The following is a 144,179-nucleotide window of genomic DNA, read 5'->3' as shown; positions in this document are numbered from 1 at the left end:
TTCATTATACACCAGATATTATTTTAGACTAATGCATCAGTCAATTGAAACCACGACCCCCCGGTCCGGGGATTAGCGAGGACCCTGACCATAGGTCCAGCCAACCCCGGCTAAAATCCCGTCCTGCGGGGATGAACAGATGGTTAAATCTCGCCAAATGCCCCCGCATCCCAGGGGCTCTAGGTTAGGCCCATTCCCCGGTATATTTAAATCGAAGACATAACCATCCCATTCACCTGGCACTGCAGGGCCACCTGAAAGTTAAAAACATGGTCCATTTCCACGGCTTTCCCCGGTATACCCCCGGACCTTGGGGGCCGTGGTAACAATTGACTGGTGCATTAGTTTAAAATAATAAACATGTTCTACGGGATTCTGTCTAAATACAATGTATATTTATATTTATCATCCTACATTCAAGTTTCTACCACAAGAGTTGTTATATATTGAACAGATAGGTCTTCATCTTCAAGATGACAAAAAACAGCACCAACAATGATGGGCCAGGACTGAGGAGTTCCAAGAAATGAGTATTCTTCAGCCCACAAATATCAGTGCTGCCTCGCTGCCCAAAACCAGGTTTGTTCTCTTTCGTAGTTTCCTGTTAACTTTATGGTTTCCGAACAATAGCCAGCATTCATATTGAACATGAAATCCAAAACCTTCTGCATTTTGTGTTGTTATGTAACACAAATAAACCTAGGCAAATCTTTTGCTAAGTTTTTAACTGCAACTTTAAAAAGCATTGCTTTTGGTATTAACATTCAACCTTTAATTAAACGAAAACATATGGATGTTTCGATGCATTTCAATAAATAATGGAATGTATTTACAATTATTCACAATTTAATATAATGTTTAAAATAAATTGACTCTACAGGCTTACAATATTTCACCATATAAACATTATTTAGACATCATTTTGATATTTATTTCGAACAAAAAACAAGACCTATAAACAAGCCTTCCTAAAAAATAAAAACTTTTTTTCACTTTTTCTAACAAAATTGCTTAACTCAATGGCGGAATAAATGAATAAAATCATTACATGTATATAAATACTTAATCTTTATTATTATTCTGCAATTCATGCATCAATCTTTGATTTGTATAATTTGATTCAGAATTGACATCAAATTGCAAATTATCTGTCAATTCACATTTCAAATAAAGCTTATGAAATCAACCTTGAAACCTAACAACTTCACCTCAGTTTAATGTTTAGAGTTATTTTATTTCTTATGTGTCATGTTATCAGGTCTTCAGTGCTACATTCACTTATCATGATATCATAACAAATTCCTTTCATATCTTTTTAGAGTGAGGCAACAAGTAAATGGACCTTGACAATTGTCTTCTATGTTAGAGCCAGTCCCTTACACAAGTGGCCTACTATTGCACACAAGTGGCCTACTATTGCACAGCTGAGGTTGTTATCAAACGCAGCAGTAGGTATGAAATGCGGAAACTGTTCCAACTTGATCTTAAACAGTTGAGTTACTCCTCATCACAATTCCTGAACTGAAAACAATCGGTGACGATCCTGCGCTTCACTTCAACCTCACAGAGCTCCTCCCTGTAAACGCTAGAGGAAAGTTTGAAAATGGAAAAATTGTCATTGCAAGCGTGAAAAAACCAATTGGTTCTTAACGAAACAACCTGCCTCAATGCTTTAGCTGACACTACATCAAATCAACACAAGGCAATTTGTTTTTCTCGCAACCTGACCGGTATGTTGAATCTGATCAAAATTGTACACAACCACTGGTCAAGAGTGGGAATATAGAAATACAAGTTGTTTGATCAGTTACCTAAAATATTCTTGAATATTTGAACATATTATAAAAGGGTTATTTTGGCTAAAAAAAAGAAGGAAAATGACTCTTGATTCATAACATCGGTGAAATAGCAAGCCTTAAGTATTTGCGATAAAGTGATACATATATTTTGTGGTGATGTCGTAACATTGTTTTACTGTTTTGAAAAGAAAACACATGTTATAAATATATTATCACATTTGTGTTTTTTAAGCTCACACATTTGTTTAGGCCCATCTCACAATGAGGCTACATAACTCTGTATTATCTTTAATACAAGTTATAGCCCCTGATTGACTTAGGTTAAAGGTTTAGTTCAAGTTAAAGTTTTAGAACAAGTTGGGATTTTCACTTATAAGTCCAATACCCTTCATTCAATTGACTTAATACTTTACACAGTTGTCCAGTTCCATCACATAATGAGGTAAGATAACTCCATATCATATTTTATACAAATAATGGCCCCTGTTTGACTATGGAACTTAGGTTAAAGTTTTAAGGCAGATTGGGATATTTATTGATAACTTCTATACCCTTCATTGAATTGACTTAATACTTCACACAATTGTTCAGGACCATCACACAATGAGGTTACATAACTCCATATTATCCTTAATACAAGTTATGGCCCCTGATTGACTTCGGTCAACGTTTTAGGGCAAGTTAAAGTCAAAGGGCAAGTTGGGATTTTAATAAAAAAACACTTCTATATCTTCATTCAATGCACTTAATACTTCGCAGAATTATTGACAACCATCTTACAACAAGGAACATAACTTCATGTTAGACTTAAATACAAATCATTGACCTTGAATGTGTGGGTTTTTTTTAACTCTTCTTTTAATTCCTTTTGAAAGGCACATTCTTTTATTCCTAACCACATTTTCATAAAGGGAAAACAAGTTATTTGAATGACCTGTGTTATTGTTCGGGCGGGCTGGTGTTAGGGCAGCGTGTCAAAGTCACCTTATGTATCGAATAATTTAGCTAGGTTTGACATAAAGAGACAAAACTTGGTATATTACCTGGTACCAAATTTGGTATATAGGAAGAGTTTATAGAGACCTTTCCTGAGATTGTGTTTTTGACCCCGAGAGTTATGGTCTAGGTCAAGGTCAAAATAGAAATATGGTAAGTACTGAATAACTCAAGTAAGGGTTGACATGGTAACTTGGTTTATAGGACAAGTTTATGCAGAGCTTTAATGGATGCTTTTTAGCCCCCGAGGGTCGAGGTCACTGTTACTAAAAATAGATTACTCTTTCAGTTAAGGCTAACAGTTAAGGCTGACATACTGTGACCAAACTTGAAATATGTAGGAAGAGTTTAAAGCGCGGACACGAGTATGAGGACAACATTTGTACCAAGTTTTATGGTAATCCATCAATGCATAAGTAAGTTATAGCACGGACATGAAATTTTACAGCCAGACGGACAGACAGACTGACCAAGTGTTTCTATAATCCGCCAATAATCCCCTCCCCACTCTGTGGCGGGAGATTTGAGATTTGATATTTATAAAATAGTGTACTTCCATTTTTGCCATTGTTGTGTTTTACCATTTGGTCAATATGTTCAGTTACAGTTTTGCCAATATTTTACAGTCACCATATATGACTTTACAGAATCGTTACATTATTTAATAACCTCATCATAATGATTACTTATCTTCCTATTGTTTTAATGTTCTGCAAATTCAATAATTATTTCCAAAACATGTTCCTAAAATCAGAGACATTTGACAGTATTATAAGACTTCTCACTCAAGGTTTTGTCCATCTGAACACTGATGTTGACATTCCAGATAATGTTTAAATTAATTTCTTATATGTACATATATTTAACAATGTTCTGTTATTCAACATCTTACTTCACCCTTCCTTACTACCTATTTTGCTTAAAGCTGCACTCTCACAGATTTACCATTTTTACAACTTTTTTTTATTGTTTGTCTTGGAAAGCGCATATTTTGTGTAAATATCCGCAAACAAATGATTTAAGATTACTGACAAAACATCAAATCACAGATTTTTATACCTGTGTACCATGTACACATTTCTTAAAGCAGCTTTCTTGTACTATCATGCATGCCTATAAATCATCTGCGCCACAGATCATTTTGGCATATTTAACATTTCAGCTATCATATCAGCCACTCCAAAAGAAAACCACCACTGTGGCCATGTTGTATTTTATAAATGTGTGTTTTTTGAATACACGAATAAAGTTTTTTGATACAATTATGGATTCTGTCATAGTTATACCATCAGTTGTACAATTGTTATTGTTGTTTTTTTCTTTTCAAAACAACAGCCCAATACTGTCATGTTTTAAGTAGCTTCATTTCACTGACATCTACAATCAATGTTAGCCCTTACTTTATTTATTTCGTTCGACCCTACATATATACATGCATAACAAATAGTTGGCCCGCGCTAACATCCAATTACTGCATCTTGCAGCAACTTTTGTACTTGTTTCATAATGGTTTCGCTACAAGATACACATTTTCATAATCCCATCACCATTGATAATTCGAACTTTTGATTGGTCTCTGAACATTTGGCTGGTCGCAGGGTTTAATATTCGTTCAATTTATTCTGGCAAATGGTTCGCTCATGCTATGAAAAATTGAACGCGCTAATTAACTTAAATAAAACGAATTACTTTATACAACAATTGTGATATTTTAGTTTCGTTCTGTGGTCCTTAACCTATAATGAAGAGTATACATGATATTTTGAGCAACATACATGATAAAAAATATTTATATCCCAACCACATTATACGCATTGGTATCCATATTGAATGTAAAACTAAGCATAAACTTGTACATGTATATGTTGTTTGATTTATAATTTTCTTTCTATAAGGAACGGTTGATAACAAGAGGTATATATGTACATATTTATTATGATAACTATGGCACATCTGTATTTAGAGACACTGGTTTATACATATTGCTGCAACAGGGATCACCTTTACGTTATATTGTACCTATTTACACAAACATAAATTGAGGTGGACCTCTTTATTCAACTAAGTTCCTCTAATTCTAAGTATCAAGGTAAGTTTCATGGTAAGATTTATGTGCAGATCTTATTATTCAAGGTTTCCATTATATTTGTAAATATAAAGGCTAAACTTGACACCAATAGATTGGCATGCTCCAACGCATGGTTCTTTTGTGAATTTGTACACAATGCCTTATCACATTTTACATTTCCAGTGATAATTTGTTCCTCTGTATACTTATAGACGCTAGAAAATAATAAAAATAATATGTGTTTGTCAAAATGATTGAGTCGAGTTTGATATATATTTAATGCATTGTAAACAGTACATAAAGTCTCATAGATTAGGAGGCTGCCTATTTTCCAAGTATTGTATTAAGACGGTCACCCCGAAGGTTTCATGTTAGTTAGTCATAATGTCTTTAAACACAAATAAATCTAAAGTAATTTGGGAAAACATTCTGAACATGATCCAATGTTGAGTTCACTGAAGTATAACGGCGTCGCTTAAACATTTTTCAGGCAAACCAATGGTTGCTACGATTCACATAAAAAGTCGTAAATATTCTATCCATTTATAAATACTTACGTGAAATACTTCAGAAACAAGCTCAGTAGCAAAAAGTTTAAACATAAACCCTGTTTAATGTCACTGGGTAAACGCCAAAGACATAGAACACAAAAACAAAAAATCACAAACAAGAAACATGGAAGAATAGCACAAAACTCCACAAACAGCACAGTGAATACATACTATACATAAAAAACTAGGTATGTTTATCAAGCATTGCTAGGTACCGCCTTGGAACGGTCAGTAAAATGTAAATTTACTGGGATTTAAAGCAACTTTGCACCAAATGATCAATTTGAAAGAAAGAAAGAAAATTGTCGAAAACTGCCATAAACCTGTTATACGTGTGTACAAAACGTTGAAACTTACTAACTGAAGTACCACATAGTTAACAATTTATTTAAGTTTAGCTGTTATTTCGTATTTTTCCATTAAAAACGATTACTGGGTATGTCTACCTAGTAGAATTCATACCTTATGCGTGATTGGCTAGTCGATGTTATCACGTGATATTACCGAGTTAGGTATAGCTTAATTATGTCACCCGATTAGAATAAGCCGTCGTAGCTCAGTGGATACGACGCTGGACTGCAATTTGGCGACATGGGTTCGAACACGGTCTCCGAAACAATTTATTTTTACATGTTGGTACCTTTTTTTACAATTATGATATAAAAGCGTAACACATTCCATAAAATAATTGTACTGAGATTCGTTACAGAAAAACACTTTTTTAGTGCCGATCTGGTGTACAGTCCCTTTAAACCAATGTACGTGCACAAACCTCACGTTTATCCCAACAATCCTACATAAAGAAAAAAAAATGTAAAAGGTAAATATTTTCAAAGTATGCATAAACTTATAACTTTGAGTCATTTCCATTGAATTTGAATGTTAGCAAGACAGGAATATGCAACGTTGCATTTACCCTTTTACTTTTGTAAGGTGAAACCGGCGTTTGTTCAAGCAAAATTACAATTACACAATTTGGTATTTTAAACCAATATTTTCAAAAAACAATTTTAAGGGCCTTTATAATTTTAGACTTCGTTATCAATTAAAATAAACCTTTTTTAAACACTCTGAACTTCACATTCCATCGTGCAAAGTCGAAAATATCAAAAGCATTTTTTTTGCATTTAATGAACTGGTCCCTTAGTTAAAGCTACATTTTGGGCAATATCAAATATATTCGGCACCCTCCAGGACGCCGTATTTAAATAAAAAAACAAACAACATGCACCAATTCCGCTTTTGCCATCAAAGGGAGGTAATATTGAGAACAAATACACGTTCAGACTCAATATCAATGTTTATAACAAACAAGAAAAGAGAATTGAGTGACGTTAATTGAATGTTACGGCATTTATCATAACCATGAAATGCATCGGATGCATCAGATGCAGAAGAATATACCTATCCATCATCTTTGTTTTCTTTGAAATTCCAAAACAAGCACTTTCTGGGAGACTCGGCAGACACTCAAGCAGACTAGCTATCGGAGTCAGTTTACTTTGTTATGCTAAATTGATATATTTCATGAACCTAATTCCTACCTTAAGTATTGTGTTTGACTTCGACTTTAAGTTTTAAGCATGGTTTATAATGAAAATATCGCGAAATGCATCCAAGTAACAAACGTATCCCGTTACCAAGTTACAAACGTATCCCGTTAGTATTCATCGCTAGTTCTACGACGATCTTTTCTAATGGAAATACAACACTTGTGTATGTGATGTCGTACATACATTTGTTATTAATGTGTCTTTAAGTCTTCCAAATCGTCCTGTCTTTTATGCATTCTCGAGTCAGTATGTGTATTTGCCAAACAAATGAATCACGTCTGAAGGATACCATGATTTCACTGGCCAATATAAGTTATGAGAGCTTATAATGGAATGGCGAATAACTCTTTTTGATTGACGTTCAACTACATGATATAGCTTGAAAGACAATACCAATGATGTAAATAAATGACCTTGACCCCAAAACACATTTTGAACAGTCTGAACCTTAAGCGACGACATTTTTGTCCCATTTAACACGTTTCTAAAATAAGTTACGGTATTTTACCGTTGACGTCTCATTTGTGAATCCAAGGCTGGAGGTTTGCCTGACGCCCAATACGCCATCCTCTTCACTCAACTATTCAACATCTTGTAAGTACTTTTAAACGCTCATGGACACAACCAATGTTAGGCACGCAATAGATCCTTTTAATGCTGAGAGTCTGAAAAATGGTAAAGAGTACAAAGGAACCTGAAGGAAAAAGCCGATCAGATATCAATATACATTCTAATGACACAATGATCAAAGAAGTCTAACATATAATAAACGATAACATACAGACGAAATAAACACGGAACGAATATTGAACATATTTTTGGTGGTATGTTCAATTAAAAAATGCAATAATGTTAAAACACCAGACGCCGGTTGCTTGCAAATAGTAATAACCTTGATTTCCGACAGATCTGACCTCAATTAGTTATTCTTTTGTGTCTGGGAAAGCCATAACAGAGAAGTACGCAATAAAGGTTGATTTGCTAGTGAAATCAATCCTGATCTTCTACATAACAAAATGTGAAAATTGTTGTTTTACTGCACATCCTGTCATAAGGCTAGGTCATATTTGTTTTGATTTTTCTCGTGCAATTGGATTGCCGCGATTTATTCGTTTTATTACAGTGTTTAAGTGTACAGTTTTAGACAAGAGGTAAAAATGTTGTTCATTCTCAAAAATTAGCAAACTACATTGATTTGACACACCATCAACAATTTTCTAATTAGATAAAGCTCGATTAGTATATTGTAGTATTTACGAGGAGTTCAACACGCATTATTTTCCCTATATCCTTTAAGAAAAAGATATACATATTTTTTTACTCTGCACAATATCGTTCTTTCAAGACCATCTAAATAACCTGGCCAATTGTGAAAAGTTGAAGAAAACGCTCCAAAAGAATAATGAGGGTTTCGTCATAGAATATGGTTGAGTTAAACATTATTCAGATTAATGACAAATATCCATATTTTTGGTCAGCAGGTGCAGCACCAAATTCTTCAACTATAGCGGCAGAGAACAACAGTAAAAAGCCATAGATCTTGTCAAAAACGACACACCACAGACATAATCATCAATAGCCGCCTGCATATATTCCCTGATCATCCATCAACGTTTTAAGTAATTCCATCAACTGGTGTAAGGGAAGTTCAACATACAATATTCCGGGTTGAATGTAAGAGTGGACATAAAGCAGACGAACAGACGGATGGACATGCTCCTAATTTAATTCGCTGAACGAGGCATGATGTACTGAGAAGTTGTCAGTAGTTCTACATGCATGAGATGTAGTTCTTTGTTGATGTTTCAAGGCGCAACAAGTCAAGTTTAATTTATTATTATTTATTTCAACGTGTGTACTATATCAAAGTTTGTTTTGTAAAAAGACGGATAAGGTCAGTCATATTTGTTGCAAACATACTGAAGTTTAACAATGCAATTAAATAAGAAACACATATTTAAGAATAACACCAGAATATGAAAAAGGAACCATAATCAAACAGAAATGCTAACAGAGTACGATTACTGTTGTATAATGATAATAAGAGTGTCAATTAAACTGATTTTTTGATAAAATGCTATATGAAAGTTGTCCTTTAAACGATAAGTTTGGTTTTATGATAGATAACCCATGTGTAAATTGTGTAGACACTGATTACATTCCAGAATTACACAATATTGTGGCAGTTATATTCACGGAGAGCTGTATCTATAAGAGATGATTGCCATCTTTCGAAACTGAAATCTGGATGTTCAAATATAGCGAGGGTCTTTATGAATGTATATTGCCTAAGAATATCTCAAAACTGTGGCTTGGCTATATCACCGCAGACACCAATGATTTAAAAGAAATGACACCATTTTGACAAAACGGCTCTCTGGCTTGTAAGCAAAAATTAAAGCAGAAAGCAAATGGGACCGGTATGTGAAGACACTTCAGGACAGTGGCCTTGATGTTAATATTCATCGTGTATGTGTCAATGGAAGATTAAATGAAGCTGAAATAACAATGGTTATTTCACAATTTTAATTTTATCTGGCTTTCTAAACCTCTCTTTGTAAACACTTCATAACATTTTTTTAAGAAATATAAGAATAGTGCAGACTATCGGTAATGTATGCACCAGTGCGGAATTTGATAAACCAGAAAAGTAAGCGGACTATTTTAAATAGTTCAAATATAATACAGATTGGTATGTTAATTTATTGCAAGAAACAGGTATTAAGCTCAGTACTGAAGTGGCTAGCCCTGCTTCTTTTGTTCACTCTGTCATAGATTAAACCATGTATCAGAATACAGACTTTTACATTAGATTATAGATACATTGGCGGAGCAAGAAATTAAGAATATCGTAACAAACGACTTGGTGGGTAATAGAGGTCAGTTTATTGCTTCGAAGATCAAACATTGTTCTAGGGTTGAGATATCGTAGTTATCATGACAGAAAGGCGTTTAATTTCCCCAGAGTGCCTGAAAAAAATGTCATTGCATTCGGTGAATAAATTGAAATATTTTGAAACCACTATGTAAGTAAAAATTATCCATAAAAGTGAGGTGATTTAAATAACACCTAGTGAGGTTCCCCGGGACCTAAACATAGTAGATGCACCTTTGCCGGCAACCTATTCAAAAGAAAATATGAAGAGCATAGCCCATGCTCAATTTGTGTTGGATATTTTTGTGACGGTGTTAAACATGTGATGAGTAAATATTGGCAATTCATACTATTTTTCACCAATCATTTTTCACCCATGTTTACAAATTGGAGGGGGGTCTAATTGATCCTTTGTGAGGGCATGGCAGTCTGTATGAACTTTATTTACTATATAATACTAATAACGCGAATGTAACCGTGTATTAAAAGAGTGAGTGCGAAGAGATTAACTATTGTCTAATAAGATAGAAAACCCGTGTTTTCTGCACCTTTATTTCTAAATTTAACGAAATATCCCTCATAAAAACCATTGTTTTCGACATGTATTCATCCTTTTATGTATATTAAAACATTGGTATTATTTGTGGTAAATCTTATTTGGGAGTGAAAGTGCATATTTAAAAGCCTATTGGCTTCATTGTTAATGTAATAAAATCTTAAACATTCTCTGAACATTTCAGAACAAAATGTCAAAATAAGAATTCTGGTCCCAAAAAAGAAAGGTTTCGAATGTCTGGACAATTGTGATGTTCATCAAAAATGACTTTTCCGAAACATACTCTAACACTTACTGTCAAAGTAATAAGTTTTGTTATATTACACTTAAACCCTTTTTTATCAGACTTGTGTTGGAATAATCCATTAACCGATTGAAACAAGAATATATGCAAAACTCGGTTGTCGTTTGACACATCCATGTAAAAGTACACCAATTGCCAAATATTTGATCAACATTCTCAAACGTTACGGAGCCTGTTTTTCCAGATATAGTCCTTATAACGTTTTCTATTATGGTATTACAAACATAGGTACAGGTTTGAATAAAATATCAAATAAGTATTCAGGGAATCACACATGCATCAAGATAAATGTGCATTACTATAATAAAAAGAGCTTGGCAACTCCAAAAAAAAAAGATGCGACTACGATATGAAATGCTGAACATCTGTGAATGCTATGAGGCATTTTAACCATTATCTGAGACGATTTATTCCTGTCTCTTATCCATATACCGGTTGTAATGTTATAATGTAATGTATTTTACATATTGGATACGTGATTGAGAAACACATTATTCGTAAGGAAAAGTAAGTATTACAGCATATTATATTTCAGAATACAATATGTAGATTATGAATAGACAATCTTTTATATAGTTATCATAGCATAAATTGTACATTTTTGGTCTGTTCTAGTGGTTTGGTAACGAGCAAAAACCAATAGGTACCGAAAACACATGCAATATAAACTTCACCTGCCATTTACGACAGAATATTCGATTAACGTATGCATTTTCGGGCAACGTATGTACCTGACATACACACAATATTCAATAACAAAAGCATGTTATGTCAATTACGTAGACACCAATTTCTTTAAATTCAAACAATATTGACAAACGAACAGTTTATCATTGATAGTTGGCATACATGTATACATCTTAATAATAATACTGTTAACAAAACGATAAAGAAATTAATAATCAAACATGCATTTAATGTTATCAGCAAATCACTTTCTAATCCGGATAACTAATCATTGTTTCTAAACATAATGTAGGGGTATTTTATAGTATGAGTTGAAACAATGACAAAAATACACAATTTTTGTTTGGATGTGACCATCTGCATCTTAAAACGCTCCAACGCAATCATACTAGGCCTCAATTACATAAAGATTTTACGAGGGTTATCCGAATAAATATATTTCCCTCTATCTATTTAAAATAAGTTCATGTTCATGCTCATCAGTTTCAAAATGTTTGACCTCGACCCCTAGTTCCCGCATCGACATCTGAGTGTGGTATCTTTTGTCTCATTGTAATAATTGTATGCATAACTCATCCCGTTTTAACGCGTTAGAACACTTAAATAGTTGATTACGTTTATCAATGATACAATGATATTCCAAGGACAATCTCTGCTGCTGCTAAAACTACTTTAGTTTTACGAAGAACGGATCAAATCCTTACACACTTTAACCCCCCCCCCCCCATTAAAACATAAGGTTACATACTCTTTCATGGAACAAATATTGAAATGCAGTTTCTTGAAAAAAAATGGCGATTCACGTTGTAAAAACGTATGCGAATATAGATGCTCGATTGTGTGCTAACCAGTTTACGAAAACCCTACCTCATACTTTAAATACTTGTTAATTTGTACTTTGCTTTTTTTGCGTGTCAAGCAGCGCTCTAACATATAGAGTAAAAAGGAAAAACACCCTTCATCTGCTTTTAAAAAACTATTTTGTTTCATATTCTGGTGTTGCTATTTTGAATGTCAGCTTTCGATGTGCTAACTGCTCATTCGTGATCTGCATACGGACCGTTTTGCTGTGTTATTTTTGTTTGTTGAGAAAACGCTAAATGCCAACTGCTTTCAGTCTGTGTTTTCCTTGATTTTTCGACAAATCTGACCTCATTTTTTTATTTGTATCCGTATAAAAAGTCACAAAATAGAATTTGTAATAAAGGTTTGTTTCCTGGTACTTATTCCTGACCCTTTATCTAAAACTAGATTCATTGTTGCTTTACCAGTAATTTTTCTGTGAAAAAGATTTGATCTACATATTTGCCCTTTTCTTTCTCCTGTAATTTACACATGGATTTACGGGACTCTTTCTTTTATTGCGGTGTTGGAATCAAATTGAGATGAAGAGAAGAACAGTTCTCTATTTATAAAGCTGTGCAATCTTCAATTGTTTCTAGGACATTACTTTATTATTAAGAGAAATGATAAAACACCGTTTGAAATTCAGTGAGTTTGGCCATGAGGGCCAGGTACAATAATTTATAATTGTCAACAAACACATCACAATATCATTCAAAATGGACGTAGTTCATAATAAAGAATCCTTTCAAAAATTACCATTTTCATCTTACATTTTCCAACAACGCATGTCGAGAAAATAATCGCTGGCATGCATCACTATGATAAAAACGACGCATTCCACTCCATTAAAACATCATGCAAATATAAGCCTCAATTTATTTCTCAGTCTTAGGATGAGTACATTAATGGATTTGAGAGAGTATTCATGCCTTACCTGCTTTTGGCAACAAATAAATTTAAATGTTTCGGTATTTGCGTTATTCAAGTATACAACCCTTGGTAGATGTTGCTGAGGCGAGCAGCGATGGTTTTATGGACAGCTGTCATGTAGGGAACACATAGGAAAGAACTAAGCTACCAGGTTTATGTCCGTAAATGACGTTGGCGGCAATTTTCTTGGCTTACTAAACTCGGACAAGTTGAAACATCATATTAAATGTTTAAGACTTTCTAATACCGAATCGTCTTGCACACTAAATTCAACATGTTCATGCATGTGAAGCGTTACACTTGTACACACATTTGAAATAATTAGTTTTATTCTCTACATCCTGTAAAAGAGAACTACCGTTCAATATCGGCCATTTTGTGAGTAAAATGAACAAAAACGAACTATTTCAGACTGAAAACAACCCACATTTTTCTCTGAAGGAGGGAGCGCATGTAAACATTGTCGCACGTTAATCGCCACAATTTGAATCCCTGTATACCTAAACATTACGATTTATATTAAGAATCAGGATGTTATGTTACTAAATTATAATAGATACCATGTTCATCTCAAGAGTTTAACGACGTTTGTATGGTTTAAAACATAATAAATGAGGAAAAGTACACACCATGTCAATATAATTACATTTTACATATCACGGATTGAAATCGTAGAAATAAAGCAATAAAGGTTCACTCCTTGTGTATATATAAACTTACCATCAAAGGGAGGTAATATAATTGAGAAGCACGCATACTGACGCAATATGAAAGCTTATAACAAACAAGCTAGAGAACTGATTGACGTTTATTTGAAATTTATGCCATTTTATATAACCATAGACAAAAATATGCATGCAGAAGATGCAGAACAGATTGATCCATGAGCTTTGCTTTCATTTTTATGCCATAACAAACACTATGTGGGAGCCTTGGAATTGTTGTGTTGCACAGTATGGAATATATCATGCATGTATAGGAAAACACGGGTAAGGCGAAAGCATGTATCTTGGCGAAGCGGGTTGTTATTATAATAAATACACTTATCACTGTTATTATATAAAATAAACGTACGTTGGATAATACAAGCAGACAACTGAGATGGAAATGAACGCAAAAAGCAAACCTAACAGGCTGTAAAGTGAGGTAAAACTGGGCAGAATTAAATGACAAAGTATCAAAATTACCAACGTATTCAATGAGTATTTTTCGCTATTTCTTCGAAGGCCATTGTATTAAATCACTTTAAAGACGATGCCATATATTTTAAATGCATCTTTAAGTGCACACCTCCCAAATAAAAAAAATCAGAATGGCCAAGTATAGACAAAAAAGGATGAACCGAGAATTGTAAGCATTCTAATCAATACTACATTGGAAACTTTAGGATCGAGCCACACGCATTTATTATGTTTAAAAGTCCAAACGGCACTATTTCACCTCTGGCCAATGAATTGTTTTCCCCATGATAATTCAGTAACGTTTTCCCTTTGCTTTTTAAGGTACAGTCTCGTTGTGTTCATACATACATGCAAATATTATCAGTTCTATTGGCAGGTTTACATGATAAGCTAGCTTCTCCCATATAAATAATTACACCTACAGTAAGAGGAACAGTTTACATTGAGGACAAACTACATATCAACACATAAACACCACACATGCATCGAATATGTATAAGCAAGGTACCCACTAGTTCGTCAGTCATATCGAAAACAAACGTAAGAACAACCAAAAGAAAAAAACAAAAAAGGTTAAAAAAGATACTCATACAGTTATGACATTCAGTTTGATGACCCCAACGTCTGGAACAATTTTGTTCTTACTGATAAAGACATGCTCAACAAATTGCCGTTGGACGAAAACCTAAATGTTGATCCCGATAACATGGTGACATTGAATATGTGTAATGTTCTTTTCTCAAGTCAATATACCCGCAAATACGTTTTAATCTTATATTTTGCATGACTGTGAATATTTTACATATTGCTAAACATAATTATAAAGTTTATTTCAGATTTAAACTGTATTATTAATTCTTAAAAAATATATGTTATTAACATATTATGTCTCATCTCGCAAGAACGGTACTGTATGGAAACATTTATATAGTATCTTGTTACAGAAGTTACAATGTCAAATAAGGGTCAAAGAGTGTTGTAGCTTTGTTATTGCTGCTTTTTTTCTAGCATTTTTTTTCTTTCATCGTTGGGCCTTGATTCTTGTCCTTTGATATATCAATATTTTGATTTTATAAACGATTGGTTACTCACTTATCAAATTAGTGAAACGACTATGTCTGCAAAAACTTAATACACGTGCGTATTATTGACGTTAAACATGTAACAATTACAAAACAACTTTTTGTTCATTACTGATCGTCTTTTTTCATTTTCAAGATTTGGAATTAAGCTCATTCATATCATTTACATTGCCATGAAAGATGCTCATTCACGGGAATATACCAATCTGTTGAACCGTAATTTTCACATATACAAATTTGTGAAAATTCAAGTGTATACCTCTAACCTCCTACATCCTCTTCAAAGCAAACACGCATATGTCACGTGTCAAAAAAGAAAATAATATGTAAAATATTGTTCAAACGAATACAGAAAAAAATATACCACTTAGTAAAATAGATCAGGGTCAGATTGTTTGAACTATGTCCGATATAGCCCTCATATTTTACAGGAACCTAGAACAATTTGAGTAAATACCAAAAATACAATTTGCGTCATTGCACCATAGGTCAGGTTCACAGGGGATTGAAATGTCTAATCCTATAGCACTCAATATTTCGATACTGATACTTAATATGTATTGTAGAAGTTCCATGTTGCTTTAAGGGGTCACTTTGTCAAAGGTCACGTGGGGTTATATACAAGTTGTCTGTTAACATTAAACATCTTGATGGCTATTTGACGCAACGTATACTTCAACTATAAAAGCAAAATCTATTTAACATCAAGATGAACAGAAACTGTTTCTACAATAATACATTGCAAGTGATTGGCAATGTCAACAAGCTCCAAACCAGAGGCAATAGTGGTATTAAAATACAGCTATGAACCAAGACAGCATTTACATTAAACCATTTATCTACTTTATTGTAATGTCAGTCTCTCTAATAATCATCACAGATGAAGCAGAAGGTTACCGATTTATATATTTATATATTACATTAAGCTTGATAATATCAATAAATTCATCGAGATACACCTTGCGTAATATAACACATTATATATGCGAGTCAGGCATCTAAATTTTGGCTTTAAAATAAATATTTTTCCAAGACTAAAACAACGACTGATTACTTTCTCTTTATATCATAGAGAAATGGGAGAACCACGTGGTCGCTTAAGTACATCGGCCGAACACGATGTCCATCTTCAACCTATGAGTTCGGCATTAACGGATGGTGAAATTTTAAGACATGATCTTTAGAATAGGCGTAGAGACCTGCATTGAAACATAATTAACTAGCGATTTTTTCTGTTTTTTTTTGAGGTTTGGTTAGTTTCAGCCAGAAGGATTGTATTTTTGTGTTAGCGATAGGACATTTACATACTCGTAAATATTTTGTAATGATATTGTACTCGCTTTAAAATTTATCTAAAACGTTGGTTTAACACAAAACAATTACTGGAAATTTAAAACAAAAATACATTTGCAAATCTAATCAATATGTTGTGGACATTTGTTTCATATACCTGCTTTTTGCGATAAAACATATAAACAACAGACTTATTCAGACAATGTACGAACAGAAATCAAATCTTATCGAGTTTCAGGCTTGATGAATTGATTAAACGCTAGACGTCAGCTGCTCGCAACTTATGATAACCTTGATATTCCAACAGATCTAACCTCAACTAGAGTTTACCTCCGTCTGGAAAACAGCCACAACGATGTACGCAATAAACATTCGTCTTCTGGAAATGTATTGTCTAACCCTCTACCTAACAATTATTCCATATTTGCTTTATTACACATCCAGTGATAACATTGAGGTCTTCAGATTGTTTGTATCTTTTTCCTGCAATTATAACATCGATTGCGGCGATTTATTTCGTTTACTACAGTGGTGAACCTCTTATTTCTGAATCCAAGTCTGGAGTTCTACGTGTTGCCTTTACGCCAAATACGCCATCCTCTTTATTCAACATTGTGTTCTGTGCATGGATTAAGATCATTTAATAATTAGTTTGAAATTGTATTAAATATAGAAACTACAGACACTAGCCCGTCCTCATACACTTAGAATTTTCATCACACGGATCAAAGCCGAGTTAACTTGGGTAAAATTCGTATTCAAGTACTCAAATAATATTTGAATCATTATTTCATTTCGCGTGTCAATTGATAATGACTATGCATAGTATGATACAAAAGACATGGACACGTAACCATATTGTAATGTTGGTACAATGTTTTGTTCATTCTCCGGTTTTGCTACTTTGATTTATGGATTATAATTCTATTAACGTGATCTACATACGGACCATGTCTTGGAGAGAGTCATGTTTATATTGAATATGTAATATTGATTAAACGCTAGACAAAGGTTGCTTGCAACTTACGTTAACCATAATATTCTGGCAGATTTGAGTTATGTTCTCCTTTTGTCTGGAAATCAACAACACTAAAGAATATAATCATTACCCTGTACCTAACAATAGGTCAATTGTTGCTTTACTGCACATTATGTAATAAAATCGAGGTCTTCGTATTTGATTTGATCTTTCTCCTGCAATTTAAGCATGTATATCCTGGATTATTTCCTTCTATAGCACTGTTTGAAACTGTTTTAGGAAAGAAGAAAAATATTGTTTACACTTCTAAATGATTTGCAGTCTACACATCAACCATAACTTCACTATACAATTATGTTATGTTAGTTCCTTTGACATTTTCAGTTCCAAAATTGACAATAAGAATCACAATTGGATAAAAGACTGAATACAAATACAATCAATGTCTGTATTTGTGTATGTGGCGCAAGTTTGTGTTTGGTGTATGTATTTGTGCATATTCTGTCAATATGATTGTGTTTTAAGATCACTGTCGTTTGGGCCCTTCCCTCTTAACATTGTTTACTCTTTGAATTTGCGACTATTTGGCCTGTAACTGTATTTTGCATTATATTATTAATGATAATGTTTATACACAAAATCATCTATTTTCGATTTTGATAACGCCTCTAGCAGTTTTTTTTTGAACGAAGTGGTACCTGGTAATCTATGAAAGCTTGAAGGAAACCCTATATAAGATGTTTTACTACATGTTAATCATGGAATTAAAAAAACAACACATCATGTTTCTGGTCAATGGATGCATATCTCAATTGTTCACCTATAAATATTGAGTATATAGAGAAAGGCCATAATTCTGGCCACAAAGGACACAGCACAAAATGCATCCTCCATAATCTTCAGCATATAATGCTTGCTCATCCGTGACAGTTTGACATATCGGTCAAGCGGTGTTATAGGAATATGATACACAGTGGTTCCTGGTGTACGTAGGGACGGACAGTCAAGCAAACAAACGGGCGTAACGAAGGATAGGCAAAGGCAATTATTGGCTTTTTGCCCAAAATGTTGCAGTTCAGATCAGTTGAACCGCTGACTGTGTAGTCTCCATCTTTTGTCAACAAGGCGTCCCGAGTTCGATCACAAATCTGGGCGTATGTTAGTTTGGTATTGTAATCGGGATTTCTCCTTGCACGCCGGTTTCAACCATAATACAAAAAAAACACTCTTGAGTAAAATAGTGCCAACGAGAACGATAAATTTAATTGCCTTTCTTCACAAATCTTGTTGGAAAAGAATGTTCAACTTCAAACCTTTTTCACATCTGTTTATTTAGTAAATACCACCTGTCTTTTAAGACGAATTTACTGGCGTAATTGTGACAGAAAACATTTTGTTAATAGCTATGAATCGTTTGTTCGATTGAACAGTATAATATAATTTTGTGTTAAGCGATAAAAACACAAATTGAGAATAATGGGTTTTATAAGCATTATTTCTTACGGAAAAAAGGTTGCAAGTGAAGGTTATTTGGCCGCATGTAAAAACATATGACTTTAATGAATTAAAGCGTACCAACCACGCATCGTGCCTGAGGGTCGGATTAATTTACATCCGCCCCGCATACATGTGAACGATACGTTTTCTTGCATACCAAACTTTTCAATTCAAGTGCAATTGTGAAGGTGTAAGTGTTGTTTTAAGATAATATACCAAATTGAGCGTGCACAGTTGTATAATGACGCCAACGTCATGACGCGCCGTAGTTTGAATGAAAGTCAATAGTTTCAATTAACGTCGTTGTTTTGTTTCTTTTAATTCTGAAAAACGATTTCGTTGATGTACAATTTTCTAACTTTGGTCTTCTTAATCGTTTTTCAAATTTTCTCAATTCAGGTTGAAATGGTCCTGCTGATTGATTTTACGACGTATGTTGTACTGAAAAATCCCAGTAGTTTAACATGAATACGACCAAACTTGAGTTTACATTTTTGCCGCAACAAACACTCTCTCGGCGACCCGGAATTATTTTGTTTGAGCGTCTGACATATATCAACGATTGTTTAGTAAAAGCACGGGCAAGACAAAGGCTATGTTTGCCAATGCACTGGGGCTTAGCATTATTATGGAATAAGAAATGCAGATTTTAGAATATGTGCAAACTATAACGATGGAATAATAATCAAAGCGGAAAGGCTAAAAGAGTACGATTTCCGCAATATAATGATTGTCTTATAAATCCATTATTCCAAGTTTTACCCAAAATATAATTAATGAGTGTTTTTTCCGATATCAATAAGCTTTGTTTATTAAACAAAGTGCATTCGACATAATGAAGTTGCCAGCATATTATATTATCATGCACCACTATTTCCTACACACGATTTCTCTCTGAAAGACCGGGGCAAACGTAGCAGAAAAGTGCTACAACGTAATAAAATGCCTTTTTCAATATGAAAAGGTAAATTTGCGTTATATGTTTTATTACAATTCTGTTTCTATACGCTTTAAAACGTTTATTTAACACACATAAGGTTTTTCTATTCTTTCGGGTGATCTGATTAAGATAAAGATCTGCATTATAGGAAGCCTTCTATGTCGTGTATTTTTAACCCATTTTACCTTTAAACGAAGCAGAGTCTGTTTAAGAAGTGAGAAATGTTTTGCATGTCTTTCACGTCTTAGGAACTCTCTGTTTAAATAGACAATGAAGGGAAAATAGCCTACTGTTTTAAACCTTGTATGCTTTCACTTATACGATAAGCCTAGTTTGGGAGAGCAAAAAAGAGGTTTTACGATGCCGGTGCACAACGGAAAATATCTGATTATAAAAAAACATGCTTATTGGCACGGTCACTTATTGCTCTCTCTTGGTTGCTCGATACGAAAGCTACATGCTTGTAAATAACATGTTTGAACGAAACAACAGTGATATTTTAGATATTTATATTTACACTGTCTAAAAATAAGACCTGAGAGCATTCAGTACAAACTTTGATTTTGTACCATGTTAATCGAAATATATACCAAGTTTTATATTATTAACAAATTTTTTACAAATGGCCATACCGGTAGATAACAATATAGCTTAAAATAAACAACAAACCAAGTCTGTAAAAAATGATTTCGTTCAGTGTTTTTTACGGAAAACAATGCATTCTGTGCCCAATTTTATCTTCTTTAAGATGAAAAGTTTGATGTGATTTATTTGGCGGGTTGTTATTATAATAAATACACCTATCACTGTTATTATATAAAAGAAACGTAGGTTGGATACTACAAGCAGACAAATGAGAGGGAAATGTACGCAAAACGAAAACCTTACAGGCTGTAAAGTGAGGTAAAACTAGGAAGGATTGAATAACAAAGTTTAAAAATTACCACCTGATCAATTAGTATTTTTCACAAGTTCTTCGAAGGCCATTTTATTAAATTACTTTTAAGACGGTGTCATATTTTTTAAATGCATCTTTATGTGCACACCTCCCAAGTGCAAACGTATCACTATGCTTGCTATATCTGGATATATTCCGCTATTTGATAAATCAGCTTTCAGAATTTGAGAAGGACAAAACGAAAAGCACATTTGCCGATAAATTTGCTTTTATGAAAGATATACAACTTAATTATCGCAAATAAAATTTTAACAATTAACAGTTATTCCTGTTGAAATTACGTTCATTGAAAAAACAGAATGGCCAAATACAGACAAAAAAGGATGAATCGAGAATTGTAAGCATTCTAATCAATACTACATTGGAAACTTTAGGATCGAGCCACACACATTTATTATGTTTAAAAGTCCAAACGGCGCTATTTCACCTCTGGCCAATGAATTGTTTTCCCCATGAAAATTAAGTAACGTTTTCCCTTTGCTTTTTAAGGTACAGTCTCGTTGTGTTCATACATATATGCAACTCTAAATATTATCAGCTCTATTGGCAGGTTTACTTGATAAGCTAGCTTCTCCCATAAAAATAGTGACAACTACAATAAGAAGAACAGTTTACATTAGGACAAACTACTACATAACAACACATTTACACAACACATGCATCGAATATGTATAAGCATATATAATAGTACCCACTAGTTCGTCCGTCATATTGAAAACGCACGTAAGAACAACCAAAAGAAACACGAAGTATTAAAAAAATACTCATACAGTTATGACATTCAATTTGATGACCCCAAATTCTGGAACAATTGTTTTTGTACCGATAAAGACATGCTTAACAAATTGCCGTTGGTCTAAAACCTAAATGTTGATCCCGACAAGATGGTGACATTGAATATGTATTACGGTTTTTTTCTCAAGCTAATGTACCAGCAAATACGTTAAAATGTAATATTTTACATAATGCTAAACATAATTTGAAAGTATATATCAGATTAAAACTTTATTATTAATTCTTGAAAATAAATTGTTATTTACATATTCAGTCTTATTTTGCTATATCGGAACTGTATGGAAACATATATATATATATAGTAGCTTGTTACAAAAGGTACGATTTCAAATAAGGGTCAAACAGTGTTGTAGGTTTTTTGTTGCTGCTTGTTTTTTTTCTAACATATTGTTTTTTTCTTTATCGTTGGGCCTTGATTCTTGTCCTTTGATATATCAACATTTTGATTTTATAAACCATTTGATACTAATTTTTCAAATTAATGGAACGACTATGTCTGCAAAAACTTAATACACGTGCGTATCATTGACGTAAAACATAAAACAACTACAAAACAAGTTTTTGTTCATTACTGATCGTCTTGTTCATATTCAAGAATTACTTTGCCATGAAAGATGCTTATTCACGGGAATATACAAAATGGTTGAACCGTAATTTTCACACTTACGAATATGTCACAAATTTGTGAAATTTCAAATGTATACCTCTTACCTCCTACCCCCTCCTCAAAGTAAACACGTATATGTCACGTGTCAAAAAAGAAAGAAAAAAAACACATCTGTACAATGTTGTTGAAACGAATACAGAAAAGATATGCCACTAAGTAAGACAGATCAGGGCAGATTATTTTAACTATGTCTGATATAGCCCTCATATTTTACAGGAACATAGAACATTTTAAGAATATAACAAAAGTACAATTTGCGTCATTGGACCATAGGGCAAGGTCATGAGGGGTTGAAAAGTCAAATCCTGTAGCACTCAATATTTAAATAACCTTTCGACCCTGATACTTTATATGTATTGTATAAGGTCCATGTTGCTTCAAGGGGTCAATTTGTCAAAAGTCACATGGGGTCATAAACAAGTTATCTTTTAACATTTAACATCTTGATATCTGTTTAACACAAAGCATGATTCAACAACTATAAAAACAAAGTCTCGGAAACATGAAGACGAATAGAAACTGTTTCTACAATAATACATTGCACGTGATTGGTAATGTCAACAAGGTCCAAGCCGAATGCAATAGTGGTATTAAATACAGCTCTGAACCAAGAAAGCATTTACATTAAACGATTTATATACTTTATTGTTATGTCTGTCTCTCTAATAAGCATCACTGATGTAACATAAGGTTACCGATTTACATATTTCATTAAGCTTGATAATATAAATATATTCATCGAGATACACCTTGCGTAATATTTAACTTTACATACGTCGGTCAGGCATTTAATTTTAGCTATAAAAAATATGTTTCTCAGACATAAACAAACGACTGATTACTTTCTCTTTATTTCATAGACACAGGGGAGAACCACGTGGTCGCTTAAGAACATCGGCTGAACCCAATGGCCCTCTTCAATCTCAGCATTAACGGATGGTGAAATTTTAAGGAATGATCTTGAGAATAGGCTTAGAGTACCCGCATTGTTACATAATTTTCTCGCGTGATTTCTGTTTGTCGAAGGTTTGCTTAGTTTCAGCCTGAAACACGCTAAAGGTTGTAGTTTTGATTTAGCGATCGGACATATACATAATTGTAAATATTTTGTACCTGCTTTGAAATGTATCCAAACTTTTTGTTAAACCCTAAACAATAACTTGAAATTGAAAACAAAAATACATTTGCTAATCTAATCAATATTGTGTAGACATTTGTTTCATTTACCTGCTTTTGGCGCTAAAACACACGAACAACAAACTTATTTGGACAATGTACGAACAGAAATCAAGTCTTATCGAGTTTTAGGCTTTTTCAGTTTTTTATTAAACGCTAGACGTCAGCTGCTCGCAACTAATGATAACCTTGATATTCCAACAGATCTAACCTCAACTAGAGTTTACCGCTATCTGAAAAACAGCCACAATAATGATGTACGCAATAAACAATTGTTTTATCGAAATATATTTCCTGACCCTCTACCTAACAATTAGTCCATATTTTCTTTATTACACATCCTGTGATAAAATTTCATCTTTACTCAACTATTTAGATATGCATCATTATCCGGTCAGAGACACATAATGTTTTGTAAATGGATCAATTCCATAAAATATTAAGTTTGAAATTATGTTAACAATATAAACTACAGAGACTTGTCCGTACTCAAACACTGTGAATTTTCTTCGTACAGATCAAAGCCGAACATATAATAAAGGGATCGAATACATAGCAAAATTTAATGTTAAAATACAGTTTATCGATACATGTTGGGGTTTACGATTTGGATCAGACAGCCGCCACTATAAGAGTTAACTTGGGGTTTAATTCGTATTCAGGTACTCAAATCATATTTAAAACATTATTTCATTTCGCGTGACAATGGAGCAGGACTATAAATAGTATTATAGATAAAACATAGACACGCATCAATATTGTAATTTTGGTACAACGTATTGTTCATACTCCGGTTTTCTACTTTAAATTATGGCTTATACTTTATTAACGAGATCTACATATGTACCAAGTCTTGAATAAAGTTATGTATATCTTGAAAATGCAATATTGATAAAACGCTAGACACCGGCTGCTTGCAAGTTACGTTAACAATGATTTTCTGGCAGATCTGACCTCAATTATGTTCTCAATTTGTCTGGAAATCAACATTACTAAAGATGTATGCAATAAACGTTCGTTATTACCTATTAAAAATAATCATCACCCTGTACCTAACATTAGGTCAATTGTTGCTTTACTACACTTTCTGTAATAGAATCGAGGTCTTCGTATTTGATTTGATCTTTCTCCTGCAGTTTAAGCATGTATGTAAGATGTTTTATACAGTTTCGGGAAAGAAGAAAAAATATTGTTCATAATTCTAAATGATTTGCAGTCTACATTGGTTTTTCACATCAACCATAACTTCACTATACAATTGTGTTATGTATGTTTCATTGACGTTTTAAGTTCCACAATTGACAATAATGATCACAGATGAATAAAAGATTGTGAATAATAAAAGTTTCACTGACCATCCATGTTTGTATTTGTGTATGTGGTTTAAGTTTGTTTTTGGTGTATGTTTTTGTGCATATGCTGTCAATATGATTGTGTTTTAAGATCATTGTCGTTTGGGCTCTTATCTCTAAACATGGTTTACTTTTTGAATTTGCGACCATTTGGCATGTCCCTGTAGTTTTCCTTGTATTATTAATGGTAATCTTTATACATTAAATCATATATTTTCGATTGATAAGGATCAGTTTTGTTTTACTCAACAATCCTTGATAAACCCACCTAGTTTTTATATATAGAATGTATGCAATATGTTGTCTTTGGAGTTTTGTGCTGTTTTTCCATGTTTCTTGTTTGTGATTTTTTGTTTTTATGTTCTATGTCTATGGCGTTTACCCAGTGCCATTTAACGGTTTTATATTAAAACTTTTGATACTGAGCTTGTTTCTGTAGCTGTTCGCATAAATATTAAGATTATTGAACGAAGTGGTACCTGGCAATCTGTGAAAGTTTGAAGAAAACATTTAACTACATGTTAATCAGGGAATGAAATAAAAACATCATATTCCGGTCAATGGATGCAGATCTCCATTCTTCACCAATAATTATTGAGTAAAAAGAGAAAGGCCATAATTCTGGCCAAAAAGGACACAACACAAAATAATTTCATCATAATCGTCTGCATATACTGCTTGCTCATCCGTGACAATTTGACATATATTAGTCAAGCGGTGTTAGAGGTATTTGATACACAATGGTTCAGGGTGTACGTAAGGACGGAGAGTCAAAAAGACAAACGGGTGTACCGACGGATAGGCAAAGGCAATGATTGGCTCGCGGCCCCCAGCTGTTGTTGATGAGATCAGTTGAACCGCTAACTGTGTAGTCTCAATCTTTTGTTGGTTGCCCGTGGTTCAATGATTAGCGCTCTTCTTCTCAACAAGACAACCCGAGTTCGATCCCAAATCTGGGAGAATGTAAGTTTGGTATTGTAATCGGGATTTCACCTGGCACGCCGGTTTCACCCATAATACAAAAAAAAACACTCTTGAGTAAAATAGTGCCAACGAGAACGATGAATTTAATTGCCTTTCTTCACAAATCTTGCTGGAAAAGAATGTTCAACTTCAAACCTTTTTCACATCCGTTTATTTAGTAAATACCACCTGTCTTTTAAGACGAATTTACTGGCGTAATTGTGATAGAAAACATGTTGTTAAAAGCTATGAATCGTTTGTTCGATTAAACAGTAAAATGTAATTTTGTGTTAAACGATTAAACAACAAATTGAGAATAATGTGTTTTATAGGCATTATTTTTTACGGCAAAAGGCGTCCAAGTGAATGTTTTTTGGCCGCATGAATTGAAGCTTTGTGATTATGCACAGAGATATAGATATCGTTTACATGCATGCGGGTCAGATAACGGCACGTGTGGAACCCGATAACAAAGGTTGCCGAGTTACAAGCCACGCAGCGTGCCTGAGGGTCGAATTAATTTACATCCGCTCCGAATACATGTGAACGATACGTTCTCTTGCATACGAAACATTTAAATTCAAGTGCAATTGTGACGGTGTAAGTGTTGTTTTAGATATTCGCCCAAATTGCGAGTGCAAAGCTGTATAATGACGCCAACGTTATGACGCGCCGTAATTTGAATGAATGTCAAATGTTTCCGATTAACCTCGCCGTTTTGAGGTTTTAATTTAATTTTGAAAAATGATTCTGTTGATGTACATTCTTCTAACTTCGGTCTTCTTAATCGTTTTTTTCAACTTTAACATCAGTATTCATTAAAATATTTTCTTTAACGGAGCGTTAATGCAAGTGAGTCGTTCAACGTCGTGGGTAAGACATTAATTTTCAGGCCCAGTAAAATATTGGAAACGCATGTCCGTTTTGCCAGAAATTAACGTATGTGTCCTCCAAACATAATTGCGTCATCATTATTTTAGCTTTAGAAAACTGGAACTGGTTTCATGAAAGTTAAAGAGAAAATAAATTCCAGCCTGGAATCCTATAACACAAATAGTCAGTTATAATAACAAACAATGGATATCAGTTTGAGGACCAAAATGTTAACAGTATTGTTAACGAATGATTCTAATTATAATGGATATTTATCAACCTTTTTATTTGCCGTTTTTATTGGTTGAATCGAAGCATATCGGTCGTGAATAATAAAATTTCCACCTTATAGATCGCCGAGTAATGAATATCATATTGCTAAACCATACGCTTTAATTACTTTTTAATTTGTCGTATGAAGAACACGGAAATGAGTAAAGTGTCATCGATGAAATATTTATTAATAATTACCTACATTCGTATAGTTTCATTCGCCCTTTCTTATGAGTACACATATTCAGAAACTTTGCATATGTCTAAGTTTGCGAAAGATTAAAACGTCTAGAAGTCAACATTGATAAGAGCTAGGCTTTGTCAGATATAAAAATATTCAACTATTATATACGTTATCATTTATTTTGAAGTTTAAAATAAACTAAATCGTTCGTCTGGTTTCGCCAATTTTCTTATGAGCGTCAAAATAAACACTAACCCTTACCCAGTTCAGGTTGCTGGAATGTCCCTGCTTATTACTTTTACTACGTATGTTGTACTGAAAAACTTCGGTAGTTTAAAGGGGCTGTCTCGCGTATGAAAATAGTGAAACAAAGAAGAAAATTGTCGAAAACTGATATAAACTTGGCATCGATGTGTACAATGCATTGAAACTTACTAACTGAAGTACCACATAGTTTACAATTTATTTAAGTTTAGCAGTTATTTCGTATATTTACATTAAAAAGATTACTGGATTTGTCTACCAGGTAGAACTCATTCCTTATGCGTGATTGGCTAGTCGGTGTTATCACGTGATATTATCGAGGTAGGTGTATAGCTTAATTATGTCACCCGGTTACATTAAGCCTTAGTGGCTCATTGAATAAGACGCTGGAATTCAATTTTGGCGACGCGGGCTCGAACCCGGTCTCCGACACATTTTTTTTTACATTTTGGTACTTTTTTAACAATTATGATATCAAAACGTAACTTATTCTAATAGATAATTGTCCTGAGATTCGTTACAGAAAAACTTTTTTTAGTGCCAATCTTTTAACAAGCATTCGAGCAAATCTTTGTTTACATTTTTGCCGGAAAAAACACCCTCTCGGCGACCCGGAATTATTTTGTATGAGCGTCTGACAAATATCAACGATTGTTTAGGCTATTTTTGCTGGCGCTTAGCATTATAAATTAATAAGAAATGCAGATTTTAGAATAGGTGCAAACTATGAAGATGGAATAATGATCAAAGTGGATAGGGTAAAAGAGTACGATTACTGGTATATAATGATTGTCTTGTAAATCCATTACCCCAAGTTCTACCCACAAATTAATTAATGAGTGTTTTTTTCCGATATCAATAAGCTTTGTTTAATAAACAAAGTGCACTCGACATAATGAAGTTATCAGCATTTTCTATTATCATGCACCACTATTTCCTACACAAGTTTTCTCTCTGAAAGACCGGGCCAGCCGTAGCGGGAAACTGCTACAACTTCATAAAATGCTTGTATCATTCCGAAATGTGAATTTGCGTTATATATCTTGTACATGTTTGTTTCTATGCGCCTTACAACGTTTATTTGGCACATATAAGGTTTTTTCTACTTTTGAGGTGATCTAATCAAGGTAAAAACACTTCGCACGTTGCCTTTTCCTACACGGTATTAAACAACTGGTCCGTACGGAGTGTGTATTACATTATACATTTTATCTTTGCGTCTTCCCTACACCGTGTAATAATCAATTGCTGCGTACAACAATTCGCTATCGTTATCTACAGCTGACACTTTACTTATACATGCTTACAATAGTTTTATTGAAGCGCAGCTTGCGCAAAAATGGAGTCACGCCTTGTACGTTACGATCTTAAGCATTGTTATCTTGCTTGAAACGGGGCCCTGAATATTATCATTATCATGCACAAACTTCTTTCAATTAAACAAAATATTACCATTTTTGCACCCAACAATTTTTTATTATTTTCAGTGCACGCTTTGTGGAATTGAACCGCCTATCTTACATGATTAGGCTATCGCAAAGCAAAGTACAGTCTTTGATGTTGTGATCAGTCAACTTACCTTTATAACCCATAGCGATGATTGTGCATGTTGTGCATTTATTTGTACGCCCAGATGTCGTTCATCGCCTTTGAGTTGGTAGTAATACAGCACACTAGCACATAATTATTTCCTAACCAAAATTCTTTGTTTTAAATTGCACTTTTTCTAAATGGTTTTATACACCACTGCCTTTAAATTATCAATTAAGATACCTTCTTTACATGCTCGTGTATGTTCATTCAGGAGTGAAAAAAGAATAAATTCTTCAACACATCGCATAACCCAATTGTGGCTACTAAATACTGATAATTAACAAACACAAAACACCTTAAAGTGTTTACAAATCCCAACGCAACTACAGTTAGTACGTCTCAAGTAGCATAATTAATCAGATCCCAGACTGTACACTCAATGGTTCACAGTTAGATCCTGTTGACGAAGAACGCTTTTATTTTATTCCTTATTCCTATTTTAATTTATGTATATTGATATAAATAATTTTCTAGAATCGCCTTATCGATTAATCCTGACTTGTAGAAACAGTGTATCCTTTGATTGCACCAAACTGAATCATAACAAATTTAATAACTTTGAATGTATTTTCGGTCATTTATTTAACATGTTTACAATTAACAAGCAAATACATTTCAATTGGGACCAAAACTATATTTGGCATTTTTATTATCAATATATTACGAAGTCAGCTAAAAATTCCTTACGAGGCGCTTTTGAATACTGAGCATAATCACGATGATCCCTTTAATGTCATTCAGTATTTTTATTATCTCTTAATCAGTATGATTCATGTTATATTTCAGTATAGAAATTGAGATATTCATCATTCATTAGAAGATTATATATCAGAAATAAGATATTCCTTTCGACCTTATATCTGCATTTTATATACCTATAAGTCTAGGAGCTGTTTTATTGAATGATAGACGAGTTCGATATAACCAGCATATTCATACATACGAATTTGGAAAGTGGCACTTAACGATGTCATTAAAAAGACATATAATCGTCTTTGGATTGCATTTAAACAAAGACCCTCATAGAAATGGCGTTGAATGGTAATGGAATATGCTAGTAACTTGGGGATATTGAATGAGCTTCATGAATTTTATATGTTAAGCACAGCCTATGATTACTGATAAAACACTCATAAATTAGTTTGTCGGTAGATCTTGGGCTAATGGATATATAAAATAGGCATTTCATCACGATGATTGTATTATTTTGGCCTTTCTCTTTGTATACCTTTACCTCTTTATAGTCAGCATCTGGTATTATTCCATTTAACTCTGCGTTTGCTATTAAATAAAGGTGTGCATTGTTATTAACAATTCATAGAAAATGAAAACAGTGTTTTGGCAAAACAAACGCTAAGCTTTGAGTATGTTAAACCAACATGCTTTACTTCTTTTCTTGAAATCGAGAGTCTCACATAAAATGATTCTTTACCTGTGATATTGACATACTCGTATATTTACAGTCTGCAGTATCAATATGCCACTTGACCAAAAGCTTCAAACTATATGATAACAATTATTTTATACAAGAGCGTTTTTAAGTTCATTTGGAACTTAAAGGTCTAGCAGATTAGCAAAAAACGTTATACAAATACCTTTCAAGGGCACAACCCAAAAGCCTAACTGACACTGAACGAGAAAAACACAGCGTACAAACAACGAATACTTCAATAAGGCCGCATGGAACAAAAGGAACGTTCAATATTTAGGTACAAAACGTTTAAAAAAATTGCTTAAAACTGAACATCTGAATTAGCTATATTTTTATCAATAATATTAAACAATATATTTGGCATCTTTTTGTTGTTAATCTTTTATCAGCTCATGTTAATTTATATAGAATGGGATCTCTGATTTTTACAGCATAAAACGTAAATAAAAATCCTAAAAGCTATAGATTTATCTAAAACAATACCGGTTTTTTTTTTTTTTTGTGAACTCATCGTTTGAACTGTCAAACATTCAAAACTATCCTAGTTTAAAGATACAGGATTCAGATCTAACACACACTGACCGAGACGAACAACGCCACGATACAACAGACACAGTTACATAAATATGAAACTAAAATTATCAAAACATAAAACAAATCTATGTTGGTTATAGATAATGTATCTCCCTCACTTGTTGTGGCAAACTGATATGATTAATGGTAATAGGAAAAGATAAGTTTATGGTATTCCATTAAGAATTGCTGAAAATACGAATTTCAGTTTTTCAAAACGCAGCAAATAATGCTCGATAAATGTAAATGTCAAATATCGTTTTAGTTTCCGAAAATGTGCATCTGCAGGTCAAAATTGTGAATTTAATTAAAATGTTTTCAAAGGTCAAATGTTTAAGTAACACGATCATAAAAAAGCACATTGGATTGCAAATAAGACACGGTCGAATATCTGCATTTTATATACCTATAACACAATTACCCAAAAACGCATTTCCGTGTATAAGATTGTCGAGTTTAATTGTTAGATAAATAGGTTTTAAACACCCAAAAAAACCATGGAACTACCAGTGTACTTGTTACTTATTTGGGTATACATGGTTTTGCTTGCTTTCAATGATTGTGGCCAATGAGAAATGTTTAGAGAGTATTATCAATCAATACATCATTCACTCTAATATCGTTTCCATTTTAGAAAATAAGCTTATACAGTTTATTTTTCCGATTTTAATTGAGATGTGGTCCAATGGATTATGATGTCGATTTAAATTGACATATGGTCCAAAGGTCCATAATTCCAATTCAAATTGTCGTGATGTCTAAAGGTGTATACTTAAGATTTAAAACAACACATGGTCCAAACGTATATTATTCCGAGTTAAATTGAAATTTGGGTATTCCGTTAAAAGGGAAAATGTATTCATCAACATTAATCAGCTTATAATAATAACATTCTTGATACATATCCTTGCTTTCTAGACGATGCTGGATAATTTAAGATTGGGTGTAAACAATGTTGCTGCAGTTAATCATCTTGTTCGAAGATAATTAAGAGTAACCTAAACTGGCGTATTTCTGTCGCACTCAAATCGGCCATTTTCCATCGAAATCAATTTTATCACACTGAATAACTTTACTCTTGGGAATCTGAATTATTTATGCATGAGTACACTTTACTGGAAGTTAACTTAAATTTAGTAAAACAAAAAAACATGGTAAAAACTACAATACATTTATACTATTATTTTACAATCTACTTCTACTCATTTAGCGGCATACATCCGAGGTTGTTTTCGTTGGAAAATGGCCGAGGTGTCCCGAATGCGTCGCACGATATCACGACATTGAGCGGGTCGGATACTTTTTAAAACCTTTCTCGTGTTACTTGACCATGTAATGAAAACACTGGAAGAGAAGTTTCAACAAAACTTTAAAAAAACCACTTATGCCATTTGTTCTAATATCAAATAATCACTTCTTGCGTACAAAATATCATCATCTAACACTGTTTTGTCCTGTCATTTAAATATTTACATATGAACAAGTCTAAAGATTACTTCCAAAAATATCAGCTTAAGAAGTATTTCCTTTTGTTAAAGAATTTGAAAGTTATTGTTTTTTAAATTATTCAATGAAAAATTATTAATATTGAAAGGAAACCTTAATAGACAATAGTTTGGAATGAGTGATGTCAAAATGTATTTTACAATGGTCGTGATTGCGGATCCCATTAGAGTGTCCAAGCATTTTTATTGAGAATGCAACCTTTGCCCACTACGTAAATAAATTAATGGTACAAAACTCTCAACATCAAGCAAACTGATCTTAGTCTCCGAAATACGAGGACAAATCTTAAATAAAAGGTGTGTGTAACCGGATATTTGAGTTTAAGGCAGTTTAACAAATAAACCGTCTCGCACTAGAGCGGCGCCAAAGCGTAAAAACGTGAAACGTGTTAATAGTCCATGTTCCCGTTGTTTGTTTACTGAATTGGATTATTTGTATACAATACCCCATGAGCGGGAATAATTACTAAAAACTGTTACTGTAACTATTCGTTACAAGTATAGCTCTTTAAAATATATATTGCAACTTGAAGCGATAGGAATGCTGTGTCTTTATATTTGATAGAGTTTACCTAGTATTATGCATCATATTTCACGGGTTGGATTAAAAACAATACAAATAATAATAATTTATGATAATTGAAAGCGAAATATTAGTATGCTAATATATACAAAATGTCGTAAATGTATGAAGGTCTTCCTGTTTAGTTTTGAAATCAGTGCTAGCGAAATGACTTCTAGGAATAGCAAACAAACTTAATATTATAATATCAATAAGGTTTTTGTTCAGTTTCATGCAATCCATTGTGGTATTTACATCAACTTGATGGAAAACAAAAACAATTCTTTTACTTATCATAACGAATTTATGAACTCTGCAAAACATCATTTTCGGTAATCCATGTGTAAATTGCAGATGGACGATAAGAAAAATATAGACCAGGGAGCTGTATTTATTAAGCATCTGAAATCATTTCCTTAATTAATTCACATTCATAATTTACGCATCTCACTGACCCTACAATATAAAAACTTAATAATTTCTAATATTATTTCCATTGAAAATACTCATGAATAGCAAGTCCATTATTTTATTTCATACTTTGAAATTGATCGTTTTGATCAATCAACTTAAGTTAAAATATGACTTAATATGTTTTATGAATACCGGCCGTATATCAAAGAATAATTTTAAGTATAGCGATTATAAATCTATGGTTAGGTAAAGGCTCCTGATTGAATATTTAGAAACAATCATTTATAACATCAAGGAACCAATTTGTAGTGTGGCTTTTTTCAAAACAAAGTAATTGTTCTCGTTAACATGTTCCACCTCTAGTGTTCTTCTGTTTTACTGACCGTTCCATAGGCAGTAATCCAATCATTTATTTTTCAGCTGTTGTCTATAATTGAAACATCTGAGAAATCCTTGGTATCTCTCGATTACAGACTCTTTCTTCTTTGTATCTTTAAAACAGTTCACAGCTAATATTTGGCTGCTTTGCTTGACCCTGTATTTGTTTTTAACTGCTTTTTGGCACAATCATGACTTTTCTTGTCTGAAACGCTCATTGTCATGGTAGTTTGCAAGGCAAACAGACTAGCTGTTGATTCTACTCTTAACGTGTCTACGATGAAGATGATGATAATGTCCGTCCGACTGTTAAACAACAGAAGAAGTTCGTCCTGCATCGCCGAGAAAGTCTCCATAAGGAATATTAAGCTTATTGTTTTCGGTGATTTTGATTGCCCATTCAATTGTGCATAATTATAAACTAGGCTAAACCCGAGGTAGCTACTATTCCATTGGCCGTTTTTAGGCCTTTACCCCGACATTTGCTTACAAATATATGCGGATACATTTGTTATTAGATCTGTGTCTTGTTGTGTGCATTGTGTGTCTCTCGTTTATTGTGTGTTGGCTTTTGACCTGATGTGCCGTTTAACAGGGCCATCGCTAAGGTTTTCATAGTATTGATGTTGAATATTCGAAACTAACATATACCATGTATTAATTGTTGCGATCCCCTACATAAAGATATTCTGAATAAATCATTCATAACGAATAATTAGTTTGCCTCATGGAGTGTTGAAGAAGCATTAACTCTAACCTGCCTACATTATTGTTATTAAGTGATTATGCTATTTATGTAATATATATAAGCTGTCTTGTAGCGTCGTTTGTCCCGTTCAGTCTATTTTAGCTCTGATCCTTGCACTGTTAAACTTTAACACTGTTGAATGTCTGATAAATTGGCTTGTCTCTGTATTTTCAATAAAAGTATTCATTGTATTAAGTCTACTTTTATTTGATTACTAACCGATGTTGATGTTAGGCGACCTCAGACCTTATCCTACCCAGTGGCTTTTAAAATACAGATCGCCGCATCATCATGTTATATTGTCACACATTTCTTGTCCTTGTGCACATAAACATACGGGATATGAGACGATATGTTGCAGTTAGTAAGACATGTGGAAAAACAGTTTCATATATATGTTTATTTTTTTTTTCGAGAAATCCACTTCTTAACCCATTCTTACCGTCTTCAACAAGCAATTTATCTTTCACCATCTTGGACTGATACTGCCGCCTTTATGTGAGACGATATTTGTAACAAAATTCGTCTTTGGAATACGGTTAATATTAATGTTTTGTACAAATGTATTCCTGATGTTTATTATCCAATTATTGATTTAAGAAATTAACCCTAATGGTTGGTGTTAATTGGTCATAATGACTTTATACAAATCATATCTATGTAAGAGACTTAGAAAAACATTCTGAACATGTTCCTGTATTGAGTTCACCAAAGTGCGTCGGTGTTGCGGAACAGATGGTACCTGTATCGTGTCAGGTAAACTTAAAGCTGTTATGATTTTCTATTATATATTACGCTGCAAAAACTCAAGGTTTCCATTCCACTTGTTCGAGAAATATAATTGACAGAAAAAAGCCAGTCATCAAGAATCTGTGACTGTTTATGCAGTGGAATCACACAAGGTTGATTGCGGAATATTGCGTGTTCGTTTCGTTAAAGACAATTGGCAAATTGCTCACATTTCTATTAAAGTTAACAAAGTTGTTTACGTCATCGATGTTGTTTTCAAATCTTTACTGCTCTGGAATTGCGATGGACAACTTGTGCTGTGCCGTATTTCTAACAAGATTTGAGACAACTTTTTCAGCTGTATTAAAATTTATTCATATGTATGAGCACATAATAAACTATTTTACCTTTTAAAAGTAACAATTATGAATCGTACTTAATGCTTGCCATCTGCAATTTCTTTAGTAGAAAATGAAAGTTGTTTTCTAAAATACTTTATGCCTTATTTATTTCGCAATGATACAGATAAAAGCGCGATATATCGTGAAAATGTGATTTAATATGTCTCTAGTTATAACTGGAACCCATACATATCTGTATTCTTTTAAAGATACACGACGTGCGAGCTTTTATGTTTTATAGTATTAATATATTTTCATCCTTATGCCCCATATGATTTATTCGAACCAAAAAAAGTAGTAAAATATAGTAAAGCGTAAACGTTGACACCAGCAATTTTTTAACATGAACTATATAAAGATGTGCTCACATAGTTAGATAAACAGCTGAAGCAGATGTCTCCAATACTAATAAAAAAACAGCAGATCACAAGTGTATCATTAAAATTCCAGGTTAAAAAAAGCTTTTAAATTGAATGAGCTATTGGCAATCATGCAATGTTTATGAATAAAATAACACTTAGCACTCTTATCAAATTAAAACGCATTAAATGCTATTTATCTGGAGGCCATTGATTAAGAGCAATTAAAAGACTTTTATAATTTTTATTATGTCTTTTTGATTACACCACTAAGTGCACCCTTTTCTAATTCAATATGTTGATGATGTCCGAAATCCCCCCCACCATTTAACAGATCAATGTAACGATTATCAAAACCCACAAGGTAGTAAGCTTTATGAATGATCAACATCTTATTTTTATCCTGAAATGAATTGCACAGACCAAGAGCAATCCAAATATCAAAGCATAATTAATCAATCTGATTTAGATTCTTAACTCAAGCTGTACTCCCACAGACTGACATTTTTTTACTTTTGGCCTGGGAAGGAGTCATTTTTTTACGTATATGTTCTGGAAGCGAGTGATATAAGAACGCTGACAAAAGATCTGATTGCAGTGTTTCATATTTACCTTTCAAAATTGATGTTTTATAGCTAACAGCGTTACTATAGCTTTAAGAGAAATGCCTTTTTCGGCATGTTTCCAAACAATTGCGATCTCTTCTAATTGTGAGTAATATCAATATCTAAATAAATTGAAGGGTTTGATGCCAAAATCAACTGATTCTGAAAAAAAAATTAAAAGAACTGTCAATCTGTGAGATTGCAGTTTTAAGGTGGCAGCACGGACAGTATATTGTAAGCGAAATTATTTTTTCCCAATATATCAATCTCAATAGTATACATTATATTTCTATAAGGTTTCTTCGGGAACCCGTGGCGACACATGTGATAATGCCTTTTGGTCACATGAATCCTCTCCCTTGTTAAGACTGTGCATCAAGTAAAGAATATGTCCATGAATATCTGTGGGATTTAAGACACAGCATTCGTTTGATTACGAAATCCACCATAAAAAACAACATTAACAAAGAAATTATTTTAAGATGTTCATTTAGGTAGCCAATACATGCACATTTATATAAACCGGTCAATGCATTTGGAATGTATACATGTTCAAATTCATATAGGCTAAACAAATTAAAATTGAAGCAAATTATGTGGAAACCGGTGAAACGGAGCGAAGCCGCCCATGTCTATATGTGAAACTAACTGATCAAATATGATTCAAAATTCCATGTATTTTTACATATTTCAAGGAAATAATGTTATGTAAATATCTCTAAAATTAGTAATTGCTTTCATATATATCTAAATTTATCTTAATCTGTGTCCGTAAGGGAAATATAAACTTAATTTCTTAACAACTGTTGCGTTAGAAACCAGAGATGTACTCAGTCTTACCAGCACACAAGTTATGCAGTATTTATGTACCACCAATACTTTATAGTTGAAACTATTAAGTTAATTCATTTATTTATTGTTACATGTGTTTTGCATAGAATACGCATGTTTCCCAGAAGTTCCGATGCTTGCCAAAGTCTATATGTTCGCAAAAAAACAATGAACATTCGTGAAATGATGCCTACGATGTGGACATAATCACAGGGGAAATCCTTGCTTTATTTTCTCCTACGTTCTTTGGAGATGCTTTAATATGTATTTGTTTCAAAATTCGTTAAAGTGGCAACAACTGTAGGTGGTGTATGTATAAAACAATTACATATGCGCCACATTAATAATACAATGAAAATTTTAGGGACAAACCCAGTAGTATTAAAATAATCCCGGTTTTTGGGGGCAATGCAAGGATTCAAAAGACAATAAAATATACACACAAAAACATTAACATCACATGCACAAACACCACAAACAAACGATACCCTAATCGTTTAAACTCGTTCGGAAGTACTACAATATTTAATATAAAACTGAAGTATCCATTCAAATAGTTAAATTCGTAATTCATAAGCCCCTGACAGCGATAGCGTGCAACAGAGAGATGTTTTATTTGTATGTATTTTCCCTTGAACTAGCACGCTGAAAAGCCTCGGTAGAACTCAATTGCGCTCTTCAGATGCGGATTGAAAATCACTCGATCGTAAAATATCATTTTACTGATTACAGCCTAGGATAACAATTAGTATCTGCTGATTTAACAAAAGAATTAGCTATGTATGTTCGACAGTTCCTTTTATACAGGAACGATTTAATGATGACAGTTAATTTATTTTTATATTATTTATTTATTTGGCTTACGATGTAACACATGGAATTTTACAACGACTAATTTACGAGCCGTTTTTTGTATCCTTACTTAGACGTTCAAAATTGTATCGTTGCAAACATATTGTGCTTCTTTTTGTTAAAGCTAGAAAATCTGCACGCGGCCAGAATACTTATTTGAAGGGAGAATTCTACTATTACAGTTGCACGCCACTCTTTCATAAATACTTGAAAGGACAATTATATTTTTTTTAAATGCATTTGTAAAACTTCTCCAATTTAAAATATGCTTAAAATAATAAACATATAAACTATTTTTTATTCAAATACTTAACCATTTGTGTGATGGAAAAAAACGCCGTAAGAATAAGTATCCTTACACCTGACGGTGCTGAACTGAGTTAAATTGACATATGGCGCGGATGAAAGACAGGTGAAAATGAAGCAGTAAAATTAATTGACCATAATACACATCCGATCCGCAAGGGAAATAAACACATTCATTTGTTGAAAGCTATTTTTTTTTAAATAAGAATAGTATCCTTTCATGCGCTGATAAATTAAATTTAATAATATCTTTTTTGAAAACAGGTTTTTGATGACAAATCGATGTTTTTCAGAAATGGTATGCAGAATGTTTCTGCAATTTCGTTATAAACCGTGTTCTGTAGTGTTTTTGATTGTGACATGACTTCCATAGTCATATGTTGTTTATTACAATTTAATTAAACAATGTGAAATTTATACTTACAATATGCTTCATAGTTTTTATTAAAATTTAATTTTGCATTATTCGTACATTTTCCGTCCTTGTTGTCTTCAAATCTTTTCAAGTCATTGTGTTCTCGCAAGTCTAAACGAAAAGCATAAGAGCTCATTAAATATTGAACATTGAAAATCAATGAAGAACCTAAGCGTATTATGATTCATTTCAAATTAATATTGCATTTCAAATCGTATTATTCTAACCGTAGGCTATTTTCATTTAATAGACTTAATTTATATCAATAATAAAGAGAACAAATCCTTTGTATGCCATTTATGCTGAGGCCGAAGGATTTAATTAAAAAAAGACCTTTATTTTGTTCTAAATCATAACAATCAAAGTAAGTCATGATACCTACTTACAAAGATATCTTCGTTGACATTTTGTAATATCCTATTTCAAGTTAGATATCTCAAGATTTCATTAAATTAACCCATATTATAAAAAGGAACAAATATATCACAAACTGACAAATTAAAACAAATTAAAACAAATGGCTGCTACATAAAATGAATAATTCAGAAATATCGGAAAAGTTTGCTGCCAACGGATTCGTGCTCGTTGAAGCATGTATAGAGTCTAGATAAACCTCTACAGTCCTTTGATTTGATATTTTTGAAATATACTATTTTGTTATTGAGAGCATAGCCGATGAGGCAGAGAAGACATTATTGACTTAGTCTGTTATGACCACTTCAAACATACATAACTTAGGTGGCAAGAGTAATATAAACACATGCAATCATTTTCATACATATCTGTAATAAATATTCAGTTAAGTTACCGCATCTCAGGAAAATATGTCCATACTATTTGTCACAAAACGTAAACAAACAAACAATTCATTAACCTGGGCCTCGGGACCCTGATACTGTGGATGCTCGACAATTAATCAAAAATTACTGAACAGACAATTGTTTTCATAATATATGTCAGTTGTATGGCGCACTTTTTTAATTCATGACGTCATTTGTACATCGCGCAGTGATATATGCAATGATCTGACGTCAGCAAAGTGGAATACGGCGGTATGTCCTGGAGATCATTGAGTGCTATAATATATATGACGACAGATAAAAAAGATATACGAAATAAACGAAACATAATACAGTTGTTCGAGAGGAATATTTGCAAGAAATGCTAAACTGTTTGACAGTATCTCAGATAAATATTCTATCGCATCTAAATGCAGGGACCACTTGTTTACTTATAATTAATTTTCAGGGTGAAGCCACTGTTAAGTGTAAATTCCATAACCTTAAGTGTTGTGCTTGTAGTGACTGCGTTGCTTTAAGCGACACAGTTTGTGAGGACGGTGTATGTAGGGACGGTTTTCGGGGGATGAAGTTTGTTAAAATCGATTACACATAAAATAAAGAGTAAACAGATCAGTATGGTAGATTAAATGGCATGTATTATACAAATGATATAATCTGTAATAATAAACGAGTAGCACATTAAAAACTCCCTTAACATCATGAATCCCACCAGCCTTATTTAAAATGTTTAACTTAAAAGCATACGAAAATTTATTTGAACACCATTATAAGCCTCCAAATGTCCACATACACATAAATCTAGATAAATTTCAAGAAACAGCCAATGATCTCGAAACTTCGTGCTATAACAATTTCTGACCTGCCATATGAAAAAAGCCTAGTAACCCAAACTTTAACGATTTACCTGTTTAGATGCAGAAGACAGACAATTACAGACATAAACATAGACTTATAATAATGCAAAAGCAGACAACATTTAAAGAAAAGTATCTTATTAACACTAAAATGCTGTGTTAATCCTTGGAATGATCAGTGAAATAAGATTTGAATTGTGGTCAAAGCCCATCCTAATACTTGTTAGAAAGTCGTTCAACAGCAGCCACACCGAGTAAATGTTTATTTTCTGTTGTATTTCGTTTCTTCAGTAATTGAATATGTCCCAAAACAGCCTACATACGACTTAACATAAAGGTAATTACGGAACTCATCATAACATTCATATTAAATATCATGCCAATCCACACACCATTATGGTAGTCCAAACGTATGCATATATATCATTGGTGAGATTAAACGAATTACTTCTATCACCAAAGATTGTTGAGCTGTTTGATGAGCCTGATGTTGTAGAATATGGCCGGGAACATTTAACCATTATTGTTTCTTATGAAAAACATCGTTATCTTTAATATTGCTGTAGTGTCGCATTCGTAAGTTTTGTAAGACTGACATTAGATATAAATATTTTGTTTGTTGTCGGATTGTGTTTTGCATGCTTACAAACTCGTTTATTTTTGGACCCTTCAACTAGAGTGAATACAATCAGACATTTGACTGCGTAAGATGCTAGTCCTTACTCTTCATCTGTTTCATACGTACAAAGCTTTTAGCACATTGAAATAAATACGTGATGGTCAAATGGAATTCATTGGTTCTGTTTGTTAAGAAAAGAGAGAGTTAGGAAGAGTCACGTTAAATGAAGACTCTTTTATGTGACTCATTTGATGAATCTAAATACTCAGATGAGAGCATTGGCTTCCGAAAAGACTTGCCTTCTGCAGAGAAACAATTAATGTAGTTGTAGTAAACGATTTCTAGACAGACGTCAAGGCAATCTAGACCATATCACAGACAAACATTTAATTTTGTAATCATTTGAATGGTATTTAAAAAAACAACAACAAGGAAGCTTTAAATCTAGTGTAATACATATACCTCAATTTTTAGATATCATATCATATGAGAAAAACAACTGAATGTGTGAAATTTTAACTGAGGACCAGTTTTTGACAGGATTTGGGAGAAATGTTGAATAGTTGAAGACACAAATTTATTCCAGAACAAAACAAATGCTCTCTAATTTTGCTTATATCAAAGATATCTTTTTATGTGTACGTGAGTGGCAGGTTAGTATTAATTTTTAAGCAAAATGTGATAAACACGTATTTGTCAACACAATTAAGGGATGAAAAATGTGGCATTTACACTGAAAACAAAGGGAGTCCGCTCTTATTCCAATATGTTTCATATGCACTGTTTACCACCAGCATGCATATTAAGGAAATCGAGTTTGTTATATGCTTGATCTTTAACAAAATTAACTGTTTTACAGTTTTAGGTTTTTCTTTAAACTAATACTGCGACTGCACGTTCGTTATATTAAAGATTGGTTTTACGAACTTCAATATATTACCTGTGATTGTTTTCTTGCACTCTTGCTCGCCTTTTTACATTATATGGTGGTATATGTTTCAAGTCCTCGTTAAAGGGTTAAGCCTTAATTATCTGGATCAAACTCACTAGTTTATAAATCTTCTAATGATAAACGCCTGATTGAGAATAAACGATTGGGATAAGCAAAGTATGATCTTAGTATTTATAACACATTATGTGTTTTTCGCTTTCATTAAAATGAACGAATTATATACTTTCTTTTTATTATATTTTATGGTTTATTTTTGCGCTCATTTTATTATACTTCATGCGTTATTCTTCAGCAATAAAGCAGATTAAAGCCCGGACAGTCGTGGTATTTCGATTTCATATGATCTTTGAAAGTCATAAATAACCGTATTCTTTAAAAAAAAACATATAAAGGGATGTTCTTATATATTTTGGTGTATTTGTTCGTTAGATTATTCAATGTGTTAGCAACCTTACGTTATTGAGTCCATCGAAATATATTGTCTGTATAAACACCACAAAACAAACACCACTCACATAGTACACATGCATCAAAATAGCGTCACCGATAAACCGGTTTACCGCATTTGAAAGGTCAGTAAACTTCACTGGACCACGGGGCTTTATTCCATACTCTAAAAGAAATACGACATTTAGTTTGTATGTTATTGTCTTTTTCAATACTTGACAGTACCTTAACATGCAATTCAGTAGGTGTACATAAGATCTTTGATACATTTGTTCGTTAGCCCCTGACTGCGATAACTTGCAACATAAATATATTTTCTTCGTATGTATTTCCTCATGAACGTTCACGCTGTGAACCATTGCCATAGGTCATTTGCGCTTTTCTAAAGCTGATTGAACATCACTCTATTATTTGTTTAGCCTATCTGTACCATATAGCCAATATCATTTTACTAATTAGGCCAAGGATAACAATTAGTACCTGCTAACTTAATACAATGATAAGCTGTGTATGTTATACAGGACCGCTTTAGTAGCTTACTTATTTTGATAAAAAAATGTGTGTGGCTTGCAGTGTTGGAAATTGAAATTTAAAACGTCTAATGTACCTTGTGACATTACCTAGACTTTTAAAACTAATTGTTGATGCCAACATTTTGTGATTTATTTGGTTAACACTAGAATAACTAAACGCGGTCAGAATAAACTCATTGAAGAGGACATTAATATAAAAGTCGCAAGCGCTTCTTAAATGAATATTTGAAAGGATATTATTAGTTTTATTTGAAATGCATTATTAAAATTTCTTTAATTTCAAATATGCCCAAAATATTTAGCATCTTTACTTTTGTAAATAAATACTTAACTTTTCATGTGATGGAAGAAGCACCATAAGTATAAGTATGCTAACACATGGCGGTGCTGAACTGAGTTAATATGTTATTTTAGCATATGGTGTGGATGTAAGGCAGGTGTCATACCGGCTATAAAACAAATTGACCATAATACAGATCCGCTCAGGCAAGAGCCATAAGGCAAAGAACTACATCCTTTTGTTGAAAGCATATTGTTTAAATTAAAATTGTATGAAGTTCATGCGCTGAAAAATTGAGTTCCAAAATGCTTTCCAGAAACAGGTTTATGATGACAAAAGAATCGGTTTAAGAATTGACTTTAAATGCAGAAAAAAACATATTTCTAAATTAAATTTCAGGAAACCAAAAATATCTCTTATAAGTATTACCTATTATTGCTAGGGAATTTAATTGATCTAATGGATCAACATCAAAAGTACGCCTTGATTTCTATAAAAATATCTCCGCGTAATACCGACAAAAGAAAAAAAAGAATTCTATTATGTAATATATGTAACGTAAGAACTTGTTTTGTAGAACAAATGCTTTGATACAAATTGGAGAATTCTTTAAATAAGCAATATAAGACTTACAGTAGAACACTCAACTTGTATAAATTGTAATGAGACACGTTTTCATGATGAGGAATCTAAAACATCTCACACGTGTTCCAGCCGAAAATATCATAGTCTTTTATAGGCTAAGAAATATTTTCATTTATTTCCTTTCAAAAATAGTATTGAGTAATTTACGTCCTTAACTTATTTGTTTACATCGGTTGTGACCAGTGGTGACACATGGGTGAACCCCTTTCATTCACGTGAATCCTCACCCTGTTTTGTTATTTGCATCTGGTAAAGAATTTTTTCACGAACATCGAAGAGATTAATGAGTTCGTTGTGTCAAATGAAATCCTTAATGATGTTCATTAAGGAAGCCAATACATGTTTATATAAATGCATAAATGTATCAACAAGCGAAATATAAACTCTATTTTAAACAACTTTAGCAAAAAATGTACTTAGTCATACCAACACATATTTATTACAGTTTTCATGTACCATATATGTGATTTGTTCAGATTATTGTTCATGGAGTCAGGTTTGTCTCTCAGATCAGAACGACTTATGAAAGCGACTTAATATCTAATATTACAATACAAACTTTATGGACCAGCCCAGTTGTCAAAATTCAGATATCAACCCTATTTAGAGGAACAAGGTAAGGGCCCAAAAGAGAGACAACTTTATAGTTCAAACTATTAAATTAGTTATTTTTTTCTGTATCATGTGTTTTGCATAGTCAGCATGATTCCGTGGACCTCTGATGCATGTCACAGTCTATATCTTTGGGGTTTTTTATTAATAATTTTATAACTGTTAACTAGTTTAACATAATTTTAGAACTTGGCGTTATATTATCATTGTAATATTTTCATGATCTGCAGTATACTTTTTCAGTGCACATAGCGAGTTGAAACTCATTTTAAACTTGAGATCATTCGTGAAATGATGCTTACGATGGGGTAATCGATAAAGGGGAAATCCCTGCTTTATTTTGCCCTACGTTCTTTGGAGATGCTTTAATATTAATTTGTTTCAAAATTCATGGAAACAACTGTAGGTGGTGAATGTATAAAAGAATTACAAATGCGCCACATCAATAATACGTACAATGAAAAAACCCAGTAGTATACAAATAATCCCGGTTTAGAGGAGCAATGCCAGGATTGAAAAGACAATGAAATATAGACACAAAAACATTAACATCACATGCACAAACACACACACCACAAACAAACGATACCCTCATCAAATTTGCCTTATCGTTAAACCTCGTTCGGAAGAACTACAATATTTAACATGAAACTGAAGTATCCATTCAAATAGTTATGTTCGTAAGCTCCTGACAGCGATAGCGTGCAACAGAGATATATTTTCTTTGTATGTACTTCCCCTTGGACTAGCACGCTGTTAAGCTTTGGGTAGAACTCAATTGCGCTCTTAGGAGGTGGATTGGAAATCACTCGATCGTAAAATATCATCTTACTAATTACAGCCTAGGATAACAATTAGTACCTGCTAATTTAATAAAATGATAAGCTATGTATGTCGGACAGTTCCTTTTATATAGGAGCGCTTTAATGATGGCAGTTAATTTATTTTGATATGATTTATGTATGTGGCTTACAATGTGACAAATGGAATTTTACAACGACTAATATACGAGCCGTATAGGTGAGTGTTTATGTGAACTTACTTAGATCTATTGTTGCAAGCATATTGTGATTTATTTTGCTAAAACTTGAATATCTAAACGCGGCCATAATATTTTCTGAAGGGATAAATCTACTACTAAAGTAGCAAAAGCTTCTTTCATATACTCATTTGATCGGACAATTATAATCATTTTTTAAAAATGCATCAATATTTTTTTTTTTCAATTTAAAAAAGCTTTAAATAATTAACAAATAAACTACTTAAATTCAAATACTATACAATTATTGTAATGGAAAAATGCACCGTAAAAATAAGTATCCTTTCACATGGCGGTGCTGTACTGATTTAATTTGACATATGGTGCGGATGAAGGCAGATGAAAGTCAAGCAGTAAAATAAATTGACCATAAAACACATCCGCTCACGCCTGAGCCTCAAGGGAAATAAACACATTCATTTGTTGAATACTAACTTTTTAAAATAAGAATAGTATGCATTTCATGCGCTGATGATTTAAATTCAATTAAGCTATTTTCGGAAACAGGTGTTTGAATACGAAACGATGTTCTCAGAATTGATTCTGAATGCTTCTGAAATTTTGTTATAAACTGTGTTCTATGTTGTGCTTGATCGTGACATGAATTCATTAATCTGTTTATTACATTCTCATTAAACAATATGAAATATATTGTTACAATATGGGTCATATTTTTTTTAACTAAAGTTTATTATTTTGGATAATTCGTACATTGTCCGTATTGTTGTCTTCAATTCTACCTAAAGTCTGAACAAAAAACATAAGAGATCATAAGATATTGAATATTCAAGATAAATGCAGAATTTAAACATATTATGATTCATTTAAAATTTATATTTCAAATCGTATTATCCTTACCCTAGGCATTTATATCAATAATAAAGAGAAATATCCTTTGCATGTTATACATGGTGAGGCCGAAGGATTTAATTTCAAATAACTTGTTTATTATGTTCTAAATCATTACAATCAAAGTTGGCTATGAGACAAACCTATCAAGATGTCTTCGAGGACAAGCAGTAGTATACTTTTTAAGGTATATATCTCAAGATTTTATTAAACTCAATTCATTTCAAGATTTTATTGCATTAAACATATCAGACATGTTTATAGCAAATACAAAATACATACATGTGCAAGGCATGGATTTAGACACGATTTGTTTAAACAGAAGATCAGAACATTTTTTTATGGATACAAACAACTAGATATTTATTAATTTCTTTAGATGTTTGAATAGTATATAAATTTTGATAAATTAATTAGAGATTTATTTGAATTATTAGATAACAAATTAATAAACCTTTGTTTGTGTTGGCCACGTGTAGTAATATCTTTTAATATATTTGGCTCTTAAGTCTGCGTATTTCGGGCATATTAGTAAAAAATGATATTCACTTTCAATCATTCTTTGGTTGCAGTAGATGCATTATCTTTGATATCTAGGTGTATTAACGTATCTACCACGTTCAATTTGTAGATTATATGTTGAACTCTAAATTTCGAAATTGCTTTTCTATATTTTTAATCTTTTACAACATTAAGGTAATTTCAATGCGAAATATATGTTTCAAACCACATTATGTTCCAAGACGTCCTGAGTTATTTATGGATGAATACCAGCTTTGATGATAATTATCTAGTATACGCTGTTTAATAACACTAATATCGATAAGCATATTAAACTAGTAATACATATTTAAAAATAAAAACAAATACAACACCGCTTTAATCAAAGCTTAAGATAGTTATGTCAAGACATTCATCTCTATCAGTGAAAAATAACAAAGGAACTACGATTTGGTTTAGTCAAAGTAAATCAAAAGTATGCATTCATTGGTCAATTCTTTTCCAATTATTAACAATCAAATATTTTAAATGCACAATCCAATCTAGCCGGACAACATATCCGATTTAATTAATACAAATAGCTGCAACATAAACTGAATAATTTAGAAATATCGGAAAAGTTTGCTTTCAACGGATTGCCACTCGTAAAAGCATGTAGAGCGTCTAGATGAATCGTATAGTCCTTTGTTTGAATACTGTTAAACTACAACATGTTATTATAACTTAAGGGGCAGGAGTGATATAATCTAACACACTCTGCATTTTATTGATAACTAGTTTAGAAACATTCAACTAAGGTAACCGCATCACAGGAAACAATGTCTTCAAACGCGTTGCGTAACAGTCAGATTCGTATTTAAAAATGTCATTTTAACGGCGCACTATTTTAGTTGATGGCGTTATATTTACATCGCGCAGTGATATATATTATGATCTGACGTCAGCCAAGTGGAATTTGGCCGTTTTGCACTAAAGAACATTGAGTAATACAATTTCTTTCATGCTTTACGATGAAATATGGGGTTTTAACAGTGAAATAACAACAGTTAAAATATCAATTTGATATTTTCACTGCAAAATAAGGAGTGAAAATATCAACTTTCAGAACTACTTTTAAATTCCTTTGTTGTTACATGTACTTGCCTTGATCATAACAGAACACTGGACTTCAGTAAATTATGTTAAAAAATGTTAAAAAAAAATAATAAAGAAATGTTTAATAAATTTAAATAAATATATAATTGGAAATTAACAACTTACCGTTTATTACCGGTTATCCGGTTAATCAAACATTTTACTGATCTTTGAAGCTGATAGTTCGAACATTTGCTTTCATAACAAACAAATTACAGACAAAAACAACTGTTCGAACATAAATAAAATTTTATATCATCGTTCAAGTGTATTTTGAACTATTAACCGTTAAAGTACGTAAAATGAGCTTCCTGGAGAATTCACACAACAATTTCAAGATAGATCCGATATTTTTTACCCCACCCACACCTCAAAATGTGTCAACAAACTAACGTGGCATTTACTCTTTATCTGGAAAACAAACATTTTAAAGCGAAACAGACTGGTCTCTGACAGTAAGATGACTGAATATTAACTTACTATAAAAACACGCGTACATGCAGTCTTAAACTAAGAAGAAAGGTTAAAATCCAATGAGTATCCACATTTTGTTTTGCTAACACATTTGACCTTCCAAATTTTCATTCTTTAAATAGCGGCGTAGTAATTTGGTTATGTATTCATGCCCATCTTAAAATAAAAAAAGTGTTTTCATTATTTTTTGGAACATATGTGCACTAATAATACTTCATTGTTTACTGTTCATAAAGCTTTGCAATAAAAACGAGCGAATATTAAGCTATAAGAATGAATAGCAGAGAATCTTTCAGAAAACCGAAAGTAGAAAAGTTGACAGCTATAATTATGCATGAGGGGCGCTCCACTCGTGAAAATTTTTTTTTTTATGACACTCATGAAATAAAATACGATCTTACACTGAAATAAACAAATATCCTCTATATATATGATAACAATTACAACTCATAAAAAAACATAATAAAGTTGATCGAGAGGAATATTTTCAAGAAATGCTAAAATGTTTGACAGTATCTCAGGTAATAACAAGAGCGCATTTTAATGCATAAACTCCTTGTTAACTAACAATTAATATTCAGGGTGAAACCACTGTCAAGTGTAAATTCCAGTACCTACAGTGGTGTGCTTGTAGTGACGGCGATGCTTGAAGTGACACAGTTTGAAAGGACGGTGTTTGTAGGGGCGGTTATTGAGGGATGATGTTGTAACAGATCAATTATATAAAAACTAAAGTATACACAGTTCAGTATGGTAGATTAAATGGAATGTTTTAATAAATAACATTATCTCTTGGAATGAATCAATAGCACTCAAAACATTCCAAAACATTATGAATAACACGAGCCTTATTAAATATATATAACTCACATGCATACGCTTGGTAACAGAATAACTTATTTGACCTCTATTATAAGTCTCCACATAACCACATAACCACAGACACAGATGTTTACATAAGATATCTACATAAGACAAGTTTTAGGTTATTGCAATACTTACTAGTTTTAGCGCTCAATAGACTCGAGTTCCAGTGAACTCTTGTTTTACTGACCGTTCCAAGGTGGAAATCACATCATTTAACGGTTAAACAATTATGATTGGGGTATGGTTTGTTTGTAATGTTTGTATTTGTGGATGTGGTGTAGGTTTGTTTTCAGTGTTAGTTCTTGTGTACGTAATGTTAATATGTTTTTGGTTATACTTTATTGGATTTTGGGCTTTGCCTTGTGCCCCTTAACATGGATTATTCATGACCTTTCGACTACTGGGCTTGTTCCTGTATTCATTGTATGAACGATAAACCGTCAAGAAATAGTCAATGATCCCCGAACTTGATCACGGCCTCTAAACGCCAGCTCCACCACTTTACGGTGGTGCAAAGAAAAAGAGCTGTCGACACTTCCGTGGTGGAGCTGTGCCCTATGTTTACATGAACAAACGTGAGTATGATTTATATTTTATTTGATAATTTCATAAAACGGACATATTTCGAAAATCGTAGAATGTGGTACCGTGTAAGAACACTTCTACTGTAGGCTGGTTACTATTTCGTTTCAATATTGTGCAAACTGTGGTGTCAGGAGCTTTTCTCCCGAATCGGACATGTTCATATTTTGAGATCTGATTGCATATCAAGTACATTTCGGTGCTTAAACGCCCCGTATGAACATTCTCACGCATGCAAACATACCTGTTATGTATAGTACATATGCCGGAACACAACAAAACTAATAAGCACTTCTTAAAAAGGAAAAATGCACTTATTAATAAAAGTGGTGGCGCTGGTGCCCTTGTGGTGGCGCTGTCGAGTAGTGGTGGCGCTATCGAGTATGTTTTGCGCTTGAAGTAATACAAAAAGTTAACGCTTTTCGAATGAATACAAAAGTTGCTATGTGTATCATTCATTGAACATGATGCTGGTTATGCATACTACTTGCGGAAACAAAACTCTTCGCGAACTACCTTAACCTTACTGAAAACTATTTCGAAAACAAACGGCTAGGTGCTGTTAATTTTACCATAGGACTATAAGTATATATCATGTGTGGAGAAAAAGAAAGGACTTGATTTGGGCAGACAAACAATCAACGTGACTAAAGTAAACGATTTCTTTCATACATTTTTACAATTTAGACTATTTCACAGACAATCATTCATTTTCATAATCATTTGAATGATATTTAAAACATAGTATTAGAAAACATTCGAAGGTCAGAGTGTCAAATCTTGACCTCATTTTATTTAATACAAAAACACACACATTGTATATGATGATTAGTTTGTGATAGAACTGGGGACATGGTGCACCGATGAAGTCTAAATTTTATTCCTGGCAGGTTTGCAAATACAAAATTGATCTTTTATTTACTATAGTTTATATCAAAGCTATCTGATGTATTTATGAGTAGCAGACATGATCCCCAATGTGTTGTATTATTTTTAAAACCAATTGTGATATGCAGACATGTTTCAACACATTGAAGAGATGAAACTTTTAGCATTAAAAGTGGAAACGTTAGGAGACCACCATTATTCCAATATGTTTCATATGAACTTTATACCACCAACATGAAACTAAAGGAAATCGAGTTTGTGATGAGCTTCATTATTAACATAATAAGCGTAATACAATAGTCAAGATTTAGGTTATATTTAAACCAAATATTGCGTCAAAATGGTGGACGTTCATTTCGTTGAGGTTTGCATGTACGCACTTAAATGTTAAAGCAATGATTTTTTCTTGCACTCTTGTTCACCCCTTTCGGATTATAAGGGAGCATATGTTTCAAATTCGCGGTAAAGGAATAATATTTATGTTAAGCCTTAATTTCCCGGATCAAACGTACTAGTTTATAAATCATTTAATGGTAAACGCCTGATTGAGAAGGACAATTGGAATAAACTTAGAGAGATCTAAGTATTTATAATGCCTCATGTGTTTATTTTTCTCATTTTATTATACTTAATGGGTTATTTTTTCAGAATAAAGCAGATAAAAGCGCGGACTGTGGTGATGATTGATTAGATATGATCTTTGAAAGTCTTTAATAACCGTTTTAATTTAAAAGCATTGAAAGGGGTCGGATTAAAGGTTTATTTATACCTTATGTTACTGAATCGATATAGATGTTGTCAGATAAAGTCGTAACCTTTTCTTCACGTGTATCATTTCCTCTCGTTGGCCATCCTCGAGATTGACAAGTGGATACGTTTTATGAATGTGGCGTTGTTGTATTAGGTTTAAATGTATGTGTTGCGTTATTATCCCACTAGTAAAGGAAAAGGTGTATTGAACAATTTTATTATTCTTTTGTAAAAAACGTATGTCAATTCAAGTCTGTGATTATGCATAAACAACATGAGTTTATGTGAGAATAATATGACAATATTTTAATATTTATGTATATTTATAAATAACAAAACCTACAGGGACAAGCCAGGAAGTCGAAAATTCAAAAATAAACCCTGTTTAGTGGCAGATGACTATGCCCAAACAATAATGAACTAGAGACACGAACGTATTAACACCACAGACACAAAACCAAACACCACCCACAGATCACACATGCATCAAAATAGCGTTACCGATAAATGACAGGACTACCGCCTAGAAACGGTCATTTAAAAACACTGTTAACTGGATCACGAGCCTATATACCATACTCTTAAAAGTGAAATACGACATTTAGTGTATACGTTATTGTCTTCCCTTAGTACTTGAATATAGTATTAACCTTAACATGCATTTGTACCTAAGAGCTTTTAGACATTTCTGGTTTGTAAATAACACTTTCGTTTTGACTTGCAATGTTTGAAAATCATCAATAAATGTTGACGAAACACCCTCTTAAAGCAAAGCTTACAATCCACAAGGCAATGTTATTGTGATAAAAACACTTAAAACGTTATAGAACAACACGCGCCGGTTTGAGAAGAACAACAGAGTCTGACTATGAACTTAGAATAATAATCAATCTGAAACGCTAAAAGAGTACGATTAACGCTTTATTATGATCATTTTATAAATCCATTAGCCCAAATTCTAACCACAAAGGAATTTGATGAGTGCTTCTTTTAAGTAATAATAGGCTTGTTTTATATACAAAATTTATGACGTACATTTGATACCATAGCTACTAGCATATTCCATTAGCATTCAATGTTATTTGTATAAAAAGCCTTTGTTTAAAAGCAATCCAAAGATGATTATATGTCTTTTTTAACGACATCTTTAAGTGCACGCTCCTCAAATAAATAAATATATATATATATCAATATACTGATTGAATCCGGAACTCTTCCACCAATCGATAAATCAGTACTGCAGAAGGTCAAAACCAGCAACCCGGACTTTAATAGCTTTATGCACGATAAACATCTTAACATAATTGGTATTAAGAAATACGAAATGAATTGCAACGATCAAGGTCAATCCAAATATTCAATCATATTTAAATCACTGTTATAAAGTTTAAACATACCTATAGCATTGAATGTAACATAAACTTTTGATTCTTCGTTAAAAGTTGCTTAATTGTAATGTAACGTTGTAGATAAAAGGCCAGCTTCATTTCCTGGAGTCTTTTTCAAGATATTTAAGTAAAATGAAGATGCTTAAATTATTATATTTAATTAAAATGCAATTTTCTTGAAACAACTGTATAAGACCAATATATATGCAAGCTAAGAACAAATGGGCGCGACAACTCGAACATGTAACAGTAGCATTCATTCAAAGATATTTGTTCGATAGCCTCTGTCTAGTAGCGTGCAGCATAAAGATCTTTCCTTCGTATGTATTTTCCTATAAGACAGAACTCATTGGACTAGCACGTTGTTCGGCATCGGTGGAAATCATTTGCGTTCTTCGGAGGCGGATTGAAAATCATTCTTTAGTTGATTTTGCTTACCTGTATCATAGAGCAATATCAATGAACTAATTACAGCCTCGGATAACAATTAGTGCCTGATTATTGAACAAATTAAATAGTTGTGTATGTTGGACGGTTCTTATTTTACAGGAGCGCTTTAGGAATAGCAGCTAATTCATTTTGATATTATTCATTTATATGGCGTACAGTGTGGCAAATGGAATAGTACAACATCTAATGTATATAGGTGAGTTTTTTTGTGATCTTACTCAAAGAATAATGATAATTATTGCTGCATAACTATTCGCTTTTATTTTGTTTAAACCAAACTATCTAAAGACTGTCGCAATTCAGTTTTTGAAGGTAGAACTGTTCTATTATAATATTATATGCGCTTGAAACAACAAAAATACTAAGAAGTGCATAAGTACTATAAAATATTCGAATATACAATGTTTTTATGATTATCAGTAAATTGTTTTAAACAAGAACACTTAAATGATATAAATAGAAAAAACTGTGATGGAAAATAGACAGTAATAATAATTAATCTAACTGATGGCGGTGCTGAATTAATGATAATTTTCGGCATTTATTTTGGACGAAACGCACTGTCCGACTGTTAAATAAATTGACAATAATATAGATACCAGGGCTTAGTGTTAACAAACATTCTGTTTCTGAAAGTATCTTTTGTTAAGACTATTATTCATTTAATGCATTGAAAATTTGATTCCCAATATCCTTATTTGATGGCAAAAGCAAAGTATTAAAGAAAGATTGAATTTAACTTCCATTGTCGTTATAAACATTATTTTTATAATTCATGATATTGAGATAAGCCTATGTTTCATTCATAAGTATAATTAATTCATTTTTCTATTGCATTTATTATTGATGATTTAATGTATTGAATAGATTCGTACAGATTATCTAGAAATCTACCCGCACTCTCAAAGAGGAGCTTTAATTAAGAGGTAATTAGTTGAACAGATCACATTTAAATCAACGTAGTCTGTTTGTGTAATATGATGCGTTTGAAGTCTATACGCTAAATAGATCGCAAACATACTCGATAAATGAACATTGCATGTTACAAAGGCGGATGTCGGAGGATTCTATTTCATGAAGGGTATTCATGAGTATTTAAATTATGTGCACGCCGAAAGCAAATGTCCATAGGAGTTGTAATAAGAGAACGCAAACCGAGGAAAGTATTTTGTTGGCATTACGTAAGTGATTTAGAGTTTGTTAAATGGCTTTTTAATAATTATTATCAAAGCTGTGCATGAGTTCAATTCAGTGATATTTATACAAAGAAAGGTAGAAATATATTACTTAAACTTTATTCTAACATGTTTATTTTAAATGCTGTCAACATAACTGTCACTTTCACAATTAGAATGTAAACCGAATGTTGGAATGCAGTTGATGATTTACTTTATCATAATGATGACATAGCCGATGAGATAGAAATCAACTTATCAGTATCCTCGATAATTAAATACACGTCACATCACGATAGAAATGTCAAGAGCTCTCGGGGGTGGATTGATTACAGTGATATCTGTCTGACAATGAAATTGGAGCTGTATACTAATTTCACGATATCATATTTAAGAAATATTCTTATTTATTAATGCAATTGAAATTCATACAGATATACATATTTGATATTCAAGTCTTAAAATTTACATCTAACTGACCGTTCCAAGGCGGTACCTCACAATCCTTGATAAACATACCTAGTTTTTTATATATAGTATGTATGCACTGTGCTGTTTGTGGAGTTTCGTGATGTTCTTCAAAGTTTTGTGTGTGTGTTCTATGTCTTTGGCGCTTACCCTGTGTCATTAAACCGGGTTTGTGTTTAAACATTTTGCTACTGAGCTTGTTCTGTAGTTTTTCACATAAATATTAATACCATTGTTTAACTAATAACGCGAAAATATATTTAATCGATAATCGATGGTATTGTTTTAATGTGTATGTTCACTCGACCATCATTTTGCTGGATGACCACTTCAATGAATAGTCTTTTAACGTATCTTTGTCTCAACACCAGTATACCGTTTCAATAAAGATCTTATTAATCTTAGTTGTAAATTGAAATTATCTTAGTGTATTGTCTCGTGATTTTGCAATATATTTATATGAATCGAATGTTTAGCCAGTATTAAATGAATAATGATTGTGGGATACAATACTTCCACCGTACTGCCATTTGTGACATATATACAGATTTAAGATTATCATAGTTACAACTAAGATCTTATAATTTGTTGTATGCAAAATTATATTTAGTGTTGCACCTGATCAGCATTTAAGTGTTTTGCTATACAAACTCGCCAAAAAGGGAATATGTTTTAGGACCCTCAGACTAATTTACTTCTGGAGTGAATTAAAAGGTGGACGTGTTATATTGCCATTCACTGGTTTCAATTATTTCAAACGTAGAAAGCTTTTAGCAGAATTGAATGCGATATGTGAGGGCCATATTGAATCATTGCATTTGTTTTTGTGTGGACAAGACAGTGTTCGATGAAATGAATTTTGTTTCATATGACTCAGTTGATAAGATTAAATAGTAGGATGAGAATACTGGCTTCAGAAAGGACTTAACTACTGAAGACAAATCAATGTAACTGTAGATGACATGATGTCTCAATCGACGATTTATAAACAGAAGTCTAGATAATCTGGACAATTTCAAGATCATGCTTCATATTCATAATCATTTAAATGATTTTTGAACTATTGCGAAAAAAATGTTTAAACAAAGTATATTGCATTCGACTTAGAATATATAGCATTGAATAAATCTAGTTGTATATGATTCAATTCGAACTGTGTACTACATTGTAACAGAATTTGTAAGAACTATTGCATAGATTGATCCATTTACTGCATTAATTTTGAAACAGTAAGAAATAGATTAATCGCATATTTTTATATTTGTATAGAGGACTGTATCTTAACATTAATTGCACCAATACGCTCGAACAGTCTTTAGCATAACTGGCTTCAATAAATTGTTTCATTTAGCAAAAGGGCTTCCATAAATATGATTTTCTGGTCAAAATCTGGATATTCGTATGTATCTAAATATAATTGAATTTAAAAGCCTTAAAACTTTGAAAAAGAAAATATTACATAATGTTTTCCAAATGAAGACACGTTGTTTTGGGTTGCTCGTGTTATAATGTACTTTAGGTTATTTGAGAAATATGTACCCACACAATGTTTTGGTTTACTTTGCCATGCCGTTTTTACTTTGAGAATCGCAAAATTGTTTGGAAAACATCAAAGCATGTTGAAGAAAACCAATCTCAAAGCGAGGCTTTTCTTCTGCAAAAGCACTGTTAATTAAATAAATACACTTAACACTGATATTTTGAAAAAAAAACAAGAACAGGTTTTAGGATAACATCAGCGGATGGAGAAGAAATTAAACAATGGGGCTAAAAGTACGATTGCCATTATTTAATGCTTATTTTATGTAATCAATTTACCCATCAATTTATACGCTTATAAAATATAATTTCAATAATAAAAGGCTTTGTTTGACAAACAACATGAAGTACATTCAGTCAAGTCGAGTTATTCAATACTGCATTAACATTCATACAATTTCTTGTTTTAAAGTAATCAGAAACGAGTATATGTCTTTTGAATATCATCTTCAGGTGCACAGCTCTATAAGTATGTATCAATATCTAGTTGAACACCGCTGGCTTGAACTCTGAGGGACAGACGAAACTTTCTCCCACCTCAGATAAGTAGATCCATTAATTTAACCATGCTAGAAATTCTTATCTTGCCCACGGGCGAAGATAAAATGCCCGTATGGAACTTCTTTTAATGGTCACCACATTGTAATTACCTCCCTTGTTGAAGTCTTTAGCGAAACCTTATCGTGTAGCAATATTTAGAACGCTAGTTAATTATTTCTCGCTTCAAATGTCTCCAGAAAACAGTTTTCAAGCACCTTTCAAGAAATAATGCTTCACTCTTCTTAGAACTATTTAAAGACCGATCAGACCATTTACATACTCTGAATAACTGCGCGAATATCCATGACAACCACGAATTATCGCATATCCGTACGCATTTTTTTCACTAAGCACAAAAGAGTTCCAGTAAAATTTACAATTTTACTTAATATTGTTTAACTGAGGTGGGAGAACATGCATCTACCATAGCCGCTCGTGTAAGATAGGTTCATCCCGACCCTCGCGTAGGGTGTTTTGCGGAAACTCGGTAAACCTCGTTTCACCAAAACACCCTACGCTCGGGTCGGAATGAACCTATCTTACACTCTCGGCCATGGAAGATACTCATAATCTCAAGCCTCTGGAAATTCGAGCCAAGCGGGAATGTGTACCAGTAAAAATAAATTGGTCATTTATATCTAGTTCGAGCCAACGAGAAAATCAAGCCAAGCGAATTCAAGCCAACGGGGTTCGATTATATTAGCATTTAGACTTAAAGAAGGTCGCAACCGAAGACTTTTTTTATAAGGTTAATGAAAGATTGACATCTTTATTTTTATTGTGTAACAAGATATGAAATGTACTAATCAATAGCTATTTGATACATTCAAATCATTGTTATGAAGTATCTCATAACGATATATCGTATAGCAAAGCAAACGCATCTATTACTTAAGTTTAGAAAAAACTTTGCAGAGAAATACCAGCTTTATTTATGTTAATTCGAGGTAATTTAATTTAAATCTTTTTTTAAAATGCATTCACCTGTAAACATCTATAAAAGGCTTATGTAAATTCAAGATAATTACAACTCAGCCACATAAAAAACGTTCAGTTTTGTTTCTGAGTACGAAAATGCTAAGCGTGTATCAGTAGTCGGCTAAATGCTTGCAACAGTAGTATCCATTCAAACACTTTAGGGTAGGCCGCTGTCTGCGATAACGTAAAGCAGAAAGATCTGTTCTCCGTATGTCTTTTTCCTACAAGACAAGCTCGCTGATAGGTATTGCTATAATTCACTTGAGCTCTAGTGAGGCGGATTGGAAATAGTTACTTTGCCTACCTGTATTACAGCGCAATTATCGTTTGACTAATTACAGCCGAAGATAACAATCAATGATCGCTAATTAAATAAAAAGATAAACTGTGTATGTTGGACGATTCCTATTATACAGGAGCGCTTAAGTGATAACATGTTATTTATTGTGTATTTAGAGTTAACTTATACCTCCAAAAATTGCAATGAAGCAAACGTCTGTTAAAATAAATAATTGTTGCATACATAGAAATATACCTTTATAAATACTAAAGGCATGAAGTATTGTATGTAAAATATTTTAAAAATAATAAGGATAGAGTATAATAAAATGAGTTTTTAATAGAAACACTTCTGTGATTGAAAATGCACCGAAATAACACATTATTCTAACACATGGCGGTGATGAAGCGAGTTGCTACGATATTTTTGCATGTGTTTTTGATGAAACGCAGTTGCCAGTTTGACGGTAAAATAAATTGACCATGATACAGATACGCCTTGGCCAGGACATCGAGTTAACAAACACTGGTTTGCTGAAAACATTTAAAAATAGTAGAGATTTAATGCGCTGTTGATTTGAATTCCAAAATCTCTAATTATACGGAAATCTTTGCATCTAGGAGATGATGGAAGGACTTGAATTTAACTGGCATTTTCTTTTTAAATAATGTTCCATAATGTATCATGACCATGATAGTGTCAATTATAAAAAAACAACATACATATTGCTTTTGCCGTTGAAAGCGTATTCCACAATATGTAAATTGAATAACCTTTTGTATGTTAAAAAGGTTAATGTAAAGGATTCAGTTGTCTTTATTTTTATGAATGTTCTAACTACTTAATAATTATATTCAATTTCTCTGATTCCCTGGAAAAGCAAACAGTACCATGGCGTGTTAATAGGAAATCCGCAGCTTAAACATTCTTAACATAACTTAAGTGATTTAATTAATTTTTGTGAATTATGCATGATTTAAGCAGATTCATACATCTACAAACATAATTAGTAAAAGATATACCTTCGTATAGCGTTAAATATATTATAGAATTTACAATTATATGAACAATATTTTATTTAGTATATGAATAAATGTATTTTATTACATCAACAAATATTTGATGAAGATTGTATCTATAATTGAACAAATACACACAGACGTTTTCGAGAAGCATATTGGCAAGCCATGATCATGGTGGAATAATTCGAGCGCTTCTAAATACAGAAATAAAGTCAGAATGTTCACTACTTGTTAACTTTAAATAGAACTTGAACGGGTTACAACTGCATGTCAAGTGCCAACTTCAATTACTTGGAACGTTATCAAGTCTTGACCTGAAAAAAATAAATCAAAAGCATATTTAGAATGCGAAGACGGCATAAGGTGTTTGTAAGGACCGTGATTGAAAAGACGGTATTTGCATTGAGAATGTTGATAAGGAATACGTATCTGCAATGACTGTGTTTGTACATATGGTGTTTCTTACGACGGTCATTGTCGAGTGGACGTTCATAAAGACGTAATTACTGTGATTGCAGAGCAGGTGGATATATATACGATGGCTGTAGATACCGTGTTTGTAGTGAAAATATTTATATAGAACGTGATTAAAGAGACGGTGTTTAATTATGTCTGATAATAGCGGTGCTGTTAATATCGGTGTTTGTAGGACGGCAGTTGTAGATACAATGTTTGTAGGGACGTTATTTGTACGAATCCATTTAAATAAATCATCTTTCAATCTTCGTGAGTTTGACTTAAGTTAACATATCAACTTTAATTACACATCATTGTGGTATACTCTATTGCATTTGTGTAAAAGAAAGAATGACGTAACCCCGTTGAATTAATTAAAAGCACCCATAACATTACAAAACATTATGGAAAACACCAGCCTTAGTTAAAACTTATGACTAGTATACATACATACGATGGTAGCACTCTCATATGTAAACATTTATATGTCTGGGGTGAACTGTCAAAAAACGGTGGTCAATGATCCCCAAACAAGCGCAGCAGCCAACATTAATCGCTAAGTCTGTTCAGAGGCACACTATTTTAAAGACATGGCAAACACGTAAAAAGAGACACACAATGATTTAACGTATATTTACGTCATATACCGTTAATTCATATGTTTATATATATAGTAACACATTTGTACAGGGCTTCTGTGATTATTTGCATGACTCGGCGATTATCAGTTTTGCGGCACGGGCCGATTATTGATTATCATTTCATGTTGAACGTTCACACGTGAGTTCCATTTTAGACCTAAAATCTAATTTGGTGACTGTGAAATCATGTATTACCTTCATAATCACAAGGATTTAATTTGCTTTATTATTAGAATAATAGAGGAAGGCAAAAGCGAAAGCAATTGAGGACGATATGCTAGAGTATGATAACGAGTGTGGACTATTAAGGCGGCGTTTTTTATTCAGTGTTGACATTCTAAAAACAAAACAATTGAAGCGGCAAGATTTAATTTGCTAAAAAAACAACTACTGTACATAAATGTTGACTTCAAGATTCAGAGGTGCTTCTTTATTAAAGAAAATACAGTCGTTCTACTTGACACGAGTTCATGTTTATTAAATTGAATTGTGACATTTCAGACGGATGATTCGTTATTGGTACAGACAAAATCGGATAGAAGTGTTGGGGAATTATGAAGTTGAATAATTGATATTGATGGAAACATGAGATGGTACCAAGGTGTTGTTTGCCTTCTTGGCTTTTTCTAAGAAAAACAAAATTTAATTTAAGATCGAGTTTAATCATAGAATGTCAAGCCAGTAGGAAATAAGAATGCACATTGCAGACAACCTTAAAAAAGAATACTTAAAACTTCAATACACAAAAAAAACATATCCATTAAAGAGAATAATATACGGCGTACTGGGTCGTTGTGTGATGATTGTCTCTTGTGCTTATAATGTCCCATCAAGTCGCACGGGCCATTTTTTACCCATTGGCCGGGCTACGCCGTGTATTAACATCTATCACTTTATGACGTCCGCGGTTCATTTTGTTTTGGGCAGGTCCTGACTGGCCTAAAATACTATATGGACCGCTGATGTCATAAATTTGGAACTTCATTAACTTCATAAGTATATTGATAAGCAGACGATTATAATGGTCAGCGGGACAAGAGTTCACTGGGGGTTTAAAGAAGTATTTCAGTACACACACTTTTTTACAGTGGTGTAAGTTATCTGTTGTATTCCGCTATTTTTGTGTGAGGATTCTTTCTTAAACAATCTGCATACATACGTCTAATAACAAAGGCCATTATGTAAATCATCAGGACATTTACATATACCATTTCTTGCTATTACACGCTCCACTGGGGTAGCTAGCTTAAATGTAATGACATTTTTACCTAGCTTATTTTCTTTTATACCATTTCGCGAAATTATCGAGCATAAAAGCATTGTAGTTTGGCTTTAAATCTGAACAAATCCCTTTTGTGTGTACTTAAGCGCAGAAAGCACGGAAGTAAAATAAGTGTGCCTTAACTTCCTTATTTTTGAGATGTAAACACAACTGTATACACTTTAACCTCTTTTATAGACCAAAATTAAGATAATCATGACAATACTACAGACAATTATTATCATTGTTTATTGGTTTTGAATCATCGCAAATACAAGTTTTAAACCGGTTAAGATGTTTACTTTGAAATGAAACACACAAATATTAAAGTTGTTTTTGCTGTGATTTGAACTTGAGACAACTTTGTGACAGGAATGATGAGAAATATTGCAAAGAAAAGCTTATCATGAATTTTTATTACAAATACATTGTTATTCCGTATAAAATTTTGTACAATTTTGCCGCTTCTAATAGATACTAAAAAGTGCTTATAAGAATAGACATACGATACAATCATTGTACGTAAATTACGCAGGTGTATTAGTTATAATGTTCTTTCAGACATTTAATTTCAAACAATAATACACGGTTCACTGTTCAAAGACGTTGGCGCGTAGTTGGTGGTTGTTGAGATAAAGACCTTGTCGCTAAACAATATCAGAATACTTTCTGACTTATTGATAGGATGGTAAATGGAGCTTCCTTTTACAATAAAACGTCTTTGGTAGTTAATGCGCACAAACAACACTGAGGATTTCTAACAATAGGCTATTTAAATTCTAATATAGACAAGGTCAAAAGTTAATGACCAGAAAATAAGTTGTTACAATGGCCGAGAGAGTAAGGTAGGTTCATCCAAACCCGAGCGTAGGATTTCTTTGTAGAAACAAGATTTACAGAGTTTCCACAAAAAACACTGCGCGATGGTTTGGATAAAACTATCTCACCCGAGCGGCCATAAAAGATGTTTTTTTTTCTTCTCCAAGCTCAGTTTAACAAACTATAGTAAAAAATCGCTTGAACTCTTTTGTGCATTGTGAAGAAACATGTAGTACCATACGAATACCTTTTTATCTTTGCACGTGTGTATGGTAAGGATTTCCAGCATAACACCAACTGTTTTGGATCTACTTACAAGAGATGGGAGAAATACATGTAACATAATAGTAAGCCTATCATTTTTTCTTTCAATGTCTATAGTGAAAATACAGAACGCCAAATTGAAACATTCACATAACACAATTGTCGTATCAGCATAGCGCCGTCTGTTGACTATTCCGAAACAATTCAACTGCTGATTTATGTTTATATTCTGAAACATGCAATTAATCATTAATGCGATTGATGTCATAACCAGAATGGAAATCCGGGAAATCTGTCTGAGAGCTAAGTGCAGTTTCGTTGGTAGAAACTACGAAAAGTGCTTTAAAATGGATCTGTTCAAAGAAGGCTTATAATAAAAGGGAAGTCATGATAGGGCGCTTTTCTGACGTATTTAAGTGTTACTGCATTTGTGTTAATTTGGAACTGACATGGATGTAGAAGAGCCCTCATATTGTATGTATCACAGTAGATAAATTTATTGCTGTAGAACTTTTACTTGGCACTGACTTGACTTGAGAACCTTTATCAGATATCTTTACACGAAACGATTTTAAGTATAGTAAAACAATTGTTTATTTTGCATTTGATATATCTTCAAAGAGCCTCTTTATCTTATATCTGGCATAATATTGATTGACAGACATATTGGACACACAATGAACAGTACGTTTGTGGTGACTGTAAGACAATTTTGTATTGATGGTCGCCAAGTTGTGTTGGAATGAGCTCTGTAATGACTGTTGTGGAGCCCGGCTGTACCCTGTTAGACAATGAGTGGGGTAAAATGTCAACAAATAAGGGATACAGAAGGCTGCTGACGACATAGTGCGTATAGACGAAAAAGGCAATTTGGGATTGCGCCCTCATGCGGAATGAGGCACTCAGTTGACCTATACATATGGTTTGGCTTTCTAAATATTAATAAGACCTGGGGAAAATGTTGTTTTGGGGATGTTTTGTACTATAATATAAACATATCAGGTTGAAAAAAACACTAGATGAACTTAAAAAATGATAAAAAATGATACTTCCGGCTAGATGGGACTTCATGATATTTGCATAAATATGTTATATGAAGCTTGGCACTGTATGCCCTTATATCAGTTAAACTGTTTAGTGATTTCAGTCTTGTTACGACATTTGCAAATAACATGAAAAATTAGTCATAGCGCTGTCGATAATGGTTCTATTTGCAATTCGACAATCAAATGATTTTCAACACGATTTTGAATTAATTATTATGAAAATCTTATATCATAATTATATTCATTAAGATGTTGCGTTTAAACGCACCTCATGTATTTTTTTTTATTTTTGTTGGTCGGAGGGCGCGTTTATATAGTTATTGAGAATATCCAATTGCTGTAATAAAATGCCGAACGTTTATGTAGCAAAGAATTGATGAAGCAAGTATTGCATACAAAGGATATTGATATCGTATGCACTTAGCGATATTATGTTGCAGTAATTTTAGGAAAGTAAAAACGATATCCGTGTCTCACAAAAAGCTGTCATACTGTCAGTAAACATTTAAACTGCGCCTATTTACGTTTGTTTCATTCTAAAAAATAAAGGATGTATTTTAAGTTGATAACTTCCAAAGTTTAAAAGCGTTTATGCAATTTATAAAGTCATGAACAATAATATGTAAACGTTTAGCAGCTAAATTTGATAGCATATAGGTCTCTATAGAAGTCTAAATAGCTTAAGTTGGAAACTTGCTTTCAAATGGACTATTTCGGAATAATTCAACTGCTGATTTGTGTTTATATCCAAGTACATACAGTTAATCGTTAGTGCAATTGATTTATGACTTCATTTTAAGAATGGAAATTTCAGGAATATTATGTGTGAAAGATAAGTGCAGTTTCATTGATTAAAACTATGAACAGTGCTGTAACATAGATATCTATCCAAAGAAGGCATATAATAAAAGGTACAAAGCGATAGGACGATTTTCTGACGTCCTGTATCTCACTACATGGTCTCGACGGATGCTTGATCACACAGGAAATTGTTTGTGGTACAAATGTGTTTTCTAACAGTAAATTTACTTTGCTATATAATCTTGACAAATGTTCCAAATCAACGTATTCTATACGACGGTTCAGCTTTAAAGAGTATATAAAAACATTAACGAGTTTAAATAACTTTTAATGATATGATTTAATGAGTTGAAACTGTTGAACGATACATAGTTGATAGGACTGCACTAATAAAATGAATCTACAAGTACCCTGTTTAAAGGAAAAAAAACAGACATACCATATAAAGAAAGAACAACAGGAACATACCACATAAGAAACAAAACAGACATACAATATACAGAGTAACACAGATATACCATACACAAATCAAAGCGGAAAGAAAACGTACAAAATAAATACGACATACCATATATAATACCACACGGACATACCATATACAAAACAACACAGACGTAACACATTCAAAACAAAAGCGACATTCTGCATAAAACATCACAGACATTCCGCATTCTAAATAACACAGAAATACCACATGCAAAATTACACAGACAAGCCATACATGCATCTAATAGATTTGTGAAATTGTTTCGGTTGATTTGTATATTTTTTAAAAGTACTATTTCATGAATAGTAAAATGCATAAGGACTATTTTATTATTAAGCAAATTGGAATAGCAAATGGTTTCTCTCTGTATCCATTCATATACATGATTCACATCACGTGTACTTTCCTGTTCCGTTTTTACCTCCAACAACGTAATTTTAAATTGCGTCACCCGAAACTACATCCGTATCACCTCGGCTTCATTTTGCCATTGAAAATAACCTTGGATGTACATGATCGGATTACAAGGTCAGAATTCTTTACATTTAACTACGCTGCAAGTATTTCGTGTATTGATTTCAACACATCGGTTACACATAAGGACCTACTCTAAGGATTTGGGACTCTTAATAAATTATGCGATAATACACGTCACTGGCAACCACTTTCAACTTATAAATACAAAATACGCGTCAAAACACTATTTTTGATTAAAATTGAAAAACTACTTCTAATGACGTACCGGCATCCGAGGTTGTTTTTGATGAAAATTTGCAAAGGTCCTCAGAATTACGAAACTTATCTTGCTAAACAATATGTTTATTTCGACAAATATTGCTAATATGGTATGTTTCAGTCTCATGAAATGCTTTGTTATACACGTGAGCTATGTTCGGAATGAGTTTTGTTCGGTATTACAAGACTCTTCTGTATTCTTGTTTTCTCACTAACGGTAGTTATTTATGGAAATATAGTTCCCCATAGTCTTATAAGAAAAGTACTTTATGTCAACCGTTTTCTTGACACTTTTGTCATTTCTTATCATATTAATTTGATTAGCTGGTAATCAAATATATTTTCCATTAAAGAGGTGTTATACAATTTTTTTTATTTTTTAAGTTATTAATAAGATAATAATCCTGAAGAGTGTGGTTTTTCAATGATTGATTTCAATGTTTTGTTTCCATTTTTCAATTGTCAATGGTATACCATTGGTAAACACGACTGTTCATCTGATTGGTTTTTAGTTTGCGTTGTTTTGCTCATTATTTATAGAAATTGACTACCGGGATTACGCACCAAAAAAGAACGTAGCATAGCTCAGAAACTGTCTAGCATTACTTCGTCTTATTATTGATGATGTATCGTAACAGGGTTTTGATATCTCCAAAGTTCTGATTTAATCAGAGTAACAAAAGTGAATTTTAAAATGTAATTGTTTATTGCGTGTCGTGTTTTTTCGTGTTTTTATAAGTCAGTAGTTAATTTTCTTGGAAGCCTTTGAACGCCTTGAGAATTCTGTAATTGCCTCGATTAATCTGAATTCATACCTTCTGTTTCGGGTTATTTAGTACAACATGTAATTAATATTCCAATATACGTAATGGTTTGTTCATAACATGTCTATCATATGGTAATAAAATGTACAGGTTATGTTCACGGGTATCAATATCGATCGTTTTCGCACACACATTTGAATCGACAATGCATTCTGAAATTGAGATAATTTGAAACCACAAATGCGTTTTAAATCTTACAAAAAAAGAAGAGTCCCGAATATTGATTGGAACAGTTCTAAGCAGTATTGTATTTTTTCATAACCATTCTTATTTTTAATTTCCGACGGACTAGTTTTCACGAAATTTTGAGAAGAATTAAGGTCGCAAAATTGAGACATAGAACTTGTATACTTAACCCCACATTGTTAACTATTGTAACGAACGCGAATTATGACCACAAGGAATGACATCAACTAATTCACATTAGTTAAAAACTGTTTTGGTGTTTGCTTATTTTTAGTTCAGCATTAATTCTTATACCTCAGAACGGGTAACAGTAGGTAGCTCTTATCGTACAGTAATAAGCTTGTAGTTACATCACACCGGTATTTAAACGTACGAACACTACTTACTTCACGTCATATCAACAAATACAGTTCACAACAACTATAACATCCAATTATCTTATTTGAAATTGTGCGTAACTCGCGCCTCGTGTGCATATTTTATATACCATTATTTTTCAATAACTTGGGAAATAGATTTAGTAATTATTTTCAATTAACGGTATTGCTTTCGTGTAAATCTTAGTTTTTTTGCAGGCCATTAAGTGTTTTGACTTCGTGAAAGAGTTCAACCACAAATGTATCACTGTGTCTGACGAATTCCAGTGCTGTTTCACTGGTCTGATACATCAAAAGCTTTTAACAGTATTCCATTGAAGATAAGCGATGGTGAAATCGAACCCATGCGTATGTTTTGATGGAAATCATCGTTGCCTTTAGCGTCCATTTTTCATCACGCGAATGTTCTTGTCTGTGGCACATAAAACTGAGAGGGTTACTCAAGAATCCGCGACAACTTTTTTTGCGTCTGGATGTCATGGAGTATAAACAACTCTAAAGATTTTCTTCAATCTTAACGCGTAAAAATGTCACGGATAACAAAGATCAATTACTTTATTTCTGATTTGCCATCGCTGTGCCTTCTTGAAAAATAGAAATCCGTTAATCATATGGTTTCTTTATTTTAGCACTGCATCTCCTGACAAGTTTGTTAATAAAAGCAATAAATCCTAAACATAATTATTTTAGGGTCATTTTTCATCGTTTTTTATTTTTCATTAAAACTTTCACATATCTCCCAAAGAGCATTCAAGTACACTAAAAAGCTAATTATTTCTCAAAGTTCTTAGCAACCTTCCAGATTGTTTTTTCGTCAACAGTCATTTGTTTATTTCATCAGTTCATTTAAAATTGAATAGGGAATACTTAATTCATTTGTGTTGATTAGAAACAAAAGTTGAATGATAACTGCAAGCGAGAAAGTAAGAACTTCAATAATAATCCTTGTGGCATAAGATGAATGCATGAATGTTCCAAAAATATCTGTCATTGAAGCGTCCGGTCTTGTGGGCATAGTTCTAGGCTACTGAGGATCAATCTTGAAGAAGACAGGCTACAGTTTGATTCTGATGCTGTCAACGGCAGCCCTGTGTTATCCCACTGATGCAGTGGACATGTCAAAAAAGGCTTTAACAAAGTTAAAACAGCAATGGAGTAACATAGTGCTGCCGTTGACAACATCAGAAAGAAGCTGTGCGGTAAATTTGAAATCCAAACGTTTAAGACATTACATTTAATGTTGCTACATCGCGTCCCCTTGTTTTCAAGACACCAGCATGATATGCCCTCAAAAATGGATTACGCATGGAGTTGAGAGATCTCGTTCCAAAAAAGTAATGTTACTTGTTTGTGGGATCGGCTTCTCTGAATGTGTCTACTGCCTTAATGTTTCCTATGCAGTAGATAACGAAGACAAATTGCGCTTAGCTATGACTTTTTTCCAAACGTAAATCTTGACTTCAAAATGGTTTTCAATAAAAAAAAAACTGGCCCTTACGCATGATCAGCTTACTACTATTATTATCGCGGCCTTAAAAGACGTTAACACTGTTTTAAAATCGTGACTTATTCTTCTTATATAAACGATTTTTTCTTAAGATTGATGTCTTAGTCATAATAGTCCATTTTCTAAACACTTACATGCACATTTGTACGTTTCAATCACGCCATACATTATCTGCCCATTGAGAGACTTGAGGAATTTGCGAGTTAGAAAAACGGCCCAGAAAATGGCATGGCATCCATTACAAGACATGATGAATATTGACCAAGATGGATTCTGATTACTCCCAATATCCCCACCAATATATTACCAAGCAATTACCAGATAGCAGTGATGCCGAAGACAACATTTGTGAGATATTTACGGGAAGAGAGTAAATGAACTGTACGGATCATACACAAAAATGACAACAAGATTAACGAATGGCATTTTACAAATACGTTTTACATATCAGAAAAAAAGGAATATTAGTCAGCGATCGCGTTCATGGTTTGAAATTCCAAATCAACATCGGTAAACGAAATAAAGTGATGCATAAACATGTTTTAAACATTTTTTACAATTTTATTTGGTTAACTCTAATTGAAAAACCTCTGATGTTATATAAATACAGTACTACTAAATGATCTTTCGACTGAATGATGATTTTGTAAATGCATTTTAATAGAAATAATCGTTTGTATTTGTTATAAGTGTTCTATCATTTTATTAATTTAAATTCTCTTGTAAATTCTCTCTTGTTCTGAAATATGTTTCCATACACGGAAAGTTTAGAGTTTCGAAATTGAATAATACCACGATTAATAATAGCTAGTATTTTTTCCTTAACCAAACGTTCATTTTGAAATAACAATTATATTTTAATTATAAACCCATCATAAATCCACACGCAGTGCCTGCCGCAAAATACAAAAGTCCGCATTCCTTTCAACTGACGTCAGGTCATAAACGTATCATTGCGCGATGTTTAAATGACACCATGAAACAAAATGAAGCGTCATTGATAATGACATTTATGATGAAAACATCTGTGTGTTTTACGTTGTTTAACCAGTTTTATATATGATAAAAGGGATTGCGCCTCGTGAAATTCGAATCGGCAAAAATCCACTCGAGTCTTAAACAACCCACTGAATGAAACGCAGTAGTAACCATATTATATTACCGCTTAACAGGGACTCAATTGTTTTTTAACCTTATACATAAACAAAGTATACGGGGAGAAGTAGAAAAAAGTGAGTCTTTACCGAAGCTGCACATTGTACTTCAGATAAATGGATTTGAAAGAACAATGTTAAGATATAAGTCCTCGCCTTTGCACACAACCGTAATCAGTCATACTCAAGATATTTTTTGAGAAATGAGATTTATGACTGTTATCATCTCTTAAAGGGACTCACTCATGATTTGTTAACTGTAATTTTGCTAGACAAAATAAAGTGTAGCAAACCATAAGGAGTGTACAAACTAAAAAACTGACGGATTGAAACCTTCAACAAAGTTGATATATGCTCAAATATTGTCTTTCAAGACCATTTTTTTAGCGTAAGTAAAGCATTTCAAAAACAAAACTTAAAGGTGAAATAAACCCATAGCTTATCTAAGAGTCCTTGTGGGGGTCTATTTTGTTGTCATTTTTCTATTATTTTCTTGATTGTAGCGGCGTTGGACCGTGTCCAACTGACACCAGTTTTGTTTTTGCTTTAGTTGTAAGTTTTCTGCAATTTCAGTATCAAGAGTAAAATAATTTTAAAATACTATTTTCAGATGCACTACCGTGAATTTTGTTTTTTATTACCAAAAACATGAGCGAGTCCTTTTAAAATTATATTCTTCACGCCTCAGCGTAGAAAATACATACTTACTAAAGACATGCGTGTGTCGATCTTTGGACTCGATATCATTCACGAGGATATACATTAATGCATAATTCGATCATTTGTCACTGACAGTTACGAACAAAAAGTATATCGAATTGGCGTTCTTAAGCATGATATGAACGTTTGAGAAATGATAGTCTTACAGCCAAATGCGAAATGATTGTCAGGGTAATTTATTTTAAATGTTGAACTCTTTTGTAGTAACCCCGTTTTATTGATAAACGATCCATCGTTGTCGATGAAGATGGCATGTGCTGTCGTCCATGTGTTTCGTCTGTTTGATAAAAATAGTGAGTTTAGCTGGCTCATAAGTGACGTATAACTAACCCGTAGCATTTATATACATTTCGAATGAACGGAAAGACATAATTTAATGTCGACTAAATAGAAATCAACGAGAGAAAGTGTTATTTCTTCAGTAAGATCTACTTGATTCAATTAATCATTATTTCCAATCAAAGTAAACTTATTTCCTGTATAGCTCTTAACCTAATGCAAATGTGACTTTAATGTTCTAGAAACATACCTGAAACTCATCGGAGCGGCTATTACCCTTTGTCGAACAGAAATCGACCCCACCACCGCATATCACGTGACAATAATCAATTATATTTTACTTTTTTCCAAAAAAATAAACTTTTCTTCCATTTAAAAAAGTACTGACATATTTCATAAAAAAAATAAAAGTAACAGATTGTATGGCTGAAATCCAGCTATTTTGACACGTGGTGGCAGATATCGTATCTGCTCTTAAAGGGAGATCACTGCGTAGAAGATTGAACATAATTATTCATCTGAAACAGGAAAGTTATCGTCGGCATCCACGGTACACATTTTGCTAACGCGTCCCAATTGATAGAAAAAGCGAAGTTTGGGGTATCGGAATATGTTGATCTCGAAACAGATTTTTCTGATTAAAAGTATAAAGACTTTAATATCCCAAATGACATCACTATGCAGAAATAAGTTAATAATATATATTTGATGTATGGAAAGTGTAATATATTTTGGCATAACGCCATAATTGAATAGCACCGACATATTTGCACTATATAGAGACTTTTTGTGAATTTTACCACTTTTATCTATCAAATGACCATTTATGAATTATATAAAATCATTTTCGAGTTTTTAATACGAAATGTAAAATTATCTTTGTAATCAACAAGATGGATTAACCATTTTTGTCCTACCTATACTAATTCCCAGCTCTTCATTTATGTCAACACCGTATTGTTGTTTTTTATCGCGAACAATGAAAACGAATACATGAACATTTTCATTTGCATGGCATAATTAAGCGACATGATCCCTTCCAACTATTTTTCCGTTCAAAGTTATATTTTAATACAAAGTGGAATCAAATTGATTCATTCACATGTTTAAATATGACTTATTACAGGATGACATTTCTATTAGCTTTAAGATGCATTATAGTTATTTGATAAACTACAAAATTAGCGTTCATCAACAAGACCGTTACTGAAGTACTGATACAATATCCTGTATTTCCCATAAAGCATTAAGTAAGAAATCGCAAAACTATTATTGCTTGCCAACATATCGGTTTATGATCTAGAATTTAATCAATGATTAGGTTCAAAGCCTCTGTCAAATAGCGGGATACACCAGTATTCGTAAAGTGCCATTAGCTTATCTTATTGTCGTGTTTGTGTGCGATTCGTTTATTTCAACTACGCTCAGCGTGTCGATATCGCGGAAATGGTGTCATTGATATCTGGTAATTACTCGGTAAAATATTGGTGGGGATATTTGCAGTAATCAGAACTCATCTTGGTCAATATTCATCAAGTCTTCTAATGAGTTACTTACTTGGCTGATTGTACACGCTGTATTCCATCGGGCAAACGACCTAGGGTTGAATGTACATGCATGAATTATGTCTTTTTCAAATATTATATCATTATTGGAACACCAGTATCGTTTCGAGTGTCACCATCTTCGTTGAGATATGATTCGATTTAAAAAGAAGTAATATGCTTATGATAATAGCGGTATGTTCATCAAAAATGTATACGTCCATTAATTTCAAGAAAAGGTTCATGCTTATTCAAAAATACTGTATGGAGACAAACGTCGAGAGTAGACCGTAAAGCCAAGGGCAGCTTGTCACTGATACGCTAAGAGCAAGAAACATACGAGTGTAGTCGTTCTTATTTTTTGAAACCCTTGAACACACTGTAAGGCGGCAGATATTTTCTTGGAAGCCGATCCCACATATCAGTTGATTTGGACGACATCTGTCATTTCAATGTCTTGTGTAATTTAGGCGATGTGAAATGGTATATTGCATAATTAAAATAGTTCCAGATACGGTGTTGTTTTGGCCCTGTCAAATTGTCTTTGCACAAACGAGCACCATGACAAAATTCAGAATTCGACTTCACACTTGCTTCTTTAAGACGTCGTGGGATTGTACTGACACGTGACGGAAGTCGTTCATGGTATCTGCTTGCAAAAACTATATCCGATATTTCATTCTGTAGCGATGAACATAATAAGGGAAGTTGAGAACTCTCAAAGATGTGTCTATGTTAAAGCTTTTCCAATAACCAATAGTCAGAAAGCATTTACATCGTTCCATGAGCTAAGGCGAACCATGTTCATGAATATTTATCCGTAGGATTATTATTTTGACTAACGGCGTTTGTTAGCATATGCGGATTACTTTTGCTTATAGACTACAAAAGTCACGTGGGTGTGGGCGTTGTTCTCATCTGAGTGTGTATCAGTTTACGTACATAATTATGTTACTACTGAATCATTTCAAAAGGGCAAATAGTGCCATTAAAAATCTTCTTATTTGGGAATGACAAATACCCATCACATATTTTTCAGAATTTGTTTTTATCATTAGAAATAGTAAAAGAAGACGATGAGAAAAAAATATGTAACAAGCTTTAACATCATATAACTATACTTGCAGTTAATTGTGTCTACAAACCATTTAAATATCGGGAAAATCATAATCTTATTTAACAGGGAAAATATATATTATATTAGATTTATAATATGAGATAAAAGGAATGTGTTTACCAATCAAATTCTATTAAGCTACATCTACTTGATAACACGCCACTTGTGAATTGTTTTAAATTAAACTCAAATTGACAGTTATACTCAGAATACACAAACAGAAATTTGATAGTATCATTTTATCGTAATCATAAATGTTCAGAACATGTCAGCATGTCTTGTTTATGCGGTTTCAGGCACTGAGTGATACTGACAGTCGACTTTTAATCCAATTTACTTCAATACACAACTGTCTTTCTTACACTGTTAAAAAATAGAGAAGCAAAACCTATTGGTAATGATATTGAGTCTGCAAGCATAAACGCTTTACCTGTTATTCCCTTTGATGTGTTTTCTAAGGAAAACAATTATTTCACTGTTGCATCCTCTTTCTGTTATAATTGCGTGATGTGCATGTAGTGCAAAGTGTTTCTACCTGAATCATGGAAAACTGGCAGCTCTTTTTCACTTGACAAAGTTTGGGTAAATCATGTTCGCACTTGTGCAGTATTTAAACAAACGTAAGCTATGAAAAACATCTTGGAAATAAGTGAGTAAGTAAGAGACTGAGATAATTACAGTGACATGCGCATTTCAAACACAATAAATACATAATGCTTACAGACATTTGCACATAAGCCAATGGATTTCAAAGTCACTATAACTTAAGCATGATAAGGGTATACAAAAAAGAAGAATAGTATAATTTATGGCATTATATAGTCGACTTTAAATCAAAACATATTAAAAACAAAGGTTAAAATATAAAGGCAACTTTATCAATTAAATATGATATGAGCAATATAAATTATTTCGTCTTATCTTATTTGAAAGTATTTCTACAGTTGTCTATGGAAATTATGTCATTAACATATTTAGTTTAGTTTCAGATATATTGGTCGACTAACTATCAGAGTATAGCTTCACCCAAACTTGTACAAAATAACAACCTATTTACCATATATAGTCGATACACATAGCTAGCAGAACTAATATAAATTTGTTCTAACTCGTCTGCGCCTCCTTAGTTCTCACATTTAAATGCCTTTTTCTGCCGGACTTTATGATCCCCCTTCACACATTATTATGTCTATTTCTCCTTTTTCTATCCTCACATACTTAGCAACCCTTTGTCTTTACTCTTCTTGTTTTCCTCATATCCCAGCCTCTCTCATCTACCGCATTTCCATTTCCATTCCCCTCTTCTTTTCCAACACGTCTTGATTTTCATCTTCCTTTCCATCTAATTCAAGCTGCTCTGGACATCAAGGTCCGGACAAATTCATTCTGACCACGTTTTCTACAATAACAGAAAGAGAAATTATCATAATCAGAAACGCCAATATTCGATATGAGAGGAAAATTAATCTAGCGAAGTCGTCTGGAATATTGCACCGAAGGAGAAGTATCAACGCAGTCAATTAAGTATGATAATCGACAGAACCTTTCGTATGTGACAATAAATCGTGTGTTAACACTGACAGTTGTACCGAAAAATGTCTATAAATCACTGACGTTCAATCTGCATGGCTTATAAATGTTCTTAATATCATACAGAAATAATATTTGAACTAAAGTAAAAATCCCGGGGAAAGGACAACCATTAGTGTTTGACCTCGTTTGCGTTACCGTGTCAATGTTACTTAGACTAATACACCTATTACTTGAAACTTTTCTAAGCATATTAAAGAGGTTAAAGCATTTTTTAATTCAGCAAATTCGCTTTCTTGTTGTTGATTTTGTAAAACAAAAAAGTAGTTTATCATGGATATATAAATTTTTGTAATTTAAGAGATGTCGTTTCAAGACTGGCTAAATTTGTAGAGAATACAGACATCTTTAAGTCTGCACTCTCAAAGATTGAACGTTTTCTGAACTTTATTTAATTTTTGTCTCGGTACGAGCCATTTTTTTGCGAAAATGTATTGAATGTATGATATAAGACCACAGACAAAAAGCAGACCGCAGGTTTTCATATTTATGATCAAATATTGTTGTTTTATGCACTTGTTTTAAGCGTAAGTAACGCTTTTAGCCAAAAAAACTGCGACGTGAACTTTTGACAGCAGTCTTATTTCACTGGTTTTCCGATATCGAAGCAGACATTGTTCGTTCCAAGACAAAAATAAAGAAGTTGTCAACAATGAGATTGCAGCTTTAACATATGTTTTCCATGGCGTAGCGTTTATGCACATAAAGTTTAAAAAAGGTAAATGTCGATGAATTATGGGTAGATATTTCTCAATTTTCATTGTTTAGGATAACCCTTGGTTATTTAGTTATTTAGTTATTTAGTTGCATCACAGCGCATATAATCAAAGCTTGGTTGTTGATATACAAAGAGAAGGCATAACATCTGTTGAATATTTATTTATACAATGCTTCTCAACCGATCCTTTTCAAAGGATCCTTTTAAATAATTTTCCGTTGCCACTGAATCGTTTTGTTAATCACAGGAATTGTAAACGAGTTTGATCAGATGCAATGAAATGTGTCATACAATTTAATGATTTGATTTTATAAATAGCTACTCAACAGGAACTATTATTTGAGTCGCACTGCGCGATTTTAGGCCTTTGGACATTGTTTTGGTATTTAAATTAAATGGATCTTAATAAAGCAATAAGTACAATTGTAATTTAATGATCATATCACTTATATTGCGTAAGATACGTGCTTATAAGTAAGAACAAATATTGAGCATTTTGAATGCTAATTTTTACAACACTCATATGACATTATTACGAAATTATATTATTGAAATGACGTGCAAAATTATCGTATCAATAGTACAACTAGTTTAAAATTCTATTTATTTTCAAATTAAACACAGACAATGAATACAGTCAAATTAAGTTTGGACGAAATTCGTGGTTGCTATGGAAACATGATTAAACTAATGGTTATAAATCTACGACAAATGGTGCGCCAATGACAATCCTTTAAAAGAAAGGAGTTTGGAAGAATTATTTATTTAATTAATTATTTAATTGGCTTTTTTATTATGTTTTTTTCATTTGTGATAATTATGTTCGAAGGCCTATAAGCGATGCCGCTCAATTCGGATAATGAATCAAGTAATTGCGTTGTTTCGATATTTTAGTACTAACGTAAATTGCTGAAGAGTAATTAGGAGAAATCGGGACGTATGTGTTATCAATTGAGCAGAAAACCGAGCGGAAATAATGAAAGAAAATAATATCGTAAATTCGAATAGTATGGATCATTTTGAATCAACTTTAGTATTAGCATTAGTAGATTATTTAATAGTAAACTACTTGCGACTTTCTCTTGGGAAATTCCAAATATTCCGACCAAATGATTTAGACATGAGAGCGGGCTTCAATTTCAAAACAGTGGAAGATATTGAATTACTATTTCACAGTTTAGAAACATAAATATTAATACATATGGAATAATGAGAAATGTTTTCAATTCTACCCATTACTATTTGCATATTTTTGCCGTTTATCTGTTTTGAACCGCTATCTATTCTTTTATTTCAATGACAAATCTCTGTAAATCACCGGAAGGCATAAAAAAGGATGGCGTTTAAATAAGCAATCTGTGTAATCGTTATCCTGGAGTCAGTCACCACTTGCACATAAATAATACGGTACTCCAAAATAAATGCCCGAAACCAAACTAATCCGTCTGGCAATTCTGTAGTTCTGCGAGCGTCAACAATATTCCAAATCACAAGATATGACATAAAGTTATACTATGGATAAGTCTGCCTTTGAAAGAGATCAATAACACTGCCATCTGACAAAAAACGTAATTATTTGACAACCGTCTGAAATATATTTCAAAATTTAAAAGCACAATACTCTCTTCAGTTCCCTCTTTGCGACTGTTTCGCATAATTGGTCTAATTATTATTTTATCATGAAGCTGCCATTATAAGAACAGTTTAAGTAAAAGATAAGGTAATGAGATACCAAAATAAATGACAGTATGTTCTAAAGCAGCTTTGAACTGTCTGAGTACAATTTTAGGAGACACATATTTTAGACAAGGCCATTTTAAGATTACAAGAGAAGAAGAGTTGTGCTGTCTCTTACAGATGACTTTTAAATGGGAAACCAAATATCATACCTTAAGTATTACATTAGCTTTATTAATACTAAATAGGTTATAATTTTAATACTAAAACTAATACAAAACAGTCGATTTCCATGCTCTCGAGTTACGAATGTAAAAAAACACCTCCTGATCTTAAGGCATGGCTTAAGGTATGGGACTAACCTTAGTATTTCAATAGAACATATTAATACTTGAATCTACTCTCTGAAACGATGTCTGGTAGATTTAAAAGTACAATGCTCTTCCCCGTTCCCTCATTGTGACCTTGTCGCCCGATAGGTCTCATAATAATTTCTTCATTTAGCTGACATTATCAGAACACATTAGGTAAAATAAATAGTTATGAGACAAAATTGAAAATGTCAGTCTGTTCGTAAGCACCCTTGAACTGTCTGCATATAAATATAGGAGCCACACATTTTAGATAACAAGTGAAGAAAATGTGTAGGTGCCTCTTATAGACGACGTGGTAATGGGACCTCAAATCAGATCTGTTAAGGGGCGAAATATTGATTTCTTCATTGAATCCTAGTATTGCTTTACAGCATTTTACTTAAAACATTTAAATCAAATGAAATTACAGAAACTTCTTTATCAACTTATGCCTTTTAACGCCACAGGTGAGTTGTATGAACCCGAGTTGTCTGACGTGATTTAAAAAAAATATTACAGCCATTTCTTCTCTGGAATAGCTTGGTCAACTTTATCGATTTTTCCCCGCACTAAAGATTGTTTAAAATACACAATGTTTATTAGAAACACGCTTACCTCTTTAAGATGAATCAGGCTAAATGTCTGCTGATTTTTTTTCTTCAAATCTTACCTTTTATGTCAGGCGAAGGCCTTCGTATTTTCTTCATAAAATAGATTGATATAAATATATTATATTTCCTTATCTATTATATCTAATATATTTATCGGTTTTTGACCGGAATGAAAAATACTTATGTTTGCAAATATAATTAACAAAAAAAGTGCTCGTCGATAAGTTAAACAAAGCTCGGTCACAATGCCATTTTGCACCGAAAAGAGAGTCTGCAGTTGCTTCGGACAGAGATTGTCACAACCTCGTTTTTGCCATCTGAAATTTATGCTAAATTATTTATTTGTCGGTTAAAATAGATTAATTGTAAGCTGTACATTCCTGGTTGTCTTTCGAGTTCAATAAACCGCTTATTCAGTAGAAAGTTCCACGTTTTACGTGAAAGAACATGTTAACAGACGGTCTTTCTTTATTGTGTGAAGTATATTGAGTGGCCACAGGAGAGACACTTTTTTTGGTTGTATTCAGCAGAGGACATGCCACAATCATCAATGGTTCAAAACCTTAAAATGCTAATTTTGTTTGCACGTACAATAATCTGTTTCGTTGCATCAACTGCTCCCAACCCGGTCCTTCTAAAACAATTAAGCAACCTGAGTAAGATTAATATTTTCTAAGATTTTATAGCGCTTGGATTTAATCCCTAAGTCTTATTGTATGATGTAAAATCTCATTGGAGAAGATCAGAGATGTATGTTTATATTGTCATGTTTTTTGTAGACTATAGAAATGACTACCAAGGGTTAGTTGCTTTCCGTGTTATGGTATTGTTTGGGTATATTTTTGTATCGATGTACTAATAAATGCAAAGTAAGTTGAAACCAATACACATCATGGTCAAAACTGCATTTGTTGTAATATAGACAGAAACATCCGCTAAGTTATACTTTCTCATTTACACAAAACGTTTAGACGATGATGGCAGAAACATCCGCTAAGTTATACTTTCTCATTTACACAAAACGTTTAGACGATGATGGCCTACTACCAAGCTAAACTGACATTACTATGTTAAAACGACTGTTGTTTCAAAACGGGAACTTAGCAGATGAAAAGTGATAAATGAGAAATCAATGAAAGTCGAACGATTTCTTCTATACGATGTAAATGAATCAATCAATCATCATGTTGACGTCAATTTAATTGTCCGTCTATATAAAACAATAAAAAACAGGGCCGCATTATGCTTATCAAAGATGAACATCTCAAACGCAAAGGATCTGCGTTTGAAGCATGCCATTTATTTGTGATTTAAATAATTTGACAATTTACTAAAACAGCCAACGTGATTTGTACCATTTATTAAACAGCAGAACCGATAAGTGAAAGTAATTATCGTCTCGTTCTAACTAATCATTAGCACGAAGTGCTTTCGCTAAATCTTGCTATCTTACTTTGTATTAACTGTGCATGTTAACATTTCATAAATCATATATAATTATGCTTAACTATGAACAAACGCTTCACGAATATATTAAATGTATTTACAAATGATGAAAAACAACTTTTTCGTTGCACTTATACAAATCTTAATACTTGACGAGAATCGTGATTCAATATTATTTTTCTCTCATATCTACACATGTATTCCTGAAATGCCATTAGTTTATCTCTTTATGTTTGTGTGAGATTCGTTCACTTCATTTACCTTCAACCCGTAATCTCTCAGAAATGTTGTAATTCATATAGCTGCTATTTGGTAATTACTCGGTTATATATTGGTGGGGATATTTGGAGTAATCACGATTCGCCTTGGTCAATATTCATCAAGGGTTGCAATAAATACTGTGCCGTTTGTTTGGCCGATTGTACGAGCTCGACCCCCTGTGTGATGTTATAGTTGAAAGCAAGCATGAATAAAATAATTCTTTTCTTTCGAATAGAATATCAATATCAAACGTCACTATTGATTCAAAACCAATCATGTTACTTGAAAATGCTGCATTTAAAAAACAACAATATGCACGTTATAAAGGATGCCACCAATAAGAACTTGTGGAAAATGTTCATGATAAGAGAAAAAAGATTGACGCATGTCTGGAGAGAATTGTTGTACATAGGACAGGTTGTCTAATAGCACAGAATAAAAGAAAGACAAAATCCTCAAGTACGTGAAAAAGATATCACTGTGAGGCCATGAACATGTTCAGAGAAATCTATCCTCGGTATCACAAAATAGGTTGTCTATACGAAGTGTGTGATTTAAAGGTCAAGCGTTGAAAGACAAAAGGTTCTTATTTACACTCCCCCCCCCCAGATTTAACCGTTTCTCATTCAGTTCCCGAGGCAAACTGCATATTTTCTTAAGACATGACAACGTAGGCCGCGTGTGCTCTCAGACAAAAAGTCGTGGAATAAATTGAGCATGTTATTCAGAGTCGCTGGTGGGTAATGGGTTTAGTAGAAACTTTACTTTCATTGTTTCATGACAATTCCTTCTCCGTATCCTTCTCCGTATTGTAAGATCTTGTGTTAAATTATATTCATCGAATGACAAACCTTTTTGCATGTTTTCCAAATTCGTGGCATCGACCATTCAAATATAATATTACCAATACTAGTCGTAATTATGCAATTTTCATCCATACTTCTGCATTAAATTATCGCTATAGTTTTCCTTAATAGCAGTTATTAAATGGATGGTTCAAACAGTACACATTATTCGTTTTTATATTCATTGAAACAACTTAAGTCACGGCACTAAGTTTTAATTCATCGAAAAGTTAATACAATGCCTTCCTTAATAAATTATCCGAAATCAAGTTTCAAATATAACAAACACCAACTAAGCCACTTCTTAACAATATTCCCCAAAGCGCAATAATTATAGAACATATTATTTTTTTCCGGATTACTTTTGTGTGTAAACCTTATATTATAAATTTTACAAATTAGTTGTTAAGTAGCAGAACTGTTGATTTGTTTAAAATACAACAGTCATTGTTAATTATGTTCCGAATGCACGATTTACTTTGTCAAGATTATTTCTGTATCATTCTAACCTTACAGTAAATATTTAGAACACGTGTGCGTGTTATACGTTCTTTAAGGCGCCGAGTGATACTGACAGGCGAAATTAGCCTCTTTCCAAACATTAATACTTCAATGCACAATACTCTTTCATATATTGTTAGAACGGAGAGAATCAAACGAATCGGTTGTTGCATCTGACAGCTTAAAAGTTTTTGTGTGTTTCCTTTCCCTTTTCTTTGAAGTATTTGGCGAAACAGCCTGAATAAAAGCCTGTGTACTTTTGGGCCCATTTTCTTTAAAATTCAACAAAAGTGCATGTGATTTAAAATAATTTACTTTACTTTCTACTTTTGTTTATTTTGGCATAGTTTTTGGCAATCGTGTAAGCACTATGTCAAACTGGTTTTCGATTAATTTAATTAGTTATACACAATTTACATATAATACATGTCACTAGATATAATAATGGTAATATTATATGTTTTGTTGATTGTGATGAATACCAAACCTATTGGCATTTCTGGAATTAAAACTGTAAGAGTTGGCATCTAAAAAAGAAATTGTCATAATAAAAAAACACTTGTTGGATAGTAAGACGTGGAATATAATCTGTTATTTAAAAGCAGAAAGTCATTTTGACCTATGCGCCTCGCACAATATGACTTGCTGCCAGTCCAAATATTAGATCAGTTCCAATAGGTCGCTAGTCACTAATTGCATCTTATCAGTCAAACGTAAGATATACATTTTAAAACTAATTTAACATTTCTAAAATATGTGCTTAATGCTTCTTCTTTGATAACTACTTGGTAAAACTGTTTTCAATTTGAGAATTGTTTGTAATAAGCAGATTACTCAAATGTTCATAATATAATGGAGTTCATTTTACAATTCACATAAGAGAATACATAATTCTAACAAATGCATTCTAACCACGTTTTCTACACTATCAGACAGTCCAAAAATTTGTAGCCATCAGGAACTCCAATAGTTGTTATTAAGAGCAGAACTATCCCGCGAAGTCGTCTGGAACATTAGTTAAAATATCAACGCGGTGAATTATGTACGATAATCGACTGAACCTTTCCTTTACTGCAATAAATCGTGTTCTTATGTAAACAGTGATGCCAGGAAATGCTTATTAATGTTTATTAATTAATGATATTGATTTGGTTTGGCTGATGAAAGTTATTAATACCATTACAGATAATAAATGTAGTGTATATTTTGTTCATAGTGCATCAAGTCGTATGTGTGTTATTTTTTTCAGTAATATTGAAGTGATATAAAACAGCTTAAGAACAACACAATTTCATGAAGAAAGAGTTGTTTTAAAGAAAGTAGTGCCGACATTTGTAATAGGTACATATTCTAAATGGCTCTGGACTTATCTTTAATGTACAATTGTACATATGGTTACCATTTCAAAAGGGAAAGCAAAATGGTGTTGGTGTGGTCGTGTATACAATAATATGATGTGTATGTACTGGATTCATTAATCGCGGTATAGGATTACACATGACTGATCACCATATCAATATATGTGTTGCGTTTAGTTACTTTTTTCCGGACAATCCCTTGATACTGGATGTTAATTTACGATACGCTAATGATGTATGTGTTGTCAAGGAATGCCCTCTGCTGTGATGCAGCTTAAACTAATTAAGCTGTGTTTAGTTATTATTAAGTTATGGGTATTTTTAAAAGTCTCGGTTAAATAATGTTCTGTATCACAGAATTGTTTTGAGAAACAATATTGAACACGGGTGTGATAAAATATCGTGACATGAATGGCATGTACTGTAATATGTTCCGTCACACAATTTAATGGCGGCATTTATTTGCGTTTATTTAAGGAAACATAAACAACAAAAGGAAAGCAATTGATTCAAAGCATTATCAGAGTTCTCAGCCATAGAGAGGGTAGTCAAAATGTAATTGCGATTTTATGTGTTATGAAATTAATAAAAAAAAGAAAATGTCACTTATCTTGAAAACTTGTTTAAGTTTTGAATAGTATGGAGTATAAAACTCAAACGTAATTAGTTGATATAAAGGAGGCCGATTGCGGGAATTTACAAACAATGCCGACCTTGATTGGAAACCTTTCGTTACGTAGATCAGTGATTTAATTATTACATATGTTGACACAGGCGCCAAAGCCATTGTGTTTGTTTCCTTTCGTTGTTGGTTTATGATATCTTATTTTTGTATTCTTGTTCTGATAAAACAGATATAAATGATGGTGTTTCGCTCTCGTTGCGATTGCTATCCTATGAACCCTCGCCACTTGCACTTGACTAATACGGTAGGCCGAGACCAAATAAATTCGTCTGGCAACTTTGTAATGGAAAGCAAACTCAAACAAAGTCAATTAGGTCTCAAAATCGACTGGCCCTTTTCATCTGTGGTTGTTAATCTTGCGATAGTGTTGACAAGCAAACGGACGTATTATTGCCAATATTTGGACTGCTACTCTGTTGACTCTAAAAGAGTGATGCGTATCTTCTGATATTCTACTCTGCAATATCCTTCCGATCTTCTATAAAAACAAGTTTTTATTTCATTTTGCCAACAATTCGTTGCCAGGAAATACCGTTAACGTTTACGTTTTGATAATTGTATATTAAAACTTTATCTACATTTCCAATGCAAAATCGTTGTATTCATACTCATTCTTAGGCTGTAGACTGCAGTCCTTCGAAATTTAGTACTGTAAATCAAAAACATGTATCGCGAGAACTTCTTTTTGATATATCATGGGTGTTATGCGAGTTAACAGTTAGAATTCAAAGACCCTTTATCTAAATAATATCTTACTTCATAAAATTTCAACGTCAATGCAGAGTTGGCAGAAAGCCGGGTGTTTTATTAAAATCTTGGTGAAGAATCGAGGGAATATATTATTGTAGATAATTACCAAAAAAAGGAATTGTATTGAGTAACAGACCTTACCTGCTACAGGTAGTAACAACCTCATCAGCCAATATCGGGTTTTATTTTATTTACTCTACACCAGCAATAAACTCATGAGAGTAAAGAAACATATCGTAGTACCTATAGGTTTATCAGTTACTGTATTGAAACTAGCCAATGGTTTAAAAAAAAACACATCAATTAACATATAAACCTATTCTGTGGTAATGACGGTTATCGGTTAAAGTTTGAGGCCACTCAATAGCGTATGTTTAGATTTGAGTTTTACTTGCTGTGAACAGACTTGTTACACAGGTGAAACCAAGCTTGTAGAGCATACAGCCTTTCAACGCTTTCAGGGCTTTCATGATATGTGTTTATATGCCTTCTGCAGAAAGTCAATAAATTTGTTTGTGACTTTTCAAAAGCATATGGGTAGCAAGATGCTCTTAATTATCCTGACTGATGTATGCTGTCTTGGTTTATTTCACGGTGAATTCATTATATTACCTTACATCAGGATATCTGATATCAGCAGTATTTAACAAATATTTTAATAATCCCAAGACCTCATACCTTTCTTTCGCTGATTGCCTTCATTGATTCTCGGACAATACTGATGTGAACTTATGTGAAAAACTACATAAACAAGCTCAGTAGCAAAATGTTTAAGCATAAACCCGGTTTAATCAAGGATTATTAGGTATCGCTTTAGACATATCCAATTATCCGTTAGGTACACGTCCAATTATCACGATCTTATTGTATATAATAATGCTCCCGTAGCATGTATGTTCTCATTGATGTTAAAATATCAGTATTAATAACTATATATTGCAAATGATTCCGTTTATGCTATAAAATACGTTTTAAATTATAAATATCTTGCGAGTGCTATTTTGGGTTGACTAGAAGTTAGTTTTTCAGACAAGATTTGGAGTTGATAACACTGGAGTCCGTTTCCTTAGAAGGAACCAGTACATTAAGAGAGGCATTGATATACAATATTGTTGTTTTCAACATTTATTATCTTTTTGGATATTCTAAAGTACAGTAAATGTACGGTATTTAGATAGAATGTAAACAAAACTCCTAATCATCGGACAAAGGTCATGCAGCCAATCATATTGCATGTTCTTGAAAGGAAATATTTATACATGATAAATCTATACCTTTTGGATTGAACTAATTATAAATTTATCGATAACAAAAAATAGATGAACAGCAGTTTTGTTCAATACTCTTTCTACACCCCTTTATGCCTTCAATAAGTTGCCACTTCTTTCCTAACATTCATTTTGTTTAACACATCTTTAACCATCAGAGCCGGTTATAAGACAAATACGTTTATCCAATATGACTAAGTGATTGTAGAGTCAAGACGACACGGTGCTCTAAAGCAGCTTATATATATCTGTCTGTTTGTCTACATAGGTAGGAGACACATGCGTCATTGCGACGAGGTCATTGTATTGTTTTTACAAGAGCGCAATGTATTGGAAGGAGCATCTTACAATTGTCTCGATGAAACTTGATCTCAAGTACTAGGAATAATGAGAGAAGACACTTAAAATGAAAAAGATAGCACAGTTTAAGTTCATAAGCATGTAGTATGTATGTTTCATGCGCTTTCTCTATGATGTATATTTTCAAAGAAACTGATCAGAAATCTTTACTTCTTTTACCACGTTTTCTGAGGAATGTAGATACAGAGGGTTTTATTTGCTTTCAATGGCATGTTATCTTTTCTTATCGGTGCACTAGCAAATAAATTCGGTGGATCACTGGCAAAACTGTCATGATCATCATAAACACTTTCGGGAATCATAGAAATATTTATGTGTGATCACTGAAACAAATATTCGGGCGTTGCCGTTTGACATCCCAACAGAACGAGAACATAAATTAACTGCAGAGAAAGCCCAGTAGCCTAAATATTAACCATGATCCTGCTTAAAAACATAAGGATCATGACCTTGCTACTTCACGCCAGAATGTTCCGTGTAAGTTTTCACTGACACTTCCAGTGTGATCATCCCTTCGAATTGCAGCATGACGATATTTTGATATTCGTTTAATGTGTTTTAATGTGTTTTGTAATGTAACGGTCTTCCTCTTCATTAAACAACGTGAAGATATTAAAAACATACGAAGACCCTGTCTTCGTGTATTTTGCATGTTATAACACTATTTTCGTACTTAAGTATTCACTGACAGTGCCAAATTAGTGACTCAATAATTTACCAATGAGGATATGTTTAAATGGTAATGTTTTTGACTTGTATCGCCCTGTCTCTTCTTTTACTCCACTGGTCATGGACAACCTAATATATACTTATGTAGCTTGTAATTATATTTTAAAGTGTTACGCTCTGCAACACTTATAAACACCAGTTGACCTAATTTTGATGGGGAGGGGTGATTTATGTCTTACAAATGCATATGGGCGAGTATATTGATTCAAACAATTTGGATATCAAAGGCACAGAGCTATAAACCATATGCTGAAAATTACCTCGAAAAAGATCTAGACACTTTACATTTGATTAAATTATGTAATTTTATTTACATATGAAAACAAACTTTATGCGGGGGGGGGGGGGCACTAAAATGTGATGAGATATTTTCGCTTTAGGTTTAGGTTTGTAGATTTACTGAAAAAATTTGATACCATACTGTGAAATTTTGAGGAGGATAATTTCTCAATAAGCGCTGGGCTGGTTTTTCAAGTCAGTATGTAAATAGTTGTCACAAGATGTTGTATAGTGTACACATGTCTGAATGTTACTACACTTCTTAAAACAATATGCATTTATTGTGTATTAATAGGTGTATTTAAGGATTTTATTTCATAAAAGTAATCTAAATGGTTTTCTACGATACCAAGTGTATTCCTTTCGATAGAGACTTGAACCATATGTACGTTGTTAAAGAAGATATAGATATTGAGCCTACTAACATGTGTCATGAACAGTTAAATAATTATACTCGTGTTATGACGACGAGTGCCTATTCCCTTTAATTACATGCTTATTTTCTGTTAACGATAAGAATAACCCACCTGTTTCACCTTTGCAGGTCAACATATGAAATGCAGGAAATGACAAAGGTTTAAAGAATGTTTTGCATGAAATAAAGAGGAAAAATCTCGTTATTTCTTTGATGATTTAAAGAAAAAAAACAACAGTATTCTAATAAATATTTATAAAAAAACTACACGTATATTTTGCTGGAGTATTACCAATGAAGCAATTATTTTTCCAACTAAATTGATTACAAATATGCGGAGTTATATTAAAATACGTGATGGTTAAATTTAACCGTAAAAACCAATAGTATATGATTAACGATAATTTACAATTCATTAAAAGAAAACAACAACAAGGAAACTCTTTGTTCGCCATATATTTTTTGTATTATTATCCCAAATGAAATATTAAACGTTATCGTGTAGACTTGTCTTCTGAAAAATAAATTATCCAAAACACAAAACATAGTATGTTTTGATAAGTAAGTAGCATCTGATGCGAAAACGATAAGAACAGCGGTGATATTACAATAAATATCGCTTTTCTTTAAAATCACTCTTTACGGAGAAAAGATTATGAATATAAGTATGGTAATGTGTTTCAATCTGCATTTGTTTGTTGTTTATCTTGAAAAACACATTAAGGGAGAATAAAAAAATTAAGATTCTTTTCTTCAAAAAACATCTGAACACATTTAGGACATACCGGTCACGTAGCGGCATGTTAACGGCTTATGTCTCGCCCGGGAAAGGAATACATCTGTGAAGTTAGCCTCGTTCAAGAGTTGAACTCTTTCTCTTATTGCGCTTTTATAGTTCTGCCATTCTCTGAAACGTCTTGGTACAATCGTAATATGTTGATTGCGCTTAACTATGCAATGTAGGAATTAAGAGTGTGTTTCTTTCCAAAATAGGGATACATATTCAATAGACTAAGAAGATATCTCAGAGAAAGGGAATGTAAATTTATTTCGTTTTTTACGATAGATACTGCAGGACATTTTGATACACAGATATCACAGCCTATTTATTTTAAATGCTTGGATTTGTTTTCGTCTTTGTGTATTCGATTGGAAAAGTGTAAAACATTTCTCACATACATGAAAATAAATTCAATGTTTAATAGCAGTGTTTAAAGACTTAAGCTGCCGTTGACGGTTTTATTATGTTCCTCACGGGGAGGACCATGATGCGACAAGATAACCCTCACTTTTTTGCAACGGAGAAGTTCATGGTTTTCAACAATATGGCATTTTACCGCAAACTCAGATAAAATATGCTTAATTTCTTTTTACAGCAGTGCATATTCTGACTCTTAAAAAAGCTGCTCACTTATTTTTCACTTGTTTGCCTTTGACGCATCGGCTTAAAGTGTTTACAGTTTGTGCTCTTCCTTTGTGCATCTAACATAGTTTTTACCCGATTATTAGGCCTTCAAGGCTTCAGCCATTTTTCATTGCATTGTCGATTTATCTATATGATGTATGTAACAAAAGATAAGTCTGATTCAGTATTAAGATTTTAGGGTCAAAACTGTGTCATTTATTATTTATTTAATGCTAGCTTGTAATAAACAATTAACAGAAGCCCAATCTAATTAGCAAGACCTAATTTATAATAACTAACTAACTATCACAGTTATGTAAATGAAACAAATACTAAACATTGAAAAACAAACATAAAATTTTAAATGAAATAAAATTCGCATTTCAGGGTGTCTAAGTATCAGCTAGTATTGGCATCCTGAAATATTAAACATATCAAATAACCTTTTCATATGCAGAGTAATGCATTTTGACGGTCGAATGATATGATTGTTATCGCGGATTAAAATAACCTTTCAAATAATTTGTTCTTAAATGAATCTTGCTGTTTTATTTTTCCTGAAAGTAATACCAGGTTATTCTCAAAAGCTTTTGATTTGAACTGCAAATAGGATACCAGCTAATCGAGCCTCACACTTAAGATGAATACTAATATGTCTATGTTGAGCAAGGACATATGTGGTCGACACCACATTTTGAGTTAGAAACTACTGCAAAATTGATGAACGAAAAAACAGATACTATGACTTCTCATTACATTGACATTTTATATACTGTAGATACTTCGCCGATAATTCCAATAACATGATTTTTTTCTTCTCCAACTAGACAGTTTCTGTTTGGAATAAGACAGATGCATACTGTTCCATTTGCATTGGATCTAAGACAATTTCTGCGTGCTTTGCTGAAAATAAACGCCGACTGTTTTGCTGAAGAAAATGCATCTTATATCATACATTGTGCATGTGTATGCATACTTCCAACGTATTGCATTCCTCTCGGAAATAATGCTTACTAATGGTTTACTTCTTTGTATTCATATCGGCTCAATACGTTATCTTATTTGTATATTCTTGAGAATTTCATCACATATGATATTCTAGAGATGACAAGAGATTATAATTTATAAATGACAGAAAAAAGCATCGTACTTTGTTTGAATTCTGGATCTATCATTTACACATTGAGATTAACCAAGTATATCAAGTGATTTGATATTAACATATGTACCGGCATGCATTTACGTCTAAATGATACGTTTCTATTTCTTTGAAGATTAAACTTTTTTAATAAGTTGCTCCTTAAGGTTTCGCATGTTTTCTTCTGGGAAAACTCCCCAGGCTTTCCTCGAGGTTTTGATCAGACAACAATAATAGACTGATGTTATCGTTTACTCACGCTTTGTCCGGATTTATTCTTGAAATTTTATGAATTGTTATGCCGTCTTTTCATAAAATGCAAATAAGAAAGTAGCCTATCTATCCTGACATTCAAGTAGATTTGTATCATGTTGGATATGTTTAGGAATAATAGTTGTCAATATATTATGACACATAAAGAAGGCAAATATGCACTAAGATTGGCGATCTTTGACATTTGGTACTCAGAAGTGACGTAAGGTTTCCTTTTATAATTGCCCCGCGAAAGATCTAGAGATGCTTTTACTAAATGAATGTGACCAGAACATAGGTAATAGTATAGACATTCAAAACCGACACCGATTGATAAACAATGAATATCATTGGGAAACACGTTAAATATATTCGTTAGCACCAAACAGATAACAGTTTACACAAAAGAGAGAAAGGGCGCTTTTGAAACAAACAAACTTTTTTTAATCAGTCTTTAACATCTCGAGTGTTTTCAAACCCGTTAAATAGTCTTTAAAAGGTAGGTTAACGATGTTCCGGATAATGCATACAAAAAATTAAAGAATTGCAGGGAAAAGAATGTCTTGTAACAATTTTGTAAAAATACTAAACTATTTGGTTAAAGGCTGTTAAAGCTTGGCTAATTTAGCAATCAAATTGCAGTGTGTTACCATTTTGTGCAATGCATGTTTTCAAGATGGCCTGCTTTAGTTACTCGAATATCTACACTGAAGTAAGCGATCTTAAAACTGATTCCTTTGATGTTTTTTTTTGAATTTTCCCTTAAATCTTAGAACTCTACTTGTTTTTCGATTTAATATTTTGAAGCGTCGAGGACATCCCATGATAAGTGAAATATTTTCAGTTAATCAGTGTCAATTTTAGTTTAAACACTTTTTCTCCATTATTCAATATCATGACATGGTACATATAATGCTTAATGAATTTCAGCATATATGATGTTGTGCATCGGGATAAAAGCTGTATAGCAACTTATATGCTATACAGTTCAACCTTTTGGTATAACTACAAACACTTGCTAACCTAATTAAATTGAACAAATTCAAAACTGATAAAGTTAAAGCGGTTTTCGTTGCATAATTGATGTGTACAACTGTTCAACAAAAAGTAATCGAAACTGTCAATATAATTTATATCATCGATACTTTCATCTTAGATTAGAACTACTGCAATGGCAAACACTTCTTAGCTGATTTAACTTTTCAAGGGTCATAGGCAGAGACGATTTATAACTGAAACGTTACTTACATTGAACTGTTCTGTACTTAACAGGGTATATCAGGAGCAAGAACCACTTCCATACATTTTATGATAATTATGTTATAAATAAAAAAAACATATGAACAATCAAATAATTCAATTATAATTAAAATGTACGACTCAATTTTCATTTGTATAAATTAATTATCGTTACAATAATGCATTATTATGTCGGTTTGTTCACGTATGCCTGTAATCTGTTTAATATTCTGATCCTAATAAGAACAGATTCAAGAATCATACGAGTTAAACGTTAGTTCGAGCAAACAAATGTGCATACATCGATACTGCATGTATATAAATGATGTTGCCATACCATTTCAAATATATTGCTTTTTATGAACAATCTTTCATGTAAAAACGTTGCAATATACTTTCTTGTAGTAAGAAATCCAACTGAAACTAAACATGAAAGTCAAGTTGACTTCCATTTACGACCAAGGAGGAAAACAGCAGACTAGTTTACAACACAGCCCTTGAAATACAATGGGACCAATATGTCCTACACACGAAAGCTATATTTCTGCCATAAGATAATAAAAGAGCTTGTGAAATATAGTAGCATGACAAGGATTTGGAAAATCATATTAACGTGGAATTCAATCATAAGCAAAAGCCTTTATCTAAAGACCATCCAATTGTCCAACCAATAATGAAAATTTATAGTAGAAATGAGCTAACGTAATTACTCTGTCGTTCAACGGTCATTTATGTGGCGAGCTTTTTTAACTGAAGACAAAATGAAACCGCCAAAGTTCTAATCATCACTCAAGAGATTTTCGCTTCAAAAAAGTATAATTATTACCAAAAATGATAATTAAAATAAAATAAAATCCTGAGTTGTCGAATCAAAATTCTTACCATCGATTAGAATATCATCATGATCATTTAGTTTTGGAAATTGTCTATTTAGAAAATAGAGGTCATTTATATTGGTATATCCTTAAGAGTGCTTGCTTTGTACACATTGTCTGTATTTCATTTTTTTTAAAAGCATCCTCGTTCACGATTTTAAAATTCAACGAAACGGAGGAGGTATTATTCTTATTAGAAATTACATATTTGAATAGTCACACTGAGAGGGCTATGACGCATTTACTTCACTTCCGACATGTGCAAAATAACTTAATTCTCTGAAAATATATTTTTATTGCTCATACATTATTGCATACATGCCATATGACTGACGTTTTTATTTCAAACTTGCAGTTCAAGAATAATATATATGTAATATTTGTTTAGAAATTCAGAAACAAATGTGATCCATGTCATTAAAATTGTAGTTAAGCTTGGTGGTGCCCAAAATATCGCTCTAACAAATCTTTTAAACGATAAAAAATATATAAAGCAGGGTTTGATGCTGAACATAGATAACGTGAGCAGTTTTGAGACAAAGCCGCTTTTCATTCTTTTATCATTTCTTCAGAATGTTTGAATTAAGCTTGATATCAACATAGTTCTATATCGCATAAATATTGTAAGGAAATGGGTGTAGACGGGCGTATCATCTTATTATGTTTAACTGTTGTAGTATATTATATAATATAGTTTTTAACAATGGCGCTAGAATTTATTGTGCTACGTATAAAAATGCATCTGTATGTGATGTTATCATGGACATGAAAATAAGGCAACTGTTACTTTGTTTAAACATATCTACGATATTTTCTCGATAATGAATATATGTGTAGTTGCCAAAGTCACATTACAATTAAAGGATTGTTAATTATACAACGTTATATACCATGCAAATTATTCAACGTTATATACCATACACATAATGTATATAAGTCAGATCGATACTATGATTTTATTACCTAAAACGATATTGACCGAAACTGAAACGCGATGTTTCAAATTTATTATTAACCTCATCTATTTTTTTTTAAGTTTTTATCATTTAGGTTTTAATTTATCGATCATAAGCAGAGTTCTTATGAAATGGATTGACAAAAGGTTACTCAATTTCAAATCTATTTGAATCATCTTCCCATCCAGAATATTTACGAAGAACATAATTGAACCAAATAAAATATTTTCACGTTTTATTTAGCTTTCATCAAAACAATGACGAATAAAATTGAATATGATGATTGAACAGCGTTCAACTATCTAGAAATTCGCTTGTTACCATAATTTGTCTCAGTGTTTCCAAGCGAGTTCGCGTGTGGGTGATACCACTCAGGTCAATATTTGTTTTCGGCTCTATCTACGAATCAACATTACACATCTAACATCTAATTGTTTTAACATTGAGTTGCTTTGGACAAACAAATGCATATATGACATTAACTGTTAGAATATACGAATAAAACACAAAACGAGAAGTAAATAAAAACACAAAAAGAAAGAAACACAAACATCATGATGGCTAGTTTAAAGTGTGTAATTAAATTCTTAGCTTTTTTTCTGTAAACTGGTTGTTAAAAATGCAGTTTCATATACGATTGTATCGTATTGTAGAGCTATGTATATTCACAATTCCAATGAGACTTTAACCATACAGGAGAAATAAACGATATAACGCTTAGTATCTAGACACGTTACGTAGAAAGTGTGTGCGTAAGTAGCCATGTTGACCTCCTTAATAAAATGGAATTTGTCATAGCAAAGCGTCCGACGAAAAGGTCTCCATTACTGAATGTACTCCGTGGCAATTTATGTCGCCGCATTTCATATATGTATGGATAAAACACTTTATGGTTGTTATATTGTAGACAATCAGCAGACAAGAGACACATTTTAGGACATAAATAATTCGAATATTTATGTCCTAAAATGTAAAGAAACAAGCTCAGTAGCAAAAAGTTTAAACATAGACCCGGTTTATTGGCACTGGGCAAACGCCAAAGACATAAAATACAAAATCACAAACAAGAAACATAGAAGAACAGCACAAAACTCCACAAACAGCACAGTGAATACATACTTTATATATATAAAAATAGGTATGTTTATCAAGAATTGTTAGGTACCGCCTTGAAACGGTCAATAAAATGTAAATTTACTGGGGGTTTAAACCAGTTTATGTGCACCAACCTCACTCTTATCCCAACAATCCTTAATACAGATGAAACGAAAATGGTAAATCTTATCAAAGTATGCATTAACTTGAGGAAACATCAATAAAACAAAGAATAATAAATGTATAGGTAAACCCCAAGTACTTCTATGACTCTATATGCAGACCGAGGGATACAATTCAGAGCACCTAATGCAAAAACTTTTCATAGATACGATGCAGTCATTGCTAGAAACTATAAACATCCCACACAGTCTGCCTTATAAAATAAAAGGTTTAAAACTGTGTGATCATAGAGTTTCATAATAAAAAGCATCATTGTACTAAAACTGGGAACAGATAAGGAAAACATTATTAAAAATAAAAGCGACATGTATTCGCTAATCTTTCCTTCCAAATGATTTAAAAATGTAAACTATTTGAAGAAAACGAAGTCACATGCCAAAACACTCCAAGTCAGCCAAAAACGTTTTGTCCAAATACGGTTTTAAAGATAACATGGATTAGCAAAATCTTCATAAAAAATCAAAGGACTGAAAGTTTAGTTATGAAAGTATGCTATATTAAACCTTATATTTTGTTTCAGATATTCATCTTCAAAAGCTGGAAGGCAAGTGCTCTTCAAAATATTGCCTTTATATCCACGGTTTAAATAAATACCAAGTAATTCATTAAGTCTATCTACCCAACTACCTGCTGGAGATATTTTAATTTTACGAATTCTCTTTAAAACATCACCATAAAAATCGGGATGAGCAATACTATTAGCAATCAGCGATTTAAGACTACTATTGTACTTTGATATGAGATTATAATGACCATTAACAAATTTTGAGAAAGTTTTCCTTAATTTATAATATCTGAAACCCTGTTTTAGAAGTTTTTGCGTCATAAGTTTACTGCGAGAAATATTTTACATCTGTACATATTCTAGCAAATCTTATCAACTGTGCAACAAAAACACCATATGATGGTGAACTAGGAACATCACCATCTAGAGAAGGGTATTTAATTATTTTAAAATTAAAATCATCATGTTTATCATAAAGATTGATACTCAATATATCTTTGAAATCGGAGCCTATACTCCGATTATGTTGGACTGTCAAAATTGGGATTGGCCTTTGGGAAGTTTTATTTGTGTTTCAACGTTTCGAATATGAGTTGTTTATGTACTGTAAATAATTTTGATATACCAAAATATTAGGATTTTATTCCAACTGTTTTATATTCAGGATTGAGACGATTAAATATCTTATTTACTTGCATTAACGTTTCAACAATCAATCATATCAAAAGAGACTAAATATAAGTGCAATCAGTTGTGCACACGACTCGCCTCAGATTGTACTGTTAATATCACAGAAATTACATCATATTTGATCCCGTATTGATAAACCATGATTTCGTACTGGTATCGAAAACAAATAAAGTATCAAAATCCCTTACGTGCAGTTGCAATGAATTTGCAGAATTTTTCAACACATCTGGTTGTAATGGGATTGTTTGTTTTTGTGTTTTATTTCTTCTTCTGTACAAATACCGATGCATATACCCAGCTGTTGTGCAAATAGTTTCGTCAGTTTGCACAAAAGAGTTCATACATACAATGAAATAATAACACATTTAACAGAATGAATATTTGAAAGGTCGAACATTTCAATAAAACAACGTGGATTAACATTGCATAAAAAACAATTTTCCAAGTTTAAGTGTTTGTTTAATAATACATGGTTTAAAATACTTTAATATTAATTTACCTTATGATTTGACGTGTGATGGGGTATTTATCTTATAATTCTTACGAAGTGTGAAAGCAAAATTTCGAGCATTCAGCTTTAACCAAATGCTTGGAAAATGAAATCGCCCTCTAAAAATAAGCGGTAGGATGTGTTTGTTTCAAGAACAACACATGCAATAGAAGTTTTAATTATTTTTTTTGTCATAATGTACTGGTTAAACAGTTGTGTAGTTAGTTTTGATAAAGGAGAAATAACTACAATTGATTTAAAAGTAGTTCCTACAAATGATATTTTCATTTATTCGTTTGTAGTTAACTTTTTGACTGTTAATAGTATGATTTAACTCCACATTTTACCGCAAAGCAAGAAAAGAAACTTAAAGTAAAGTTAAGCTACGTGTATTATGGGAAAAAAACATTACATTCTCTCATGTGAGCACGTAATGATTCACAACTAAGTCGTAGAGCAATGCAAAGAGTGCAGTCGATTTTCTTTTGTTCGTGGAATCTGCTTCATTTGCATAGTTCAAGTGGTATTAAAATAAGAGGTATATTCATCATTGTCATTTTGTATCCTCTGTTATTGCACTTTCAGACAAAAATCTTTTTTTTAAAAGTGCAGCTTATTTAATTGAAATTTAAATATGCGGTTTGAATTTCATCTAGCAAAGTCAATCGCTTATATTTCTGAAAATGATGGTTTTAATTAATGGTCGACAACTACTGACACAAGAATTATGTTTAAAATCTCAGTAATACACGTACACATCCAGTAAAGTTTAGCCATACAATATAAATATAATTATTACTGTAACATTTTCTTTTATATTAACCTGTTTAGAATTCAAACAACATCGAATATAAATCAATCCTTCTCAGAATTTACTTCTGTAAGCGTTCATTAATACGAAGCAATTATTACCACAAAGTTTAACATGAAAAATTTAGATGAATACAACAGATGATGTTCTTGGGCACTATTTTCTTGTTCATCGTCTCGGGTCGATGAACGATTAAAGGACTTAAACGTCAATAACATAGATTCTGTGATCAACAACACCGCATACCTAAAGGACTGAGGGCAAGTCGTTCTTTATATATGGTTCAAGTCTTTGTGCCTGATGTCTGGGCGATTTACTTAACTGATATGGACCCGACTTGATCGGAGTTTATTTTAATGTATTCTCCGAGTCGCCAAAACAAATTAATTCCGATGGCAAAATGTTTGTCATTATTTAGGGCCAACGGGCTCCTTCGTATTGTTTGATTCAGTGCATGCAAGGCACATATTCTAATCAACCGTATTTTCGATCATCGCGCTGTCCAGTGATTACAGCTAGACAATTTCAACTTAATATACTTCCTTTACAATATTTATGTGAAAAACTACAGAACTAAGCTCAATAGCCAAACATTAAGCCCCGTTTAATGGCACAGTGTAAACGCCAAAGACATAGAACTCAAATATAAAAAATCACAAACAAGAAACATGGAGCAACATCATCTATTCATTTACTGACCGGTTTGATACTATCCTGTGATTTTAGGATACGCCGTTGTAGGTCAACACTTGATGATGTCTTAGATGGGAATAGCAGCATTTCCAGGGAAACAGTTTCCGTTAATACGAATTGTCATTCGCAACCAAACCGATGCGCTGCGATTCCAAAAACGAACTTCTGGAATATATATAGTATTCAATATGCCTATTTTGGTGTTTGCATGTTTCCTTGTTGTTGGACAGATAGATAGATGGATGGATGGATGGATGGATGGATGGATTTATTTGGGCAATGATTGCATAACATGGACAATCAAAACAACATGTACAGTAAATATATTACATACATGCAAATATGACTAGTCCATGCCTTGCACACCAGCACCAAGGATAACTCAAAAAAGTGTCACAGAGAACCTTATTTCCATTTGGGTCCTCAATGTCGACTGCATGACATAGAGAAGTATCTTTAACTTACATACAAAATAATTAAGACTACATTACACATGCAGGCTCTCCAGCAATATACCTAAAACAAAAAAGGAGAAAAGTACAATTTTTTCAAGCAAAAAACTAGGAAAAAGTTAGGAATACTGAGACAAAAGCTAGGAGGTATTATCAGACTAAGTACGTAATATATATCGCTAGGATATAGTGACACGTAAGACTAAGACATAACGTGTCAGACTTATTTCTGTAATTAATGTTTGAGATGCCTTTTAAAATAATTTGATTGATTCAAGAATGAAAGTTCAAGGTTTATTTACAAACTATCCAGAAGGCCATACAATGCAGTGCTTTCGGATATTTCAATATCTGTAAAGACAATAATTAACAAATTAAAATTAAAAACAATTAGCCAAATATATAGATGGATGTCGTATATACAGTATATACAGTATCTACATACAAGAATTAAATAAAAATATCTCATAGTTTTTTCGAAAATTTATTATATTTTTTGGATTGTTTTGAAACTGACAAAGTACGTGTATTATACTCATAGTAACGTTCGTTTGCTTTTTCCATTTTAATTTATTTTGAGGACAAATAATTACACTATAGCTACAAAATCTATACAAACAAAACTCAAGTCTGAGGGAAGTTATTAAATCTTAATGCAATATTCGTACTTGATTCGAATTCGATTCTGCAGAGGATCATGTATACAAAATAATTTAATAATGCCTACTTTACGTAAAGAAAACAGCTTACATAATTGAAAACAATGCTTGAAATGAAGAGTTAAAATTAATACAAATTAATACATTTTCGCATGAATATAGCACTATTTATAAAAAAAAATAATAGCATAATAGTTATATCATAGACATAAAGCTGAACATTTGGTTATGTAAAATAATTCTCAATATATAATTATCTCATCAATGTATGTCAATCATAAATATTCGCCAGTAACTAAACTTATTAAATAAAAAAACGTTACATGAATAAAACATGTTATACAGCAATGCTCTGCTAGAGACTTTTAATCATCTATTCCAATTTTGGCAAAATATATACTTTCTGCTTTACATAAGCAATACATAGTTTATCTTTTCCCATTTAAAGTTAAGCCCATAAAATAAACGTGTTTTTTTGCTGCGGTGGAAATTGCTTGGTTTAAAACATTCAAGTTAAATCTTGCGAAATCTTGCAAGAAAGACGTCCAACAGATTTATAATTCGCAGTATCATTTGCAGGAAACGCCAAAAAATCTTGACATGATGATGTCTTAATCAATCAACATTACATCATTTAAATGCATTATGCTCGAATCTGTTTGCAGTATCAGCGCAATATGTATTCATTTGCGCTTAACAGATAGCGTAATTTGACGGAGTCGATTAAATTCAAAGCTATGCATTGTGGAAACCTGGAAATTATACTCAATGGATGTTTTGAATTACGTGCACACGATACCGCAATTTGTTTAAATATTTAAGTAAGCTATACACATCAAGCCGGTTGTGCGAATTAATACATCTTTTCAAATACGCGGACTTATATATTCAAAAGTCTAAGTATATTGTGTTCTGCGTCTTTCTATATATTCAAAGTGTGTATGTTAAAGCAATTATACGCTTATCACATTTATAAAGTTTGTCGTATATTTTAATCAATGCACTTGGCAGTTAGATATTTTGAATTAGTTTTTAAAAAACAGTTTCATTCATTCTGCTTTGATTGAAAGGTGATGTAAATCGAGATGTATCTGAAGACGTTGTCAGCGTATATGTTTAAATTAAATGACAAATGAGCAATCAAATACTCCATAGTTTTGTTTAGTTCTATTTCTTATGAATAAAACATTTACTTGACTTGAATTGTTGGAAATATATTGGAAAAAGTAGAGCGATCCGAATTATGTGTTTATGCGATAATGATTATCACATGTGCATGTATATATAGATACCTCTTACATTGCTACTTTATCAATTTATACGTCCATAATACAAATAGCCAAAAACATGTTATTGCATTATAAATTCTTATGGAATATCAAAACTATATATTGCATTTCTTCTTCTTTCAGGTAGAAACAGCCTTCCTTCGAAATTAGGGCACTTACTTCAATCGTAGACTAACAATAAAGACGGCAGACCGACGCAGAGACCAAGTATATTAAACGAAGGAAAACGACGTCCATAACGATATTAAAGAATTTTCGCGTAGAATAGAGCTTGATCGAGCCGGTACCAGAGGAGTTCAAAATATTAATAAAAGCCTCAATTTCTAGCTGAATTGATATTTATTTTCACCAGTCTCTTAAGATATACCAATTCCGCGGATTTGATTTTAATTTGGATCTTAACACATACTTCGAGTTGAAATAGTATTCTATCCAACAAACAAAGGAAAACAGACCCTGATATTGTGTTTGTGTTATAACGATTCAAGCGAGGTGTAAATAAAAACCAAACAGATATCTGCGATATGCACTAAACGATTCGAACTTTTGGGAGATAAAACACCAAGTGCACAGGAAATTTGAACAGATGCGCGTGCGTTGTTCCATTTTTTTCACCTCACTTATCCAGGGGAAAGAATACTCCCGACTGCTAATTGTGCAAGCTTTTTAAAGTAAAAGAACAATTTATTGTATTCAGCATAAAAACCACTACCATTACAAGGGAATAATTGCCCGGATATTTGCAGCAATGGAATATACAGAGGAATGAAGAACTTCCTTACCACAGAAACAAATCGTTTATTTATTCTGAGGTAATAAACCATAGAATAATAGCTTATGTAAAACCAAACAGCTGTTTTACACCAGCTGATAGTACGATCTGAATTCACTCTAGCGTTTAATGTATGTGCGCGATAGACAAATTGCTTGTTTTACTTTACGACTTCAAGAATTGGGATGAGCAAATTGACATATCGCTTTTTGATAAGGTTGCTTCTAGAGAGAAATCATTTACATGAGCGCTCTGCAGGATACCACGTGGCTGCCGTACTCCGTAAACGCCTCAGGGAGTTGGCTCGTGCTTAGTGCCGGTGAGGAAGACACAGATGTCATCCCTAGAGGTTCCACGTATAATTTTTCGTTCTCAAATCTGAGCTATGATCATACAGCACAAATGTTTGCAAATACCACGGACACAGTGTATGCGTCGACAAAACATCCCATCATTGGCGTTGTTCTTGCCATGTTTTCATTCATCACCGTGCTTGGAAATATTTTGGTGATAGCAGCAGTGGTCAAGGAATTATATTTACGGACAGTGACAAACTACATGATTGTTTCTTTAGCCTTAGCGGATGTAATGGTCGGTGGAATTGTTATGCCATTCAGTATTAGTTATGAGCTTAACAATCAGGTTTGGTATTACGGAATCGCCTGGTGTGATCTCTGGCATTCTTTCGACGTCTTAGGGAGCACGGCTTCCATCTTGAATTTGTGCATAATATCTCTTGATCGGTATTGGGCGATAACTGACCCAATAGCGTATCCAAATCGGATGACACCGTGCCGGGTGTCCATTCTCATTACATTCGTATGGCTTTGCTCGGCAGGAATATCCTTTCCCGCAATTGCTTGGTGGAAAGCAGTAACACCTCCTGGAATACCAAGTGATCAGTGCGTGTTTACCGAAGATAGTGCATACTTGATATTCTCATCTATGGTGTCATTTTATTTTCCGACCATAATAATGATATTTGTTTATATTCAAATATATCGTGCGGCTAGAAACCAAAGAAAAAGTATTGAAAGTGGGACCAAGGTGTTGACATCAAATCGGTTATTTGGTACCAGCGGTGTGATGACATTACGAATACACCGAGGCGGTATGGCCAAGCTGCGGTCGCCAGCTAAAAGCCATGAAACAACACCATTCCGAAAGAAAAGCGAGAGTGAGGAGGAAGAAACATCACTTGCGTCAAACGCACAAACGCCTGTCCACTCGGCGTCACATAGTCTCACAAACCATAACGATCATAATGAACTTCACCATCATCACCACAACCATAATCAGGATGAACATAGCCATAATCAAAGACCCATGAAATTTATTACTAAACGTTTGCGCCAACTTGCCCTGAGTAAGAAACTGTCAAAACTTGCCAAAGAACAAAAAGCTGCAAAGACATTAGGGATTGTTGTTGGTGTCTTTATCATTTGTTGGATGCCATTCTTTGTTGTGAACGTTTTGCTCGGGATATGTGGCGCTAGCTGCGTCAGTAAACTTGATATCATTATGCCAGTTTTTACGTGGTTTGGCTACATAAACTCTGGCGTTAATCCAATCATTTATGCATTATCAATGAGGGACTTTAGAAGAGCGTTTGGACGGATCATTTTTTGTTGTTGCCCAAAGTATAGATTCCAGAACAGGCGTCGAGGAAAGACGTGTCGAAACGCAAACTCCTCGAGCTTTATGGGTTCAGCATTATTGTAGCATTTGTTATGAGATTATGTTTGTCTAGTTGTATTTGATTACTTTTATTCATCGGTGCAAGGAGACCCGACCATTAATATTTGTAATAATTTGGCGTTTTTTGTTTAAAAGCGCAATCTCCGCAATATGAATCAAATAGCAATCAAAGTTTCTATTTGAATGTAGCTTATTAATCATTTTCATATTTAATTTACCAGCATATGGACTTGATAAGAAGTGACTTGTTCTTAATTTACTTAACACAATTGCCTCATATGTATTATGTTAAACTTTGACATTGAAAATAAAATATTATTTTTTAAGTCTCATAATTTGCTTATTTGTCAACAACTGTAAATTACAGAACCCCACGTGTATCAGATTTCAATCTTCTTCCCATTATTATAGGACGCGATTGATAAGGCAACATCAATGCTTAATCGATTGTGACTACCTTCCATTTGAAAAATGATACACCTCTGTAAAACATTTTCTAGTAATGTCCATTTAATTTTACACTTTTAATTAATTTCTTCATATTCAGTTAATTAATGCTCAATAAATATGTTGATTCGATTATGCCATAATATAAATCCAATATGTTATCCCTAACCCTATTTTAAGAACTCTTTTTGGAAGCCCTCGTAACATATTGCTGTTGCCTTATTGGGATTGATGACATTAATTTAGCTATATTTATGACGTTCGGAGTGTTTCGATCAGAATATTTGTCTTACATCTCTACGCCGAACTTCCACTTCCACTTAAATACTTTTAAATATGTTGAAACTAAAATACTAAAACAAGGTAAAAGGATTAAAATTAATTTGTTAAAAGCGTTCGAGAAAGCCATATGGTTAATTTAAAATTAGTAAAGATATTTATTAACCATATCACAGCTAGTTTTGTCTTTATGATGCTTCATAAGTTGATTGGGATATTTTTTATTTCTTTTTCATCTAACATTATTTTTACAATATTTACGCATGAAACTATTTTAAATCAAAATGAAATGAAAATAGTGCGAAGATAATGTACTAGCTTTGCGTGCTAAGGCGGTTACCCAAACATAAAATTATAGCGATATTTTGATTTGTGTGTTGTCTTGTGACTTTTAAGTCATTCGTTTAGGGTTTTTCTAGATCTTGGTTACATGGTTTAAATGCTTCGGGGTTTGTTCCGTTGTTTAAATTGATTTTTAAGAAATATAATCTTAAAATACGCGTGACAGCATTGAAACAATTCGAAAATGAAAAATATACAACGGAAAGTGAAAGAACAAGCGAAGTGGCAAATAATTAAATAAACCACCTGTTTAAAGGCCTTACACACTGAACGAGAGACAAACAACATTAAAATACACCGACAGAGCATTAGGAATAGAAAACGACATGGCAAAATGCAGATTTTTGCAACCGAGAAAGACGTCGAAAGTCCGTTTTGATAAGATTTATTAGATTGATAATTTAATGAAGACCAGTTTTTTGCCTGGCTTGAATTTGATTTTTTTGAGATAAATAAGAACAAATTTATTTGAGAACAAATGTCTATATTATATATTTTTTTAACTAAGATGATGGCAGATTCAACAAGCGATAAAATAAATTTCTTATAAATTTGATGAAAATATATCAGCGTTCAAAGCTTTTATCATAACATCTTTTGAGAAACACAGTCAACATTAATCCTTTCGAACTGAGAGATTTGCCAATGAATAAATTGTATCAGAAAAGTAACACCAATGCCTTATAAGTAGATTAGAATAACATTTTGAAGTGACGTTTAACTGCAACCGCGTGCGTATGATTCATGTGGTTTTAAGCGCTGACTGATGATGACAGGCGAAAATAACATCACTTCAAAGAAATGATTCAGTACACACTCCTCTTTCATATTTTGTTGGGAAAGAGATAATCAATCTAATTGGAAACTATGTTGCGTCTGATACCTTGAAAGCTTCTTCAAATGTACCTTTCGCTTTCGTTGAGATATTTGGTACAATGAAATATACCAATGCATTGCTGCGCCCCTTTTCTCTAATAATCACTTGAAGTGCATGAGGGGTTAATTAGTTCACGTCAAATCTTCTTTGATTAGGCACATTGCTTGGATAATCATGTTTTCACTTGGCAAACCTTGTCTGTGCTGATTTTAATTCGATCATGTTTTGACTCCAATATTGACGAAAAAAATACAATCTCAAGGTTATTTGATTAATGGTGCAAATAAGTTTTTATACTGCACATTTATTTACAGGTTATACATTATCCATGTCATTGAATACAGTAATGGTCATATTATACTATGTATAGGTTGCTATGAATACAGTAAAGACGAAACAGAAAAATTCATAATTACAAATGTTGAATAAGCAGACGTTATATATAAATACATTCAGAAACTAGTTTTGCTCTGGGAAAATAATTGCTAAATATTACCTCTTTAGTTCGTTTTAAATACTTTAATCGATTTAAAGTATTTGATAACTGCTCGGAAATTCAAAAATTGTTTTAAATAAATTGCTCAAACGTTTATGATATTACAGAGCTCATTTTACAATGCACATTATCTAAACATAGTTCGAACAATAACGTTCTGGCCATATTTTCTTCGCAATCAGAAAACCTAAGATATCATAGATGCCATTAGTTGCTATGAAGAGGAAAAATACCCCGCAAAGTCGTGTGGAAAATTAGTAGAAAACTCAACGCAGTAACCTTTGCTTTGTACCCATAAATAGTGTATTTATTTTGACAAGAAATCTTAATTGATTTATTTTAGTAACATTCAATCAGAGACCTTTAATGTTATTTCTTGCACTAAAATGTTTCTTGTTTAGTGTTCCTTATAAAGAAGTACGTCATTTCCAAGGAATACAGCTGTGTCCCTAAGTACCTAACCGATGTGGCTTCAACTTCCTAACCGATCGTTCCATTATTGGACTTTTCTGAAGGTCCCAGTTGCATAATGTCCTGTAGAACTGAATCGTTTGAAAAACCTATTTGAACGCGGGGGTGATGAGATTTAGTGACATGCATGACATGCTTTATATCCGTGACACAACCTTCTGATTGGATTTATGGGTGGTAATTTAAGGAAACATAAACATCAAATGAAAAAATGTATTCAAAGAATTATTCCGAATTGTCAATTTGTAATTTCGATTCGATATTTTAGATTTTTGTTTTGAAAACATTATTACACCTGAACACATCATTTGGTGTATGTGAATGGTATGGAGTAATTAATTGCAACGTAAATACTAGTAGTTGATATTTAATGGTAAGCAGGTTTCGACATTCCTCGGGAGTTCCCAAACACCCCAGACCGAGATAGGTAACCTTTCGGTACGTAGATCAAAGATTAAATTATTACATATGTTGACACAGGGCAAATGCCATTATGTTTGTTTCCTTTCGAAGTCGGTTTATAATATCATATTTTGGTTTTCTTGTTCTGATTAAAACAGATATAAATGATGATGGTGTTTCGCACTCAATGCGTTTGCTATGCTAGAAACACTTGCCACACGTGCACTTGACTAATACAGTATGCCGAGACTAAATTTATTCGTCTGACAATTTCGCAATGGAAAGCAAACTCAAACAAAATCAATTAGGTCTTAAAATCGACAGGCCATTTTCTTTTCATCTGTGGCTGTTAATCTTGCGATCGTGTTGACAAGCAAACGGACATATTAATTCCAATATTTGGCCTGCTACTGTGTTGGATCTTTAAATGGGATACGTATCTTCTGATATGATATTCTGCACCGATCTTCCGATCTTCTATAAAAACAAGTTTGTATTTGATTTTGACAACACTTCGTTGGCAGGAAATACCGTTAACTTTTACTTTTTAAAATTTCGTATATGAACACTTTATCTACATCTCCAATGCAAAAGCATTATATTCATACTTATTCATAGGCTGTAGACTGCAGGCCTTCGAACTTTAGTACTGTAAATCTAAACCAGGTATCGCAATATCTTCTTTTGGGTTTATGCGGTTTAACAGAACGAATTGAAAGAGCCGTTATTTAAATACGTTCATAAGTTTTCAACATTTATGTAAATTTTAAAGAAAGCCGATTTATTTTATTTAAATCATGGTGAAGAACCGCGGGAAATATATTTTTGTAGATAATTACCCAAACAAATGGAAATGTATTGAGTAACAGACTTTACCTGCTACAAATAGTGAAAACCTCCTCAGCCAATATTGGGTTTCATTTTATTTATTCTACACCAGGAATGGACTAGCTAGATTAAAAAGATATTCATACATATCGTAGAACATATCGGTTTATCCGTTTCTGTTATGAAACTATCTAATGGTTTAAAAAACATCACTTAGCATAACCTATTCTTCGGTTATGACAGACACTTATCGGTAAAAGTTTGAAACCACTCAAAATACCGTTGTCTCGATTATTACAGATGTAAACGAACTTGTTAGAAAGGTACATTCACGCTTGTCAATCATACAGTCTTCCAACGCTATCAGCGCTTTTATGTTATGTGTTTATATGCCTTCTGCAAAAAGAAACCATGAATAAATGTGTTTGTGATTTTCAGAAGAATATGAGTAGCATTTTTAAGTGACCGATTGGTCAACTTGCTCTTTCTACCTACAATTTCGTCTTTTCACGGAATAAGTTCTGATAATCAATTTTGAAAAGTAGATCTGTAAATCTATATATCTTACATGCCAAGGTTTTTGTTCTTGAATATCATGACTGATGTATGCTGTTTTGATATATATCATGGTGAATTCATAATATTACCTGCCACCAGGATATCTGATAAACAGTTGATATACAGGTATATCCTTTAACAAATAATTTAATAATCCCAAGACCTCAGTTCTTTATTTCGCTGATCTCCTTCATTGCTGTACGGCCAAGGTCAGTTATCACGATATTTGTGTACATTATGATGCTCCCTTAGCATGTATGTTCTCATTGATAATAAAATATCAGTACTAATAATTATATATTGCAAATGTGTCCGATTGTGCTATAAAATACGTTTTTTAATTATAAATAACTTGCTAGTGCTATTTTCGGTTGACAAGAAATTAGTTTTTAGCTCTCACAAAAGATAATTTGGAGCAGATAACACTGGTGTCCGTTTCCTTAACAGAAACCAGTACACGTAGAGAGGCAATGATATAAAATATTGATTTCTTTTAACAATTGTTATCTTTTTGGATATTCAAAAGTACAATAAAAGGGCGATATTTAAGAGAAAAATATCCTTAGTTCTAATGAAAAACAAAACTCCTAATCATCAGACAAAGGTCATGTAGCCAAACATATTGCATGTTCTTGAAATAAAATAATAATACATAATAAGTATTTAATTTTTGAATTGACATAATTATTAATGTATAGATAACAAAAAATAGACGAACAGCAGTTTTGTTCAATTCTCTTTCTGTTACACTATTCTGTGCCTTCAATAAGTTGCCACTTCTTTCCTACCATGCATTTTGTTTAATACATCTTTTCTTATCAGAGCCAGTTATAAGACAAACACGTTTACTCAATATGGCTATTATATAAGTAATTGTAGAGTCAATATAACGTGGTGCTCTAAAGCAGCCCATATATATCTAATTGTTTTTCTGCATTATCATGTTGGAGACACATATGTCATTTCGACAATATCATTGTTTTGTTTTTACAAGAGCACAATGGGGCTGGAAGGAGCCTATTACATTTGTCTCGGTGAAACTTGATCTCAAGTGCTATTAATAGTGACAGAATACACTTTAAATGAAAAATATCAGAAATTTTAAGTACTCAAGCATTTAGTATGTATGGTTTGCATTCATGCGCTTTCTCTATGATGTTAATTTTCAAGGGAATTGATAAGAGATCTTTTTGTTTTTACCAAATTTTCTGAAGAATGTAGATACGGGTTTTTTATTTGCTTTCAATGGCATGGTATATTTTCTTACCGGTGCACTAGCAAATAAATGTTGTATATAACTTGCAAAACTGTCATGATTATCATAAAAACTTACGGGAATCATATAATTATTTATGTGAGATCACTGAAACATTTTTGGGGCGTTGCCGTTTAACATCCCAACAGTACCTGAAAAGAAATAAAACTGCAGAGTAAGCCCAGTAATCTCAATATCTACCAAGTTCCTGCATGAAGACATAAAGTTTACGACCAGTCTACTTTACGACAGGAAGTTTTCACTGACTGTGTGAGTATCCCTTCAATTTCTAGCATGATGATATTTTGATAGTTGTTTAATGTGTTTTGTAATGTAGCGGTCCTCTCTTGATTATACAAAATGAAGATATGAAAAACATCCGAAGAACCTGTCTTCGGGAAAGTATTGTGCGTGTATTAACAGTAAATTCTTACTTATTATTCACTGACAGTGCCAAATTAGTGACTGAATGATTTACCAATCAGGGTATGTTTATAGTAATGTTTTTGACTTGTATCGCTCTGTATTTTCCTTTGCCACTGGCCATGGGCAACCTATAATCTAACAAAATAGCATAAAGCTTTAAAATGAAAAATATATATTTCTTAAGTTTTTAATTGATTTAAACATGTTTTATTCAACATATACAAACAAACTACATAGAATATGCACACACTCAATACTTCTACGATATCGAAATGGATTGGCGCGAAAGCAAAGCTTATAGGGTTCTTCTTTTTTTTAAAGTTTTTAATTGTTACGCTCTGAAGTTCTAACAAACACCAATGATCAATAAAATAACTTCATTTAAAAAAATGACAATGACGAGAAACACGTCAAAACTTTTTTATCAAAAGGTACCTGTTTGTTGGGCAGATAACCAAAACTACAATTAATCGGCGGAAATAATTTTTAAATCTTAACTACTAGCTACTTCGTCGGTAAACCGTTCAACTCATGAATATTTTGCATATATATATATATATATATTCTCTTTATTTCCACCCGAGGGTGATTTCAACATATACAATATTTTAAACAATCACAATTATACAATATATATATCAATACAAACATGTCATGACAGGCTATATACATACAGAATTAAATTAATGCAATTTATGAGTTATTAAGATATTTATATATATATGGTAGCATAAAATTGTTATAAAAACAAACGGAAACAGATACAATAATAATAAATAAATAAATATGAAAGAAATGCGTATAAGGAGAAAATAAATATGGCAATTACAGTTATAACGGAGTAACGTTATAACGTGGTAACAGTTATTTGAATGGGCCGAAAATAATTATGCGGTAAGGACACATAATGATTCAAACAATTTGGATATCAAAAGCACAGAACTATAAACCATATGCTTAGAATTACCTCGAAAAAGATCAAAACACATTGCATTTGATTTAATTATGTAATTTTATTTACATATGAAAACAAACTTTATGTGGGGAGAACACTAAGATGTGGTAGGATATTAGCGCTTTTGATTGAGGTTTGTAGAATCACTTAAATAATAAACACCATACTATGACATTTGGAGGGAGAATAATTTCTCAATAAGCGCTGGCGTGTTTTATCAAGTCAGTATGTAAAAAGTTGTCACAAGTTTATGTACAGTGTTCACCTGTCTGAATTTATTATATTACTGAAAACAATGTATATTAATGGTTTAGGTGTTTTTAAGGATTCTGTTTTACAAGCGCAATTCAAAAAATATACATGATGCCTATATTCAACATGAAAAAATAATATCATGTGATTAAAGATAATTCACAATTTATTTAAAAAAAACAATAACAAGGAAACTCTTAGTTCGACATATATTATTTCTTGTTTTGTGTTGTTATAGTAAATAAAACATTAAACGCTGTCGTGTAGTCTAGTCTGCTAAAAAACAAATTCCCCAAAACACATAACATATACACTTTGATAAGTAAGTAGCATCTGATGCAAAAACGATAAGAACAACTGTTATATTACAGTAATAATCGCTTTCCTTTAAGATCACTCTCAACGGAGAAAAGAGTATGAATAAAAGTTTAGTAATGTGTTTCAATCTTCATTTGTTTGTTATTCATTTTGCAAAACACATTAAGGGTGAATAAACATTTTAAGATTCTTCTTCAAAAAACAACATCCTAACACATTCAGGACATAGCGGTCACGTAGCCGCATGCTAACGGTTTACGTCTGGCTCGGGAAAAACGAATATATCAGTGAATTGAGCCTCGTTCAAGGGTTGAAAGCTCTCTATTATTGCGCGTCCATGGTTCTGCCATTCTCTGAAACGACTTTGTACAATCGTAATATTTTGACTAGGCAATATTATGAAACTTAGGAGTAAAGAGTGTGTTTTTTTTCCAAAATAGGGACACATATTCAATTGGTAAATAAGATATCACAGACAAAAGTAATATATCCTAGATATTTTGTCTAACGTTACTACATGGAATTTATCGTTTGTTTTTAAATGTGTCAGTTACATTGCGTCAAATATATTTTGTATATTTCCGGTAACTAATACCTGGTCGGGCATAGCATGTACCGTGAGCAATGAATCTAACTTATTTCTAGACGTTGTATATTCTAAGTGAAAATTTATATAACTGAGTGTTCTAACGTGATAAACCTTGGAAGAAATTTGAAATAAACAAACAACAAGCTCATAGATCATTGAAAAACAACAGTAAACATGTTTTACGAAAACAATAATTATTCTCAATAGTGTCAATAACAGGTTTGCTTAATTGATTTTGGTGGTTTTGTTCTCTTCAATGCATATCACGGCAGTTATATTTTATCTAACTGCAAGTTGTCAACAATGATTCCCTTTGCGTCAATGCATATCGCCGCTATATTGTATGATGAAAGCGATTTGCTCTGCAAAAACTCTGTTCCAAAGCATTATCGGACACAGATATCACAGCCTTTTTATTTTGAATGCTTGGACGTTACTTTCTTGTTTGTGTATTCGATAGGAAAAGTGTAAAACATCACACACATACATGAAAAGAAATTCAATAAATGGCACAATGTTTAATAGCAGTGTTTAAAGATTTAAGCGGCCATGGACGGTGTTGTAATGTTCCTCACGGGGAGGACCATGATGCGACAAGATAACCCTCACTTTTTGCAACGGAGATGTTCATCAGAAATTTCTAGGATACCATGCATACAGATCCCATCAGTGACAATAGTATACTCCTTCCTGAAACTGGAAGTATAATTTATCGTTTTCAACGATATGGCAATTTACCGCAAACCAAGATAAAATATGCTTTATTTCTTTTTATAACAGCCATTTTTCATTGCATTATCGGTATACCTAAGTCTGATTCAGTATTAAGGTTTTAGGGTCAATACTGTGTCATTTATTATTTATTTAATGCTAGCTTGTATTAAACAATATTTACAGAAGCCCAACCTAAGCAAGAACTAATTTACAATAACTTATTTTAGTAGTTAAGTCAAACACATACCAAACATTTGCAAACAAATATAAAAGTTAAAATGAAAAAAAAATATGTATTTCAGGATGTCTTAGTATCAGCTAGCATTGGCATCCTGAAATAATAAACATATCAAATAACCTTATCATATGCAGAGTAATGCATTTTGACGGTCGAATGATATGATTGTTATCACTGATTAAGAAAACCTTTCAAATAATTTGTTCCTTAATAAATCTTGCTTTTGTTTCTCCTGAAAGTAATCACCCTACATCTCTCAATTGAAGGTCCAAGGCATTGTGTCAGACATTGTGATATGGATAATGCTATGCATTATGATAGATCATCCTCTGTTTATAGCGTCTATATAGCTTCATGTGTGTCTTTTGATACCAGGTTATTCTCAAAAGCTTTTGATGTGAACTGCAAATATGATACCAGTTCATCAATTCTCACACGTAAGATGAATACTAATCTGTCTATGGTGAGCAAGGGCATATTTTGTCGACATCATATTCTGAGTTAGAAATTACTGCAATATTGATGAACGCAATAACAGATACCATGACTTTTCATTACATTGACATTTTATATACTTTAGATACTTCTCCAATAATTCCAATAACAGCTATTATTTCTTCTTCAACTAGACAGTGTCTGGTAGCAAGAAGACAAATACCTACTGTTCCATTGGAATTCGATCTAAGACAATTTTTGCGTGCTTTGCTGAAAATAAACGCCGAATGTTTTGCTAACGAAAGTGCATTTTATAGCATACGTTGTGCATGTCTATGCATATTTCCAACATATTGCATTTCTCTTGCAAATAATGCCCACTTAAGATTTACTCCTTTGTATTCATATTGGCTCAATACGTTATCTTTTTGTATATTCATTTCATCACATAGGATAGTCTAGAGATAGCAATGATTATAATTTATCAATGACAGAACAGAGCGTCGTACTTCCCTTGTATTCTAGAGCTATTGTTTACAAATTGTGATATGATATTAACATATGCACCTGCATGCATTCACGTCTAAATGATACGTTTCTATTTTTTTGAAGATTAAACTTTTTTAATAATGTGTTACCTAAGGTTCCGCATGTTTTCTTCTGGGAAAACTCCCCAGACTTTCCTCGAAGTTTTGATCAGACAACAATATTTGACTGATGTTATCATTAACTCCCGCTTTGTACGGATTTATTCTTGAAATTTTATGAAATGTTATGCCGTCTTTTCATGAAATGCAAATATGAAACTATCATATTTATCCTGTCATTCAAGTAGATTTGTATCATGTTGGATGCGTTTGTCAATATATCATGGCACATAAAGAAGGCAAATATGCACTGCGATTGACGATCTTTGACATTTGTTACTCAAAAGTGGTGTAAGGTTTCCATTTAAAATGCCCCGCGAATGAACATTTATTTACAGATTCTTGACTAAATGATTGAGACCAGAGCATAGGTATTATTCAAAAACGATACCAATTGATAAACAATGAATAACATTTTGTTTCGATAAATATATGAGATATCACTATCACAGAAAACAGCTAAGACGGGAGAGAGAAAGGGCGCATTTGCAAAAAAACAACAACACTCTTTCTAATTATCTTCATCATAAATATCGAGTGTTTCTCAAACCCACTAAATAGTCTTTGAACAAGTAAGTAAAATATATTATTGTTATACGGAGCTGTTGTTCCTGATAATGCATATGCGTAGAATTGCAGGGAAACATCATTTCAACAATTTTGTAAACACAAAAAATAATATGTTAAAGACTGTTAAAGCTTTGTAACATTTAATAATATAATTGCTGTATGCTACCATTTAGAACAAAGCATGTTTTTAAGATGTCCTTCTTTAGTTACCCAAATATCTAAAAGACTACACTAAAGTAACAAATCTCAAACTAATTCTCTGATTATATTTACTAGTTATCCCTCAAATCCTGGAACTTATATTTTTATTTTTTAAACATCCGATCATTGGTATAATATGGGATCAGTTGACAAAAACTAAACAGAGGAATATCACTCTCATGAGTTATGATTTGGAAGAGTCGAGGACATCTCATGATAACAGAAACAGTTTTAGTTCAACAGAGTCGCTTTTAGTTTTAACAGTATTTATTCAAAATTCAATATCAACATGGTTCATACAACGCTAATGAATTTCAGCATATATCATGTTTTGCATCGGGATACAAGCTGTATAGCATCTTATATGAATGCCGTTGAATGTTTTGGTATAACTACAAACACGAACTAACCTAATTAAATTAACCAAATTCAAATCTGAATAAATAAAATCGGTTTTCGTTGCACAACGGTTAATGTTATTTTATTTCAATACTTTCATCTTAGGTTGGAACAATTGCAATGCCACACAATTTTTAGCTTATTAAACGTATCAAGGGTCATTCCAGTAGTGGCTATTTATAATTGAAACTTTAGTTACATTAAACTGTTCTGTACTAAACATAGTACATCAGGAGCAAGAACCACTTCCATACATTTTATGATAATTATGTATAAATCAAACAGTTATAAACAATTAAATAATTCAATTGACGTAATAAAAATGCACGACTGAATTTATATATATTAATTATCTGTTCACTTATGCATGTACTCTCTTTAATATTCTGACTCTAGTTAGCACAGATCCGAGACTCATACAAGCTTAAACATTATTCGAGGGAAAAATGTGCATTTATCGATATTGCATGATTCTGTCATATCGTTTCACGTTGCTTTAAAGAGGCTTTCACACTGCTGTTGCCTCCGTCATCAGTCGCATTCAGATAAATGGAAGACTAGTATTAAAGAATATGGAAACTGTATAGTGCAAATTTCAATAAATGCAGTAAGAGATATATCAAAATACTGGACTGTCTCCTTATGTTTCAGGCAAGTATAACTAATCTCTCATCTTGAATAACAGTAGAGCAGATAATTCATGCAAATCATGTTCGTGTGAAAAATAGACTTATGTTCGCAACAGACGTCATAATACAAACATGATAGTGTGCTTTCGCTTTAAAATGTCGTATACAAATGATGTATTTTTGAAAGAATAATAAGTGGTTTGTAGCAAAAAGCTTGATTTAATATTGATGTTAGACATGTTGGCATGTCACAGAAATTATTCAAAGGACAAATAAGCGAACGGATGCCTTCAACATTCAAGAATTTGCATAAAAATCATCAATAACATACACTTTTTATGAACAATCTTTGTAACATGATTTGGGGGATTTGAATTTGGACGCAATAACAATCAAAACTGGCCTCTACAGATTATGTGAAATGAAGAGATAAGACATATTGGCATTCAAAGCGATCCTGGTGGTATTCGATAGCATTTCAGACGTCCTATGAGATTCCCAAACAAACTGTGTCTGCAAAAAAAGTCCTTTGATGTTCTGCAACGTCCATGTCTATCGTATTAAGGAATAGAGTGCTATCTGGATAATATGTATTTAATGATATATTTTATCGATAAGAATAAGTATCACGACACATTTGACGCACCTGATGTACAAATTTACCCGTGAATCATAACTTTTGTATCCATTTTCGCGAATGAAAACCCCTCAACGCAAGAGGTGGACATAGACAAAAGTGGGTAATTAACAGGTACAATAGGTGAGAACGGTGCCAATACCGCCTTATCTGATGCATTACTATTTTCATTTACATACATTATCGCTAGAGCGTGTTAATTCGCAATAAACATTCTGTAAATTTCTCAGTAATAGGGATGTCAAAAATGTCGTTTTTTCAGTGTCAGTATACCCGTCGAGTGTCAGTGTGACTCCTCGAATGCTAGAATTATAGCCTTTGTGTTTGAAAGAAAAACCTATGATTGTAGGTAAATTAAGCGATTATATCTAAAGATAATGAGTGAATAGCCTAATGCATTTCACCTGAGATTTTTCTTCCTTTTTCATATGATTATATTCTCTAATTAATTTTTGAGACATTGGTCAATTTTAGTTAACCAGTAGCCCCATACTATTCTTTGAAAACCAGTCACATGTATAGACATGTAACCACAGGTAAAGTCGTCATAAATATATCAGAAACTGACAAAGTGAGGCAATTAAGACATGTGCTCATTTCAATCAAGTACGCCTTTTTTTCTGACATTTTAACGCCCCCAACTTTCTTATTTTAATAGCTCTCAAGCACGTAAATTGTCCTCATATTCGTTGGTTTCGCGAGAAGGTAAAAGTTACGTGGTTCCCTTTAAATACGCATATTCTCGGATAATTGTTTAACGGAACTGTTGCCGCCAAATTAGTTAGCACGTATTGCATCATGGTAATACTATCCATCACCTTCAGAACCGCTGCCGCTTTTTCATTCCCCGAAACTCATCCAAACAAAAATCAATAACAACCGTTATAAATGGAATTTGCAAGTACAAACTTTTTTCTAAACTTCATATTTTTAACAATTACGCTGATATTCTTAGGTTTGCGTTCAAAGCAATTAGGTACTTGAACTACCGAAAAACAAATTCTTAACCTAGTGAATGTATTATCAGCACAGCTGCTTTTAAAGTGTGCCATGTCCGATATCCAGTGCAATACCATCAATAATGCTCTGTATTTTTAAAGAAACTAAACAGTTCTAACAACACACATGTTAAAAAAGTCTTGTAATGATTTCATGTGAAAGAGCGACCAATTGATGTTGGCATACTATTTTGAAAATATTGCCTTTTATCAACAATTGTTCGTGTAAAAACGGTGCAATATACTTTGTTTTAGTAAGAAATCCAACTGAAACTACCCATGAAAGTTAAGTTGACTTCAATCGACGACCAAGGAAGAAACTAGGAGCAGTCTAGTTAATAATAAACACTTGGAATACAATCGGAGGTTAATGTGCCAGACAAAAAAAAGCTATTTTTTTCGTAGATTACTGCCATAAGATAACAAAAAAGCTTGTTAGATAGAGTGGCACGTTAAGGATTCGGAAAATCAGATTAACGTGGTGTTCATTCAGAAGAAAACGTTTTTCTCTACAGACCATCCAATTTTACAACCAATAATGAATATGTATTGTAAAAATGAACTAACGTGATTACTCTGTCGTTTAACAGTCATTATCATGTGGCGAGCTTGTTGAACTGAAGACAAAATGAAACCATCAAAGTTCTAATCATCACTCAAGAGATATTCGAAATGAAAGGAATGAAACAAAATAAAATCCTGAGTTGTCGAATCAAATTCTTACTATCTATCAGAATATCATCATGATCATCTTGATTATGATCATGAGTGTGGTGGGAGGGAATAGTGAGTCAACTGCTTAAATATATGGTTCCATCATTTAGTATTTTAGGAAATTGTCTATTTCAAAAGATAGAGGTCATTCGTATGGGTATGTCTTTTAAGTGCTTGCTTTGTACACATTGTCTGTAATTCATTTTCTTTTTAACAACATCCCCATTGAAGCATAAACAATTCAACCAAATGGGTGTGTTTTTTGTTTTAATTTGAAGTTACATGCTTGAATAGCAAATTACAAATTGGAGGTTTATGAAGCATTTTATATGCCCTCAGTCATGTAAAAATAACTTTTTCTCTGAAATAACATTTTTATTGCTCATACATTATTGCATTCATGCCAAATGAATGACGATTTCATTTCCGAGTGGCAGTTTAAGAATAATATATATGTACTAATTTTTAGAAAATTAGAAACAAATGTGATGTATATCATTGAAATTGTACTTAAGTTAGGTGGTGCACAAAATATCTCTCTATCAAATCTCTTAAACGAAAAAAAATATATATTCAGCCGGGTTTGATGCTGAACATAAATAACGTGAGCAGTTTTGAGACAAAGCCGCTTTTCATTCTTTTATCACTTCTTCAGAATGTATGTTTGAATTAAGCTTTATATCAAAATAGTTCTATATCGCATAAATTTTGTGCAAGTAAAGAATTGGATGTAGACGGGCGTCTTTATGTTTAACTGTTTTAGTGTATATATCAATTTAACAATGACGCTAGGATTGTGTGTACTACGTTTAAAGAATTATCTGTATGTGATGTTATCACGAAAATGAAATTGTTTCAATATATTACTAACCTCAGCTATTTTTTTATTTTTTTTTATCATTTAGGTTTTACTTTATCGATCACAGTTGAAATCTTAAACAATGGATTTACAAAAGTTTGCTCAATTTTAAACATATTTGAATCACCTTCCCATCCAGAATGCTTACGGAACTTAATTGAACTTAAAAAATGAATAATAAAAGTGAATCTGATAATTGTACAGCGTTCAACTTTACAATTTAGAGATTCACTCGCTTGTTATCATTATTTGTCTCTGTGTACCAAAGCGAGTTCACGCGGGGTAAGTTCCACTCAGGCCAATGCTTGTTTTCGGCTCCACCTACGAGTCAACATTATAAATCAGATGAAAACGTTAATTCCAATGAAAATCGCACAGCCAATATGATTTGATATTAATTCAATTAATATATAACATACTTTCATGCATGTGTGTGGGCGGTTGGGGAGAACGGTTGTAAGTGGTTTCCATAAAATTACAACACTTTATACACATTGAGGTCCTTTGAACAAACAATTCCATATATCACAATACCTGTTCGAATATAAGAATAAAAACAACAGACGGTAGTGAAAAATAAAACACAAACTTAAAGAAACTCAAACATCCTGCTATTAGTCTAAAGTGTATAACTAAAGACTTTTTTCTCGTCGACTGTTCACTGGTGGTTAAAATGCAGTTTCATATACGAGTTTGTATTGTATTGTAGGACTAAGAATATTCACAATTTCATGGAGACTTTAACCAAACAGAAGATATAATGACGCTTTAAATTTAACCACGCAGTAAGTAGTAAGTAGCCATGTTTACCTCTTAAATAACGGAATAAAATGTCATTGCAAATAATCTTACACAAAGGTCTCTAATACTGAATGTACTCTTTGGCAGTTTATGTCGCCGTATTTCATATCGGTATGGATAAAACACTTTATGGTTGCTATGTTGTAGACAATCGGCAGACAAGAGACGCATTTGATTACATAAATAATTCGAAGGCTAGACTCCGATGATGTTAGACTGTCAAAATTTGGATTGGCCTTTGGGAGAAAAGTGTTAACCGTTGAGGCAACGTTTCGAATATGAGTTGTTTATGTATTGTGAATAATCTTTATAAACCAAATTATTAGGATTTTATTCAAACTGTTTTAGGTTCAGGTTTGAGCCAATTAAATTACTTATTGACTTGCATTATCGTTTCAACAATCAATCATATCAAAAGAGACTAGATCTAAGTGCAATCAATCGTGCACACGACTCTCCTCGACTCAGATTGTATTGTTAATATTACAGAAATGACATCAAAGTTGATCCCGTATTGATAAACCGTTATGTCGTACTGGTATCGAACAAATAAAGTATCAAAATCCTTTACAAATGCAGTTGCAATGAATTTGCAGATTTATTCAACACTTCTGGTTGTAGTGGGATTCTTTGTTTTTGTGTTTTATGTCTTCTGATTTATAAATACCCATGGATATACCCAGCTGTGGTGCAAATAGTTTCGTCAGTTTGCACAGAGTTCATAAATGCAATGAATTCATAACACTTGTAGCATTTAACATAATACATATTTGAAAGGTCGAACATTTTAATGAAACAACGTGGATTAACATTGGATAAAAAATAATTTTCCAAGTTTAAGAGTTTGTTGCATGATCAGTGTGTGTATACCACGTGATATATTGCGTCATAAATGCTACGTCGGAAGGCAATATTTTGATTTGAAAAAGGACTTTAAACAAAGATAACTTCACTATTTCTTCACCAATTTAAATGAAACATAGCGCAGTCTACGCCGCTTACGGAGCCCTCCTTCGGTCTTTTACCAGAATTTGATTGCGAGTTTAGTTTCTTAAAACACTTCGACAAACCTTTTCACAATACGGCCGTCTGACGGAGCATGTCAAAACATTATTTTGGAAACAGGTTTGTCGAAGTGTTTGGTGAAACTAATGACCTCATCAAATTTCGGAATTAAAACAAATGCGGGGCTCTTTAAGAGGCATAGACTGCCCTTTGTCTCATTTAAAATGGTGTTGTAAATGAAAAGTTATCTTTGATTTAAGTCTTCATTTTAAGCAAATATTTGCCTTCCGACGTGGCATATATAACGTAATTTATCACGTGGTACACACACACTGATGATACATGGTTTAAAATACTTATTAGGTATTAAATAAACATCATTGTCAGAGATCAGGCTTAGTCGGTTGTAGACGGGTCGTGTCTAAGATGAAAAGAATACCACTTATGATTTTTAGAGTGGTGGGGTATTTCATTAAAGTTGATTAAGGTAGTATGAATCTTTCGGGAAGCTTGTATTCCAAGATAAAAATGTTAAAATTATATAACATATTTCACTGTGGTTATGAAGATATAACTCCATATTTTACCGCAAAGCAAGAAAATAAGTTTTCGTCAATTTATGCTGTGTATTATGGGAAAAAACGATACAATCTCGATGGGTTGGTTTTCGTTGTTTTATGTTGTATAATAGGTTTCTTCTTTACGTATTGATAATCAGTATTTAAGCAGGTATATGATCATGTGAATACACAACTAAATCGTAGAGCAATGCAAAGAGTGCAGTCAATATATTTTTGTTCGTGAAATCTGCTTCATTTGCATAGTTCAAGTGCTTTAAAAATAAGAGGTCTATTCATCATTGTCATTTTGTATCCTCTTTCATTGTACTTTCAAACAATAGTCTACTGTTTAAAAGTGCATCTTATTTAATGGAAATTGAAATATGCGGTTTGATTTTCATGTAGCAAAGTCAATCGCTAAAATTCCTGGTAGTTTTTATAAATGTTCGACAAAAACTATCACAAGAATAATGTTTAAAATCTCAGTAATACACGTACAGATCCAATAAAGCTTAGTCACACAATGGTATTATAATTATTATTGTTACATTTGTTTTTAGATTACTACTGTAAGCGTTCATTAATACTAGGCAATTATTGCCACAAAGTTTAACTGGAACAAATTTAGACAAAACAGAATGATGTTCCTGGGCACTATTTTCTTGTTTATCTTCTCGGGTCGATGCACGATTAAAAGACTAAAACGTCAAGAACATAGAGTATGTGATCAACAACATCGCTTACCTAAAGTACAAAGGGCAAGTCGTTCTTTATGTATGATTCAGGTCTGTATGCCTGATCTCTGGGCGAATTACTCAAATTATAGGACCCGAGTTTTTTAGTGTATAGCCCGACTCGCCAATAGGTATTAATTCTGTATGCAAAATGTTTGACATCATTTAGGACCATTGGGCTCGCTCGCATTTTTTGATTCAGTACATGCAAGGCACATATTCCAATCAATCGTTTTTTTCTATTATCGCGCTGTCCAGTGACTACAGCTAGACAAGTTCACCTTAATATAATTCCCTTACAATATTTATGTGAACAACTACAGAAACACGCTCAGTAGCCAAAAGTTTAGACATAAACCCCATTTAATGACACTGGGTTAACGCCAAAGACATAGAACACAAAAACAAAAAATAACAAACAAGAAACATGGAGCAACAGCATCTATTCAATTATTGACCGGTTTAATACTGTCCTGTGATTTACGGATAGGTAGTTATAGGTTAACACTTGATGATGTCTGATATGGGAGGAGAAGCATTTACAGGGAAACAGTTTCCGTTAGTACGAATAATCCATTTCAAAAACGAACTTCTGCAATATATTTAGTATTCAATATGCGTATTTTGGTTTAAAGGTGTGTTTGCATGTTTCCTTGTTGTTGGATTTAATGCATATCGATCGGATATAGTGTAACGTACGACTATGACAAAACGTGTCCGATTTATTTCTGTTATTAAATTTTGAGATGCCTTTTAGAAACATTTGATATATTCAAGAATCAAATTTCAAGGTGTATTAACAAATTATCCAGAAAGTCATACGATGCAGTGCTTCCGGTTATTTCAATATCTGGAAAGACAGTATTGAACAAAATTAAAATAATTAACCAAACATATGGCTAAATTTCGTATATCCAGTATATATAACATCTACATACAATAAATAAATCAAAATGTTACATAGTTCTTTCGAAAAATAATGATATTAAATGAATTGATTTAAAACTGACAAAATACGTGTATTAAACTCATAGTTACGTTCCTTTGCGCTTTCCATGTTAATTTATTTTGCGGACAAAAAATTACACAATAGCTAAGACATCTATACAAAACGAAACTAAAGTGAGTCTTATGGAAATTATTAAATCTTTAGAAATACTAATGCTCGTACTTGATTCAAATTTGATTCTGCAGGGGATCAGGTATACAAAAGATTTCAAGAATGCCTACTTTACGTAAAGATAAAGCTTACATGATTGAAAGTACTGTTCGAAATGAGGAGTTATAATTAATATATGTTAATAATTTTTCGCTTGGATATAGCGCTATTTATAAAATATAATAGCATTTTAATTTTACCGTAGACGTAAAGCTGAACCTGCCGTTATCTAAAATAATTCTCAATATTCAAGTATCTCATCAATGTATGTCAATCAAAAATATTCACCAGTAACTAAACGTATTTCATAAAAAAACGTTACATGAATAAAATCATGTTACAATGTTATACAGCAATGCTCTGCTAGAGACTTTTAATCATCTATTCAAATTTTGGCAAAACATATACTTTATGTTCTGCTTAACATAAGCAATATATAGTTTATCTTTTCCCATTTAAAATTAAGCCCATTAAATAAACGTTGGAATGATTATTGTTTAATCGTTGATTTGCATTCTGATAAAAGTGTTTTTTGCTGGGGCGGATATTGCTTGGTTCAAAACCTTCACGTTTAATCTTGCGAAATCTTGCAAGAAAGACGTCCAACAGATTTATAATTCGCAATATCATTTGCAGGAAACGCAAAAAAATCTTGACATGATGATGTCTTAATCAATCAACATTATATCATTTAAATGCATTATGCTCAAATCTGTTTGCAGTATCAGCGCAATATGTATTCATTTGCGCTTAACAGATAGCGTAATTTGACGGAGTCGATTAAATTCCAAGCAATGCATTGTGGAAACCTGGAAATTATACTCAATGGATGTTTTGAATTATGTGCACACGATACCGAAAATTTGTTGATATACTTTAGTAAGATATACACATCAAGCCGGTTGTATGAAATAATATATTTTTCGAAAACGCGGACTTATATATTCATAATTCTAAGTATATTGCGTTCTGCGTCTTTCTATATATTCAAATTGTTTTTGTTAAAGCAATTATACGCTTATCACATTTATAAAGTTTGGCGTATATTTTAATCAATGCACTTGGCAGTTAGATATTGTGAATTTGTTTTTAAAAAAACAGTTTCACTCATTTTGCTTTGATTGAAAGGTGATATATATCGAGATATATCTGAAGACTTTTTCAGCGGATATTTTTTAAATTAAATGAGAAATGTGCAATCAAATACTCCATAGTTTTGTTTAGTTCTATTTCTTACTTGACTTAAACTGTTTGAACTATAATGGAAAAAGAAAAGCAATTTATCAATTTATACGTCCATAATACAAATAGCCATATTAACGTTACTGCATATATAAATTCTAATGGAAAAATCAATTCTTTATATTGCATTTCTTCTTCTTTCAGGTAGAAACAGCCTTCCGTCGAAATTAGGGCACTTACTTCAATCGTAATCTACCAAGAAAGACATCAGACCGACGAAAGAGACCAAGTATATTTAACGAAGGGAAACGACTTCCATAACGATATTAAAGTATTTTCGCGTAGAATAGATCTTGATTGGGCCGGTACCAGAGGAGTTCATTATATCAATAAAAGCCTCAATTTCTAACTGAATTGATATTTATTTTCACCAGTCTTTAAATATATAAATTCCGCGGATTTGATTTTAATTTGGAACTTAACACATATTTCGAGTTGAAATAGTTTTCTATCAAACAAACAAAGGAAAATAGACCCCGATAGTGTGTTTGTGTTATAACGATTCAAACGAGGTGTAAATAAAAACCAAACAGATATCTGCGATATGCACTAAACGATTCGAACTTTTGGGAGATAAAACCAAGTGCACAGGAAATTTGAACAGATGCGCGGGCGTTGTTTCCTTTTTTCACCTCAATGATCTAGGCGAAAGAAAACTCCCGACTGCTAATTGAGCAAGCTTTTTAAAGTAAAAGAACAATTTGTTGTTGTCAGCATAAACACCACTACCATAACAAGGGAATAATTGCCCGGATATTTGAAGATTTGCATCAATGGAATATACAGAGAAATGAAGAACTTCCTTACCATAGAAACCAATCGTTTATTTATTCTGAGGAAATAAACCATAGAATAATAGCTTATGTAAAACCAAACAGCTGTTTTACACCAGCTGATAGTACGATCTGAATTCACTCTAGCGTTTTATGTATGTGCGCGATAGACAAATTGCTTGTTTTACTTTACGACTTCAAGAATTGGGATGAGCAAATTGACATATCGCTATTTGATAAGGTTGCTTCTAGAGAGAAATCATTTACATGAGCGCTCTGCAGGATACCACGTGGCTGCCGTACTCCGTAAACGCCTCAGAGAGTTGGCTCGTGCTTAGTGCCAATGAGAGAGACGCAGACGTCATCCCTGCAGGTTCCACGTATAATTTTTCGTTCTCAAATCTGAGCTTTGATCATACAGCACAAATGTTTGCAAATACCACGGACACAGTGTATGCGTCGACAAAACATCCCATGATTGGCGTTGTTCTTGTCATGTTTTCATTCATCACCGTCCTTGGAAATATTTTGGTGATAGCGGCAGTGGTCAAGGAATTATATTTACGGACAGTGACAAACGTTTCTTTAGCCTTAGCGGATGTGATGGTCGGTGGAATTGTTATGCCATTCAGTATTAGTTATGAGCTTAACAATCAGGTTTGGTATTCCGGAATCGCCTGGTGTGATCTCTGGCATTCTTTCGACGTCTTAGGGAGCACGGCTTCCATCTTGAATTTGTGCATAATATCTCTTGATCGGTACTGGGCGATAACTGACCCAATAGCGTATCCAAATCGGATGACACCGTGCCGGGTGTCCATTCTCATTACATTCGTATGGCTTTGCTCGGCAGGAATATCCTTTCCCGCAATTGCTTGGTGGAAAGCAGTAACACCTCCTGGAATACCAAGTGATCAGTGCGTGTTTACCGAAGATTGTGCATACTTGATATTCTCATCTATGGTGTCATTTTATTTTCCGACCATAATTATGATATTAGTTTTTATTCAAATATATCGTGCGGCTGGAAATCAAAGAAAAAGTATTGAAAGTGGGACCAAGGTGTTGACATCAAATCAGTTATTTGGTACCAGCGGTGTGATGACATTACGAATACACCGAGGCGGTATGGCCAAGCTGCAGTCGCCAGCTAAAAGCCATGAAACAACACCATTCCGAAAGAAAAGCGAGAGTGAGGAGGAAGATACATCACTTGCGTCAAACGCACAAACGCCTGTCCACTCGGCGTCACATAGTCTCACAAACCATAACGATCATAATGAACTTCACCATCATCACCTCAACCATAATCAGGATGAACATAGCCATAATCAAAAACCAATGAAATTTATTACTAAACGTTTGCGTCAACTTGCCCTGAGTAAGAAACTGTCAAAACTTGCCAAAGAACAAAAAGCTGCAAAGACATTAGGGATTATTGTTGGTGTCTTTATCATTTGTTGGATGCCATTCTTTGTTGTGAACGTTTTGCTCGGGATATGTGGCGCTAGCTGCGTCGGTAAACTGGATATCATAAGGCCAGTTTTTACGTGGTTTGGCTACATAAACTCTGGCGTTAATCCAATCATTTATGCATTATCAATGAGAGACTTTAGAAGAGCGTTTGGACGGATCATTTTTTGTTGTTGCCCAAAGTATAGATTCTAGAACAGACGTCGAGGAATGACGTGTCGAAACGCAAACTCTTCGAGCTTTATGGGTTCAGCATTATTGTAGCATTTGTTATGAGATTATGTTTGTCTTGTTGTATTTGATTACTTTTATTCATCGGTGCAAGGAGACACGACCATTAATATTTGTAATAATTTGGCGTTTTTTGTTTAAAAGCGCACTCTCCGCAATTTGAATCAAATAGCAATCAAAGTTTCTATTTGAATGTAGCTAATTAATCATTTTCATATTTAATTTACCAGTATATGGACTTGATAATTAGTGGCTTGTTCTTAATTTATTTAACACAATTGCCTCACATGTATTATGTTAAACTTTGACTTTGAAAATAAAATATTATTTTTAAAGTCTCATAATTTGCTTATTTGTTTACAACTGTAAATTTCAGAACCCCATGTGTATCAGATTGCAATCTTCTTCTCATTATTATAGCACGCGATTGATTTAGCAACATCAATGTTTAATCGATAGTGACCACCTCCCAATTATACTCCGCTGTAAAACATTTTCTAGTAATGTCCATTTTATTTTACACTTCCATTTAACTTCTTCACATGCAGTTAATCACAGCTCAATATATAGGTTGATTCGATTATGCCATAATATGAATCAAACATGTTATCCATTACCCTATTTGAAGAACTCTTTTTTGGAAGCCCTCGTAACATATTGTTGTTGCCTTATTGGGATTGGTGACATTAATTTAGCTATATCTATGACGTAAGGAGTGTTTGGTTCAATATAGTTGTCATACAACTCGCAGCCGAACTTCCACTTCCACTTAAATACTTTTAAATAATTTTGAACCTAAAATAATAAACATGGTAATAGGATTAAAATTCATTTGTTAAAAGCGTTCGAGAAAGCTATACGGTTCATTTCAAATTAGTAAAGATATTTATTTACTATATCACAGCTAGTTTTGTCTAGTTGATGCTTCATTAGTTAATTGAGATATTTTTATTTCTTTTTTCATCTCACATTATTTTGAGCATTTACAATATTTACACATGAAAAGTTTTGAAATCAAAATGAAATGAAAATAATGCGAACATAATGTACTCACTGTACGTGCTAAGGCGGTTACCCAAACATAAAGTTATAGTGATATTTTGAATTGTGTGTTGTCTTGTGACTTTTATATCATTCGTTTAGGGTTTTTCGAGATCTTGGTTACTTGGTTTACATTCTTCGGGGTTTGTTCTGTTGTTTAAATTAATATTTTACAAGGAAATACAATCTTAAAGTACACGTGACAGTATTGAAACAATTCGAAAATAAAAACATACAACGGAAAGTAAAAGAACAAGCGCAGTGGCAAATAATTAAATAAACCACCTGTTTAAAGGCCTTACACACTAAACAAGAGACAAACAACGTGAACATACACCAACAGAGCATCATAAACAAATGACACTTCTTGTGATGTTAAAGAGAAATTTATCAGGAATAGAACACGACATGTCAAAGTGCAGATTTTTGCAACCGAGAAAGATCGTTTTGGTAAGATAGAATTAATGTTTTGAAATCCTTTTGATGTCTTGTTAATACCTTTTTTTATTATCACCGTGATAAATATATAATTTCTATTCAAATTGAATTTTTCTCAATGGGACAAGACAATATACTTGTTTGTCTTTAGGTTACGGTTACCCATCCTTTAAAAGGACTGGCTCAAGGATGTTATGGTGGCATCGATGATGTTTAATACGTGTTTTGAAATTGAGTCTTTTAACTCAAGTTTGAGAAAAGAAATAACAACTGGTAAATACACAACATTACACAGGTAAATAGATCAAAACCTAACATTTTTCAAGTTCATGAGCGTTACAAAGACTTATAGGCCATACCAAATTGATATTTCGTTACTCGGATTTACCGCTCCTATTTTTTTGAAAATGTAAAAAAAATATTTCTATTTTTTTTTGTGTGCCCGCACCTCCATTTTGATCGCCAAGCAGATTTTTTTCAGCTAATAGTTTATTAAAAGGCTAAAAATGATCAAGTATAATTTTTCTACGCTAGTTTTTGTAAAGGGAGGTTACTGATGCGTAGTGTTTTTATACTGTATCTTGATCGGTTTAGCATGGGTTTCAATAAATTCAATCAAAATGGCGGCTTCCGGTATAAACAATGTGGCTCGTTAAATTAAATCTTATTTTTGACAATAAAGATGTTTTGAGCATGCTTGAAGTCATTGTTGATCGTCTAATGCACTAAAGGATCATTATTTAAAGCAATCATTATGCAATAAAGCATGTGTATCTGCGACTGGTAGCGATTATATAGCGTAATTAGTGACTCGTTTTGAATGGAAATCGGAATGATCAACTTAGTACTATTTAATTCAAGTCATAATACAAGGGACCATACTTTTACCTCGTTACGACGATGCTGAAGATGAGAGGTCATTTTAACTGGAACATGAGTCATTGTTTGGTCCAAATTGATGTATCAAGCTCATTTTTTTGTTCAAATTATGACAACACAACAGTTTTTAACAAATATCTTTTCATAAATAGCAATATAAACACTGGTCTGGATATACCTCAACATAAGTAAGCCTAAGTTTATCACCTTATGTTTTGTTTTTATTTGCAGCATAATTGTAATGCACTTGTCAATGTAACAACTGCCTCGACCATCCCTCGCCCTTGATCCAGGGGTATACCGGGGACAGCAGTGGCAATGGGCTGTGTTTTTACCTTTCAGGTGGCACCGCAGTGCCTAGTGAATGTGGTTTTATCTTCATATTGAAAATAGTCGGGAATGGGCCTCACATAGGTATTCGGGGTTGCGGGGCCATTTGGCAGGAATTTTACCAGCAGTGTGTCCCTACATGTCGGGTATTTTACCCGGGTTTTGAGAGACCGAAAGTCAAAGTCCCCGCTATTCCGGACTTAGCGGGGGGGGGGGCATATACAACTGGCTGTTGCATAAAAACATCTAAATAACCAAAAAAGGTACTCTGAAAAATACCCTTCCTTTTGTTTTAATAAGCACATGTCATTGCATTTCCTGTGATAATAAAACCAAAATTTAGTCTATGTTATATGGAGTCTGATGCCTGTGTAAGTGATCATTTTTTACAAATCCAAAATCAATCCTTAGTTATGTCTAAATACAGTTGCATATGATGTTAAACTGATTCAGGTAGATTTATATAAGTCGTTTCAAACTTTTTACTAAAAGCAGGGTTATTTATTATTATGAATGATCGTCATATTAAAGTACGTTTTAATTATATAAGAAATTAGATTTATCCATATAATGTTTGTACTAAACACGGATGAATAAATAGTATGTATTCCGACATTTTCACAATTAGAGGTTCAGTTCAAGATGGCATTAAAATGGGTTAAAGGGCAATTATTTTGAACAATCTTTCTTATTTATATTAAATATAAGGAAAAATATATTTTTCGCTCGTCGCTCGCTTCGGGTTTTTTGAAAACTGACAAAATGTTGTTGTATTTTTTCGCTCGCTCGCTCCTATTTTTTTTTTGGCAAAAATCCGAGGAACTAAACATTAATTTGGTGTGGCCATAGGATAGATATATTGTTTTCTTTCTCAATTGAAACCATTATTTAAAAAAGACCACTTTCTTGAACGTTTGAACTATTAAATCATAATGTAGTAAAATGCTTATTCACATTAAACACGAAACAAATATCTTCGGTAAATGACCCTAGTAAACATTAGTGAATCATTTTAATAGTATCCTGTTTAATCATAACGGTTCTGTCATGTTTGGTTCTTCATTATTTCGGTTAATGTTTGAATGGCCATACACAAGACATAAGCTAAGTCTTGCCCATATGGGCTTGCGAGAATAGTGTTTATTTGTTGATAAGTCAGATAGATAGTTATCTACGATATTTTAACTCTAATTTACATCTTATAACTTGAAATCATTTAATGGGATTAGTAGCGAATGGGCGTTAGCATTGTTATATACATTACATTATGCTCATTTAACTAGTCGTAACCAGACCGCGTATATTAACAACTCGATTTCACTAGTCCATTTCGCCGAAAACTTTCCTCGCGTACAGTGTTGTTCATCCGGTTCAAATTTAAGCAAGACACAAAAAGAATTTTAGAGTTTTAAGAAGAAAAAAAATATTATTCAAATACATCTACGACTGAGAGAAGGTGATTATATAACGCCAAATTATAAAGCAAAGAACAGCTAAAAACTGTGTTAAATCATGACCTTGAAAATTCAAATCACTTCTTGCCTCTTATGTAATGCATATAAACATGTTTTGTAGAAATAATTAATTCAAATGACAACTCTTCATAAATTGCATCAGAACTCCAACAAAGTCTACTTAAAACATTTTGGAATTATTCGTTTAGGCTATAAGTACAATAATAAATTCATGCAGAAAAAGTCGACAGGAAACGATCAGAGATATCTTCCTCCATATCATGTTTTCTGTAAGGTGGTAATACAGTTTTTGTGGCTTTTAGTGTCATAGTATCGCCAAGATATCTTTTCTTATCGGCGCACTGGCGAATGCAAAGAATATCGGAATCAACAAACATAACAAGCAAAACAACATTCGTTATCATGTACACACACACATCGGATTTGTTAATGTGTACCGGCGTGCTAAAACATTTTGACGGTAGCGTTAATACTACCGAGATTCAAATGATCATACCCCCCAGATAATATTTATATAACTTAATTGCCGTTGTTTCTGTCTTTTTTGTCTTTTAAAGCAGACAAGATTTTGTCTGGCTTGAATTTGATTTATTTAGATAAACAAGAACAATTTAAATCTAATGAAAACAATTGTCTATTTATTTTAATATTGAGATGATGGCAGATTCAACAAGCGATACATTCTGTTTCTAACAAATTTGATGAAAATATATCAGCTGTTCAAAGCTTTTATCATATTAAATTTTTGACAAACACAGTAAACAGTAATTCTTGTGAACTGCGAGATATGTTGATGAATATATTGTAACAGAAAAAGTAACCCCAATGTCTCGTAAATTAACTAGAATAACATTTTGAAGTGACGTTTAACTGATCCAATCAAGCAACCGCCTGCGTATGTTTCATGTGGTTAAAACCGCTGACTGATGCTGACAGGCGAGAGTAACATCACTTCAAATAAATGGCTCAATTCACAATCCCCTTTCGTATATTGTTGGAAGAGGGAATCAATCCAATTAGTAACTATGTTGCATCTGACTGCTTGAAAAGTCCTTAAAGTTTACCTTTCGCTTTCTTTGAGGTATTTGGTAAAAAGAAATAAACCACCGCATTGCTGTGCCCCTTTCTTATAATAACTTGAAGTGCATAAGGGTTAATTAGTTCGCGTTAAATCCTCTTTGAGTAGGCACATTGTTTCGATAATCATGTTTCCACTAGTCAAACCTTGTTTGTGCTGAATTCAATTCAATTATTAATTTAAATAAGTTCATAAGATTTCAACGTTAATGTGAATTTGAAAGAAAGCCGATATTTTTTTATTTAAATCTTAATGAATGACCGAGGGAAATATATTTATGTAGATAATAACCCCAAAAATTGGAAATGCATTCAGTTACAAATAGTGCAAACCTTTTAAGCCAATATCGGGATTCATTTCATTTACTCTACACCAGCAATAGACTCATTAGATTAAAGATATATTCATACATATCCTAGTACATATAGGTTTATCAGGAGTTTCTGTTATGAAACTAGCTAATGGTGTAAAATAACATCACTTAACATAACATTTTCTTCGGTAATGACAGGCACTTATCAGGTTAAGTTTGAGACCACTCAAAATACGTATGTTTCGATTATTCCTTGCTGTGAACAAACTTGTTAGACAGGTACAATCACGCTTGTCGAGCACACAGCCTTTCAACGCTATCAGCGCTATCAAGTTATAATGTGTAAATATGCATTCTGCAAAAAATGTGAATAAATTGGTGGACGAGTATGAGTAGCACTTTTAAGAGACCGGTTGTGTCAAATTGATCTCACTATCAGGAATTCGGTCATTACACGGAATGAGTTTTGATAATCAATTTTAAATATTTATTCTGTAAAGTATATCAAAATACTTAAAGTAGCTGGCCATTTATCTCTCATGATTTTGCTATTTATCTTGCATGCCATTTTTTTTCTTAAATATCATGACTGATGTATGTTGTCTTGATTTATCTCATGGTGAATTCATTATGTTACCTGCCTCCAGGATATCTGATTAACAGTTGGTATACAGATCTCTCCTTAAACAAATAATTTAGTCCCAAGACCGCATTCCTTACTTTCGCTGAATGCCTCCATTACTATACGAACAAGGCCAGTTATCACGGTATAATTGTATAAAATGATGCTCCCTTGGCATGTATGTTCTCATTGATATTATAATATCAGTACTTATAAGTATATATTGCAAATGTGTCTGCTATGCTGTAAAATACGTTTTAAATTATAAATATCTTGCTAGTGCTAATTAGGGTAGACAAGAAATTAGTACATAGTTCTCACAAAATATATTTGGGAGTAGGATAAATCTTGAATCCGTTTCCTAAGTAGAAACCAAGACTTGTGTACATTTAGAGAAACAATGATATACAATATATTATTTTTTCAACAATTGTTATCTTTTTGGATATTCTAAAGTACAATAAGTGTACGTGATTTAAAAGACAAAATATCGTTAGTTCGAATGTAGACACAACTTCTTATCATCAGACAAAGGTCATGTAGCGAAACATTTTGCATGTTCTGGAAAGGAAATAAATATACATAATAAGTCTTTTTTTCAGACTGACATATTTATTAGATTATCGATAACAAAAAATAGACGAAGAGCAGTCTTTTTAAATACTCTTTTTATTACACCCCTTTGTAAATTCAATAGCCACTTCTTTCCCACCATGTATTTTGTTTAATACATCTTTACTCATCGGAGCCGGTTATAAGACAAATACGTTTATCCAATATGACTTATTGATTGTAGAGTCATTATGACACAGTGCTCTAAAGCAGCCTATATATATCTGACCATTTGTCTACATATGTAGGAAACTCATACGTCATTTAGACGAGATCTTTGTATTGTTTTTACAAGAACACAATGGGGCTGAAAGGAGACTCTTACAATTGCCTCGATGAAAGTTGATCCCAAGTGCTAGGTATAGTGAGAAAAAACTTTAAATGAAAAAGATCACAACAATTAAGTACACAAGCATGTAGTATGTATGATTTGCATTCATGCGCTTTCTCTATGGTGTATATGTTCAAAGGAACTGATCAGAGATCTTTCTTTCCTTTACCACGTTTTCTAAAGAATGTAGATACTGAGGGTTTCATTTGCTTTCAATGGCATGGTATATTTTCTTATCGGTGCTCTAGCAAATAAATTCTGTGTTTAACTAGCAAAAATGACAAGATTATCATAAACACTTAAAAAAATTTAGAATTATTTGTGTGTGATCACCGAAACAATGTTTTTGGGCGTTGCCGTTTGACATCCCAACAGTACCTGAAAAGAAATAAAGCTGCAGAGAAGAAATCCCGTTAACCTAAATATTTACCAAGTTCCTGCTTGAAGACATAAGGCGCACGACCAGTCTACTTTACAACAGGAAGTTCGGTGTTAGTTAACACTGACCGTTCTAGTGTGATTATTCCTTCAATTTGCAGCATGACGATTTTTTGATAGTTGTTTCAGGTGTATACTTGTATTGCTCTGTCTCCACTTTTGTTACACTAGTCAAGGGCAACCTATTTACTAGCAAAAAGAATAATACTTAAATTTAAAAAAAATCTTACACTTGCCAGTTTGATCAGTGATCAATAAAAAAGTCATTTTTTTAAGAATTGACAATAAAAAAAAGACGTCAAACCTTATTTGATAAAAATATACCCGTTTATAACCAAAACAACATTTAATTAAAACATGAACAAGCGATGGTAATAATTTCAAATCTTAACTACCAGCTACTTCCTGTGTAAACCGTTCAACTGGTAAATATGTTGTATGTCTGATACTTCATTGACCTAATTTTGATGGGAGATGATTTAATTCTTACAAATGCATATGGACGCGTATAACAATTCAAACAATTCGGATATCAAAGGCACAGAACTTTAAACCATATGCAAAGAATTACCTCGAAAATGATCAAGACACTTTACATTTGATTAAATTATGTAATTTTATTTACATATGAAAACAAACGCGGGGATTAGCGCTTTAAGTTGAGGTTTGTAGAATCACTGAAATAACTAGATACCATACTGTGATATTTGGAGGGAGAATAATTTCTCAATAAGCGCTGGGCGTGTTTACTCAAGTTAGTATGTAAAAGGTTGCCACAAGTTCATGTACAGTTATGAATTTATTATATTACTGAATACAATGTACATCAATGGTTTAGGTGTATTTAAGGATTATGTTTCACAAACGTAATACAAAAAATATACACGATGGCTATATTTAACCTGAAACAGTAATAACATGTGATTAAAGATAATTCACAATTAATAAAAAACAAAAAAAACAACAAGGAAACTCATAGTTCGACATATATTATTTCTTGTATTGTATTGTTATCGCAAATAAAACATTAATCGTTATCGGGTAGTTTAGTCTGCTGCAAAAAAATTACCCAAAACACATAACATATATTTTGATAAGTAAGTAACATCTGAAGCAAAAACGATAAAAACAACTGTGATATTACAATAATAATCGCTTTCCTTTAAAATCACTCTCAACGGAGAAAGTATGAAGTATGGTAACGTGTTTCGATCTTCATTTGTTTGTTATTCATCTTGCAAAACACATTTAGGGAGCATAAACATTTTTAGATTCTTCTTCTTCAAAAAACAACATCCTAACAGATTTAGGACATAGCGGTCACGTAGCGGTTAAATGTTTACGTCTGGCTCGGGAAAAAACGAATACATCTGTGAAGTAAGCCTCGTTCAAGGGTTGAAAGCTTTCTATTAATACAACGCCTTTGTAAAATCGAAATAGTTTGACTAGGCTACATTATGAAACTTAGGAGTAAAGAATGTTTTTTTACAAAATAGGGACACATATTCAATTGGGAAATAAGATATCTCAGATAAAATTAATGGGAATTTATTTCGGTTCTTTACCGTATTTACTGCAAGATATTTTGTCTTACGATACTACATTGAGGATATCGATTGTTTTTTTATGTATCAGTTACGTTCCGTCAAATATATTTTGTATATATCCGGTAACTAATCCTTTTGGTCGGGCATAGATTGTACCGTGAGCAATGAATCTAACGTTTTTCTGGACGTTGTATATTTAAAGTGTACATTTATATTTCTGTGTGTGCTAACGTGATACACCTTGGAAGAAATTTGAAATCAACAAACAACAATCCCATAGATCATAGAAAAACAACAGTAAACATGTTTTACTAAAACAATAATTATTCTCAACAGTGTCAATAACAGGTTTGCTTTAATTGACTTTGGTGGTTTTGTTCTCTTCAATGCATATCACGGCAGTTATATTCTTATCTAACTGCAAGTTGTAAACAGTGATTCTCTTTGCTTCAATGCATATCACCGCTATGGTTTATGATGAAACTAATTTGCTCTGCAGAAACACGGTTCCAAAGCATTATCGGACAGAGATATCACAGCTTTTTTTATTTTGAATGCTTGGAAGTTGTTTTCATCTTTGTGTATTCGATAGGAAAAGTGTAAAACATCACACACATACATGAAAAGAAATTCAACGTATGACACAATGTTTAATAGCAGTTTTTAAAGATTTAAACGGCCATGGACGGCGTTATTATGTTCCTCACGAGGAGGACCATGATGCGACAAGATAACCCCCACTTTTTGCAACGGAGATGTTCATCAGAAATTTCTAGGATACCTTTCAAGCATACAGATCCCCTCAGTGACAATATTATACTCCTTAAATGAAACAAATGATAAACATTTGAAAACAGATATAAAAGTTTAAATGAAATAAAATTTGCATTTCAGGACGTCTTAGTATCAGCTAGCATTGGCATCCTGAATGATATGATTGTTATCACTAATTAAGAAAACCTTTCAAAAAATTGGTTCTTAAATAAATCTTTCTGTTTTTCTCCTGAAAGTAATCACCCTATATCTCTTAATTGAATGTCCAATGCTTTGTGTCAGACATTGTGATATGGATAATGTTATACATTATGATAGATCATCCTCTGTTTATAGCGTCATATATAACTTCATGTGTGTCTTTTGATACCATGTTATACTCAAAAAGCTTTTGATGTGAACTGCAAATATGATAACAGTTAATCGAGCCTCACACATAAGATGAATACTAATCTGTCTAGGTTGAGCAGGGACATATTTCGTCGACACCATATTCTGAGAAAGAAACTACTGCAATATTGATGAAAGATATTACAGATACCATGACTTCTCATTACATTGACATCTTATATACTTTAGATAATTCCAATAACATATTTTTATGCTCCAACAAGACAGTTTCTGTAAGCAAGAAGACAAATACCTACTGTTCCATTTGAATTGGATCCAAGACAATTTTTGCGTGCTTTGCTGAAAATAAACGCCGAATGTTTTGCGAAAGAAAGTGCATCTTATAGCATACATTGTGCATGTCTATGCATATTTCCAACGTATTGCATTTCTCTTGCAAACAATGCCCAATAATGGTTAACATCTTTGTATTCATATTGGCTCAATACGTTATCTTTTTGTATATTCATTTCATCACATAGGATATTCTAGAGATGGCAATGATTATAATTTATAAATTACAGAAAAGAGCATCGTACATCCCTTGTATTCTGGAGCTATCATTGTCACATTGTGATTGACCAAGTAAATCAAGTGATTTGGTATTAGTATATGTACCGGCATGCATTCATGTTTAAATGATAAGTTTCTATTTCTTTGAAGATTAAACTTATTTAATGTTTTGTTCCCTAAGGTTTCGCGTGTTTTCTTCTGGGAAAACTCCCAGACTTTCCTCGAGGTTTTGATCAGCCAACAATATTTGACTGATGTTATCATTTACTCTCGCTTTGTACGGATTTATTCTTGAAATGTTATACAATGTTATGCCGTCTTTTCATAAAATGCAATTATGAAAGTATCCTATCTATCCTGACATTCAGTAGTAGATTTGTATCATGTTGTGTCATTTGGATATGTTTAGGTATACTAGTTGCCAATATATTATGACACATAATGAAGGCAAATATGCACTGCGATTGACGATCTTTTGACATTTGACTCAGAAGTGCCGTAATATTTCCATTCCATGATGCCCCGCGATAGAACTAGAGGTGCTTTTACTAAATGATTGAGATCAGAACATAGGTAATTGTATAGACATTCAAAAATGACAACGATTAATAAACAGTTAATAACATTGGGAAAACACGTTAAATATATTTGTAAGCACTAAAACAGATAACAGCTTACTCAGTAGAGAGAAATGGCGCTTTTGAAACAAACACTCTTTCTAATTAGTGTTTAGCATTTCGAGTCTTTTCACACCCGTTTAATAGTCTTTAAAAAGTACACGATATTCTTGTTTCACGAAACTGTAGTTCTCCGGATAATGCATACAAAACATTAACGAATTACAGGGAAAAGACTTTCTTTTAAATAAATTGTAAAAACATAAAATATTTTGTTCAAGACTGTTAAAGCTTAGCTATTTTAGCAATAAAATTGGCCTACGCTACCATTTAGAGCAAAACATGTTTTCAAGATGGCCTGCATTAGTTACCCGAATATCAAAGATTCACTAAAGAAAGCGATCTTAAAACTGATTGTTTTAATGATTTTTTTTTGCAAGTTTCCCCTTAAATTTAGAACTCTACTAGTTTCTCGATTCATTATTCTGAAGCATCGAGCACATCCCATTATCAGCGAAATATTTTAGTTTATCAGTGTCGATTTTAGTTTATACTCTATTTCTTCAATATTCAATATCTTGACATTGTACCTTCAATGCTGCATGAATTTCAGCATATATAATGTTGTTGATCGAGATACAAGCTATATAGCAACGTTTAATAATCCCATTCAACCATTTGGTATACTAACTAACACGTACTTAATTAAATTGACCAAGATCAAAACTGTATGAATTAAATGGGTTTTCGTTGCATAGCGTTGCATAAGTGATGTTTGTTTCAACAACAAGGAATCAAAACACCAGTCAATGTTAATTTATATTTATATTTTCTTCTTAGGTTGGAACTACCGCAATGGCCCACACTTCTAAGCTTATTTAACGTTTCAAGGGTCATAGGCAGAAATAATTTATTATTGAAACGTTACTTACATTGAACTGTTCTGTACTAAACATAGTATATCAGGAGCAAGAACCACTTCCACATATTTTGTTTTGATTATGTTATTATAAATGAAACAGATATGAACAATTAAATAATACAATTGTAATTAAAAATGTACAACTTATTTTTTATTTATATAAGTTAATAATCATTACAAGAATGTTGCATTATGTTGTCGTTCTGTTCACTTATGCCTGTAATCTCTTTAATATTCTGACCCTAGTTAACATAGATCCAAGACTCATACGAGCTTAAACGTAATTTCGAGCAAACAAATGTGCATTCATCTATACTGCATGAATTGATGATTCTGTCATATCGTTTTACTGTGTTTTTAAGAGGCCTAGGATAGATATTAGTCGCAATCAGAAAAATGAAAGACTAGTACTAAAGAATATCTGACATCTGTATAGTACAAATGTCACTAAATGTAGTAACGGATACATCAAAATACTAGACTGCCTCCTTATGTTTCAGACCTAAGAGAATAACGTATCTCTCATCTTGAATAACAGAACAGTATATTATTCATGCAAATCAAGTTCGTGTGAGAAATAAGCTTATGTCCTCAACAGGCGTCATAACACAAACACGATAGTGTGTTTTTACTTGAAAATAACGTATATAAATGATTTTTAAAAGCAAATGACGCGTTTTGTAGCAATATCTTTAATTTTAATACTGATATATGTCATGTTCGCATGTCACGTCATGATTAGAAGGACAAATCTTAAAACGGATGCCTGCCAACATTGATATAAACTTTCCATGGTAATCATCAATAACATACACGTTTTCATGAATAATATTTGGAGCATGATTTTGGGGATTTTAATTTGGAAGCAGTTACAATCAAACCGGCCTGTATCTGAAATGGAGAGATAAGACATATTGACATTCAGAGCGACCCTGGTGGTATTCCATAGCATTTCAGACGTCCTAAGAGATTACCAAACAAACTGTGTCTGCAAAACATAACATTTGATGTATTGCAACGTACATGTCTATCCTATTATAGAATAGATTGCTATCAGGACAATCTGTAATTTATGATAAATTATATCGATAAAAATAAGTGTCACGACACATTTTCCCCACCAGATGTACGATAGTACACATGCATCATAGCTTTTTTTATCCATTTTAACGAATGAAAACCCCTCAACGCAAGAGGTGGACATGGACAAAAGTGGGTAATTTCACAAGTACAAAAGATTCTCACGTTGCCAATACCGCGTACTCTGATGCATTATTATTTGAATTGACATGCATAATATCTTGAACATGTTAATTGGCAATAAATATGCATCAAAATCCTCAGTAATAGGGATGTCCAAAATGTCATATCTTCAGTGCTAATATACCCGTAGACTGTCAGTGAAATTTCTCGAATGCTAAAACAATAACGTTTGTGTTTGAAACGAATACTGATGTTTTTGTTAATTAAGAGATCTTACCTAAAAGTAAGTCTAAATAGCCGCATGCATTTCAACTAAGACTTGTTTTACTTTTTCTTATGATTATGATCTCTAGTTCATTTTTGAGACATTGGTAAATTTTAGATGACCAGTAGCCCAATTCTATTTCTTCAAAACCAGTAACGTGTACAGATATGGACCACGGTTTAAGTCCTCATAAATATGTCAGAAGCTGACAATGAGAAACAATTAAGACATATGCTCATTCCAATCAAGAATGCCATTTTTATGATATTTTAACGCCACTCACTTTCTTTCTTTTAATATCTCTCAAGCACGTAAATTGTCCACATATTCGTTTGTTTCGAATAGAAGGTAAAAGGTGCGTGATTCCCTTTAAACACGGATATTCTCGGATAATCGTTTAACGGAACTGTTGCCGCCAAATTAGTTAGCACGTATTGTACCATGCTAATACTATCCTTGAACTTCAGAACTGCTGACGCTTTTACATACCCCGAAACTCATGCAAACACAAATCAATAACAACCGTTATGAATGGAATTTGCAAATACAAACTTTTCCTAACCTTCATACTTTTAACAATTACGCTGATATTCGTAGGTTTGCGTTCAAAGCAATTAGGTACTTGAACTACCGAAAAACAAATTCTTAACCTAGTGAATGTATTATCAGCACAGCTGCTTTTAAAGTGTGCCATGTCCGATATCCAGTGCAATACCATCAATAATGCTCTGTATTTTTAAAGAAACTAGAAGTTCTTACAACACGCTTGTTAAAATAATGTAATGATTTCATATGAAAGAGCGACCAATTGATGTTGCCATACCATTTCAAATATATTGCGTTTTTATGAACAATTTTTCATGTAAAAACGTTGCAATAGACGTTAGTAAGAAATCCAACTGAAACTTAACACTTTAAAGTTGAGTTTACTTCAATCTAAGAACAAGGAGAAAAACAGCAGACTAGTTAACAACAAAGCCCTTAAAATACTTTGGGACCAATGTGTCCTATACAAGAGAAATTTACTTTGGTAGATAACTGCAAAAGGCTTGTGATATATAGTTGCACGTCAAGGATTTAGAAAATCGTATCAACGTGAAATTCTTTCATAAGCAAAAGTCTTTCTCAAAGACCATCCAATTTTCCAACCAGTAACGAATTTTTATAGTAATAATGAGCTAACGTATTTATTCGGTCGTTTAACAGTCATTAGCACGTGACGAGCTTGTTGAACTGAAGACAGAAGGAAACCGCCAAAGTTCTTATCATCACTTAAGATATATTCGCTTCAAAAAAGTATAATTATCACCAAGGAATGATTATGAAAACAAATTAAAATCCTGAGTTGTCGATTCAAAATTCTTATCATCTATCAGAATATCATCATGATCATCTTTATTACGATAATGACGGTGGAGAGGAGGGGATAGTAAGTGAACTGCTTAAATCTATGGTTCCATCATTTAGTGTTTTTTTTTGGAAATTGTATATTTAGAAAAATGATGTCATTTGTATTGGTATATCCTTTAAGTGTTTGCTTTGTACACATTGTTTGCATTTCATTTTCTTTAACAAAATCCCCGTTCACGCATTAAAAAATCAACGAAACGGAGGAGGTGTTTTTCTAATTAGAAATTACATATTTGAAAAGTCACACTGAGAGGGCTTTGACGCATTTTACTTCACTTCAGGCATGTGCAAAATAGATTATTCTCTGAAAAAATAGTTTTATTGCTCATACATTATTGTATACATGTCATATGAATGACGTTTTCATTTCAAACTTGCAGTTCAAGAATAATATATTTGTAATAACTTAAAGAAATTTAGAAAGAAATGTGATCCATGTCATCGAAATTGTAGTTAATCTAGGTGGTGTCCAATATATCGCTCTTATAAATCTTCTAAAAGATAAAAAATATATTTCGCAGGGTTTGATGTTTAACATAGATAACATGAGCAGTTTAAAGACAAAGCCGCCTTTCATTCTTTTATCACTTTTTGAGTGTTTGAATTAAGCCTAATATCAACATAGTTCTATATCGCATACATATTGTAAGGAAATGGATGTAGACGGGCGTATCATCTTATTAAATACATACATAACATAACATTTATTCAGCATTAAATGACATATCATCTATAGCCAAAATGCAAAACATATGAAATAAATCATATGAAACAAATCATCGTGAAGAGCAAAGACATAGTCAATAGGGAAGTATACTATATATCATTTCAAATTCTCAACATAATTAGGTTCTCGATCGTAACACAAATGCATGATATAAATATTTACTAACACAGAGCATAGTTGTTCCGCTGTCTGAGGACAAAAGGGTAATATTTTTTTATTTTTTTTTATCCAATGGCAAAAGTATGGTTTAAAGAATTGTTTACGTAGATTATGATATTTTGGACATACTAAAAGAAAATGATATTCATTTTCGATGGCATTCATAATACAAAAGGTATATATTCTATCTGTTCTTGGGATGTTATGATGTCTTTCCTTTACGAAACGGGTGCTTAATTTTCATCAAAACAATGAAGTTTAAAATTGAATTTGATAATTGTATAACGTTCAACTCTACCTTACGATAAATTCACTCGCTTGTTACTATAACTTGTCCCTGTGTTCCCAGGCGTGTTCACGCGTGGATGGTTCTACTCAGGTCAATACATGTTTTCGGCTTCAACTACGAGTGAACCTTACAAATCAGAAGAAAACGTTTATTCCAATGTAAATCCCACAATCAATATGATTTGATATTAATTCAACTATTATATAACAAACGTTTATGCAGTGGAGAGGGTAGTCGGGGTGAGGGAGATGGGTTGAAAGTGGTATCCATAAAATACCACATTAAGGTGCTATGGACAATCAATTCCATACATGACACTATCTGTATGGAATATTAGAATAAAAACAACACAAACGTTTTTCTCGTCGACTGTTGACTGGTGGTTAAAATGCAGATTCATATACGACTTTGTATCGAGCTTCGTATATTCACAATTCAATGGAGATTTAAGCCATCCAGGAGATATAAAAACGCTTAATACTTTACCGCGTTACGAAGAAGGTGCGTAAATAGCCATGTTTACTTCCTAAATAACGTAATAAAATGGAATATGCCATCGCAAAGCATCTGACGTGGAGGTCTCTAATATTTAATGTACTCTCTGGCAGTTTGTGTCGCAGTATTTAATATATGTATGGATAAAACACTTTATGGAGACAATCGGCAGACAAGAGACGCATTTGATTACATAAACAATTCGAAGGCTATACTCCGATGATGTTAGACTGTCAAAATTGGGATTGGCCTTTTGGTTAAAAGTGTTATCCGTTGAGGCAACGTTTCGATTATGAGTTGTTTATGTATTGTGAATAATCTTTATTAACCAAAATATTAGGATTTTATTCAAGCTGTTTTAGGTTCCGGTTTGAGACAATTAAATTACTTATTGACTTGCATTAACGTTTCAACAATCATTTATATCAAAAGAGACTGAATCTAAGTGCAATCAATTGTGCACACGACTCGCCTTGACTCAGATTGTATTGTTAATATTACAGAAATGACATCATAT

At 32.7% G+C, this 144,179-nt stretch overlaps 2 protein-coding genes across 6 annotated transcripts; both read left to right on the top strand.

The window, feature by feature from the left end:
• Positions 1-45,951: 45,951 nt before the first annotated feature.
• Positions 45,952-103,566, top strand: LOC128211045 (dopamine receptor 2-like). 5 transcript variants are annotated; one of them, XM_052915436.1, is made up of 2 exons: positions 45,952-46,110; positions 100,934-103,566. In XM_052915436.1, the coding sequence occupies exon 2, from the start codon at positions 101,826-101,828 to the stop codon at positions 103,302-103,304; it is 1,479 nt and encodes a 492-aa protein (XP_052771396.1). In that variant the 5' UTR covers positions 45,952-46,110; positions 100,934-101,825; the 3' UTR covers positions 103,305-103,566. The 5 variants fall into 5 exon arrangements, with proteins under 5 accessions (XP_052771396.1, XP_052771393.1, XP_052771395.1 ...); XM_052915433.1 differs by lacking the exon at positions 45,952-46,110 and adding an exon at positions 53,923-54,208; XM_052915435.1 differs by lacking the exon at positions 45,952-46,110 and adding an exon at positions 55,091-55,193.
• Positions 103,567-125,357: 21,791 nt separating this feature from the next.
• LOC128210461 (dopamine receptor 2-like) lies at positions 125,358-126,892 on the top strand. The gene has a single exon (XM_052914810.1). It carries the CDS (start codon positions 125,358-125,360, stop codon positions 126,756-126,758), a length of 1,401 nt encoding a protein of 466 aa, XP_052770770.1. The 3' UTR covers positions 126,759-126,892.
• The last annotated feature ends 17,287 nt before the right edge of the window (positions 126,893-144,179 follow it).

This window comes from Mya arenaria, chromosome 12 (genome assembly GCF_026914265.1).
Source record: "Mya arenaria isolate MELC-2E11 chromosome 12, ASM2691426v1".
Classification (NCBI taxonomy): Eukaryota; Metazoa; Mollusca; class Bivalvia; order Myida; family Myidae; genus Mya; species Mya arenaria.
This window is presented reverse-complemented; position numbering and strand designations above follow the sequence as displayed.

Bases quoted from the DNA above. Each gene is read 5' to 3' on its own strand.
- LOC128211045 (XM_052915436.1), top strand. From the start codon at position 101,826: ATGAGCGCTCTGCAGGATACCACGTGGCTGCCGTACTCCGTAAACGCC.
- LOC128210461 (XM_052914810.1), top strand. From the start codon at position 125,358: ATGAGCGCTCTGCAGGATACCACGTGGCTGCCGTACTCCGTAAACGCC.